We start from the raw sequence: 120,985 nt of genomic DNA on the forward strand, positions 1-120,985 counted from the left end.
AAATGCGATTGAACATCCAACGAAGGAATTATCCCGGCTTCTGGTTGAGGACACTCCGAGGTGCAGTTACCACCTCCTCCTCCGCAAGCGGGGAATTCGGGAGTTGCCAAATTTCGACGTCAAGTGCCACCGATCCCCCGCACCACATAGCGTCGTGTTCTAGGGCTCTCCGAGTCTGCGCATCTCTACGAGCCCACGGGTCACACGATGCGAGTGAGGGGTGCAATCCATCACTCGCAAACACAAACCAGTGCGCAGTTCACGCTTTTCTTTTGTTTACAGGAGGTGCACACCCAACCCCCATCTGGAAGACCACCGGACGTAATCGAACGGCTCCCCAAAACTCGACACACGCGCTTACAAATGCGGCTTCTGTCGCTTCTCAAATGCCACCACCACCACGCGAAAATAAGAATTGTGCGAAATGTTGACCACATTGAAGCGGGGGAGGGGGGAGCGGGACCCATAAATTACAAACTCGTCACCGAATTATTGACGGAAGCAACTTGTTTTGGCCGCCTGACCTTGCACGCCCTTGGTGGTTGTGGGTTGGAGGACTTCGAGAGCAGAGCGAGCGCCGCAGTACAGCCGGGGAAAGAAGTCAAACAAAAAGTCAGGAATTTACTGAACACCCCCTCCCCCTACCGCTACCACCGCCGCTGTTATCATGCGCGCCTGCACAGTAACACAACGCAGCGTGGGTGCCATCCAGCTCCCAATAATTCACGCAGACCACGAGCACTCGCTTCAACTCAACGATCCCCGGCCACATCCACCCACCTGAAGGAGCCCCCCCCATCCCTCCCCCTTTGCCAGCATCGTTTGCAGCGGTCGCGACCACGTGGCCACTCGTTTCTTGTCCGAGTTGGACTCGGCGAAGGTGCCTCGCAGCCATCAGCGGAAACTCAAATTGGCCGTGAGTGAGAAAGCGAACATCGCGATGGGGGGGGGGGGGCAAGGCATTCCTTGCGACTCACGCACGAGATCTATAAAATAAATAAAGACCTTCATCTGTACGTCTCAAAATAAAACCTCGAGGGTGGCTTCTCGGCAAGGCGGAAAGCTGACATTTGGTGCATCGGTAGCTTTTAGGACACAAACAATAGAAAAACAAAATTGGAAATCCGAGATTTTATATTGTAAGCCTACCAATTCTCGATTTTAAGTGCCCCATAAACGTGTTTGTGCGCGTCATTCATAAACCGTTCAAAATTATAAGATTGCGGGTTTTGTCGTTTGATAGAGTGTTAAACAGAAAATAGGTATTTCGAATTAAAGTGGCTTTGAACTATAAGGCATTTTATGTTGTTCAAATCTGAATAATTCGAGACCGGTAAAAGATAGGAGCTTCCACTCAGAGTATTAAGTCAATACATCTTTGTTCTTTCTAATAAAAAAAAACGCAATCGTTAAATTGAGCCGTGTCCGATGGATTCGTCTTTAAATATAAGTTAAATGAAGTCCGTGTTAAAATTATTTTTAGAGTAGTTGTTCGTGTCTAATCGTATATAACAATTGTAAAAAAAATAATATCAGGTTAATTATTATATTCATTGGAAATGTTTGCCTGGCGAAGATAGGCTTCATGAACCAACATGTTATAAAACACGTTTACGATGAACTTCAAGGGACCAAAACTGAACGGACGTTCAGTTTCACGTCTCCGTGCAAGCCATCTGCAGCGTCACCACCGCTGCAATTTACAACACCGGTTGTACATCTTTTCAATTATCGAATGCAATGTGTATGGAAAGTCATTAATGATTATTTTGTATAGCTTACATTATTCTAATTTCACACAACGGTGCGCATAAGCTGTTAAGAACATTTATCAGTTGATTGCTTACAACGTACACATACAGCTCCTCTCATCTTTCATCCAGCATTACAAATAAGTAATTTGGGGCTGTAAAAAAATCCATTTGCAATCAAGATCGCACGCACTCAAAAACCAAAAAGAAAATGTCCACGTAGTGTAAAGTAGTGTTTTATTGGCAGTGCAGTACAGTAAAACCGTTAATGTAATTATATCATACAATAAAAATATACAAAGACCACCACACACGTGTCCATGCTGCTGCTGCACTACGAGAGCCTTGCGAGAGGCGCCTTGAGATCAGAATTAACAACAATATAAGGGACCTCAAAAGCAGGCCAAGACAAACATCGAAAGACGCCTGGTGACTAACTGCTTGTTGTAAATTTGGACTAATATATAATCCGACTGTGTGGGCATTGGGGAGAACAATCGCATATTAAAAAAAAAAACTCTTCCGTGGAATTTTGGACTAAACTCAAACTCTCTCTCTCAAAGCACAATTTTGTTTGTGGGACAGAATCCACTGCCAGTTCGAAGTCTCTACCGAGGACGGGGCACACAATTTTGATGCGGGTGAGAAATTAAAAATGCTTTTTCGTCCCGGTAGATCAACAATGGGATGGGCTTTAAATACATCGCCGCCGAGACGGGCGAGACACCGCAAAAGCCTAAAAACCCGGCGGGTGGGGACGGTGCATGCCCGACGGGGAACGAAAGCGGAGAAGCACAACAAAGGTACAATGAAGGAGGAGGCCACCGGGATCATCTGACTCATTCCCTTCGTTTTTCTATTTTCACAAACCCACTTGTGGCCCTCCCCCACTATTATTCCCAAGAGTCACATAACGAGTTTCCACTGAAAATGACTCTCCACTGCCGCCCCCACCAGGCAACTTATTATTCATCGAGTTCACGGCCAAGTGAAGTCACAAGGTAAAAGCAGTGGCAAGCGTTGCCTTAAGAACAAATGTGAAGAAGAGAAAACGACTTCCATTTTGCAAATAACTTCAGAAGCTATAGCCGTGAAGAGAAAACAAACCTGCCGAATTAAAGCTTTAAAAACGTAACTTTCGCTCTCATCACGACGAGATCAATTGGTTACCATTCGGGATTGCCATTTGAGTCACGATCGGATTGTTTTTTCTCATAACTTGGTGAATGTAGCAGCCTGCAGTGGTATAGCAGAAGTCACATGGACCCCCATTGCATGCAATGTATTACAAATCGAACATAAACTAATCGTATCTGATGAATCTGATACTTCTGTAACTTCGAAATCAAATTTATTTCAGCAAATCTTTCGAACTGTGCTGCATTACCTGCCAAGCACCAAAATCAATGTGATAATCATGTTTGATTTTATTTCCTCAGGCAATCTTTCAAAGTCCCTTATATCGGCGTTAACTCCATAAATACACATTGCTTGCTCTTCTGTGGAGAAGGTGTGAACTTGAACGCAGAACGTAAAATCAACATTTTACAGAGCTGGACAATTGCACCCAGAGAAATCGTCCACATCCAAGGGCACCCCAAACGCCACCACCCCCACCACGAGCGAGGAAGCCCACGACTCATTGTCCAAAACTGTTGGTATGGCGCCACTGAAAACACTGAACAATAACTTCAAGCAGACTTAGCAGCTCGGAGGTTTAATATCGTGGCGCAGCTACTCAGATGGTTAGAAATGCCACACGTGTATTCAATGTAACAGTTGTCCATTGCTATAGTTCATCGAACAAAAAATACAGTACTTGCTATATAATTATCATGTTTTTTTTTAAAGCCTTGTAAATTGATATTTTTGTCTGCTTGTATTAACAGAAAAACTCCAGCCTCTGAATTTCTATGGGTTTTTTTTCACGCTAATTAAAAATAATATTTAACTTTTAACTCGCATACAAAGTTTCATGCACTTATGTAAAGTTGGTAATTGCGTTAAATTAGGTTGACAGTTTTTGTCCACTCCTTTCAGCCCATTCCACAATCCATTGTTCACAAAATGTAACACGTGATTAAAAAATAATCTATGTAAGGAAAAATCTTTAAACGGAATTTAACAGCAAAAAAACAATCAAGGAAAAATTATATCAATAGTTAAAAATATTTCGATATACAGAATTACTGATGTTAACATTCCGAAATATGCAGCCATAATAAGTATAAGGTATGTTTTGACCTGCACGCAACAAACATTAAAAAAATAAACATTTCCGATACTCACCAGGACTGAGTCGGGGTTAAATTCATAGCCACCGTTTTAGTCATTAGACATCTTTAAATCCACCCACCCCAACAGGCATGTGGCAAAATAACAAAGTATTCCATTAACACGAAAGGGCACATTGACTCGTGTGGATACATGTAAATGCTATTTCTTCTGGACCAGTGGTTCACGATTCATGGACTCTGACACACGCTGGGACCCACACCCGAGCCCCAACCTCGACCAAGAGCAAACCCCTTGCTACAGAAGCACGACGACTGCTGCAAAGTGATGTTATGTACCAGGAGCTTTTAGTTCGTAATTGTTTTGTATCGATTAAAACATAAATCGTGTAAACCATGAAAATAACCAAGAAACAAAATAAATCCTGCAGTTCTGCACAATGCGTCTCTCACCGACGACAACGACAGATTTCACAAAATGCTGCGTGGAGGGCCTTGTTGCGTTCACCGATTGACGCCGCTTCACATCGTTGCATAACACTAAGCGAAAACTACACGCCACTTATCAGTTCATTTATACTCACTATATACTGTACATTGCATACCATAACATTAGCACCAGAGGCTGCGTAACGTGATTGTCGATCAACATTCTATGGCGGGCCTCCTGCTTATAAAGACCACACGTGCACACACACAGACAGGGGCAAGGACACGAGACTCATCCGCAAGTGCACAGCAGTATTGTAGAGATTTGACCATCCGAGGCAATTAGTAGTGTGCAGAGCCGAGGCACAGGAGATGAGCTTCGGCGGCGTGGATGTGAAATCAAACTCTAAGGAGGCGAGGGGGCTGTGCCGAGCGCTCGGGCGAGACCGGCTGATGACGCACGCGCACTCACTGTTGCTCGCACACACTCCACCTTGTTGGTTAAAGAAATCCACAAAGGACGGGCGCCTCCCGCAAAAACAACGACGCCAGGCTGATTCGCTCACGAGGTGTGTGTGTGTATAAGCCGGCCAAACGCAGCTCGGAGGGAGACGCAAAGGACACAACCGTCAAAGATCACCGGTGATGGTGGTCACTGCGCGGTCTGTTGCCAATGCGCCGCTAACAGCTGCTGGGTGCAGAAAGTTGCTGGGCATCTACGACAGATGATCGTCCATCGAGAAATCCCAATGACAGTTGTGTAACGTTACTGGGCTTCACCATGTCAAAACGGCCTCAGGCTTCCGCAACATTCTATGGCATCTGTACAGCGCTAATTGCGCTTAAACCACAAGTCCAAAGGTAATGCTACAGCCATGCGGCAAACGAACCGGAAATCTGTTCTATTTGAAAAGCAAATTCATTAACGTCGTTAGATATAACCTCTCAGGGCAAAAGAAAAATGCACGTTCCCCTTGACCAAATTTCATTCGTCTTTTGCTGTTGTTGCAGAAAATGTGAAAGTGAAGCAACAAAATACTGCTCATACATTACCTGAATAAAAATAATAAATGCTTCTATGGAAATGTTGCCTTAATTAAAAACAGAAAATGTTCTCCGATGTGTTGTTTTGGGTTGTGCCGCACAGCGTTTCGGCACGGCGCCCGACATTTCAGCTCCCGGCACTGAATTTCAGTTCCTGAAAATGCCCCTCCCCCAATCCCCCACAGCACGTTGGGGGCGAAACGTCAGACAAGGCGCCAAGCGGCGCATCACGGCACAACCCAAAAGAATGCGCATCGGACATCTACACAGCACTACCACGCGTAGGTTGTCCCGGTAGTACAGACGTTCTTGTGAAGGTAGTGATTTTTGCCTCTCCGCGACTCCACCACCGCGCCCCGACGCCGCCGCCAAAGCCGCGGTTGGTGGACGCCTCGTGGCCACCCCATCACCCCCCGCCCCCCCCCCTCGCCCCCCTCGCCCCCCCCCTCGCCCCCCCCGCCCCCCCCCCCCGGGACCTCAGTCCGTCCTCAGGCCCAGCCGCCAGTCAGCTTGTGGAAGAGCTCCTCGTCCAGCGCCTCGTTCTGATCCTTGGCGCGCGTCGACAGGAAGATGTAGCCTCCGATGAACTCGTGAACGACCTTGCAGTCGGCGTCCGAGCAGTGGAACGCGATCTGCATCTCGTCGTCGAACTCCACGGCCACCTAGGGGAGCACCGGAGGGGGGTGCAGAGATGTCGCCGTTGGTGCGAGAGCCAAAACCGCGATGGCGGCGGCAGCGGCAACCAGTAGCGGCGGAACTGCAGACCGGCTAGCGAGACTAAAATCGGCAGATGCACTAGCAGCAGCATTAGCAGCAAATACAGACACAAATAGGTAATTAATTCCGTGTTTCTCAACCCCACACCTGGCACCCCCCCCCCCCCCCCCCCCCCCACGGTGCACCTTTAGGCGATCACCAACCTTGTCCGTGCATATCGAGGTTACGCCCCTGCACACAGCGTGCGCCCGGTGGCTGTATGCATGCACGTCGAGCCTCTTCCGCATCGTACGTAGCCAACCGTGCTATCCGGAGGGGCGCAATCACGGAAAGCCGTGCCGTTAGCGGTCGCGAGCATTGGAGTTGAGGAACGCTGGACTAAGGTGTCCTGCATTTAGTGAGGGGATTCGACTGTGTACAGATACGTGCACATTAACACACACATGTACAGACATACAGAGGGATGCACGCATTAGGTGCACATGCCTAAACCCACTCACCCACGTTCCAAGTTAAGCTTGCTAATAGTGCTGGTACCCAGTGAGGTGTTGTGAAATAAAAATGCGTTCTAAGTATTGTCAATATTTCACTGTATAATTATTATTATTTAGTTATGCTTGTCTACCCAGGAAATCCTCACAGAGTCTCACGGCTCCTCTTTTGGGAGATTCCTGGCAAGTTTTTACTCGAAGGGGGCGATGTTTACAATGTCACTCAGGAACCATTCAAATAGACAACATAACGCCGGTAGTCATCAGGGCGGCCACTCAAACCGAACCGCGAACCTCTGCAAACAAGCGGCGAATGAGCAACCCGCTGGGTCACGGCCACTGCTAAATCTTGCCCAAAAATAATTCACATTTGGACATGGACAGTAGTAAGATGGGTAGTATGTGTGTCAAGTACGGTAAGTTCCGTACCAATTGCTCCATGGCACGATTGTGTCATTTTATTGGAAACATGTGGACAGAACATAAAAGCTTCCAGGCATAGCGATAAGTATCCTAAAGAGGTCCCTTGGTAAAATTAGACATGTGGTCTTGCTTTGTTGTAACATCTTACAAACAGTTAATTGCTTTGGGCATAACCACTGGTACGTAAACGCCTTTATATATATATTTCTCCCATGTACAAAATGTCACAAGAACAAGTCTTACGGACGGTATTGGATTCCTTGCCTTGAAGCAAAAGAAACGAGACATGGAAGGCAACACGGTTTTGTTTGATCAGCCCGTGCCTGGTGGTCCCCTTGATATTGATTTTGCCTGCCCTGCAAGTCCCTCCTGTGAAATGTTATGCCCTTCCGATGGCTTTATTTGCCTGACAGTAACAGATTGTATTGCCTTACAAGCGCCAGCGAAAGTACACATTGGCAGAAAAAGGCTAAATACAGAAACCTATGTCTCTCTCACATGACACGCACACACATAATGGATAGTGTGCATTACTGTGCAGGTTAATGGCTAGAGGTGCGGCCCTGCAATGCATTGCTGGCACCACTGCTGGTGGAAGAGTCTTGAGTGGATCCACTGCTGGGCGGATGTGCAATGGGGGTTATTGAAGAAACCAACCCATTGTTTTAACTACTGCATTGATAAGTTACATCGCCGTAGATATGACCAGTTGCCAACACCCTGCTTATGTGGCCATTGTTTAAAATCGCCATACATTCCTATACTAATTGGATTAACTGGCTAATGATTAATCCAGAGAGTTAATTGCCCAGATGAACTATTAACTATTGTACGGTTTTTTTGCAAGTCATGAGATACTTATTTCTTTGCAAGCAAGTGTGCTTAAGCATGTGTCCTTAGAACTTTAATGCAGGCAGGTGATCCCTCACCAGAGATTGGGCAAACAATGACCAACTCTAGCAGAGGTCAAGGGGCCCTGCAACATCCACAAGGCGAGACCAAGCTCGCCCAGCGTGCCCCAGCAAAAGGCTCGGCAGGAATCAAGCGTGGCATTGCGTTTGTCGTAGTTCGAATGGCAAAGCCATGGAGACCGATCCTCGGCAGGCGTGCGCGCTAAGGGGGTGCCGCCTTACCTGCCGGACCTCCCAGTTCACATTCCACTGCTTCATGTTGCTGAAGCGGTAGGTCTTGATGGCATCACCCGTGGACAGGTCCATGCGGATGAGCCGGTTGTAGGCGATGCCCATCATCTCTTCCTTCTTGGCGCCGCGGAACCTGGGTGGCAACACAGAACAGGACCGCACGAAAACCCAGGTCACGAACAAGTTGAAACACTAATGTGGCTTCCAACGATAACTATCTACATGTGGAGTGACTGTGATCTCCGGTGGGCGTGAAAAACCCAAAAGAACAGAGCATTGCCTCATTCATACTGCATACCGTTCATCCAACAGATACATTAACACAATAGCTTACCTAAAAATGCAAATTGGCTATTGGATATTAAACAAACCCAATTCCTTCATGAATCTTACACTGAATAGCACTCAAATCACATTGATTTGCGGAGCAATGTTAATCTCTGATAAAAATGTTTACCGTAAATGCTAAGCTATGTGGAAATACAACTAAAATGCAAACACTTTCTTTTAAATAATCAAAAAAAAAAATCTAAACGATGTTGTATTTCGTCTACGGTTGCCACCTTTTCCACTGTATATCAAACCTGGACGTATGTTTTCAGTCAGCCTGAGTCTGTCAATACTGTGCAGTTACACTTTGATACAATTTAGTACAATACCGGTACCGAAGCTCGGTTCAAATCAATTCCTGCCACCCCAACCAGCGATGCCCATTCCTGGAGATTTGGAAACCCCAGTTTATTCCCTGGCTCCATGTGTTCATATTCATGTCTCTGCGTGGAATTCCCAGCACACATTCAGCTTCTTTGTGGACTATTCAGCTTTCTTCCATTTTCTTTGTCAGTGTCAATGTTTCTGATCCACATGTCATCCCGCACCTCAGATTATCACGGTCGGCTACATACGAAAGAAGTTCAAAGTGCAACATACTCCGGGGGTCACGCGCCAGTAAACTTTTTAACCTCTTGTTCTTGTCCTCTACTTTTAAATCACAATTAAATTTGTTACCAGGCACATTCCTTCGTATTGGGATTTAAATTGAATTCGAACTTTAAATACAAAAGAAACAAGACAATGTTTAGACACAACAGCTTGTTTTAGAGATACATTTTTTTGTACAACACTAGCGAGTGAAACCAATATTGCTGAAACATTCAGCAATATATGGAACAAAAACGAAAACCTACACCAAGCACGACCAGCCTACTGCAAAGGGCAGTGAATGCCCTTGAAAACAGAAATATCGACCCATAATTAGATCAAATATGAGCTACCAGTGCTTAACAAGGAGTGTATTGTTTTTATTTCAAACCACACTATACTGTAAGGGTATATTTTCCACTTCGTTACTCAGTCATGTTACGACATTGGTGGCCTGTATCCAAACCGTTGGAAAACAACAGTGTCTGAATAATAAAAAGAGGTTATAAATATCGGAGAAGTTCCATAAATCTACGAGTTAAACTGATCAGAGGAGTTGTGAATGCCAACCCTGTGAATGAGAAAGACAAAAATCCTCCATTTTACTCGCCAGACTATCGTTGGGTCAAGCTCGATTATAGCAAGCACGTAGAGGCCAGCACAGCGCTTTTGGAAGTATTGGAGACAAGCATGACAGAATTTATGGTGGAGGCCCTGCCAGGTCCTCATTCCAATCAATATTTTCCACCATACCAATCCACTCGGATGAAAGTTTAATTTCCTCTCAGTGGTAGTAAAATATCCTGTTAGTTTGCATCAAAATACTATTTACTGTCTAACTTCACTGAAGCACCAACGACTCCTTACCGAGGGTCGTAATGACACACTGATTAACAAGATTTCTTAACCCACAATTCTTAAGCTCTCAAATTGCACGTGTAAGAATCAAAGTATGTTTTAATTTGTATTCCTATGTTGTATGCAATGGTTTCATGTGGCCCATGCAGCCACAGGAGGCTGATTCATGCACTATACAAAAAGATATTCAAATTTTTAATAAAATCAAGACCCCGATATGCGACAATAAGTTGAATTGCGAGCTGCAGTGAATTGCTCCACTGCAAGCAATTACCAATGGCGTACATGGGTAATCATTGGACCCAAGCCTCAAGGACCAAAAAAAGCACGCGTACAAACCACGTCAATTCCGCTTGTTACAATGATCGCAAGACACAGCCATCAAAGAACCCAACAACCATGACTTGCTGGGGAAAATCCGTATTCCGTTTAAGAGAAGCCTGTGTCGAAGCCGCTCTTGGCTCGAAGGCGTTCCTGTACCTTTAAACGCTTACACGGCCTGCAGTGTTGGCGAGTGTGCGAGCACACGGGGGAGGAGTTGGCACGTGTTCTAACTTAAGGCCCAGCTGCCACACTCCATCCACAACCAATGCAGCATTAATCAACTTTACGGTCATTCTGGTCACCTCAACCAGAACGGGCCTCGCCAAATTCCTGCGCGAGCGCACGCACGCAAGAGAAAAAAACGACCCGATGGAGAATACACGCGATGCACGCTCTCAACGCGAGATGGGATCATCAGATGGGTGGGCCACATTCAGCTCGTTGGTATCCAGTGGGTTCACGGGACCCTTCAGAGCTAAGAGAGGCTGTAACCATTCGTCACGATGCGTAAAAAAAAAATCGATTAACAAATTGAATTGGAAAAAACTCGTTGAATCGCAAGGAGAGTCCCTCTTGCATTGCAGTGAAGCTGCTTAGCACGATCACGCTGCGGAATTTTGTACAGTACACCGATGGTAAAACCTGTCACTGCGACACAGAGGAGCAATTCACAATTGAGGCTTCATCCAGCATTGTGTCCTCTTGCAGGGTAAACAGGAAGTTGGTATTTAGCAAAGTGCGTCTTGGGAAAATTACGGGGCATTTTGTCGCTGCTGGAAAATGTGGCAGCGGGGAGGATAAGAATTTATTTCTGCCAGATGTAGCCGGCAATGTTATGGAAACCACATGGAGAGACATGCTGAGCTCGAATCGTACATTCTTCTGCCTGCCGCAAAGGACTGTACACAAATGATGAAGCACATTTTTTTTCCTCCCCAACTTGAAATTCGTTCTTGATTTAAAAAACACCCAGATCAACAACGGTTAAAGCGACTGTGTCTCAAGTCACTTTTCGAAAATGAAGAGCTGCGTTGGGGGTAGGAGGAGAGGGGTTGTTGTGATGGTGAGATGAGAGAGGAGAAAGCAAGGCAGCATTCACCACCGTGATATAGCCCAGGTCGCAGAAAGCAGGGCCCAGCATCAACAATGAGCATAATATTAATTTTAAAAAATAACGTTGTGTAAGCATTATATTGCTGGACAATTCAGTTTTCCGTCGTTATTCGCAAGGGATATGTTCCTGAGATGTGAATAGCATTTCATTAATTACCTTAAATAAATTAATAAATAGTTCTCCCTCATCACTTTATTTAATACATTTTTCTCTCTCTCTCTCTCGATGCAGTCTTGTAGAGTTGCAGATGCGATTCGCGGATAGCCAAAAATAACGGATAGCAAGTTCGTGGATAACAAGTGAATACTGTACTCAAGTTTCAAAAATATATTTTTAGACAACGTTTACCGAAATGGATTACGCGTACGATTAAGTGTTTTGGTTTGAGGTTTTGGGCTTGTGGTTTTTATCCACCTTTAAACATCAATATGGAATTCTATTCGAGCCCACGCACGATGCTGGAGGTGACTGCATTATTCATCGTTTTATTTTCCCCGAGTACAAATGTGGGAGGAGACGCGACAGGAAATGCCTCTACGAACAGAGGAAGGAAGGGCATCATCGTAACTCATCCCTCAGGAACCAACAAGGAACATTTAGCAGAGTATGTTACCACCATTTCATAAGCAAGGCAATCATTGCTAAATCAAAGCCAATCAAGCCATCTAAATATGCCCAGTCTGAGCTTTAGGATGCATATGATAATGCATATCTATGCTTTTTTTTTAATGTGGGTGACTACAATGGAATGTTTTAAAGACAAATACTATTAATAAATATACATTTGCAATGTGGAGTTGAATAAAGACAACAGCAGCAATGCTTCTCGACTACTTGAGAACAAGAATCCATTGGGATCTCTCGCAGAGCAGTGCGATCATCCTCTGTGAGACAACGGCCCACTGAAGCGGACATCATAGAGCTACCGCCTGGTGAGATTTCTTCAAGTGACCTCATAATCGACACAGTCGCGGGGGGGGGGGGGGGGGCAGCCCTTTCTTTTCCTCCCACTCTGCTATTTAGTGATGTTCAACACATGGCCATCAAACTGACCGTTTTAAATCTCAGAAGGTGGAATTTAGTCAAATGTAAGTGTTTAAACAGTTTTTTTTAAGGCGATGTTTTTACACGGTTGTTGGTGACCAGGCTGAGACCATTAATTCACTATGCTTGAGAACACAGTTTAATCACAGGCTTAACTTTGAACCCAGGATCTCAACGGTGCCTGTACCTGAGCACTTAGACCTCTGGAACCACCCAACCCATCTCTTGAAAATATTTTAAAGACCTCCACAGTTCAATATTATGAGAATTTTAAATGATATGCCCATTAGCCCGATAATAAATAAGGGTGTTCTGACAGAGGGCATGAAAAGGTCACTGCCACTGCACGGACGGTGAGAAAATAGAAATTGATTTGGGCTCAATTTTGCTCCAAGCAGTTGGTGATATTTCCCCCTTGTGGCTTTGGAATTTGATGACGCCCGGCCTGTTGCGGTTGGTGTCGCCAGTGTTCAAAGCGACCACATCAGCGGCACGAGCGGCTCCATCGAAACCGCCGGGCGGGCGCATACGTCCGTCACCGGTAACCAACAGCATGCAAAGGCGCAGAGCAGACTTGAAGCGGCCCAGCAGCCGCAGCGATTGTGGAAAGGCCTTCCATCACGTTTGCCGGTGGTGGCGGTGGCGGCTGAGTGGTCAGTGCAAGAGGGCCTTGAGGATACGACGAAAACTTTACAGAATAAAACTATGAAGGCGCGTTTCTCTCCGCATCCGGGCATCGTGCCGAACAACATGCGGCAACAACCTGAAAACACGTCGGAGAGACAGTTTCTACTGCTCTCCCATCAACCTGGCTTCCCCAACACCGATAACATACAAAATTCCCTGTCTTTTCATAGTTTATTCTGGAGAGATCTGTCCGGATTAGACGGTAATGTTGCCTGAATGCGGCCACGTGGGTACGGCTGAGGCTCGTTATAAATAAATAATGAAGGGAGTTAACATTGCCTCCCCGTCTCGCGTGTGGGTGCTATACATCCCGCGACAGATTCTTACGGCAGGAAAACCAGTGGCCCCCCACAAGTCACGGCCAATTGAACCACCTGCTCGCTATGAGACGCATCTTCCAAAGCCAAGACAACTGGCAGCAATGCAGAGAGTCAATGGCTATCACGCATGAAGACATAAAAACGAGATAAGCAATGCAGGGATTCCGCGAACAGAGCCACCTTGCTGGTATATTCAAATTCTGCATTCTATATATTTACATATTTTGCACAAGGGGTGGTTAAAATAAATTATCACGCACGTTCACCTGACAATTTGAAGCTAAACTGAAGCTTTATTACACGAGAATGTATGAATGTTGAACTACTTTCACACCATATGTAGCGAACCGTGCTAAATCGGAGGTGCGGGGAGAAGAACAACAAACTAAACATGAAAAACAGTTAAAAAAAAATTGTTTTCCATCTGGATTTAAAAGTGCAAGGCTCCAGTGGCTTACTAATATCGGAAGAGCGTTCCAGACGGCTGCAGAAGCGCACCTGAAAGCGCGCGATGCAGTGACCGAATGCGCGCAAAGTAGAGATCTCATGACAACTTTTAAGAAAGGCAGGGCTGAACATCTAAGTGCAAAACTAAGAGGCAGGGAGGAAGCTTACCACCAAATATGGAAACCCTTCACTACTTCTCCACCAGTGGGAATTGATTCTTAAGAGCATTCATGACGGCATTTAAGCACCCCGCCCCCTCCCTCCCTTTTTTTCTTCTTCTACAGAGGCATCAGAGCTTGGGAAGACCCGAGGGTTGTCGAGTTTATAGAAAGTTTCTTGAAATGTGCGGTTCAGTCAGGTTTCCATTGCACTGTAATCTATAATGTGTCTTGTGCTGGTGTCAAATCCCTTTCATATCCTCAAAGGGGCTTGGGCAAGGACGCGTCACGAGGAGCGACGGTGACCCTGGAGGTCGAGACGATTGGCAGCAGCAGGCCGAGGACGAAACAAAGTGTCCCATGGCCACCGTGCAGACGGAGCGATGGAATCGGTGGGTGCAGCCGGTTGCGAGATACATTGTTACATTGCAGGACCGTGAGAGATGGTGGGGTTTTGGGACGGCCTTTGATCGATCGTTGCTGCTCGTTATAACGATTGCATTTAGACAATGTATAATCCACATTCTAATGGCATTTGGTTAAAGTGTTAATTGCACTCATATTGTAAGTGAGTATATTGGAATGTAAAAGTAAATGCCAACACAAAGGTGCATTCCGCTCTCCAAACATTTTTGACAACGGGAAAACACTTTCACTTCCTGCATATATCCGACACACGCACGCGCTTGCACTCAATTCGATCCTTTAAAATCAACACAAAGCTGGCACTGCGGTTGACCCACCTAAAACGCAGCGCTATTCTCAACAACACCACCTTTCTATTCTGCCATCTTTGGTGGTGCGAACGCAGCTAAGGGGGGGGGGGGGGGGGGGGGGGGGACCTGCGGGCCCACACACAAGGAGACCGGGGAGACCGGGGGGAGTGCGAGGGTGGGTGGGGACCTTTGGTCTCGGTCCCGACCCTCCCCCCCACCTCCCGGAACATCCGCAGCCAAAGTCTTCGCGCTCCACTTCGACAGCGGCAGACAAACCCAAACAAACGCCAAGCAACGCCACAGACACCCACCTGACCACGAAGTGCGTGATGCCAAACTCGGGTAGCGACTGCCACGCCTGGATGAAGCGCATCTTGGCCTCCACGAGGCTCATGTGCGACACGTTCTGGTGAGCCTCCAGGATCCGCGCCGTCAGCTGCGGGAAGCAACGGCGGGAATCGTGAGCGCCTTGCGGCTGGTCGCGGCTCGCGGCTATGCCCGTGATGGATCACGCAGACGTTCTCGTGCGTTGGGCTGATTATCTATTTGGATCGTGTTATTCAGCGGCGACTTTTTGAGCACTTAAGCTGTGGGACTTGTATTTGACCTGTAGGGTCTCATCAGCAGTGAGGCTTGTGAAACCAATACCGATGGGTTGCCAGATGTTATTGGCATGACCACGTCCCTCTCCCTCTTCGCAATGTGTCCAGTAAAGGAATGCCGACATGGACAGAGGCATGCTTGCGGATTTATTTATTTATTTGTGTATTTCCCTTGCTGCTGCACAGCAGAGCATCGTGAGTTCGCGTATCGCCGACGTGACCGATATCACATTTTCAGCAGGACTGTTTCACTCTTTTTGGGCAGGAAAACAAAACAAAAAACCCGTGGAAGGATTTAAAAAGTCCAATAACTTGGCGAAAGGAACGCCGACGGACGCGATCACCGATTCTCGCGAGCCAAGCCCTCTTGCCTGCTAAAAACTTCCAACATATTTGTGACGCATCCGCAAGGGTATTTGTAAAAAAACCTAAAGCCTTTACACTGCACGGTCACTGCCAGGGGCTACAGATGGTATTGATAGCATCAGCATTTCAAAGATTACAAAACATCAAAGGCAACACAATAATGAGGTTCCATTCTAAAAGAAAACTTTTACAAGTCATTGCCTCCAGGTTATAAGTACTCACAAAAGTTATTCCACTCAATGGCCACGCGTTAGTCTCACGTTTTAAACGATGCAAGAAATGCGTTAGAATTCACATGCACATTTACAGCCCATGTTGTCAATGCCACCCCATGCTGTGGGGGGTCGAGGGAGTCATCTGACCATACTTCACCACACTGGCCAGCAGTGCAAGTTGGTTAAGGTGCGGATGGGAGGTTGTGGAATGCACAACAATGGATTTGCTGCCCTGCCCACAACTCCTACCACACCTGTCCGCACCGACAATTTAGCACGTTTGGCCACGTATGGTACAGAAGAAGTTCAAAACACGTACACACACGATGGGTCACTCATCCAAAAGTTATCTGACAAGATCGGGCACGCATTCGGGATGACGCGGTCATAGATGTTACAATGGGACGAGAGGTGCCGTCAGTGTATTTAGTGGAGGAAACACACTGCCACACGTGTGACTTAACCCATGCAAAAGCATGCACACTTACCAAGTCTCGCACAGAAACCGTCTGAAAGATGCAGTTCAGGAGCGAGAGGAGGGAACCCAAAGACCCAAGAGAAAGATCAAAGTGAAAAAAACAGGGCAGCACAAAGCAGCAACATTGACGCAGTCTTATTTTAAAGGATACCAAGATACGAGCTCAACGTGTGTGCAGGTGTTACCGTATGCTGTTATATCACTAGAAGGTTACATCATGGGAAAGTATGCCGCTATATTCTCCAGTTATTTATATGGTGCGTGATAACAAGCAAATGCTGATTAACCTGCACTTCAAAACACGTAATGATATACAGGATGCCATGGAGGCATTCACTGGAGTGCTTTTTAGTATGAATCACCGACTGCAATGAGATGTAATCATCATTTAGCAGGCACCTTTCATTGCCTAGATCCCCTGCCTGGCTCCTGAGGTTGGCCCGCCCAGGCAAGAGAAGAGGGGCTGGGGGGTCAGGCCTCCCAGCCTTACTTTATCACACAGACATGGACTGGCACATTCAACAGTTGCGAAAAAGAAGCAACAAAGTTGCGGCGTTTGACATGGGACATTGCACGATATTCTAACAATGCAACAACAATGTTGTGTCCGAGAAAATTTCACTTTCATTCATCCTGCATTTGAATTTGACATAAACACCCTCTTCTGTTTACACATGAGTGCAATATCGTCACTATAACACTATAATGTGTCTGTAACAGAATTGTAATTGTACTAGGATCAGTCTAAACTAAATTATGCCGAGTCATCTTCAGGTACACGGAATGTGTTATTTAACACCGATTTATGATTTTGTGCAATATATTAATTTCATACGGCGACGACGGAGTTGTTTTTGCTCCAACTTCGATTCGCCCGACCGCTGAGCCTCATTCTATTTGTTGTGCTCTCGTCATTTTTGGTGTCCCACGTTTCGGTTGCAAATGTCACTCCCTATCCTTGTCCCTTGAGTTCTCACCTGGGTAATACATAAATAAACTAGGACTTACCTTAGCGTGCGAGCATTCAAATAAAAACTACGGTGCAATGCCGACACTCCTGATGAAGCGACACAGCCTCGAGACGCGCATCACGAACCAAGACCCGCTCGAAACCCGCTCCGCTCACCTGCTTGGCCTTGTATTTCTTCATGTAGCGAGGGCACACGAACGACTCGGGGTTGATGTCGGGCACGTTCTGCGGAGAGATGCTTTGCGGCTCCAGGCTCACGTTCTGCATCTTCAGGAAGGTGAGGATGCTGTTCACCTCGCCCGCGTAGGAGCTGTCCGCCATCGTCTTGCCCTTGGAGGCCAGGCGGCACGCTGCCATCCACTCCGCGTACTGCTTCTCCTGAGCGCCGGACCGATCACGACAATTTTATTTTGGTTGAGCAAAAAAAGTTCACACGTGCATGCATACTCGTAATTCAGGGGGTGAGTCTCCCCATAGGATGACCAATGTTGACTTCATCCACATTGTGGTACCTATTTTATTGACCAAGAGAGGATGATGGTGATTTGTAATATAATCTTGTCCCACTCTTGGTTGAGTGTAGAAATACTGGACTTGTGACCTCCTCACTCCGGATTAAATTTTAGAGCCAAGTATAAATAGTGCGGCCCTTTAGAGGAAATGACAAAATATGTCATTGTCTAAAATAGGAGAGAAAAAAACATGCCATATGCAGAGATGGAAAAAAGGAGCAGACACTCAGTATTTATTTATAAAAAATAAATATACATTGTGAGCAAAACTACTATATATAGGCAACTGAAAGCAAACTACATAAAAAGTGTAAAAAGTTGATTACTGAATGGAAATGAAGGAATAAACACGAGCATTGTAAATGAATAGGCAAAGCCAACACAAACATGAGAACCAACGCAAACAACGGTGTACATAAAGTGCAGACACTCCAAGAAGACAACACTCATTGAGCAGACTGATGCTGCTCCTCGAGTCAGCCAGCTAAAAGAAACTCGATGACATTTTACAGAGGTACTTATAAGCTCATAACCTGACTCTCGTTCGTCAAAAAATATCTAACGCGCCTCTCCCTTTAAACTTTACGATTGGATTAAGTTGTTCCTAGAGTGCTCCTCGGTGCAGCACTGATCCAGGAGGTAACTTTACATCTCAAGAACGCAGCTGCACACACACAACTCCGGCACTGGCTGACCCATGGCACGTGTTTGCCAAGACACGTGCCGGTCGCAGCAATGTCAGTGTGGGTTTCATCTCCACGCTACCGCACACTTGCGTGTAACCTGGAATGCGAAGCCATGTCAACAAACAGATTAGAGGCTCTTCCAAGGCTGGGACATCTCAATTATGCCATTCGCAAAGAAGGACGTCCGTTGGTTATCACATGCTATAATATTAGGCAACAATGCATTGACGCAGGGCATGCGAGAATTAAATTAGATTCTTAGGCTCAAAATACAAGCGTCGAATTGTGCATTGTATATGCGGGGTTTATGTAACATCTGAAGCTGTAAAACATTTATATTTCATCGGACCGCAAACTTGAAGCATTGCAGTTTTACATGGCTAATAGGAATGAAGAAAACTAAACAAAACGGGACCAAATTCAATCAATTCTTGAACCGAATTGTGACCCCTAATTGTGACAATTCATTTAATCGGTGAGGTATGTATTGATTAAAGGGGTTTCCCCTTTTTTCTGGCAACAAAACAGGTGTTAAGGTGTTGAAACACCAAACTGAAACCTTTTACAAGGAATCATGTCTACATTAACCACAATGCTTGTGGTCAGAATGCAAACAAAAAACACTCTGATAATATTTACATTGTCCTTGAAACTGATTGGTCCACACCAGAGACAGCTTTCTTTTGAGCCTCGTCTCAAACGGTGTTAGACCAGAGGCGTGTTTGCATTCTGACCACAAGCATTGTTGTACTGCCAAAGGAGATCCCATGATGAGGTTTGTATTGTCAAATGCCTATTACTACTATGCATATGACGAATTTTACTGGGATAGTAAAAAACATTTAAGCTTGTTCTGAAAAGGTTTCACAAACCTCCTACATATGTATCGCTTAATTTAACACTGCCAAAATAATTTGGAAGACAATGTCACGAAAGCCACTTTACATTTACAATAAGTTATGCAAAGGGACATAGTATAGACCGCGAATCCTGTTTAATATGTGAGTAAAAAACAATCCATCTGCTGTGGTGCAATGGTCGGCACACAACTTAAAATCAAGAGGTCGATGGTTTGAAATGCTGGCATGGCAGCTATCCGCATGTCACAACGGGGTGAAGTGTGGGTATACTCCCTCAGCTGCCAAGACATCTGGCCAGCATAGGAAGAGGCTGCCAAAATGTAATCGAGAGTGTCTCTACAGAAGCCCCTAGTGGAGGCCTTTCTGCCATTTTTATTTTACCAGATAAGGCCCACTGAGCTATTTAGCTCTTTTTCAGAAGCGACCTGGCCACATATGATAGCTCAAGGGAGGGGTGTATCATGTGGAAATATATAGCATTCAAATACTCTGAACGCATGACTCTAAATGTGGAGGGAAAAACCGGAGGACCCGGAGTAAAATCCACGCGACCACGGGGAGAGCGATACGCAAACTCCAAATATATGGGCATCAGGGTCGGGATGGAACCTACGACCTCCTGTACACCAGGCGAGGTAGTTAACATCTCGCCACTGCATGCAATAGCAGGGCTGTGGTTCTACCTTTACTTTTTCGTCAACAAGATATATTTTTTTTTACACAAGCCAGCAGGGAAACACCTGGCATATTGAAAATAACAATTTACAGACGAGTGTAAGTCACAGAGGTAGATAAGATAAATCAGAACCGAGCTTTTGTCTGTAAACCTCTCAATTGGCAAGCGAGCACACCTTGAAAGGGGAAAAGCAGGTGACCCCCCCCCCCATCCAATCTCATTTCATCTCTTGCGCAGCACGTCCAAGTGTTCTTTTATGGCACAACACTGCCATAAACATCAGTGACTGCTCTTGTTTTTTTGGCCATTACTGTTTAACTATGGGTTGGCAATTCATGTGGGCGGGTATTCGTGGCGCCTGCATCCAGTTTAATGTTTTCCCAAGGTTTGAGTATCAGATCTTTGTAGTTTATTTCTGCCAATGGATATATCTACGTTTTATTTATTGTTGCTTAACTTTCAAAATTTGTATTCCTGGTGCAGTTAAATAGATTTTTTTTTTGCTCCCTGTTTTAACAAAATCTTGGTTTTCCCTTTCACCAAAATGCCATGCGTTTTTTCCAGTTCCAACTGTACATGTGGAACATACAATTTGTCCGTGATGCAATCAAAAAGGGACATTTGTCTCTTTCTAAAGGCATCTGTTTGTTGATAATGTTACACATTGGACTCTCAACTGCGAGTAGCTAAAGGTTCCAAATGGGATTCCCACTCAAAGTGGACAAAGGTATGGATTATCTCGTTTATCCACCATCAACAGGCACTCTCTAGAGCTCTCTTTATGGCAGGAGACCCTTCTGCCAGCAGTGGCGTAGGCAAGCAATTGCAGGGCTGCATTTTTACCTTCTATCGGGCTTAAGGTGCAGTGAATGACTTAAGTGGTTAACCGCACCGAGTCTATTTACACTTCGCTTGTGATAGGATCAGCATGGAGAAGTATAGTCAAATATCTCGCATGACCTGCACTGTTTTGGGAAGCTCTCATTCAGCAGTGATTCGTCCAAGGACCACACACGTACTTGTGGTACGAGTGATGGGCGAGTCATCCCTGCTCAATACAACTCACAACACCACCGGAGAAGAACCAACGTTCCTTGAAGGAGACAATAACCCCACCCCCATCCCCCCACCCCCATCCCCCACCCCCATCCCCCCACCCCAACTCCGTTCAGAGTGGCAGAACACTGGGGACGGGACACACCTCTGCAATATACCGCTAAAGCGTGGCCGTAAAAGTTAAAAACAACTTCAATCAGGCACACGAGCGCAATGCTTTCACTCGACCGGTATCGTCCTCGTGAGAAAGCCACACTAGCACGGCAGGCTCGGAGCGGCCCACTGGGTAAACACGCAGGCACCGCTGCGCTCCGTGACCACGGCGCGGTGGCTACTTACACTCTCACAGCGGAGCCAGACTTCAGTCATGCCCTCGGTAACTGGCACCAACAGTTTGATGTTAAACTTCTGTGCAGCTATGTTGACGTCCGGAATGACTTCACATCCTGCAATTCACACAGGACACCACACGGAAAATTCCTTTATATATTTATCCGTGCGATTATTCACTGGAACATTGGCGAGCGGTCTAACGACCCATCGATGTTGATTCTAGAGGCTCACACAATATACCCTTGTTGTAAGAATCAGTTGATGAAATTTTACAGATGCAAATGATGGGGTGGATTGGTAGCGCAGTGGCAAAAGCACTGCACTTTGAAGCCAGTCACCAGAGTTGATTCCCAGTCACTCTTAAACATCACTGGTGAATGATGCCAGAAGCGATCCCAGGTCCTCACTTCACTCGCCTGCACCGACCAGCATGGTGAAGTATAGTCAAACAACACCCACAATTGATGCGGTGTAGAGAGGTCTTCATCAAGCAGTGACTTGACAAAGTGATGTCAATTACTATAATATATATTTATCTGCAAATTATATTCTCGTGTCAAATTTAAACTAAGCGAATAAAACTGTATAATGGAAAACTGATAAAAAAGACAAACAATACAATAAAAACAAGATGACATAATAATCTGACACTGAATGATGATAATTAATTTAAATGTCTGTTTGCTTCCACACAAATAAGATGCCTGGCAGTAGCCAGCCAAGGACAAACCTGCACCACATATCCTGGGGCTCAAGCACAACTCACAGCAAAGTGATGCAAACAGAAAACAGCCACTTTTGCTTGCCATGTTTTTGTCTGCAAGGTCACACAAGCCCATCTAGGACAGTGAACGCTACATGCACAAGATGACGGATTATAATCCGAGTCCACACAAGTCAAGGGCTCTCAGACAATGAACTCATTGAGCATGCGTTTTTATGCGTTCTTGTAGATATGAAAGCAACTTCCACACAACAATCTTCTGAGAAACAGATAATGTTGTACGAGCCCACATTTGGCTGCACTTCCGAAGCATTTGCCAATAACTTCTCCCAATTCTCTAACGCACAGAAGGGAAATTCTCTATTGTATGATGGAACCCCCACTTATCCTGTGTGAATGTTTTTATAATGAATTAATTAATTTCTGCTTTGGTTCACTGTTGCAGGAAAAGCATCACGGGACACGTTATCTTGTCTCCGCCCTCTCCATCCCTTCCCAAAGATCCCACTCCCACCATGTAGCCTTGGACACTGTTTGGGAAAGTTCTGTTAGTGAGCACCTATTAATGCCAATATCATATTCGAGACAGAAGGTGTGACCAGCGCCACATCCAGGCTTTTCTGTCGCCCCCCTGCTGATATTTACACTCTGCATCTGTTACGAATAATTTAAGGGCAAGTTGATCGAGAGGATGACCAAAACTAGTTCTGGTATCACAATCCAACGATGTTTGCCACACAGAATGCATTCCATGTCGCTGGGTTCATTGCTCAGTGCGCTATCCTAAGCATCACCACTCCCCACTCAACGCAGACACAGAGATAGTATGATAGTGCATGCCAACAATAAGCTGTGGTGAGCTGGCTACCAGGGACACTTCCCATGAATGCAAGCATATGCAAGTAGCTATATCAAACTTTAAACTTATCTTTTTTTCAACTGAAATTGCTCGAATGTCTATATTGTGCCTGTGGCGATCCTTTGGGTATGACAAAAATTCATGGAACATCTACTCCACTCACTCATACCATAGCCAAATGCAACCGCAGTAAGTTTGTGGTTTAACAGTGTACATGGAAGCTATGCGTGTGCTTGGGAGTGTGTCCAAACGGAGCGGTAGCTACAAACCCGGTCACCCGAGTTTGATTCCCGCTCACGGCCAACACCAGTAATGATTATCTAAACTGGTTCTGGGCCTCCCCTAGGTCGACTCAGCCATAAATGAGTACCTGGTGCGGTGCGTAAACATCGCCACTGGGGAGACAAATGCGGCTGGGCATGGTGCTGGCCACCCACACCCTCGTGTGCCGTGCCGGCCTTCATTAGGTGCTCGCCAACAGCACTTGCCCCAACAGTCTGTTAAGACTATATGGGGGATCTTTGTCGTTGTTAGCGCAAATAGATGTCCAGGATGTTAAAGTTTTTGTGGACTCTTTTATATGGTTTGACCGGCAGAGAATACATAATTTATATATTCTGCCACAACCGGGTCATGCCATGAAAGAACAGGGTCAAGGCATCCATGGTAATTGATCAACAGTTTGTACGCAAATCACAACTGTGGAAAAAGCACACGGGGGGACAGCTGGCCTTTTGCAAGAGCATCTGTCTGACATTTACCTTTAAATAAATATTACAGGCATGCTCCTTTTATACTCCCGTGCCATGGAGGCAATGTTTGGTGGTTCACGTAGAGATCTGCGAAACTCCCGAACCCGCTGATATGCAAAGTTATTTAAAGAAGACAGTACAGCAAATAGGCTTGTGACCCGGTTACGTGGATCTTTCATTATCTCATGGTACGTGTGGGTTTTCTCCGCGTATCTCGGTTTCTTCTCACATGTAAAAATCTAATAATTAAAAGGAATGTGGCCAAAACATCCCATTAAAAATAATAATTCTGAAGATATAGTAAAGATTTCCTGGATAAGCAAAGTTTTTTTTTTTTTAAGCTACAACTATTAAAAACCATCTAAATCACAGAGTTTATCCACAAGGAAACACACTGAAGACAGACGGCAACAACAATTATAGGACCAGATATTGTGTCGACCAATAATTTTCCGTGCCATATATTCAGTCTGGATGTAGTCTGCCCGAGCCGATTTGCTCTGCAGGCTATGAAGTTTTTTTCAATTCCTCGAATGATAGTTGCTTCTCTTCAGATTTGTATTTATTTTCCTTGCATTTTGGTGACCCGGGTCACGATTGCAAATGAGGCTTATCCTGTTCTCTTGAGTTCTCACGGTTAAACAAAATAAACTTGAACACCCAAAAGGGCATTTCTAGACAGCAAAAGTTGCAATTGAGACCAATGATGCGATCCTCTCACGTGCTACAAATGGCACGTGGTCCCCACCACCAAACCGCGTGTATATTGCAACACAGCCACATTTTAGACCACAACTCTAAATTGTGGCCACTCTATTTTAGGTAGCAAGCTGCAGGACAATAAGACAAATTAAACACAGAGTGGAGTTGATCAGCAGCTGGGGCACGTTTTACCTCTGAGGGTGATCTGCTGCACAGGTCTGGGGTCATCTTTATTCCTGTAGTAAGAGATGGCTGTGTCCTTGAACACAAACCAGTATTGCTTGTAGCCCTTCAGAGTCAGCTTCTTTGGCCTGCCAAAAACAAATTAATCCACGAAAACCATCAAACACATCCTCAAATGTGCAACAAAGAAGAGAATCGCACGAGAAAGATTAATATGGCAAACGGAACTCGTAATGCTCGAAAGCCTTACCGGAACATCTTAAGATAGTCGGAGAGCTCTGGGATTTTCATGATATCCCGCTGAAATTGGAAAAAGAAAAAAAAAGAAAAAAAATACATGTTAATAAAAACCCCGCAAAATAAATCAATGGGCATTTTGCCTCGGCAAATTTCAATAAAGCACACTCATGAAAGGGCAACTGCAGCTGGCACTGGGCCGCACTCTGAAAACATTGGCTTCAGAATGGTTTCCATGAACAATGTGCGCATGAGCATTGGCTCGGAGGAGTTTTGTTTATTTTTCTATGATCACAAACAAGCAAGAAAGGGAAAATCCGTCCATCATCAGCAATGTTTGACAAGCCAAGAAAGCAATTTTGAATTTCATTAAAATTTGGCGCATGAGCAAGTACAAAAGAAAAACTGCACGAGCTCGACAAATTCACGTCAGAGTTAACAAATGCACCCAGATCATGTCGAAGTTAATCAAGAAAACGATGTTCCCAGCCTGGTGGTTCCAGCGGAAGAGCGAAAGGCTCGTAATTGGAAGGTTGCCAGTTCAAATCCTGGTGGTTGGGAGTTGACTCAGCCCATCATCCCTCGGGGGGCCGATAAAATAAATACCACTTTGTGAGAAAATGAACAGTGGTTATCATATGGGTGAGGCCTCACCCCCATCCTCGGAATGTGGAATTCCCACCACAGGCTCGAGTCTGTAAGCAGGCGACGAGCACCAGCTCAATGCTCATTTGAGCAGGAAATCACTTTGCCTTTGTGGACTTTCAATGAAGAATGGACAGTGTATAACCTGCATTGACTCATCAATTAAAACGTATTATTAGGCTTATGATATATGCATCGAATCGTGTGTGCAAGAATAGTTGGCGTTTCATCTTGTGCAAGCTGTACGTAAATTAGTTCACGTAACCAACCACTAGGGGTTTGCACCTCCGGTTCGCAAGGCTGGCTATGTACGGTGAAAAGGAAGTTCAACTTGCATACATACATTCAACACCGTTGTAAAACGTAATTAACCATCGGATAGAATCACCATCCTGAATCGTGACAATCCATCGGATCACGAGAGGGGGCGAATCGATACAGGCAATTATGTAATAGTACCCCCCCCCCTCCACCCCTCTGCATGGAGGCATCGTGCAGAAAATCACGTGCGGGGAGGGTACTTCAGATTATGAAAGGGGGCTCTCTTTTTGTAAGGAGTGAAACAGGGCTCCAACAGAAATCGGAACACCACACGCGCTCGTGTTCTGTTACCCAGCGCCGCGTTTGCATTGTGCAACCGTACTTGAATGCAATGCACAAAGCCTGCATGCAGTCGCAAGACTTCTCAAAGGCAGCCCCAGATCAAAGTAGGCTGCCCGCCCACCCCACAGTAAATGTAACGCACGTGCAGATGATGTCAGCAGGGCTGCACAGAGATTGGAAAGGGGTGGCAAAAGGTGGCAATTTGTTCGAGGCCTCACAACAAAGGGGGCCCTCCATAACAGGTTGTGGAAGGTGGAATAACGCCCCCCACCCCCCATTATAGCATTCTGCCGAGCCTCAGGGGACCAACGGAGAGCCCTTGCGTGCTGTGTTGAGAGGTCAACTGCATCAGCATCGCAGCCGAGATGCAAAATAAATACGAGGGCATACGTCGTCGATGACATCATGATCTCAACATGCCCGCTATTCGGAGCCTCGTCTCAGCAAACAAACTTGCAGGCCACGCGTGATGCAAGGCTGGTTCAGTTCCAGTGACCAGGTAAGGCCCACTTAGCAACGAAGCTCTTTTTCAGAAGCAGGCCTGGCCACAAATGATCGCTCAAAGAAGTGGCTTATCATGTGGAAATATAAAGCAGCCAAACCCTCTAAAAGCACGTCGATTCTAAATGTGGAGGGAAAAACCGAAGAACCCGGAGAAAAATCTGCACGAACAAGGGTAGAAAACATGCACACTCATAATATAGCAGCAGGCGTCAGGGTCCGTATCGAACCCACGACCTCCTGCATACCAGGCAAGGGAGATAACATCTAGCCACCGTGTGAGTGAGTGCGTGTGTGTGTTTGAGATCGCACGGTCAAGACGTCTCACCAGGCCCGAGGAGCTACGGCCGCCTTCCAGGGCGATCTCCAGGTCCGACAGCGCCGCGTCCACCTCGTCCACCTCCTGTTCGCTGTGGTTCGCGTGCCCCTCCGTCATCAGAGACAGCTTGTTGATGTGATACTGTAGCAAGAAATTATAATGATTAAAAAAACTCCCGCCGGAGATGCTCTAAAAGAAGCAGCGCTTCAAATTATTGTTTTATTGAGATAACCATAGCTTTCTTGTGTTGTGATCTCAGACTGTCTTATCTAATTTATTTCCTTAACGGTTTTCCATAGTTCAGCGAATTCTACGTCACGGTTGGCGATTCTAATCATTTTCCACATCTCTCCTTCACGTCAACATTCTTTGCGTGGACTCCGATAACATGTTCTGCATAAACTCAAAAGGCACTGCTTGAATACAAATATCAGGGCAAACAAACATGGCTATTAAACACCAATATCAACATTACGCTCATGAGCAAATCTCCAGAACTGTACCTGATCTCATCAACTAAGCAGGTCTGAGCCCGAATATCGCTGGGATTGGCGACCACCATTCACCGGCAGGTTTCCATAGACTGCGGGACTATTTCACCGATGGGAACCAGACAGCAGCGCAGCAAAATCTATTGTTGTACCGTACATCTACGCTTTCACGTCTATGCTCCCCACCTCCAGCAACCCACACTGAGCAGCATGGTCAAGAATGGGCAAATATACTCCCACAACCAGCACGGTTTTGGGGAAATCCTCATCCAGCAGTGGATTGACAAAAGGGGCAGTGCACGTATCCACCATCAATAATGCGCTCTATCACAGAGCGACGCGCCCTAAGAGTGCAGATCCCCCTATTGGCAGCTGTCCCTGGCACTGCACAAGTTGACTCACAACACCTGGGTGGACGATGGGCATTATACCTTGCGAGTAGGTGCTGATGATTGGCATATGAGTAACTGTGGGTCAGTTTTCAATTCGTTTGCAAATGTGAACCGATATTGGCATTGTACGTTTTGTTGTTGTTATTGGGGATGAAACCCACCAAGAACAGGGGGAGAACATCCAATCGAACCCAGGCCTCTCTTTCTGTGAGGCAATAGTGTCACCACTACGCCATCCTTGCCATCCCAAAGATAACGTTATCATTATCCCTCCTGCCCCGATTACGACAAGATTTTTTCGCGAAGTCTGCTCGGGTAGATTTTTAATGTAATTACGCGTGTTATCATTCAAGGGTGAGCGATAAGATTATAAACTTAACTTTACAAGCTTTGCCTTGTAGCCATCTTCCAAGCACAGCGACACACGTATCATTTTTTCTCTTTCCCTGTTAAGAGGGACACTGCAGCTGCAGCCAAGTCTCATAAAGGGACGCCGTGGTGGTGAGATGTTAACTACCTCGTTGGGTATCCAGGAGATCGTGGGTTCGATCCTGACGCCTGTATATTGGGAGTTTGCATGTCTCTCTACCTGTGGTTACGTGGATTTTTCTCCAGGTACTCGGGTTTTTACATCCACATTTAGAATTGACTGCTATAAATTTACACGTGACAAGTCACTTCGTTTCGGAAGCGACCTGAGACCTTTTGTGGCCAGGTCACTTCTTTAAAAAAAGAGCTGTATATGCTCAGCGGGCCTTACCTGGTAAAATAAAACAAAAACTGTTCAGTCTGTAGTTCGTCGACAACGTGTCATCAAGTGTAACGCGAACGCTTAGCGAACACAAACGCCGCCGCGTCGTCATCAAGCCCGTGAGAAGCCCCGCACCTGCAGCGCGGCAAACATCATCATCTCCTCCTCGGTGCACTCGATGTCTTCCAGGAGGATGGCCCACTTGGCCTGCTCATACAGCTGGTTTATTCTGATGGCGTCGTACTGAGAACAGGCGGGGGTGGGGTGGGGAGACACAGGAACTGAGTTATGTGTCCCAAAACGTCACCGCTGGCTTCGAGGTCACTAAACGTACGCTGGGTTTCAAATCATGTCCCGTTAAACACAATTACTGGGACGTGAAATCGGGATTAAAAGCAAGCGGGGTAACTTTCGATTTAAAGCTTTCGTGACTGCAGGGATTCATATTCTTGGTTCTTTCGGTAAAGTCACGTAGAAGGGAAATAATAAAATAATAAAAATAAAACATCATATTATTTGCCTTCTACGTGACTTTACCGAAAAAACAACAATACAAGCGTGGTAAGTAAGCCTATATATTTGTTATCGCTCACTGCTACGAGTCCAGTCGGTCACGAATGCGTTGACGATCACATGTCATAAGCTCGTTGGAATGACACCGTGTTCAGTCTGTTAATGGCCTATGAAGACGATAAGAGCACAGTATATTGGGGCTCTTGTATTTATGCTATTCATAATCTGTGCATCAGCGTGCCGAATCCGTAGAGTATTGCTCATAATCAACGTTTGCTATCTGGCACTTTGGCACATAAGAGTTCTAGTTCCTGCAGGGCATCCAAAAAGAGATATTAGTAATTGCGAATAATTTGTCTAATTTTGCCATAATAATCAAATGGGCTGCTATTACAAAACAGCAGAAATAGCTTTCCTTATTCAAATAATAAATGCTCCGTTTATATGTCAACGGGTTGAGCGTCTTCCACTGTTTTCCAAAAGGGAATTGTTTCTATCTGTTGGGAATTGTTTCTCGTCAGTGGCCACTGCTGTCATCGGATGCTGTGAGTCACGACTCATTCTCAGAGCAGCCCGCCAATGATCACCACTCTCCCCAACTGCAAGGTATGAGCTCGACGCGATGCACTTTGACGTTAAATACTTTCACCGCATCCTTAATTTATTTAATTGGCAACATTGCAAAGGACATAAATGTTTACCCTTGCTTGTGAGTAAAATACGTTTTTGGACAAAATGTATACATTTTGTATCTGTCCTGAAACAGTGGCCTGAAAACCAAATTAATGGACATCAAATTAAGTTATATCTTACAATGTAATGACCAGACCAAGGCAATGAGACTGTACACTGCGCTAACCGGGGGCATGGAGGGGCACACCTGTAATCCAGGACTGCGGAGGCAAGGGTTGCTGGACTGGGAGATGGCCAGGAGATGGCAGTAGGGCAAGTGAATTTGCAAGTTCATCTGTGCGGATTCATGAGTATTTGTATCCACTCGTGTACGTGCATTTTCCCAGAGCGCCCCAGTGTCCAACACCCCCCTACCTCCCCCCCCATACTGTGAAACGCTCCATACAAAGGAACTGGTCGAACATCTGCAATGCATGGCTCTCTTGCAAATAGTCCTGAGACTCACGAAGGCTTTTGCTGGTTCAATAAATTAGATCGAAGTCAGCAAGTCGGACCGTTTAGCAAGCCATGTTTACACTTGACTACTGCATGCAACGCACACTACGCCAATCGGCATTGGTCAATGCAACAACTTCCATAGGGCCGCGTTGTTACAAGAGTAGGTTCTCCACAAGAGGCTTTTTGGGTTCGATCGCTTGAATATAAATGTGTCGTTAAAAACTCGCCACCGACCTGACACAACCACGTAAGTAAGTTTTGTCAAGTAAACCAAACGTGGCAAGTAGTTCCTAGTTCAGCTCACCAGTGTGTCGGAGAGTTAAACCCACAACATTTACAATTCGAGTACTGTGACGCTTTTGCCACCAATCACAACCAGCCTCATCAGGACGCAGCCAGAATTGAGGATAAATGTCTCCTGTTTTCGGTCCTTAAATAGGTTCTGTGCTGTGTTGAACACACTGCCAAAGAGCAGCAGACTAATGCCGTTTCTTCCAGGGAATGCTGTGCTGGCTTCCGCTGCAAGGCGATTCATGGACGCAAAAAAAAGAAAACTCCAGCAACGCCCTGCTTAAGAATAGGACACTGTGCCCATGTCACGGCCAAATTAACCACCAAGTCATGTTGCCCAAAATAAAACAAGGCCTCTTTTGTCAACATGCGTTGCCCTGGCCTCCATGCCTGCCTTCACTGCGTGAATATGTATACAGCAACAATAATGTTGAACTTACAAAGATGTGGTGTAAATGTTTCGGATTTTTTTCTACATCGGATATTATTTCTCGGCAACTAACAATGTCCAAGAAATATGCAATTCTATATATATGTGCACACACAGATTGGTGATATTGGGAGTCCATAATGGTTATGCCTAATAGTTCAAGAAATAATATGTAGACAGCAGTTAGTACTCGGCTGATAAAACTATACACACACACACTGAACATTGTGAAGATTTTACGGTGCAGCAGATTGTTAGCGAGCACCTATTAAAGGCCGGTACGGCACACACACACACACACACGTGAGAGTGCATGTGTTGCAGGCTAGAACCACGTTCTGCCGTCTTTGTCTCCCCATTGCAGGACGTTTACACGCCACACTGAGTGTACTCATTCACATCCGGGTCAACGTTGCGGGAAACACAGCATCCATTTTCAAACGACGACACGTGGCGCTGCCGTTATCCGTGGTCAGCAATACAACCCATGTCACTGGGCTCAGAGGGCAGCGCACATAACCACTACACCATGCGCTACTGAAGCAATTATGCAGCGAATGTAATTACCTGGACAGTACATATAACACGAAGCATTAAAAACACAGAAAAGCAAATGACGATGAAACTGCGTTCCATGTATTGCCGCCTTAGTACAGAGGCCCGGAGAGTTAAATTTGAATGCAATTCACCTTTGGGTTCAGGTCAAAGAAGCTGTAGTACTTAAACCGGAGCATCAATATGTCATTGTCCTTGATGCCCTGCTCCATGAGAGACCTCGACGAGTCCAGCCAACTGCACGCCCAACACACAAGGGTCAGGGAAAACGACGGGGTTTCTAAATGGGGAGGGGATTTGTTGATAAAAGACGTACAGTGCTTCACAAACACTCGCTGTGAGCAACCAAGGTACATTAAATTATCGGCGTGTGTACAAGTGCGGTTTGTATATACCAAGATGGCCCGTAACTGTATTTTGTTTAAATCGGTTTAAAAATAGTTTCAATATTTACGTTTACATAGTTCTCTTTTTTACGTAAACTATTTACTGCATGGAATTTCAAATACTTTATTGTTGCTGTGTACGTGCATTCTTTTTTTACAAGGTACCCATCGATAAAAAGACTTATCTCAATTAAATATCGTCGGGTTATAAATAAATTCTATATCTGAATAAAATACGAATTCTACTAGTTAGAGCAACAACACAACAGTTGAAACTCACAAACAAAATTGGCTTTCAGGTGTTGTTACTTGAGAAGCCATGCAGTTGTAAACCACGAGATTGACACGACATTTAATTCCAAATTTTCCATCCGGATTTCTGCCGTAAGCCGTATTTTGCTTTTATTGTGAAATCGAGTCATGGGTGAAATGCGAGGTGTACTTCAAAAGAAAACGACAATAGGTGTGTTCAGTTATCCAATCTCCCTGGGAAAAAAAGCTCTGATGTGTGAAATGGCGAGAAAAAACACACACACACGGCATTCCGCTCTCCTCCGTTATCAGATTATGTCACTGGAAGTATCGGGCCCCAAAGCACGGCTGCTGCACGACATTAAAGCCACGCTAAGCGTGCAGAATTCAGAGCAACCGAAAACATTGTAATTAACATAGTGGTACATCAAACATTTATTATGACCAAGTACAAAGAAGCTGGACAACACCGCGGAAAACAAAAATGACCCGCGAATCAAGCTCGCAGTAGGAAAGAATACCGCAAAGGACAAAAACAATAATGGCACGTCTACCGTTAATAAGCGAGTCATGGCGTGTCTGAAAAAACAGACGATGTGACTAACTGCGACCCACGATGTTGAGTCTTCGTAATCGCACCTGCTCACCTCCCCCATTGTTTGACTCCCCCACACACGCGCCCCCTATCAATTCTACTCCGGTGAATAGGGCTACGGTGATTATGACTATGGTGAACACGATGACGATGACGTGCCTCCCCCTCGTCATAGCCCCGCCACCTCACTCCCCCCCCCATGAGTCACCGACTCCTTCTCCTCCCAGCACCCCGCTCCCTGCAGCCGAACCTTCCTCCATCGGAGAGCTCTACACAGTCGGATGGCAAATCTATTACAAATGATCATGTGGAACTTCTTACGAAACCGTAGGAAGCCAACCGTGCTGATCTGTCGGTCTCTATGGCTCTGGGTGTATGTGGGTCTCTGCGTAGGTATGTATGTAGAACTTCTTTTGCGCCGTGCGAAGCCAACTGTGCCAATTGAAAGGTGCGGGGGAAGGACACCAAACTAATCACAAAAAGCATTTCGAAATAAATGCGTTTTCAATCCAGGTTATTTTAAAGTGCGTAGCTCCAGTGACTTGTGAATATCACCACTGCGCAGCACATGCACACACGCGCTGTCGTTTTTAAAAATTCCGTTATTTCGTAAAACTAATTGGCGTGCGTGATTTCATTAACTTGAACAATGCCTCCTGGTTGGATTCTTAATGAGGAGGCCTGGAAAAGCTAAATGTGGTAATTGGTCATCGATTGCCTGTGGCCAAATTCGCTCTGTAGAGAGAGCCCAGCCTCATCGCATTTCAGAAGCTAAACGGAGCTGAGCTGGATTTGGACTTGGCCGAGAGGCCGCATGGAACTGCGCAGTGGCCTAGGAGATGACAGCACGGAAACGGATTCTTGAATCTATCTGTGCGGCACTTTGAGTGTTACCCTCAATGAGCTTCCTTCTGCAAGTCCAAACAGCTCATCAATGGGAATGTCCAAGAGGTCACAATATGGGAAACCATCCTGAAGATGAGTCTTTAAAAACTTAGTGAGGCTTTATTCTGTAAATAAAAAGGCATTATTATAATTATGTTTTGGACATCGTACTCCATTCAACGATAGGGAAATACAACCGTGGTGTGTAATGAGTGTACTTGCCTCTGAAGCATACGAGAGGCCAAATGTCTTTATGAATGAGAACGCTACACAATAGTTATTTTGGAGTGGAGAATCCGAGACGTCATCACCCCCACTGACTTCCTCTCTCCCATTTCTCTGCCTCCTACACGCACGCTCTATCAACCTCCTTCCTTCATCCCTGCTTCACATCTGTCTTCCCCCGTCGCTCGCTGCTACCACCCACTCCACCACATGCCGTCATCGCTCTCAGCCACTTCCCACCGCAAAGACCAATTCAATCCCACAGAAGAAACAGCTGCAACAGCAGCAGGAAGAGCGGTAACAGTCAACAGCTGTAGTAGTAGCAGCAACAGCGATAATAGCAGAAGCAGAAATTGCAGCAATAGAAACAGCAACAATAGTAGCCACAACAGCAGAAGGATCATCACCATCATAACCAGCAGCATCGTCATCAAATCGGCAGAAAAATAATTTTCCTCCGCATCATTAGCAACGGTACTATTTGCAGCAGCAGCATCATTAGCTGCAGCAGAGGCAGTTCCATCAGCATCATCAGCAGCAACGGAATAAATCGTCAGCATCATCATAAGCGGAGCATCGTTTGCAGGAGCGCTGGGCCTCACCCGCCGTTGATGCGCGCCTTGTCGAGCAGCGTCTGTGGCCGGTACATGCGCGCCAGCACCTCAGGGCGACGTGTTGGGCAGCGCGGCGGCAAGCGCGCTGGGGTTTCCCTCGGCGAGCGGGGAGTCGCCGAACCACGCCGTGGTGGGCGACAGGGGGCTGCCGTCACGAGCGTCGTACGTGGGCGTCATGGTCTTGCTGTACCAGCCGGGGCTGGAGAAGGGTCCGCCTGCATGGCGGGGGACGGAGAGGGCGAGGGTTTTAAATCGCGTGGGCCGCCAGCCCTTCCCCGTCGTTTGAACGGGAGGGCGCATTCGGCGTTTGGGGCGATTGGCTCCTCTGCCACTGTCGGTGAGATTTGGCGAATAGTCGCAGTTTGGGGCAGCCATTTGATTCGATAATTTATCGGCTTTGTTTCTCTTTTTTCTGTCAGTTGCACTTTTGCATACACCCATGAGCTTAAATGTCACATTGCAGTGTCACCTGCATATACTGCACGCACAAATGTATGCATGTACCTTGACCGTGCGAGATCAATATTAGGTAGAAAATGTATTCATTGCTGCATGCCTGATAGCTAAGTAGGCGAAACAGTTGACCCTTTTCGATTTAAAGCTTTCGTGACTGCAGGGATTCATCTTCTTGGTTCTTTCGGTAAAGTCACGTAGAAGGGAAATAATAAAATAATAAAAATTAAACATAATAAAATAATTATGTTATTATTTCCCTTCTACGTGACTTTACCAAAAGAACCAAGAAGAAGTTGACCCTTTACTTATAGGGAAAGCTGTGTTTAATGGAGTACAAATATCAATAATGAGGTGGCCAAGCAGCTGGAGTGCCTCTGCATAGTCCTGTCAGACCCCATGAGCCGTTACTGCTCAGACACTGGAGCTTGGTTTCGATTAGCCGGCCGTGGACACACGAGGCCATCAAGGGCAGCGAGATCCTGTGTCTCAGCCACAAAGAAAAAACGGCAACGTGACACCTAACGGCAATCAAAACAGTTGTTCCAATAGATTTGTCCTCCGAATGCTGATACGAGGCTTTTGCTGGCCGGGGTCACGTGACCGGGCACTGAGCGCGCAACTATGATGAAACTGGGATGTAAGTAATAACAGAAGGCAAAAAAAATTTAATTTATAAAATAAACATCGTAGAGTTGGGACATATCGCAATGCAGCTCTAGTTGCAAATCACTACAGAGCGGCTTCAGATTCATATTGCAGCAGCTTAGTTTTGTCGCTGTGTGGCAGGAGACTCGAAGGTGCCGAAACACAGCTCGGAAACAACGCACATTTTTGAAACTGGCAAAATCATCCATTCCAAGGAGCAGAAACCATCATGCGAACTCCGGTCATCCTCGCAGCGGCTTTTGGCGAACCATCGAATAAAGACGGTCACTGCATCGCACACTTTCAGATGCGTCTCTGCGGCCATCTGGAACGCTCTTCCTTCCGATGTTAGGAAGCCTCTGCATCTATGCACTTTTAAATCATCTAGTTTTAAAACTCATTTATTTAGAAGTGCCTTTTGTGTTTAGTTTGTCGTCCTTCCCCCGCACCTCTGATTAGCACGGTTGGCTATGTACAGTGCGAAAGAAGTTCAACATACATACATACACAGTAGAAAGCACCTCTAGTGCAACCACTGGAGAGCCATCAGTCATGAGCAAGGCTCCTTCATTGGCAGCACAGGCTGTATTGATGACACAATTAGTGAATCGTGATAAAATCAAACGACTGGAGGTGAAATTTGACGGATATTTTTTTTTTCCGGCAACAGGGGTGATGAGGGCACGTCAATCTCAAGGGTTTAACATCGAGTTAATTCATTAGTCACGCATGCACACTTCGATTTCAAACTGCTGCATCAAGCGGCACAAAACATAAAAAAAAGCATAACCATTGAAATTCTGCGGTTCACTTCCTTGAGTGTGGATACATTTTTAGGAGAGAAAAAAAGGATGACTGGCAATATTAAGTGGCACATTACGGTGCAAAGTGCATGTTTGTGCATTTCGATGTGGCTTACCCCCTACATGACATTTGTGAAATAGAGTTTCATAGTTCATCAGATTTCTCCAGGAAAAATAAAAATGTGGAATGAAATACAGATTCTAATGTGCAATAACATTTCATTATAATAATCAACAGCTGGATGAAGGCCTCCCCAAGCTGTGGCAATCGCTACCTGATCCTGCCATGTCAGAACTCATTGGGCTCACGGGCTCACGTGCTGCGCGAGTTGATCGCCATCGTTCATTTTCCATGCCGGCTGTCCTCTCGGGCACGTTCCAGCACTGGTTTCAACCTCGCGCTAGGGATTTGTTCTGCCCAAGCACACTTACTTTTATCAACAGCAACAGGTCTTCAATGTGTGCTTGTACTGCGATCTATGAGAGTATCTTTCGATCGCTCAGTAAAAATTCCCAGCATGCATCTGTCCATGCATCTTTGCGTACTTTCCGAGATTTCTGTTCAATGTCCTCGTTTCTGGTTGTGATGTCATCACAGACAATATGCAAATATAGAAAATTTTATTCTTTGGTCATATTGTAATTTTGCTTTTCATAATTAGATTACATTTAGCTAACACACTCAGCCTTGCTCTTACTTGCCTATTTATTTCATTACATTGATCGCAATCCACCTTCAATAATTGACATACACAATACAACAATTGTGTGCCACCCCAACGATTACATCCGTTAATTTTCCTTTAATTTTCTTTGCTCACATTTATCCTTCGCTCAGCTTTGCAGGATTATTTTGTTAGGTTCTGCAATCATTTTCCATTAGTTAGTTACCATCGGTTGTTATAATGGCTATGACGTTGACACATTTTAGATGGTTTTGTGTTTTTCCCATCCATCTTCATGCCCACTCATCTTCTGATTTGCATGTTGTAATTTTCTTCACACAATCTCAATGAGTTTGCATTTTTTTTAAACATTTCTACGTATTTTTATTAAGGCCTTGGTTTGTGAGTGCTTGAATGACTGCACCAGTTTATACTTACTCAATTTGATTCTGTGTGTTTTGGAAATGCTAAGCATGATGATAATTCATATTTGCCTTCCATATAATCCGATGGATTGTTGTCCTCTAAATTGATCATTATGCATCTCACTGTGATATACATTAACACCGTATATATGTGCTATTACTTGTATATCCGTCTTATATTATTTCAAACATTTCGTGTAAACTATGATATTTAACGTGGGAATAACGGTGGCACATTTGTTAACGCATTCCGCTCTGAACCTGGTAGCCTGAGCTTGATTCCTGGCCACGGATAACATCTAGAGAGGTCCTGGGCACCCTCCACTTCACAAACCTTCACCGAAAAGCATGGCGAAGTATGCAGAATCAACCCCCAATACCTATGCAGAGTTAGAGAGGTCATCATCCAGCAGTGGATTGGCAAACAGCTGTGCATTATTTGATAATTTAAATCATCCTGTTATGCTTAGCCGCATACCAATCCAGGACACCTATGTGAGAATTCAAACAGGTTTTGCTTTCGCGAGGATAAATATCAGCACAATGCATAACATTCCTAACTCACCTCAACTACTTTAGGCCAACAATAAAACATGCAGAGCAATAACCCTCAAGTGAGAAAGTCCTTCAGATGCTATCGCAGTGTTAAGGAGTGCATCCGAGTGTGCACGCTATTTTCTTTGCAATCTTGCGGAATGTTCGGGGTCACTTAGGGCGATCTTTAGATGCGCGTGCGTGCACGGGAATAACTGCTTAGTAAAAAAAAAACGCACAAAATATGCACGCAAACACAAAGAACAAAGCAAACACAAAGAACAATAAACGAGGAAGAAAGCAAACAAGTAGCAGGAATGCACGGAGAGAGAAAGGGTTGAGACAAAGCACATGATGCAGGAAAATAACACTCGAGAAACTTACCTCTCACCGGACCGATATATAGAACATCTTTCTTGCTGTCTAAGAGAGGCAGAGATTTATGGAAAGGAAGGAAAATTGAGAGAGGGAGGAAAAAAAAAGATTTTAAATGGGAATGCAAGTAAGGTGATGGTGTCGTGCCTTTGAAGAACTGTAACCGCGAGTTTCTGTTACACTCAACGCGCAGCTGAGAAGCTCAACGTGTTAACTGGAGGTGCACCAATTAATCGATTGCTATCGACAGTAAAGCTAAGTAAGAATGCGTAAGCATCGGTTATTGTTTCGATAACGCGCATGGCATGTTGTTTGTGTAGAGTTCACTAAAAGTGACGGCGACATTGGCCACAATTGTGACCTTGAATTAACGGATTGATTGGACATTAAGAGGAGGTGGGGGGGTGCAGAGTGGATCGGTACACATCTAGTTTTAATGGTATCACAAGGAGTGCTACGCTCTGGATTTGTGAAAACAAGGCTAGAAATTTAAGCTTTAATTTCATCAGGATTTTTTTGTAAATCGCTTAGGGAATCTAATTACAGTTACGGTAAAGTACTTGAAACTCATAACTGGATCTAACGCGTTTAAATTGAGTGTAAAAATAACTTCGGTGGAACACAAACAGAGACCATTAGAGTTGTCCAGATTTTAAAAGAGAATTTGGTAATGGGGTTATGGGCGGAAAAAAGGTGGACATTTTTTCCCCATTTTAATACGTGTGGTTTAATAAAGTAACAAGGTGAAGAGGAGAAGAAATCCCACCAACACTGATGAAATGACAGTGGGACAAATAATCCATTAAGTTATAAAGTTGCACGTGAGAAAATAAAAGAGTGCTCTATGAAAAATAAACCCATTTCCTTATTTTTTTAACATCACGGTCCATGGTTATTTTAAAACCGCTGAAAAAAAATGTGACATCACTGTTAATTCCAATATATCACCAAAAATGCAGACTTTATGTAAAAAAATACTTCAGAAAACCACCCTCAGCCGCAGCTGACAAACAAGGCCAAACAAGGCAAAGGGCAGGAGGTTTAGTCACAGACACTGCCCCCCCTCCTCCTCCTCCTCTCCTCCAACCTCTCGTCGCCACCACCCCCCCTCCTCTTCCTCTCCCCCCCGGTCATCCCACGCAACAGTCCAACCAGGAGCTCCCAAACGTGCACCACACAGTCGGGTACTGTAAGGTCACACACAGGAAGCGCCCCCCCCCCCCCGCGCTGCCTGTGTGTCAGAGACACGGGGCCAGATTCCTAATTACGTTCGGGATTTCATCATTAAGCAGCGCTGCTTGCGGTACAAAACGTCCCGAAAAACCTCGTAACGACAAGAGCATCGCCCCCCCCCCCCCCCCAATTGGAAAGAAACGAACGGCAAATAAAAAGCGCGCGTACGCACGCGGAGCTCGGGGAAGGCACGGGATGTCTCAGAGCGCTCGCCTTCGGCAAAAAAGTGTTCGGCAAAATCTGACGCAGGGCTAAGCTTTTTTGCCCATATTCGGGGAAGCTGTTGTTAAACGACTACGCGGTGGAATGAGACGCAAGGCGGACTCGTGTTTACTGCCTATTTGGGCGCGATCTTGGCACTTTGGCTTGAAGGACCGCTGCCATGTTTTTCACCACGGGGCACAGTGGACACAGGCCGTTGATCCTGCTGCTGCCGCTGCTGCTGCAGCAGCAGTTCCCCTGCGCCAGAGTTCGTTTCCTTCCTGAGCAGAAATCCTCCTCCCTGGGTCCCAAGGAGACTTGGAATGGCCGCGGCGTGGCGGCAGTGGGGGCTGCCAAGGACAATGGGGACCTTCGTCCGAGCTCGTTTTTGAATGCCGCTTTTGTTTTTTTAGCTTTTTTTTTACGCGCATTCGGCTCGAAACTTTAATAATCCTATAAATTACTCGTGAAGTTGTAATCTTCGCACTCGTATTCCGTGTTCGGCATTTTACACTAACTTTCCCAGGGGCTAATCGGAAATGCCAAGCCCTTAAAAAAAAAAAATCAAGAAAACAAACAAGTTGGTCAACGGAGTGCTCCAATGGTTGCGCCCTAGAAGCGAATAATTTATGGAACCCACTGATGGATTTCAGATTTTTAAGTGGCACAGAAAAAAATAACACTCATCGGTAACGTGAAGCGCCTAAAAACCAGGTGATGTTACTCTCTCACCCAAGCTCTATTAGCACATGCCTGTCGAGCCAGCTATTACGTAAGCTGAAGTACAAGATTCCAAGTCACTGTGAAACGCTCCCCAAGTAGGGCCCCTTCCTTTATGTAAACACTGCTCTTTACCTGGGCAAACCTACACAAGATAAGGCTCAAGGAGGTGTAACGTGTCCGGGCATTTTAACCACATTTAAGCAATTGGGCAAATACAAATGAAACAAAGGTCTAGGGGTGACAGTTAAACTAATTCGTACAGGACAGGCTGGGAGGTGTGTTTTATTGGCCCGGGGAAATCTGCACGAGTGGAAATGTCGACAATTGTGGTTGAACGGAGTAATAAGTCTCCGCTTATCAAGTTGGTCTTGTTATGTTTAAGGGATGTCATTAATAACAGCTCCACCCAAAAGTACACTGGGACAGTTTGTCAAGTAACCAATCGGCTGTTTGCTTATCTGTCCAAACCATTTTTAAACATCAATTAAAATGTTCACGAGCGAGCCGGGTCTGTGTTCGAGGCCCGTTCTAAACTTACTGACGAAATACAAACTCAGCTGTTGCCCATGAAATTCCACACACAACTATCATCATTTTCACCATCATCATCATTCGTCATGTATAACTGATATAAACGTCGGCATTCTTCAAATAAACAAATACATGTACTTAAAAAATAAAACATTAATTTAACTGGAACAGAAACATGCATTCTAAAATGCACCCACGAAAATAATACATCGTATGCAAAATTGAAGTGTGTTATTTTTTTGCAATAATCTTGCTAGCAACTCCATAGTTTGATCCAGCATGGCTGAATTCTGATCCAGCATGGCTGATGTATGGCAACTCGTGGTAGATGTTTGACAAGAACACAGAATTACTGGATTCAAGCTGCCTTTGAATATTAGTTTTTTTTTATTGCGTGTTTATATGTAAAACGTCATTATTGGCTGGATTAAGTCTCCTGGTCGTCATGGCAATCCGCTCACATATGGCTGAATATTTTCGTTGTGTGTATGACGGCTCGGAAATGTTTGACAAGATAATTGAATGAAACTTTCATGATCAAGGGAAGCAACACATTCGCCTTATTTATTTTTTTAAATTGTATAATGTCAACCTCATTTACTAATCTACAATGCCTGCATTTCATTGCTATTAAGCATTACTATTAGTCGTAGGCCGAGTTGGCACCTTTCCTTGCCCGAATTCCTTGCTGGCCTCCCTGGAGAAGACCACCTCGGTGAGAAGGGCGGGTAGGTATGGAGCCTCCATCCAGCCCACCCCTACACCCCCCTCTCTCCCAGAGCTTATTTTATAAAGAGACATGTGCTGCGATTCCAACTCGGTAAAAGTCCACGTTGCAAAATAAAGCGACACATCTGCAGTGGTCGACACGGGATGTTGCGCAACATTTGAAGAATGAGGCAAAATTACTCGCGAGAAAATTGCACCTATTCTTTATCGGTCCAGATGACATCTACACCTCACCCAAACATGGAAACTTACCAAGAGGCCCCCCCCCCGCCTTCCATTAAACTGTCCAACCAGCCTGCTGCTTAGTCACACGACGAGTCACTCGCGAGCAATGCAAGCAGCACCAAGGGGCCCTTGGTAGGGGTGGAGGTGATGGCACATGGGCCACCGAGGACCGAAGGCCATAGCACAGAGGGGCAGGGGGAGTCTATCAACCCCTTCCGACCCCCTTAACTTAGCAGACTCAGGGAGGCACACTTGAGCCTCCACTAGAAATCCCCGTGGAAACTCTGGCAGAAGCCAAATGTATTCATTCGAAGAGTAAACATACGTGCGAATAACAGCACGGGTGTATACAACCAAGTCACCTCTTGTCCTATCCCATCGGCTACAGTGCCCCTCCACGATCGCAGTACAGGATTGCCACTGGCTCACTCCTCAAAACCCCATTCTCCCCGTCCACCGATCCTGGTCTCGACGTCTTCTTAAACCCTGGTTTGTCAAAAGGTGGCACACACCACCGTTGAGCTGCACTCACCAGGGCTGGCCGTGGGTGTGATGAGGGGACCCTCCAACTCGGTCACTTCCTCGTGGTTGTTCTCCTCTCCTCCCTTTTTCTTCTTCTTTTTGGAAGAATCCTGAGGCTTCCTGATGAGGGACAGCTCTTCTGGGTGGCGGATGTCTAAAGAAAAAAACGGGGAAAAATGAACATCTCAATATCATGGGGGAAAAGAACGTTCACATTTTTATTTTCTTCCGTGTTCTTTCCAATTTGATTCCAATTGCACTCTAGGCAAAATGTCATGAGATTAATAAATTCAGAATTCTCACAGCGTGGTATATCCCCCCACGGCCCCTGTTTACAAAACAGGAAATGGCCAGCATCACAGAGCCACTAGTGAAATCCCTTGAGTGACCTGCTACCCATACAAGGGCTGTTGCACTCTCCAACCCAAGCTGCCGGAGAGATATTCATCGCACGGCAGTCACTTCAAGATTTGTCAATTCTCAAAGTTGGCATTTTTTGCCAAGTTAAGCGATGACCAAATTTGACACGAACGTTTTTGTATTCGTATGCAGTCATTGGTGACCGGGCCGACACCATCAACGTGCTACTACACTCGAGAGGCCAGGGTAATCAATGGCAGCTGCCTGGACTCAACCCAATGTGTCAGTGGTGTCAGCTCAGTTCGCTGACCTCCCCCACCCCACTCATTATTTTTGTATAACTTTTCCATGTCCTGACTTGAATCTCATTCCATGCCGCTGGTGATGCTTGAAGGCGATTGTGATAACGAGTCTGCTGTCTTGTTACCTCTCTAGCCCTTCCCATGCACAATGGTCGACTGCTATGATGATATGAAATGTTATGGGGGGAAATATTTGGTGTGGCGTGCTTTTAACTTCTAAAATAACATTAAAGCAAACAAATTTGTTTTTTTTATTTTACCAATTCGTGCATCATGATAGGGTTAAGTTGGACGTTAAGTCGGTATGCTTGCAAATATTAAATGAAAGAGCCACTGTTATTCTTCACAAACCCTTTTAAGGCCACAGTTAAGCTACAATTAATCACCCACAATAAATACAAAATCAATCCCATACAATAAAACATTACCCCTCACACCGCAGATTATGGACTCTACGGGTTTACCCTGCGCACTTTATTCATCACTTACGCAGCCGCAATGAAATGTTTAGGGGGAGATTTATTACCTAAACTAGAAGATCATTAATGTACATAAAACGGCATGCGTTTCATGTTTAGATTCTTCACTAATGGTTACTGAATTAAACGCCTGTTCTAATTTAATTTAATTCCTGTTGACTTCTGAATTATACTTTAAAAGGCATATTTACTTTCATCTTTTTTGCAATAAATGTTTTTGTTTACATTATAACTTGTCTTCCCCACCCTCCCCATGGATCAGACTGGGTTCCACGACTTCAACATAATTTCTGGTGTGAAAATGACGATTAGTAACAGGTCCTCCCACATTGTGTTAAACTACGCTCCATTGTTAACCATCTTTCATAATAAAAAAATATATCTGAGTTATTTGAGCAGAGCACACGGATTCATTTTCAGTAGTGTAATTTTTTTGTTTCTCTCACGGGGAGATGCTGTTGGAAATATCATAGTATCATCTATATATTATCTACAAATTCTAGATTTGAAGCTTTCGTGACTGCAATGATTCATACTCTTAGTTTTTTTCGGTAAAGTCAAGTAGGTAAAAATAAAAAATAAAAAGTAAATGTCGTGATTTATTATTATATTTCTATTATAATTTCTATGATTTTTATTATTTATTATTACCTACGTGACTTTACTGAAAAAACCTAAGAGTATTATCTACAAAGTCAAGGTTCATCTCTGACCTCTAGTTGTGACATAACGGCAATTCAAATCGCTTGTAGTTGTTTATAAATCATGATCTCGAAACCGCAATTTTTAAAGCACCAGTTATACATGACTCCCTTGCATTGTTAAAACATTTGACAGCCTACTTTGTTTATTAATGCATTGTAATGTACGTATGTTTTCATAATTTTTGGATAAAAATATTGGCAAATATGCAAAACACGTTTAAAGGAACTAGCCAAGCATTAAAAATATCAAAGTCTTGAGGCTCCTGGATAAATAAATGGCTATTAATCTTTACTGCTAGCCACCCGCTCCTCTACCCACAAAGATTAACATTTAAGATATTTTGGTCTTCATCAACATATCCCTTTTACTCACGCAAATTTGCCTTCGAACAGCTTTATGTTGGAATATCATCATCAGCCAAGATCCACCCACTGCTGTATGAAAGCCTTCCCAAGCCATCACCGAGTCACATGATGCAAAGCATCGATTTACATCCTGCAAAGGTAACTCATTGCTTCCTACCACAGTGGTCATCCTGTGCCCATCAGCAATCATCTCTTATATTGGCACGTGTCCTGTCCATTTACTTTCATGAAGAGTCAATATGAAGTCTGTCAATTGTGTGTTGTGTCCTTTGATTGCGTGTTCCTCTATCTGTCTCTGAATGTAAAAAGATTCCAAGCAACAAAACATGGCAAAAAAAAAAAATTAGCCAAGCATTGAAAATACCAAAGTCTTCAGGCTCCTGAATAAATAAATACATATTTTGCTGCGCCTGAAGGTGAGAAGAGGCCCAGGACAGGTTTGGATGTCACTCTCGACTCACATTAACCATGGTCAGGAATCAAACTCGGTTGGTTACGTTCACAGTAGTGCACGAACCGACTGCTCACCCAATATCTAAATACTCCATTTACATGTAGTAATTAGATACATTTACCTACATTCCATACATATCTTTGCAAAACAAATTACACGAAAAAATCCAAAGCCGTGTATTTATTTCCATGCTTTGAGGTTTCTCAACACATACGGTGAGAAAAAATATATATAAATATACCCATATTAAAAGTATAGCAAAAAAACTTCCCAGTACATATGAACATACATGTACTGCATATATAAAAATAATGCAAACTATAATTTGACTGTCAACCCACTTTGTGAAGGATTAACTTTCCAGCAAAACTATGTAACCAGATTATGGGTTTCACCAGAATGGAGGTTTGTTATTACCGGGACGTACACAGCCTACGGATTAGCAGCTGCCCCACCCCCCGCCCTTCTCTTTGCGAGTGTCGTCTGACACTCATCACACAGTTATCCAGCGAGTATGCTAGAGACTTTGCTTCGCAGAGGTGGGTGGGATGCTTTCCTGTCTGTCGTGTTGGCACATCAAGTCTACGTGGCTATCTCCTTCCAAATAAATCAAAGCGGATTTCCTGCTCAAATTATGTAACCTTATGTACGTAGAACTTCTTTCGCACCATACGTAGCCAACTATGCTAATCGACAGTGCTGAGCGTGCCCCTGATCCAGTGGAGGAAAATCTGCATTCCGATGTTGGGGACGAGTCTATCCACAGCACAACCACTGTTGGCTTCGCCACAAAGTGATAACTCATTTGGCAACCCAAGACGGATGATGGGCCAAGTCGGACCCCCCAACCAGGATTTGAACTCGCAACCTTCTCACTGCGAGCCGCTACACCCTTCTGCAGAGCTATCTCAACGGTGATCTCCTCTCCTGCAACCAGTGAACAATGACAGATAGCCCACGGTCCACGACTGCGGTCACAAATCTCACCGCCGTGGAACCGCATTTAGCCCGCCACTGGCCCGTGTCACTGGCAGCATTTCGCGCATTTCATCAGACTGCTCGACGAGAGCCGTCCACGGGCTCGCTCGCCAAACCTCGGCACGAACTTACGAACGTTGATCGACTCCCTGCCATGAGAACGAATCGGAAACCCCAGCTGCCTGCCCAGAGCTCGGGTCATCGCGTGCCTGGCCTGGCCTGGGCTAAACAAGGCGCTCGTGAACCCTCGTTCTGTTTTTATTTTCCACGCCACGCAGCTAAGAGTGAGGAGAGGGAGAAACGTAAACAACCGGGGCGAGCCAGGTGCACTTTCGACACGTTTGAACAGCAATAGCCCAGCTGCCCGCACATTTACGATAATTGCTTATGGCTCGAAGGTTTCCTCTTAAATTGCACTTTAAAGGTCTCCACACTAATACACTTTGAAAGGTGAACTTTCTTATCTCTAGCCTGCGGTAGGTAATGTTCAGCAAGTTCGTTGCATGTTATCGCCGTTGTTTTTCTAATGTGTTGTGCATAACTCTGCGAGTGTCGTAACAACTTTGCCCGTTTTTGTAATGGGTTCAGATGTCCCCAAGCATCTTCCGGCACAGGGTAATGAGTGGCACTAATTATCGCTTTTCGGAAGTGGCCATGTCCATGTGACATCAAAACAGCGACAACCCCAAAGAGACCATCATCAACCTTCTTTACTGAAGGCCTCCCCCCAAGCCATCACGGTCTCCCACTGTCCTGCGATGCAACAACCCATGGAGCTCCTCCTGCACACAAGCTCATTTCACGGGTGCCATGGCGGTGAGATATTAACTACCTCGCCTGGTCATGGGTTCAATCCCGACCCTGACGCCTGCTGCATATTTTGAGTTTGCCTGGTCTCTCTCCCCGTGGGCGTGTGGATTTTTCTCCATGTCCTCCGGTTTTCCCCTCCACATTTAGAATCATGCGTTCAGAGTATTTGAATGCGAAACATTTCCACATGATACGTCCCTCCCTTGAGCTATCATATGTGGCCAGGTCGCTTCTGAAAAAGAGCTGAGTAGCTCAGTGTGCCTTATCTGGTAACATAAAATAAGTTTACAGTTTAGTTAATTTCATTGCTCCACCTCTGTGGCGGATGTCCCTCTTGGGCATGCTTCACTCCTTTGTTTGCCACACTGTCATTAGCCATGACTCTTGGCCATCATCCACTTTAGCGACACGTCCGGCCAAGCGTACTTTTCTTAAATGGCGAACACGATGTCTCCAGCTTGCATTTGCTCTCCGAATCGTGCATTTCCACTTTACGTGTCTCGGTGCGATTCAAAACATGTGTCCCTCCATGGCTCAATACACACTTTTAAACTCTCATTTATTTTTGCTTCAGTGTCCTTGTTTCTGATCCATATGTAATCGTATGTAATATGCACCGAATACAAACGTTCCTTTTATTAGGTCTGTGGCATGTTGCTTTTCATTATTAAGTAAAATTTCCCAAAAGCACTAAAAGGTTCTCTTTTCTGCCTCTATTACTTTACTTTGGATCCCTTTTTATGATCGAGAGTACTATGAAAAGGAATGGGACAAGTTTTTAAAACAAACCATGCTTTTTTATTTGCCCAGGAAAGCCACGCTGATCACCGAGTATTCAAGATGACTCAGAAAGGTCCATAATTGGGATGTTTGGCTCATGCCATTCATGAATATTTGTCTCCGTGGCAAGAAACTGGAAGTACCCAGAGAAAAGCCACACGTACAATTAGGGGATAACACTCAACGCTCTGCACCGATAGAGTCAAGAATCTATCGTTGTGCCGACATCTTCTGGCCACCTTGCAGCCCCAAAGCCATACCAACACACATGGCAATCCCAGGCAACCTCCCAACCACCTGCTAACCAGGCTCAACCCTGGTTAAGCGTCCGCCCATACCAGTTCGGGCACATTCACGATTGGTCGTGTCGAAGACGGTCTGCTGTCAGACATCGCAAAAGCCATCAGACAACGCATCTCTATCGGGGTTCTTGTTCCGGCTGAGAAATAGGAAATCCCCGACTGCAAGCTAATTAGATGTTTAAACCAACGCACGGAACAGTCCGGGAGTCCCGGCGACTGACGGCATGCAAACGTAGGCAATCGGCAATACAATGGCCATATTAGGAGCACACTCTTAGTCCTGCGAGCCGTGCTAGCTCAGTGTTTACCGCGCGGCCGTTTAAAATAGGCGTGAGGTAAGCAGAGTGGCACGCTGGACAGAGTTTAAAAATGCCCTGTTCGCGGCTAATTAAAATGGCTGGAGCTCAGCAGGGCAGGTGTCCATTTCCACGCGGCGTTATTTAAATCTCACGGCGTGTGCGCGAACGCGTGTGCACGTGCATCCACGACACGCCGCGTATCACAGCCCAAAGCGCCTTCCGTGGGAGCCCCGACTCGGAATCAGAATTATTCAATCATCCTGGAGGAATCCGATGAGCTATAGAGCTCTTTTTCACAGATGCCCAGTAGGGGCAGGTAAGAAGGCTACAACAACAAACAATACAAAAAACACGATAGGAGTGCAAAGTATAGCAAAGGCAAACAAATCGCCCAAAAACAAACAAATAAAACCAAACCATCCCCCATCCTGCCAGGCAAAGCCCCCGGAGGTATTTTTCAGAAGCGACCTGGCCACAAACGATAGCTCAACAACAAAGCGTCTCTTCACGTGGAAATTCATAGCGGCAAAATTATGAATAAAATAAATCCGGCTAATAGAATGAGAGAGCCGCGATGGGTCCGATATCGACTTGGCTTGAGCGATGCAAAAAAAACGACAGCGGCGACAAAAACCGTCAACGGCGATTAAGTGACAGGGAAACGTAGGTATTGGTTACAACTGCTGAGGTGGCTGCAGGGGTTAAGCTTCAGTCACATTTAGACCAGAAGCAAAGTTACACTTTTTATGGGTTCGTGATATGCAGACAGTGGAAAAGTTTCGAGTTAAAGCTTTCGTGACTGCAGGGATTCATCTTCTTGGTTCTTTCGGTAAAGTAACGTAGAAGGGAAATAATAATAATAATAAAATATTTCCCCTCTACGTGACTTTTCTACGTGACTTTACCGAAAAAAAACAAAGAAGGAAAAGTTGCTTTCGTTGCCTGGTCCAGAGGCGGAGTCAGAGGCAGGCTACAAAGCCTCACTGCTCAGTGCGTAATTACAATGAATTTGTTTACAAGTTGAGTTATAAACCAAACCAAGTTCCCTTTTTGGGAATTGCCTCGCGTGGGTCTGTGTGTGCCACCGCTTAGAGTGGGGGCGGTGGCACGGTGGTGAGTCTACAGCGGTGTGAATGTGCGGAGAACCGAGTTTGATTCCTGTCACAGCTGACAAACGTGGACCGGTCTGGGGCAACCCCCTTGACCAGTCCGCACTGACCAGCATGGTGAAGTATGGTCAATCAAACTCCCGTGACCGACGCGGCGTGAGGAGGCCTTCATCCAGCAGTGGATGGACAAACGGCTGTAAAATGTATGCTAATTTATGTCAATGCTAAGCGTTTAAATTGTGTCGGTCTGCTTAACAATAACCCAACCTACTTAGACAACAAAACCTTCCGAGTGAGATTATTGCATTTATATGAACCGGTATATTTTCCCCCCAAGTTTTTTGTTGAACGTTTCTTCATTTTCACACTTTATGGAATGCTTCGTGCTTAGCGGCAATCCTTCCATATTTTTCTGCCACAAAAGCAAATATATTTTTAAATGTTAACACGAGTGGCAGGCACAGAGGATTTGTAAACTCTAACAGCCCACTTAATTGACTGGTTTGTCGAACTTATTTCTACCAAACCAAAAAATAAAATCACGCCAGCAAAAAGTTTGGCTGTCAGGTTGTCAAATGCTCTTTACATTAACGTACGGCCACCTCTCATCGTCCGATTACAAGCGCAATCTAATCTGATTCAAAGTGAATACTCGAGCAATCCATCGAGAAGAAATCCTGGACAGTTCCCTGCTCGTAAAAGGTAATTCGATCCGAAATGAAGAGGGGCTTTTCTAATCAGCTTCAAGTGCTGCCGCTCAAAAGCAATGGATTCCAGAAAACTCAGCAGCGTCTGGAGTCTAATAAGGACCGGCGCTATTTTCAAGCTGCGCTCGGGCACAAAGCATGCACAGCAGGTGGGGTCATGTGACACGGCCTTTAACCTTTGGCAGCTTGGTGTGTGCAACGCTAACAGTTGAACGCATTCAAATAAGAAATGGCCTCTGGCTCCAGAGCAAATACGCCAGTTTTCTAGGTTCACATCCATATCAACACTTACATGTAAAGCGTAAACAGATACCTAGGATTGATTATTGAACACAGACAATTGAACAACAGACCTTTTCTTGAATTTGCTGCACTGTATTTCTGGTTAACCTGGTCTCCCCCTGTGTGTATGAACTTATTTAGTAAGTAGCCAACCGTGCTAATCAGATGTGTGAGGGAAGGACATGCTATTCCTGGCTGAAGGGATAGTGTGTCTCAGTGGGCCCCAACCAAGCCACGCATTAAAACAATTTAATTGAATTGCCATCAGCAGGAACAAACAGATTCAATACCAGTTAATCCAAGGAAATCGATCGTTCCCTTGTGTTTTTCCTGAGCAGCAAACATAATTTAATTCTACTCCCATACATCATAATGCTTTGAATGTACAGCATGGGGCGTTTTAACATGGGGCACACGGACAGCCTTTACATCTGATTTTATACTGTTCAATGTAACAAATACAACAAAGATGTGTGACCGTCAAGGAGCATAAACCATCACGCGAACTCCAGTCATCCTCGCAGCGGCTTTTGGCTAGTCATTGAAAAAACATGGTCACCGCATCGCACGCTTTAAGATGCACTTCTGCGGCCATCTGGAACGCTCTTCCTTCCGATATTAGGAAGCCACTGGAGCTATGCACTTTTAAGTCATCTAGATTGAAAACTAATTTCTTCTAAAATGCTTTTTGTGTTTAGTTTGTTGTCCTCCGTTTAGCATGGTTGGCTACGTACGGTGAGAAATACGTTCAAAATACATACATATGCAAAGTAACCCGCGTCTCTGTATTTCCATGGCACCATCCCATAGAGCCACACCTTTTTCATTGTAAAAAAAAAATGGGAATGCAAGAGGCACGGGAGAGGTGTTCCTTCCGATTTGCCAACAACAAAATGCTGCCCAAATCTACTCATGCCACGTTTCCGTGACGACTAGCGAGCGCCATCGGTGGCCGAGGAATGTTCCTGGGCCGTTCTGGGATCATCAGCACAGCTCACATCTTGTCCCCACACTCCATTAGCCAGGCAGCCACCACTGCTCAATCTCCCAAGCCTTCCATTCCCCACCCTCCATGCTGGAAAGCGATTGCAAAAAAAAAGTCAGCCTGGGTTAGAATAGTACTACTTTAGTACAAACTTACTCGGTTGATTTTTCCATGCATTTTAAGATTGGCACAAGACTGAAGTCGACCTAAAATTACGGACACTATTGAGCACTCATTGACCCTATGACATCACGACTTCCCAGTTAAAAGCATGCGGCTCACTTTTAAAAGGAAGCCAACCCACTCCGATGACAGAGCCCACTTGTCTATGGCACCGAGGACACTCGACCCTCTCCACCGCCACTTTGAAATCTAAACTGAAAACTCACTTAAATTTCGATTTAAAGCTTTCGTGACTGCAGGGATTCATCTTCTTGGTTCTTTCGGTAAAGTCACGTAGAATGGAAATAATAAAATAATAAAAATAAAACATTATATTATATTACTTTATTTCTATTATTTTATTATTTACATTCTACGTGACTTTACCGAAAGAACCAAGAAGATGAAGACTCACTTCTTTAGAAACACTTTTTGTGCGCAGCTTCCTGTCCTTCATCCCGCACCTCCCGGATTCGCACGGTTGGTTACGTACGGTGCGAAACAGGTTCAACGTGCGTGCGTTTGTGCGTGCATGCATCACGACAAAAACGCGGCACGACGAGATGAGCGACCGCGGCCCTTACTGAACGTCTTGCAGATGTCCACGACGGCCTTGAAGACGAGGTCGGAGAAGTTGACCTTGACGCGCACGTACTTCATGCTCGGGAGTTGCAGGCGCATGAGCTTGTGCTGCGGGGTGAAGTGCAGCGTGGCGTCCGCCTGGATGCCGTACTTGTCCAGCGTCCAGTGCGTCTTGAGCAGCCACATGGTTTTGCGCTCCCACCAGAGCGCGTGGTCTGACCAGTCCTTCTTCATCTCTGTTCACGGTACGGGGGGAGCCATCGTCGGCACACAGGATCAGGTACGGACACCTAACGAACGGCCTTATCGGCGGCATAATGAACAGGACATGAAGTCTGTTCCTCTGTGTAAAAAAAAATTAAACCCTATTTTCCGATTACTAGATGCTCAGGAAAGTAATATGCACCCCCAAACTTCCCGGTTTCATTAAAGTTGTACAAAGCTGGTCACACACACACCTACGAGGTGATGAGATGCACCCCAAAACTTTTGCTCTAAAATGCAGGGGGGAGGGGGAGTGTGTCTTAAAATCTGGAGAACATGGTGTATTTATAGAGGGATATATTATTATTATATCAGCCTTGGGGAATTCTGAACCAACGCTTTCCAGCTGCAACTGTTTAAGCAGCAAACTCTGGGCTGGGTTTGTCAGGGTCTCATCGGCATTCAGTCACGTAGATTACCGAGCTCTTAAACAGAGTGAGGTATGGAAGAAGGTCAGATGGTCATGCACGTGAGGCTTCCCAGTAGGGGGGTGGGGTGAGATTGGCTGGTGTCAGCGTGGGAGCAGTGGGGGGGTCGGGGTGGGGCGGAGTGGGGGCGAGGGGGCAGTGTGCGTCTGTAATGAAGAAGTCCCACGTATCTGATTGGTCGGCTTCCAGGTGAGTGGCGGGGTTGTTGTACGAGCTTCTCAGCCATTATTGAATCGATTTGAGAAATTGGAAAGTTCGTAACTTTTTTGGAGGATTTTTTTTTGATCGTGGTAATGTGCGAGGTTTTTGCAACGTCAACATGAAACCGTGAGGAATGCTCCAAATCGTGAAATTCATGTCCCATGAGTGACGTTTGACAGCTTTCAGACTAGAAGGGAAAGTGCTGTGAGCGAGTACCTATTCAAGGCCAGAGTGCCAGTGGTTATCACCAATGTCGAAACACCTTTGTTTCGACATTGGTGATGATTGTCTCCTCATTGCCGACGCTTCATACAGTGTGCCAGGAACTCATTTTAGGCTGGGTTGACTTAAAGTAGGCCCACGGCAGGCTCAATTGCCATGCGCCACTGATGTCGGCATGTGGGCCAAGAATCAAAACCAGGTCTCCAGGACAACAGCACAATCCATTAACCATCACACAACCACTCGCTATCAGTTTCACGTGTACACCACACCACAAACATACCAAGGAATTTCACATTTTGTGGTCATACTTCACCATGCAGGTCATTGCAATGTGAGTGAAGTGGACGGGTAAACTGTAAGCAGTTCAGAACTTGCTCGTGGCGGGGAATCAAAATCACGCCACGTGGTTCACGGTGCAGTGCGCTAACCGGTGAAGTGGTTTTGACAAATGCGTCTAAGAGACAATTCCCTTATCATTCGCTTTCCATCAATGGAACTTTCCATCACTGCATCAATGAATCTGTTAAGAAAACATAAAATCAAGCAATGGAAAATCAGCATCCGACACTTTACTGAAAAAGTTCAAATATTAATTATCGGACATTTTTCTTAAACTTCAGGTAAGGCAACTTTGAGCAATGACTTTTTGAATAAAACATGACATATACCGTTGGCACAGGTCACACTTAACTCCAGAATCCACATTAATTATTTAAATCTTTAAAAGCATATGGCCTCCGCGCACTAACATTTGCGAGAGAAAAATATTACGCTGCAAATTTGTTTAATGAGCTGCCAACTTCACAGAAGCTAAAGTGAAGCGAGTGACCGACAAAACGAACACGCACGCCAAGTACCAAGATGAGGCAGGGAGGCAGCTCATCATCATCATCTGCCGTTATCTATCCACTGCTGGTTGAGGGCCTCCCACAAGCCGCCACCGTTATCTCACTGTCTCGCGATGCAACAACAATCCATCCAACTCCTGCACATGAGCCGATCTCAACGCTCCCATAATCCACGGTGGTCATCCTGTCAGGCGTATTCGCTTCTTTGGCTGCCACACCGGAGATCGTCTCGGCCTCCAGGCCATCGTCCCTTCAAAGCGATAGGTCCTGCCCAAGCCCAATGACCTTTCTTAACAGTGAATATGGCGTCTCTCACTTTCGTATGTTCTTTGATACTTGTGTTCCTCTTTCCGTCTCGAGGTGTAATGTCAGGCATGCAGCTCTCTGTGATAGTTTGCACGCTGTTCAGCCGTCGTCTTGTTTTCCTTGTCAACGTTCATGTTTACGATTCGTATGTCGTAGGCAGGGAGGCGGCTAGAGCGAGAGGAAGAACTAAGTTGCGTCAACAACAAAAAAGTTGGAGAACTAACTGAACATCGCAATCTGCCACGCAAGCTTCCAAGCCATGATGTCACTGCATTCCAGAATTCCTCAAAGCACGCAGCACATGTTGGCGCGGGAGGCATCCCTGAGGACACCACGGGTTTTAACTCCTGTGCGCGACACACCGAGACCGCCTGCCACCACCAAAACGAGCATTCCTGGGACATCGGACATTTCTGCACATGGATGGAATTTGTTCACAGTTTTTGCTTGAAGATTCCTGATTAGGTACCTGTGTTGTCTTACACCAGACAAAGACAAGCTGATGAAGGCTGGTGTTAGATGACGTACATTATATTCACCGTCAATATGTTGCCCCGAACTTGTGTTTTCTTCTTTGACTAATGTGCGGCTATTTCCGTATCTCGCAGCGTTGCATGCGCGTACCCCATAATGCGACCAATTTCAATAAAAGCTCACAAACCGCCGGCCGCATTTAGCTGCTCATTTATAAAGGAGCAGTGAACCTTCCGTTATGAACACGTATCATCCACCATCACTGCCCATCTTCATCTTCCTGGCATTACTCACCACTCATGGACCGTCCATGGACCAGAGAGCAGCAATTGGTGCCCATGCAAAGTTGTCAAACGGCCGATGGCAGCGAATCGTTTGGCGGCCCACTCGTTACGAACGGTTACCAAAACACGAATGACCAACTCTCAAACAAGACGCAGAAAACGCACGCAGCCATCGCGCATGCGCAAAACGCCATCAGCATTTCCCGAAGGCGTTTGTGTTGAAACGGACGGCTTTCCTGCATGCAACTATTGTTTCTGATTTGACACAATTCACCGTTGTCTGGCCACGCTCAGAAAATTCTTCCCACTAAAGTTACGCCACTCCAGGCGGTCACCGACAAGTGAAATATCTGGTCTAGAGATCATGGACTGCGGAGGATCTGCCTTCTTGAACCTCTTTCTCCACTCATTTATGTCCAAGACCACCTCATCAACTTCACAGTCCTTCACATCCACAGCTTGCTACTTCATGGTAACAAATGTCTCGGCTAACCAATTTTAATCCTTTCCCATTCCGATGATGGATATAGATGTCATCGGGAACGGAATCAGAAGAAAAACGAAAATAAAATCACTTTATCAGTACGTCTTCAAGTTGGAAGTTGTACCTAGGCTCCCATAAGGCCATGCGGGAGGGTGTGCGGCACAGTCTAGCGCCAGATATCATAGTGCGGTCGTGTTGATACAGTTCTCCGCGGTGAGCACAATGTTTTTAAAAACAACGGCGCTATGTCTCAAAACAAAAATTAACGCGAACTGCTTGCACGTTCCGAGATTCAGCGGTGAGTGGGACACCCACCCTGCAACTTGCAGACGTCTTGTAACAGGAAAGGGTAAACACAGCCTTTCCTAGGCCTGCCTCCTTGGTCTCGGCCCTGGTGCTTCCATGGTTCAGCGTCGTCCCTGCGATGCCATTTTCCTCTCTTCAGCCATTCTCGTCGACTTTCTTTCAGCTTTTCTGAGTATTCGGTGAAAACTCTTTCCTTTGACTCTAGCCACACAAATTATATCAGCACTAACCCCGCAGATAAGAGTACCAACCCATCATATTATTTCTCTTTCCGCCGCATCTTCATGCAGATAAAAGTTGGTGGGAAGAGCGTGGATCAACGGAAATAATTGTTTCGGCCAAGAGCAGCTCCCATGAGCCGATTAGAGAAGTTTGAATGCGTTCAAAAGTGTCCATTTGTTACCAAACAGTTTTTTGCAATTATATACTGGATTAACTTTTATTGATGAGACATTAAGTTACGTAGCCAAATTAGAAACATTATTAAGTCTTCAGAATGTGCTGTACAGCCCTGCTGGATGAGAGCCTCCTCAAGACCCGGGTGGGTCATGGGGGTTTATTTGGCCATACTTCACCACACAGGTCAGTGCAGATTGGTGAAGTCATTTAGAATAACTCAATTTGAAATTAACTGCATGAAAAATAAAAAAAAAACTCGTAGCAAACATATACCTCAACACTGTACAGTGTGTACAGTTGTGTGTTTAGTGAGCGGAAAGCCGCGCAGGACGCCAACGATCGGAGAAACGCACGGACCACATCTCCTCTTCTCGTCGCGCACAAAGAAGATTAATTAGTTTACACGGTGTGACGCCAAGGACTGGAGAAACAGTTTCCTTGCTAGCCAGAATAGCGGGCCAGGACCCTGCCATCTGACATCAATGACCATCAAAGAGTTGTTTTTACAGAACCCCGCGGCCTCTTCAAACCTTCCCCGAGTTCCCCCAAGTTGAACGCAGATGCAACACATTTTTAAACTTGAAAAGAATTACTGTACTGTAAAGGTCCTTCGGCGTATGAATAGGTCATTTGTTCAGTTGCGTGGCAGTCACATGGCAAGGAACTTGTGAAGAAACGAGAACCTGATAGGGGGCGAAGGCATCGGTGAGAATTCTTTGACGATCTCTGGGCGTTCCAAAAAGGCTTCGGAGAAAGGTGATCGTCATCCGCCTTTCCATTAGCGGTGACGATGCCACGAACAAACTTCCGCGGCAGCCTGTGTGATCACCGCTTTGTCCAGCCTCAGGAGGAGAAGTGACCCAATGAACCCGACTGATGAAAGCAGTGGGGTTCTCATCGATGATCCAGCACCTCACTGACATCACTCTGGTCGATCGCCGCTCACCGGTTGTCAGTCGCCCCCTGATCACTCTTCTATCGCTGCTGCCATGGTTACCATTTACATCAACGTCAAGCTCTTACAACCTTGTCCAATGTAAGAAATATTGTTAACTTTTAGATTTTGCACGTTTAAAAGTGCTGGTTGTTTCTAGCTGCTTGGCGGTTTTGGTTCTGTGCTCTGCAATGGAATCGTGTGCTTGGTTTTTTTTTGCAGATTATGGACCCCAATTAGAACGATCTTTGATTGAACGGAATTTATCATGTGCAGCTTCATTTGCCTTAAAACTAAATGCATTTCATTGACAAAACATAAAGGAAATGCACCGTTTTATGCTGTTTGGGTTGGCAATCAGGAAAATATTTCCGCACCCTGCACACCATGTCCATCATAACCATCGCTGTAACTGTGGCTGACAGTGTCACATGCCTACTCCAGCTTAACAGTGACCCAAAACAAATATTTAGTGAGAAATTTTGAAAATATGTAGTGGAAAAAACTTCCATCATACCAATTTTCCATGTAACCTACATTTGAATACAAGTCACTTAGGTGTATAAAAAAATGTGAACTAAGACACCCAGTAAATGATGTTTCGTGTGGTACGGAATAGCAGCATGACTTTTGTGCAATGACATCATATTACGATTTATAACATCGGTCGATTAGGGACTGAATTAAACTCGACTGGTCTGTATCACAACTAAGGCCCCACCATCAAGCTTCGACTTAAAACACGCGACTTGCCAATCGGCGACTCGCGGAACACAAGAATTTAGTTTTTAGCAACGACGGCAATGACGACGACGCTCCCATCATCAAGCGTGTCGCCAATACCAGCCTCGTCGCAGGAACTCGGGCAAACACCAAAACCACGGCACAAAGCGGCGTCACGCAGGTCCCAAGCGAGCGCTGTCATTCGGTCAAACGGGAAACATCGTGAACGCTTAAAGCTCTCCGTCCATTTATCGCGGACGTTTTTGTTTTCGACAAAGGCACGCTTGTTTTGCGTCATGGCTCCACCGTAGGTGAAAGGAAAAAGTGGCAACGTTTACCTTGGCAATTCAGTTTCACCACGGTATGTGGGCCGGTTTCATTTGTGTAAAAGCTTTGCCACAATGGCGTTCAAAGGAAACGGGCTTAACATAGGCATTACAGTAGAAGCCCACGTTCGCTGGCTGCAATCTTTACTCTGTTCCACTAATACTCGTAACTGATGAGAGTGAAACTCACCACATCTGCCCCACAGTGCTGAGAGCAAGTATAGTACTGTACAGTGGTACGCTACAGCGCATTAAACACTTTGTGCAGTCAGAGCCATTCGAGGTCACGTATTAACGGCTGAGGGCCTTACTTTTTTTTTTACAATGTAACCTTTTCCATGTTTGTTTTTATGACGCTTTAACTTATTTGATTAACCTATACCAGTTTAAACACATTACCGTTAAAGAGTGAGTGGGGGTTGGAAAAATTGCAATTTATGGTGCTTAATTTTCAAAACTGCGGCCACACAAGTGACACTTGTTCCAAAAATCGTGCGCCCATCACCGGCAATCAATTGCATAACGCATGCGACGCATGCCACAGATGTTTACAGCAGCCCACACCGGCTCCCGCAACAGCCGTTCCACTGTTCCCGGGCGAGCGCCACTCTCGCCCACAGTTCCCGCCCCAAAAAAAATATCTTTTTCAAGCCACTTTTATAAACGGCTCGAGAGCAGTAGAATGTTTCCATTGTGTCCCCTGTAACACGGGGCCCACACAGCCTTGCAAGCGCTGGCAGAATGCGAAACACGCAACACTAGGAGTGACATATCAGGCATGCCGCGCGGCTATCTCCCACAAGACATTCGTGGCACTCGCACGGGGCAGGCCGTACGAGCGGGATCGGCATGGGAATGTTTCGTGTCTGTCCGAGCGAGCCAGCTGCCGCAGCGTTGGTCAGGGAAGCGTCAGGTGTGCGCGAATTGTTGTCCAGGCCTGTGACGACGCATTGATTCATCGATCGGGAATAAATTTTTCACGCTTACGAAACACTCATCGATCGACTCGTGCACACGGGAATCCGTTATTTAAGATGTATGCGAATTATGTGAAACATGATTAAGCTCAAATTACGCTCAGGCTAATAAAGCAAACTAAAGCACACAAATGAGAGAGGATTTTTTTTCAAAACCATACAAAGAAGATTCAAAAAGAAATGCCCAACAGTTTTTTTTATCCATTCTTGAATTGAATCATGAAGCAGCACCGCTACATGCATGCTGGAGGACATGTACCTCCGGCGTTGATGATCAAAGCGTAACTATAATAGCGAGACATGTTTAAAGGGCATCATCCCTTGTACATTGCCAAATGCAGTGTCACGAAATGAACCTCTACACATTGAGCGAGCAGAACTTTAGAGCGCATTATTAATTAATTCTAGTATGGCGTATAAACACAAGATGCTCAAGGTTCCATTGGTGTCTCCTGGCCCCTGAAAGCAGCTTGCTAATGGCCCTCAAGAACATTGCACGCCGACAAACCTTGAGCATGAACAAAGAATGAATGAATGAATGGAACGATAGCATCAACCGCAAAACAATGTGCACTCTGCAGACACGACCACAAACACGTCTTGGGCTTATAACCCGGTGACCGAGCATGGATGTGGCTACTAATGTCACAGACAATTGCACACTACCTGCTAGCACCGAGCGGCCACTGTGTGACCTTCAGCTCGGATTGACAAATGAACCGTGTGCGTCACGTGCTCTGCGCATCGCTCCGACGGGCGAACGTGGCGCAGACCCACGGTGGAGATGTGCCAATGCGCTGCTTTTACAGCGTCGACAAATCGCGACAAAAAACGTCACCGTTAGAACGCGACGACGCGAGATGTAAGTGGCAGCTGAGATGTTGAAATTACGGTCGCTGGAGGGTGACATCAACATTGTCGGTCTCAAACATGGGAACAGTTCACTGTAGGTGCACCACCACGGCAACATTCCTGTTATGCGGGGAGGGACCCAGGTTATGCTTTCACGTTATTATAATGATATTTCTCAGAAGCATCCTTGATGTGTCTGGCATAGACACTCAGTGCTTGGGTCATGTGTTGGTACGAAGGATGTTTCCACCAAAAACTGGCAGATAAATGGCCAAATTGCCACTATTTTTCTGCTAATTTGGTTATAATTACACTGGAAATTTGGTGGGCCTTGCCTTTCTGCCAACACGTTAATTGAGCACTTCGTGTGTGTCTCGGCAGTAATCTTTAATCATCCATACTGCTGAAATTATTAAGCTTGGGGTTATTGTCCTATGACTAAAGTGAGAACCTCCTTTGGAGATACTCAGCCTAAAATAGTGAGCCATGGCACAAGCCACTCGCATGCATCAAGGACTAATACTAATATAATTTACTTACTGGGTTTATAATTAACTTCTTTGCTCGAATAAGTGCTGTTTTATCAATTTAAAAAATATTAGAAAATCAATGATTGATACAAGTGTGTACGTCCTTCCATAACGTGAGCAAACCCGTGAACAGGACAAGAATATAAGCGGTCTTTATATATTGTGACAAAAATGCATTTCGAACGCAATGAATACATTTTAAGTCAAAATAAGCAACGAATGACAAATTCCACAAATGGAACTTCTGTAATAAAATAAACTGTCTAAAACACAGCATAGAACTACGTCAATTGTGGCTGTTAGAGACGCAATTTTGTTTTGGAAAACTGAAAGTCACTTAACTAAAGTGAATAAATGTTGAATCGAATAAGCATTTATTTCTCATACTTCTTAATGGACACGTAGCAAACTAACGGACACTCGTGACTGCCGAACTCGAGCTCCAAACACAAATAATAAACTAAACCGGGGATGATGAGTCAATAAACCCAACTAGTGGACGAAAAATAATCATCAGATGTTTATTTTGGAGTCGATTGCTCTGGCTCCTTGAAAAATGGCAGCCACCCCTCCAAGCCAAATCAAGTCTGACTGGGTGGGAGGGGATACACATGATGTCACCAAGCCCCGCCCATCACCTCCCGTCCAGCGACACACATGGGTACAGAGGTGATTTACACCCCCACCCACCAACTACTGTATTTCCATGTCATCCGATGAGTCGTCGAATCGAACCGATCATAATCGCTATAGGCAACCGATTGCTTAAACATTCAAATAGCCCATCCCTAACCCCAAACACGGGGCAATGACGGCCGACTTGCACCACGACGACGACGACGTACCCAGACGCTCCACCAGCCGCAGCATCACTCCGCCAATGTGCAGCTCCCCGGTGACGCGCATCATCACCTCCTGCTGCAGGTCCGTGACCAGGATGCGCAGTTCCCACGTCCCGTCGGCATAGTGCCCGTCCGGCATGCGTATGCCCTCAATCGCTGGCTGCGTCATTGCTGATGCTGTTGCAAAAGGGAAGGGGGCAGAACGAGTTACACTCAACAACGTCGATCGGTCCCCGATGTTTCGCGATTGCTCTGAAGTAATCACGTCGGCTGCGGTCATGCGTCGCTGTCAAAAAACTCCTTTGCCCATGTTCAAGTTCAGGTTCAGAGTTGGTTGCCCACCCCCCACCCCTCGCTGCCTATGGACCGACTGCCTCTTCATCACCGTGAAATTAACGCGTAGTGTTTCTGCACAGAGTGTTGAGATGCAGTCGCTTGTTTAAGACGCTCAGTAAACTCATGCTGTAGAGTATAGTGCAGGTCTGTGTGAGAGGCACACTGAATATTATTAATAATATTATTCGTTCTTTCGGTAAAGACACGTAGAAGGGAAATAATAAAATAGAATAAAACTATTTCCCTTCTACGTGACTTTACCGAAAGAACCAAGAATATGAATCCCTGCAGTCACGAAAGCTTTAAATCAGTATCAATAATGTCACGTGCTGTTGTCACGCTGCTCCGTCCAAGGCTGCCCATTGTTCTTGTTAGATGCGTGTTACATGCGTCAAGGTGAATCGCATGGGTTATTCATTGTGGTTAGATGGTCTCTGCAAGGCAGCTTGGGTACAAATTCACATCTCGACAGATTCCTCTCTTCGCTACACTGGCATTCGATTTGGATAACGGTAAAGTAATGTCTAGAGTGGACTCGACTTCCTCTAAAATCATTCATCTCCCTTCACAGAATGTTTTGCTCAGTCGGGCAGGGTTCTTTTGTCTAACAATAGAATATTGACCGCATACAAAACAATAACAAACACAAGGAAGCCCCCTCAATGCCAAAGAACGTTTTGTCAATAAAGTGTGCAACATTATGTACAGTGTTGTATAACAAGGCATGTGGGTACGTATGTTGAACTTATTTCGCACCGTACGTAGCCAACTGTGCTTATCGGAGGAGCGGGAGAAGGACAAACTAAAAGAATACACGCAATTAATGAGCACACACTCCGACTTACCAGCCAAATCAAAGCGTTAATTCGCGAATCTTTTCCAAATTCGAAAAAAAAAAAACAGCAGGGCTCCGTTACACAACACAAGCAGAGGCAGAAACTGCGAAGATTGTTTAACAACAACCACACACACCACCACATTCACATGCTTCGCTCGAAACGCGATTTATCCGTGGGAAAACGACACTGCCGCTAAAACTCCGAACCACCATGGGTCAAACGTTGTTGCTCAAAGGATGTTTTGAGTACAGCACCACCTTGTTCCTGACCGAGCTAAATCAACCACACACACACACTCACGCACGCGTGTTAGCTACGTATGCACGTGTATGTAAAAGTAGAGAATACCAAGAAACCATCCTGCCATTCACAATTCACCTACACAACTCTAAGTAGCACCCCCCTCCCCAACCAACCTCCCCCTTCTTGCAAACGGAGTTTTTGTGTTCAGTTAATTAGGTAGAAGGTTTTTGGCAAGCTCCATTTTTATGCCACAATGGGCGTTTAATCCCCCCCCCCCCGCACATCCTTCCTCTGCCGGGCATGTGTTTGGGCCAGAATGTGTACACGTGGCTACGTTCGAGGCAACCCACTCTTTGGTGCGTCCCAGCGTTTGGGAAAGACACATGCAGCGAAAGCAGTCGCTGGATTATTCCGATAGCACGTGCAAACCGTGCACTATCCCAAGACACACACACACACACCTATTCACACAAAGGTAAACGTGCGATTGGGAGGGGAGAGAGGACCTTGTGCAAATATTATTTTATCAACCGTGTTCCATTATTTCCTTTCCGTCCGAAAACATCGCAACTCCACTCGGCTCTTCTTTCGCTCGCTCTCTGCTCCAAACGCACGCACACAACCCCGCACTGCACGAAATGGCTGCAGGGGCCTCGGCCCTGCAGCCGTTGTGCGTCAAAGCCACCAGCAATCATCACGGCGGATCGGAAAAGCCACCCTCGGGAGCTGAGAAACATCACAACCGAGGCGCACCTCTTTGCAGGGCACAACAATGATGTTACGCCGAAAGGAAAAAAAAAAGTTTCAGGTGGCCGATCCAATCCGCCAAGCACCCGCGCGCAACAATTGCTATCGACTCCGAACGGGGCACTTGTCCATTTAACTCTGCGTAAAGTTAAAGCCACAACTCGCACAGTAACTTTTTGAGATGACACAACCATACAATGGCTTCGCAGCTCAATACGGGTTTTCTCTTTAACTGGAGTTCGTAAGACCGCAAGATTCATCACACACACACACACATTTTTGGCTAATCATAATATCCACCCAAAAAATGTAACTCGCTCACCAAAAGAGTCTAAAACAAAACTCACCGGAGGGCTTTGAAGGACCAAAATTGACTTCAACTTTCACCGCACACGGCTGTTCCCGTCCCAACTGCTGCTGCTGCTGCTTATTCGTCTCGGGCGGAATGCGCCTGTGCTGTTGGAGCAGCAGAGAGCGAAATGGCACTGATGATGATGATGACTTTGCTTGCGTCTCCTCCTCCTCCTCCCCTCCCTCTTTCTCTCTCCGCTGCGTTTGCTCCCGTTCCGCTAAACTGCGGTTACAGTCGATAGTGTAGGCGCTGCTCAGCTCCTCTCTCTCTCTCCCCTCCTCTTCTCTCTAGCACACACGCACACAAAGGGGGTTGGGTTGGAGGCGAGGGGCGGTGGTTTAGTTGCGGTGGTGGTGTGTGCCTTGTGTGCTACGCTCGGGTAAAAAAAAGTGGGGGTAGGGGAGTTGGTCATACGAGCTGCACACACACAGAGAGACAGCCTCGGCCACCTCCCCCTACTCACCCACTCGCTCACACACACGCACACACTCACGGGCTCGCAGTCGTGGAGGGAGGGGGAGCAGCGTGGGAGTGTCGCTCTCTCTGCAACCCCGGCTCGCTGGCTCCCTGGGGGTGATTGGAGGAGTGGGGCAAATGAATTCACACACGCGAACGTCAGGAGCTGTTGTGTGCATGGGGGTGGTGTGTGTGTGTGAGTTTTATTGAATGTGGTGAGCGGTGGCGCGGTGGTTAGCGCACTGCGCTATGAACTCCGGCGCCTTGAGTTCGATTCGCGCTCACGGCCAATAACAGCGGCGAATAGCAGAACCAGTTCTGGGCCCTCCCCTAGGTCGACTCGGCTTTAAATGAGTACCTGTTGTGCTGTGTAAACATCGGTACTGGGAGACAAAGGCGGACCTGGCGTGGTGTTGGAAACCCAACCTCCTTGTATGCCGTGCCGGCCTTCATAGGTGCTCGCTAACAGCACTTGGCACAATAGTCAGTTCAAGGCTCTAAGGTGGAAATCTTTGTCCTTGTTATGTTATATTGAGGAGCGGTGGTGCAGTGGTCAGCGCACACTGCGCCACGTCTCTCGAGACTCGGGATCGCTTTCCGGCCACGACCAACGCGAGTGAGGAATGTCTGAACCGATGTTGCGTCTCCCCCCTAGGTTGACTCAGTCTTAAATAAGTATCTGGTGCGGTGTGAAGTCATCATCCACTCGGAAGACAAAGGTGGCTGGGTGTCGTTCTGACCATACCGCCCCCTCGTGCGCACTGCTCGCAAGCAGCACTTGCCTCGACTGTCTGTGGAGGCTATACGGGGGATCTTTGTTTTTGTATCTGCGCGTGTTAGGGTGAACACTGCGCCACGGACCAGACGGACTCCGTTCGACTCCAGATTAGCAGCGAATGTCGGAATTTCACATTCAGTGTTGCGCTGCAGGGAATGTGGTGATATTGAGCTTTGATTTATAACGTTGCAATCTTTTTTGCTCGATTTTCCATTCCCCGTGTGACACGGTGGGTTGTTTTGGTATCCGATTGCTTTACTCCGTTGCTCAACTTTGCGTTTGTGTTTCTTTGTTTTTTGTCATTTTGGAGACCAACTTCACTCTAGCAAACGACACTCGCCCGGCCTCTTGAGTTAAAACAAAATACGCCTGATGTTAAGGGGGCGTCCATAAATGACGTCACGCGATTTTGGACGATTTTTGACCCCCCCCCCCCCCATCGTCACACGGCGTCACAAAAAGTCAGACCCTCCTCAAATATGACGTCACAAAGCTCTGCCCCCCCCCCCCAACCATATTTCAATTTTTAAAATAAAACATGCTTCAAATCTCTTTAAAATATTGTCATTGTAGTGCGTATTTAATGTGGCGCTGCACTCTGATGTTGTAGGAGAAAACATGCATTAAAACGTCAATTTAATTAAGTAGAACGCGTTGTCCATATTTATTTAAAGTTGCGCATTTTTACGTGACGTCACATTTCTCAAACCCCCTTCCCTCGGCCCACGGACACCATCAGTGGCGAGTGGTGGTGATCGTGGCTCATCCTAGAGCTCCCCCCAGGTCTGGGCGTGATGTCTCCCCACACTGGCACTTGGGGGAGACAAAGGCGTCCTGGCGTGGGTGCCGAGTCTGCTGACGACACCACCCACCGTTACGCGTGCCGTGCCGCCCTTAATAGGTGCTCGCTAACAACACTTGCCCCAACAGTCTGTCAGACAAGAAACCGGTGATTTCTTGTCGTCTGGGTGAACATGAGGGAGTGCGGTCTGGTTATCGAAGGAAAACGAATGGGGGGGAACGAGATCTCCGTGCCTCCTGTGTTTGTGTTGTTACAGCTCACGTCCAGGACTGACACCGCTCAAGCATTTGGAACGCTTCGTGGAAACAGTGAACTCACGTGCGTAAGGGTCCCCCCCTAATTACTCCAATAGATTTTTCCATGGATGTGCAGTGGATTATATAATGCTGCTCACCGATTGGGGAGATGGTGGGGGGTGGAATATCGCCCCCTTCATACTGACTTGAGCCTCACACTCCACGGGGAGCAAATGACTCTGTATTCACTGATGGAGGTCGCGTAACACAACACGAGAATGAGAGCAATGTAAAACTTCAGTCTGAGCCGTTCAAATAGAAAAAAGCGAGTCGTTTTGAGTGGCCCACGTTGTAAAAATGTTGGTTTTACGATTTTTATATTGTTGCCAATTTTCGACTTTCGAGGCTTTTTTGAACATCTTTAGAATGTACGATCGTCTCTGGAAGTCATATGCGCTGATATACAGTGTTTACAATTGTTTTTATTATATGTCTCGGAGTTATGATTTGGCATGCTATTTGCTATACATTCACCCTGGATGTGTTAGCATTTCTACGTCTCCCTCGCCTCCTCGCCTATGCAGTCTTACCGCTCGTCAAACCTGGATTAACTCAGTCAAACATTTACACATCGCCCCTCCACACTACATGCGCATGCCATGAAGTTGTTAACTCGGGAAACAAACAAAGGGAGAAAAAAACGTGCGTATGCATGGTTTTCTTGAATGCTTTCCAGCATGAGGTTTGTCCAAAGTGGTCGATTCGTTCAGAATTATGATGGTAGTTCTAGCGCTAGGCGCTCAGTTCGAGGTAGTTAACGTCTCACCAAGGTGGCGAGATGTTAGCTATCTCGCCAGATATGCAGGAGGTCGTGGGTTCGATCCCGACGCTGACTGTATATTTGGAGTTTGCGTGTCTCTCTCCCCGTGGTCGCGTGGATTTTTGTTCGGCTCCTCCGGTTTTTCCTTCCACATTTACAATAAACACGCATTTAGAGTATTTGGCTGCTATACATTTCCACACGATAAGCCACTTCGTTGAGTTATCATTTGTGATCGCCAGGCCGCTTCTGAAAAAGGGCTGTATAGCTCAGTAAACATTACCTGGTCAAATAAAATAATAATAAAAAGTTTAGTTTAAGTAGCCTTGGATGAATTTGGCCTTTTTCTTATTGCTATTGGATAATCTTTTCGAGAATTCCTGTTTATAGACAGACGGGCGGAGATAATGCATGAGACCATTCATCTTCGTTGAAAGCGTAATACAGACATCTGTCTCCCCCCACAGTTGCGGAATCCGATGACGTGCCGTCCGCAGGATCCCCGAAGTTCTTATTTATGTTTCACCCACGATCAAACCAACCCTGAACGCGCCCCTCCATTCCGTCTGATACTTGGAAGCTCCGCAGGGCTTGGGCCGGGTGAGTGTAGCACTTGTATGAGAGTCTGCCCTGGGACAATTCGTCATTGCGAGGTGACCAGGAGATGAACAGGGCAACGATAAACTCATAAATGCATCTGTACGAAATGTTGTCCGTGTACCCCCTGGATCATACACCTGGGATTGCTTCGGCTACGTATTATGATTACCTCTCACATTCCAAAAACGTATTAATGGCATTGACCAAACATCCCAGTGCAACAGCATCATGAAAAGGTGTCTTGAGACTCGTGAGGCTTTCCTGGGTCGATAAAGACAACGTTCTTACCTGCAGCATATCACTTGAGCACATCTCATTTCATCCGCTCGCATTAATGATGCAAGGCTGCCCCCTGACGTGCAAAGCGCGATAGTTTGCTTATGGGCTTTAACGTCACTAAAGATAGAAAACATTGCCGCCACGTGGTCGATTTGGAGAATGTCACATCAGGATCAGAATAATAACTGTATATTATTTTATTTGTTCCTGGGTAGTCAGTGTTATTTCCGAATTGCTTATGCCTCAAAAGTACAGAAAATGGCTATTATTCCCCACAAACTTTGCTTTTGTGGCCAGGACAGTGATATTTTGAAATTTACCTATTTTCCAGAACATTCCAGATAGATTCAGTGCTGAGTAAACTTGGAGTAACTTCCAGAACATTCTAGAACTTTACCGTAATATAAATAGTAGTATAAATACAGGTGTCTTAAGCCCACGAGTTCAGTTTAGTTCCCCAGCTGCCTAAGTGGATACATATCTGCATTTTTCTGAGATGGCATCAAGAGGCTGCAAGCATCCGGCAGACGCATTTTGCTATGTCTGCGGCCAATTTATCAAGACAAGAGCGAAAATGTACCCTGTGGAAGCATCTGCTAAGATGTGTGAGACCTACAAGGCGTATTTCGGCATGCCTGTCGGGGATCAAGACAAACCCTGGGCACCTCGTTTCACCTGCGAGCAATGCAAAAAAACTCTGGAAGGTAAGATGTACAATTGTTGCTCGGAATTTTATGTTATAAAATTTGTTAACATTTTTAAAATTGTAAAAAAAAATGTTTTTACGTTTAACTACACTGATATAACATTACTTGTTTTCATGAACGTCCAATACATATAACGGTCGTAACATGTGTGCTGTACTTAAACACGTTTCCATTGGGAGAGGTGGTGAGAGGTGGTCAGAGCGATGAGTCGGCATTGCTGAGACCCAGAATTCGGATTTGGGTACTGGCGTCTTAAATGTAGCGTGTTGATGATGGGTACGTGTGTATGTTGAATTTCGCACCGTGCATAGCCAGCCGTGCTAAACGGAGGGTGGGGGAGTGGGAGAGGACAATAAACACTAAAAGCAGTTCCAATGACTGCAAGAAAAACGTTGAATTTGGTTTATTAAAAGCAATTTTGAGCATTACAATGTATAATTGCCGTGCGAAAAACATTGATACAGTAAATTTAGCTGTGACGGTTCCAACTGATGACGGAGACTTGGGTTGCCTCTGAAACGTCGTGATTTATTCTTTAATTTCTCTTATTATTTCTATTATTTTTATTATTTATTTTTTACCTACGTGACTTTACCGAAAAAACCTAAAAGTAAGACATTTAATATATGAATCGTCTATTGTGGAAAAAATAAACTTATGGATGTGAACTTATAAGTAGTTCTATGACATCATGTTTTAGAGACCTTCCTACACAAAAACTCCGAATAGAAAACGTATTCGTGTCATGGACTCGACTCCAAATACACATATATAATAGCCCAGATCTGTCCTTCTGTCATTCTGTGACTGTGATTAACGCCCCCGGATTGGTTGAAGTGCATCACGTGACTGCGAGCTGTCCACTTCGTGTTGTGGTGTGCCCCACACCTCGGAGGCCCGAGAATCCGCAACATCACGGCCACATCGCCGGAGACGCAGCCACGGAAAGCTGACGGTCGATCCACTCACACACGGCTCACTCATACACACAGCTCACTCACACTCACTCACACAGCTCACTCATACACACGGCTCACTCACACTTACTCACTCACTCTCACTCATACACACAGCTCACTCACACTCAGCTCACTCACACTCACTCATACACACAGCTCACTCACACTCACTCACACACAATCGCATGCAGCTCAGAAGAGACGGGTGAGTGAGAGTGAGGCTGAGCCGTGCTCCGTCCACTGCTGCCCTGAGGGACCCCCGTGCTCTCCGTTGCTGCCCTGAGGGAGAGCCGTGCTCTGTCCACTGCTGCCCTGAGGGAGAGCCGCGCTCTGTCCATTACATTAGTACTAGAGTTTTTTTGGTGCTTAAATCCACTGCTGGATGAAGGCCCACCGCACGCTGTGCGAGTGGATCGTAAGGATTTACTTGACCAGTCTGTTGGGGGCCGCCGCACGATGTGGTTGTTCGGGGATGCTGCAGCCTGTGGTTGGGGGGCGCCAATACCAATGATAACAATAGTGCAATGGATGAATTCAACTAAAAATAGATGAAACGTGAGCGCTAAGGGTTGAATTTGACAACCTGTAGCAGGATTTTAAATGGCTATGTTGGCGTGTAATCCGATTCCATACGGGTAAGTTCACCGAGATGCAATTACCGTCAAAAGGCGAGCTCTTTCATTAAGTCGCTGTCCAGCAGCCGCAGGTGCTGGAGGCTTTGACGGCACTCACCAGGCTCACTGCCATCTGCATGACCCAGGTACATTACTTCGCAACGACGAAGATAAATGGACTGCTCTCTGAACATTATGTGTTCTCAACCTCACCCTTTCATCATTAAACACCGGGTATTTTGAAGGATAAGCGAAGAAGCACGAGTGTGTTTATTGTCTAATCAACAGCGATACGCAAGGCTGATGCGGCAATGCTACTTAGTACAATGAGGGAATGTGCCGGGCTCCTTACAATAATTGCGACTTTCTCGGACTGCAGAAACTGCGCAGTGAAGCTCGTTAAATAAATAAAAAAGTTAAAGTTTCAAATGTTTAACTCGCTGCACAAGTTTTCGTAGATTCAGAGACACGCGCAACCACAGGCAATCGTGAAGGCGGCCAGAACCGGCGCCAACAATTGGCCCAAGTTCTGTGGCCCTACATAGATATGCTTTGGCCAACTCCGTTAACGTGGAAGGAAACTACAGCACCCAGAGATACCCCACGCATAGGAGGGGGGAGGGGTGGGGGGCAACACCCTATCCCATACAGATAAAGTAGAAAAGTTTGAGGTCACATTTTGCGGCACAGAATTTTCCTTGGCAAGTCCGATTATAGGTGCGGTGAACCTCGACGGCCACGGCAACGAGGTGTCGCGACGTTTGTGCGGTCCATCAACCCTCGCCTCCACGGTGGGGGGGTCACAGGCGCGCATAGGCACCATGGCGGGGGCTAACGTTTTTGCAATATGAATCATCGCAATTAAAAATTGTAATTAAAAGACCTGATTGTAAGGAGGGTTAGTCCTCAGGCATATTCCCAACACGCTTGCGCTGCAGGCTCAAGTCATCCAGCTATTATCGCGTGACACGCGTGTTTACACCGTAATCATCATCGCCGCCAGCAAGGCCATGAGCGATAGGTGAAGACAAAACAAAACAAGGGGCCATGGTGTGTTCCTCGTGACGGATCAACGGGACTTGGCATTCATCAGTGGTGCGCACGTCGGGAGTTTGTCATGCTCTGCGGTTAAACGGAACCTGGGACGAAGAGTTTTCAAGCACAACGAAGCCTTCATCCAGACCCCCCCCCCCCCCACCCCTGTGTGTATTCTATTGTAACGCGATGCATGTTTAATACAAGTTTAACACAATGCAAACGTTTGACCCAGGCGAGAAACACTGAGTCCCAAGACGCTTTGTTTTTGTCAGGAAGTTCCTGCTACGATGAGATCTGTGGCCAATTCGATTGTGTGCTTGACTGGTGGAAGAAAACCGAAGTGCCTGGAGAAAATCCACGCGCAACGAGGGGGTACCCATCACTCAGCAGCGCCATATCTGGCCACGCCGCGTATCCATGATGCTGCTGTACAATAGGATAAAGATGCAGCCCTGCAAAGTCTTGTTCACGCTGGAAGATTCTTCGCTAGGGGTTATTTTTGCCGACGCTTCCTGGCAGGCCAGATGTCTTGGAAGAGGTCGTAGTCCCCACACTTTAACCGCAGGTCGACTAACTGTGGTGGTGCCCATTTATAGTACTCGGTGGACAGAGGCGGGGATGATTCAAGGTTTGAAGTTTTCGTGACTGCAAGGATCCATACTCTTTGGTTCTTTCGGTAAAGTCACGTAGATGAAAAATAAAAATAATAATAAAAATTATCAAATGAATTTAGTTATTTTCATTTTAATTGTTTTCATCTACGTGACTTTACCGAAAGAACCAAAGAGTATGATTCTAGGTACCTGCCAATTGTTTTCACTGCCATGCTGGCAGATAGGATATAACCGGCGGTTTCTCTAGATTGCAAACCAGTGTGCTCACCGATTAAACCACAGCTGCATCCCATCTGGACAGTGTGGTCCAGACATCTTGTAACCCCCACTTAATTTACCCCTAACATTGTTTTCCTTTGCATATTCATTTATTCTTAAAAGAAACCTTACTTTAAACAATATGACGTTTAAGATAATTTACAGGGGATCACTGCGATATCTGGACCACCCTGTACAATGATGTAGATGATGATGATTACGATGATGATGATGTTGTTGTTGAAGATGAGCTGGCGTGCACACCGTGTTTACGCGCAATGCTGTCCGCATGATCTGTCATTATTCATGTGCCGCGTGCATTGCACGTGCGCGCTGGGCAAAACGCTGCGTGTGGGTGTCCTCATTATGCCGGTCGCTCTGTGCACCCACGAGCGTTATCAGCGAAGCCGAGCAAGAGAAAGATCTCTCCCCCCCCCCCCACACTCGAATCGGCCTAATCCTTGGGGTCCCTGCCTTTGTCATTCTCAACACACAAACACGACGATGAATGCACAAACTCGCCCGGCGACCGGTGCCCGAGACCGGTTGCGATCGGCGAGAGCTAATTAATGATTTGTGTCTATGCAACACTTGAGGTGCAGCATGTGGTGACGGTGGGAGGAGTGGGCGCGGGATATATCCTTGATGCTGCCTGTGGCTAATAGAATTAATTACAGCCGCACGTTTGTTTCGCTTGATATTTAAGCGAAAGTTGGTACGGACAAGCTTCAAAGGTTTTTTTTTGCCTATATCAGGGGTCGGCAACCTGTAGCTCTGTAAGGACTTGCGACGTTATTTATTAAGGACCCACCTTCTCGCATTTACCACGTGCATTGTGTTTCTTGAAACATTACGGGGGTTTTTTTTTACCGAATTCGAACAAAAAGTGGCTCATCTTGTTATTTTGGTTGCCGACCCCTGGCCGATACGGATAGAAGTCCGAGTTAAATATTGAAAGTTAATACTGAGTGTACAAAATATAGGAACCGTTCACTGCCATTTATAAAGGGCGAATGTTTAAAAATACATCCCGATAATGATACTAATGCGGTACTTTAATAATACAGTAATAATAATTCCATTCACTGCTGGCCTCTCAATGTCATGAGTGTTGTTGGACCATACTTCGCCACGCGCACCAGTGTGGATTTAGTGCCCCGAGTGTGGATTAGTCGGTGGCCCAATTCGTTTCTGCAAAGAGACGTGGAATTGTCAGAATTGACTCCAAGGCGGCCAAAACAATGAATTCTCCTTACAACACGGCGACATGTTTGGCTTCAAAGTGCATCGGGGGTGCAGTCGACTGCATCGTGAGCAGCCCCGCGACAAGCCGGGCTGTACCATTGTTACAAACAAACGGAGCTCCAGTCGTATAATTGTCAATCTTTGCGGCCGTGCCGTGCCCGCCCACACCGACCGGATATGCAGCGTCGGCGGCGACAGGGTGATTGCAGCCTTCCCTTGGTGAGATCTCATTAAATATAGGCGACGTTTATCTCAAATCATCCACCCCCCTCCCCACCCCCCGCTACTTTGATTCATCGCCGCAGTGCAGAAGACGGCGCTAAACTCAATGCAGACCGATGCCTCGCAGACGATGTCTTGACTTATTCTGTTTCTGCGTTGGCTGATCTATTTAAATACTCCCTAAAGTCGTGCTTGTTCATTATTGTTCTACTGTTATGTTCGTTGTATTCACAAGCAATAAATGTAGAAACTGTGTTGTATCAATGGGCTATTGCTTTTGTTAAGATACAAAATACATGAATTAATTAAATTCGATTCACGGCCACGGTTAACATCAGTGCTGAGTGATATCTGAACCTGCCCTGATCCCAATCGCCCTCCTCCCGCCTTCACCGCATTGACCAGCGTGGCGAAGCATGGCCAAACAACCGCGGAGATTAACATGGAGGAGGCCTTAGCCCGGTAGTGGATTAACAAAGGGCTTTAAATAAAACAAATTATCCAAATGTACCGGTAGAGGAGAACCCGTGGCTCTGCAATGGAAAACAAGAGACCGTTGTAATTGTCATCACTTCTCACAATCCTTCCGTGCTCGGTGCACTCAAATTAATACGCTTTTTTAACGTAATAAAATAGCAAATTAATACGTGTGGTGAGTTTTTGTTTCTGTATATTCTCTAGGATAAAAAAAAAACTATTCTGGAAATATAATGACATGAATACGAGCACACATTTAACATTTACAGCAATTTTAAATTTACCGTGTCAGTATTCCCTATTTGTCACTCTTTCGGTGTCGCTATTTATTAAGAGTCTACCAAACTTATTCCTTTGCTTCAATAAAATGTGTTTTTGTTGCACGGATATTCCTGTTACGCTCATAATCAGAACATGTATTTGATACTGGAGGGATCCGATGAGCTATACAGCTGTTTTTCACAGATGTCCAGTAAGTTTCAGTAGCAACTGCTCGTTGCCACTAACAATTGAATTATTGTTGGGGTGGACAGGAGCCCAGGCAGCAGCCAGCCAGGAAACGCGAGGCATAGATCATGTTTAATAGTACTGGAGTCCGATTTAAATTGAACGTGAACGAGTATCATGTGGCTTGTTGCATGCATTATTTTGGGACAAGATTTAGGGACAATCTTCGTGATATGTAATTATGGCTTGAAGGTGCGCCCTGTCTTTAAACAATAATCGCAGACCAGGTGGCTCTTCGGAGACAACGCTGAGCTGGCACCAGGTGAGAACCTTGGTTCGAATCCAGACAGCTGTGTTGCTAAACTGGGTTTTCAAGTGTTGCTGGTTTATATTCTTTGGTTTTTCGATAAAGTCACGTAGGTAAAAAATGTAAATAAATTAAATAACGACGTTTCGGAGGCAACACAAGCTTCCATCTTTAGGTAGAACCGTCACAGCAATTTGATTTATTTTAATTTTTTACCTACGTGACTTTACCGAAAAAACCAAAGAGAATGAATCCTTGCAGTCACGAAAACTTCTAATGCAGAATGTTGTCGGTTTATGATCTCAGCCCGGTCACCAGTGGCTGAACACCAAGTGTAAAGAAGCAAAAGCTGACATTTGACATTGATTAATTCGGAAACGTTCCAGGTCTGAGGATTAAAACGAGAATGGGTTCGACTGCACTTGCTGCGAGCCCAACTCTGGGTAGAAGGACGTGTGTCAGAGTGCTGCCCCCTAGTGTGCAGACTACAGAGGTCACCTGAAGGGCTCTCAGAGGTAGTTCCGTGATACCCACTGCCGTGGGCTGTTCTCGTGCACGAATGGGGGGGGGTGCATTTCTCTGCGAGACATCCAAACTGATTCTACGTCTCGTGACACGTGACGCCGATAGTACACTCATAGAGAGAGAGAGAAAGGAAAAAAACCCCAAAAATTATTAAAAACGTTTATCAATTACCTGCCAAGTGTAAAGAAGCAAGAGCTGACATTTGACATTGAGTTCAACTTGGATATGTTATTATATATCACGATCTGAGGAGCTACACTGGACAAAGAATTTCTCTATGGAATTCATATGGGATTTATTTTTTTCAAACACCACGAGTTTTTGACAAGGTTGTCTGTTACAAAGAATAACTACACTGAGCCGAGTTTATTCTCTTAAATAATTGTGAAGATGGAGTAATATGACAAATAGCTATAATATTTATGTATATTGCATTTGCACTCAATACACGTTGGTTGTGGATTAACTCGCCAAAAAACATGTTCTTGGCATGCAAATTACAACGGCGATTATCTAAAATCACGGGGGAATTAACATTTCAGTAATAACGCCAAGGAAATGTTTGACATTACAATTCAGGAGCCAATAAACAAACTGCCTATGCATTTGTGTGTATATGTGTGTGTGTGCGTGCAGTGTGCGTGTGGTTAGCACGCTCCCCTATGAACTCGGCTTATAACCAATAACAGTGGTGAATACGTAAACCGGTTCTGGGCCTCTCCTAGGTCGGCTCAGCCTTAAACGAGTCCCTGGTGCCGTGTGTAAAAACACCAGGACTGGGGAGACAAAGGCGGCCGGGCATGCCAGCCTTAATGCATGCTCGCTAATAAGCACTGGTCCTGACAGTCTTACAAGTATCGAGAGGGAGATCTTTAGACTCTGTCGTGTATGTGCGTTGGCCGTCAAGCGCTTCTCCGCTATTGCCGTATTCTATGGATCATAAGACGCTCCGGAAAGTAAGATGCATCCTAAACTTGACCGGCATCAATAAAGTTATACAAATCGAGTCACACACACATACACTAAACAATGTTATTCTAGTCTTAATTTGAATTTTCTACCAGATGAAACCCACTGGGCTATAAGCTCTTTTTCAGAGGTGACCTGGCCACGCGTGATAGTGCATCCAATTGGCTGATATCGCCACCGTCACACGTGGGCATGTGCAGTCGCAGCCAATGAATCTAAACGCATGTTTCTAAATGTGGGGGGCTATTTCGGAGGACACGGAAATAAAATCCATGCAACCACGGCGGAGAGAGAGAGAGAACACGCGAACTCCAAAGAGTCGGCAACGAAACCCACAAATCTCCTACGGAGCAGGGCGAAGAAAGACGACGTGAGAAATGAACACACGCCCAACCTTGTTGACGTTAATATACAGCAAGGTCGAGGTGGCGGGGTGGGATGCGTCTTTTGATCCGGGCAATACGGTACCACCTCCTGTGGGTGGCAGCCGAACCGTGGAGAATATAAAGCGCCTTGAGAGAGAACAGAGCAGCCACGGCGAGTGAGGACGGCGAGTGAGGACGGCTCCCTCCACACACGAGGAGGCGCGTCTGGGTACCAACACGGCTGCTTCTCCATTTATTGGGCTCGCGAACGCGCGTCTATGCGGTCAGGAAAGATTTTTGTTTCATTTTATTTAATTTTTTTATTTCTGCCAACGTGACTTTACCGAAAGAACCAAAGAGTATGGATTGCTGCAGTCAAGAAAGCTTCAAAGCAAGATAATCGACGAAATACGTATACGAACATTTAAGGGCCCTTGCCCCGAAACGTTTTTATAAGGCAGTGTTAATAACTAATGTGGTGATTTTTTTTTTTCGAACAATACGATATATATTATTTTAATCGGAAGGCAGAATGTATTAAGTCCATGCAGCTATAACGAGTAATTTGAAGGATATAGTTGGCACAGGTGCAAGATTTAGCGAAGGTGCAGAATTATCACAGAATCGCAGTCAGTTGCAGGGTAAGATTAATTGGTTAGCAACTCGGCAAAACTCGGCAAGAGAAAACAAAAACAATAATGCCCTATTTTGTAGAGTGGAACGACAGGGAAACAGCAAGTTACCTAACAACACCTCCACAACCACAACAACTACAATTGTTGTAACCGGCAATCTCTGTACGAAATCAACAGAAGTGTTTGAACACACAATTAGTTTAAGACATGCAAATCATTAATGATAGTCTACAAAATAAATAGGATAATATTGTAATTACAAGCAATATCAGATTAGCAGCAGTGGATTATTAATAACAGAAATCGTAATCTAAGAACGATCGGCATAACATACGTTGGCGTTAGCAATTACAACAGACGGACAATTATTGTAGTTTAATTATCATTTTAAAAATCATAGTTTTATATGTTTCAATCTATGTAGCGTCATTCATATAAATTACCGAATTAGTTAATGCTATAATAGTGCTGACAGTAGTTCAGTAAGGACGGTCTTTGGAATTACCTGCCACAGCAGAAAAACCGAATAGCAGCAGATGAATAATATCCTGATAATATAATTACAATTAGCAGTCGTGTCGTATGAGTAGCATTGCAAACGTGGACTAATACTACCGGTATACAACGAATTGTCATTTCATAATAATTTAATTACAAATACAATTAGCAGTAAGTGCACATCGCTACAATACTTATGCTAGTCTGACAACACCACTCTCAATAATTAGCCTCCGATTAGCTTAGTACTAGCCTTTGTCTACTACGAGTACACTACCGATAACAATCATCAGCTGAATACGATTAATACTACTCTTCGACTATTATAAATTGATTATACAAATTTGAACACTACAATTTAAAACTAATTATAAGGCACAACTCTAAAAAACCGAATAGACTATACTCCACTTGATGGCCTTCATAACCAGTCTACCACTAGTCTTCTAATAATAATAATAATGGACTCGTCGTAATTATCAATTGAATTCTATCAATACAGTATCTGTACACAACTCTTTTCAAGAGACTATCCTACTAATATCGCCATCATTATCATCATCAGTCAGTCGAAGCAATATTAACGACCAGCACCACTCATAGATTTCAGCGCAATCGTATCGACGCCCACAACAGAATAATTATGAGCCGGCTTTAGTACACAAGTCGCCTTCATAAACCTACCACAAGTATCATCACCATCATCAGTGGAAGCAACACCAAGGACAAAGACCTGTAACAGACTGTAGGGGCAAGTGCTGTTAGCGAGTACCTATGAAGGCCGGCACGGCACACGAGGGGGTGAGTGACCAACACCACGCCCGTCCGTCTTTGTCTCCTCCGTGGTGATGTTTAGACACCGCACCAGGTACTCATTTGAGGCTGAGTCGACCTAGAGGGAGGCCGATGACCTCTTGAGATAATCGTCACCGCCGTTGGCCGTGAGTGGCAAATCAAACTCGGGTCGCCCGCCGGGTTCGTCGAGCAGCGCTCTAACCGCTCAACAACCACCACCACAACAACCACCACCACCACAACCACCAGCACCACAACCACACACTCCTCGCGTGCACCGGCCGAAAGGAGCATGAAGCGACGGCCGTGGCGGGCAGCCGTCCCGCCGGACGAGGAGACGGCGGGTGCCCGTGCGCTTGCGGACGCCACGCGCCGGGGCCAGGTGCGCGCGGCGCGCTTCGTCCTGGACGCCCTGGACGGGCGACCCGTGAACGCGCGCGGTCCCGAGGGCCACACGCCGCTCATGCTCGCCGCGCTGCTGCCCGACGCCGCGGCCAGCGCCGCTCTGGTCGAGCTGCTGCTGGGGCGAGGAGCCGACCCGACGCTAGAGGACCGCTGGGGCGACAGCGCCCTGGTGCAGGCGGCGGCGGCCGGCAACGCGGAGGTGCTCAGGAGCCTCGCGCGCGCGTTCGCTCGTCGCGGAATCGACGTTCACCGACCCAACCGCGACGGGCATTCGGCGCTGCAGGTGACGCGATGAGAGTTGGCTGGGCACCGCGTGTGTGTGGGTAGCGGTCGTGTCGCGGTTAAAGCCTCGGGGGGGGTCTTTGTCTCACTTCTGGCGATGCGCGTTCTGTCCCAGGCCAGGTTCATTCAGCCAAGATGATGCCTGTAACTTTGGGTTGTGCGCGGAATCAAGCGGTTCCCTTTCTGTCTCTCGGCGCAATTCGCAGCATGCTTCTCTCTAAGCTTTTTTTCTCGAAATTTTCAGCTTTTGTCCCATTTCATTTGTGAGCGGCCGTGTTTCTAATTAATGCTGGATAACTGATGGCAGCCTGAATCAATGTAATTGAAAACCTCTTCTACAAGCGCAATCGGCATGCATCATCGCCATGAAATAATATAGCATTCAAGTCCACGAGCTCATTACATGAGTTTATGGCTCATTCGTGAATACTTGCATCTGGAAGCTCCATCTAGAAGCTGGAGAACCACCGGCGGCATGACTTTGATTCCCAACCGCGGCTAGCATCGGTGGCGAGTGATATCTAAACTCTCACCTACCCCTTCACTAACCCGAACTGAGCAGCGTGAAGACATGTATCCAGCAGTGTGTTGATCAAGGGCTGTAAATTGTTAAAACAACAAAAGAGTTAGAGGTGTCAGTGTGACATTGGACTAAAACAGTGGTTCTTAAACGTCACTGCAGCCTTGCACCCCTTTGGTTATCAATCGTTATACAATGTATAGTGTTAATACATACATGGGTTTGATGTAACAATTTAGTTGCACTTAATTGGTGTTACGGTAATTCACCTTGTTTTCGTGTCTCGCACCCCCAGGGGGTGAAGCGTGCACCCAGGTTAAGAACCCTTGGACTAAAGGAACAAAAATAACCGTACAAACGAGACAGAACAAACGAGAAACAGTACAAAATAAACAATTCGAAAGCCGATATAAAATAATCGAGTCTCGAACACCACCTTGAATATATGCTTCGTGACGATTCATCGAATCTTTTGGGTGGAAGCATCGTTACATGCCTGTGATACTCACGCAATACACGGCACAACGAGTATAACAAATGTACTTCGACATCGCTCTGTAAACCCTCTTTGGGAGGAGGGCCTCCCCACGTGGGAGTTACGTGACGATACTTCACCAAGCCGGCTCAGCGCGGGTTGATGGTGAAGGCATAACTACATAGACGAGGGAGCACACGGGTACATGTCCTGTAAAACAATCGCTTTTGCTGCACCGCCCTCTGCTGCCCACCACATCACCCCGAAGCCTGTAACACCTGTTATGCATGCACGGCGGTCACCTTCAGCGAGTACTTAAGCAAATCCTCTTGAGTTAATTGCCCTTTGCGTTTTCGAATCCACCCATCCCTCGGCCCCACCAGGTGGCTCGCTGGCTGGGCCACCACGACTGCGTAGCGGTGCTGTCCGCCTGCGGTGGGTCCACAAATCACGTGGAGAGCGCGCATGCCGCAGAGGTCGATGCACCGCCGCCTCCTGCTGACGGGCGATGGACAACGGCGCTGCTGTCAGCCGACTCGTCGCATTTCAAGGTCGCGAGGCCGCCAGGCTGCTACGGGACTCCTTGCCGGGCTCCGTTACCAGACGTCTTGGAGGAGCCACTGTCGACATCGTTTTTTACGCCGCAGACATCATCATCATCATCATCAGCAGCAGCAGCAACATCATCATCAACAGCAGCAGCAGCAGATTTTTGCCCCACAACAACAACAGCAGCATCATCATCATCAGCAGCTGCTCGATGCGGAAACCCTCGTGCCGTGGCGCGACTCTCAATCTTGCGCCAGCAGCTGAACTCGATGGACTCCATCGAGGAGGAGTTTGACGGCGACGACACGGCGACCGGCTCGTCCGGAGAACCCGCCCCGAAGGCAGCGGAATCCCAGAGCTGGAGGGACTGCGGACTTCGTGACCTGCACTCGAGCGTGCCCAGGTCCCAGGACAACCGCCGTAGCTTCCTGCCCCCGGTGGCTCTTCCCAGAGACGCCTCGAAGCCGCCGGCCGCGATGGAGCCACTCGGTGCGAGGTCGCAGAGAGAGGACCACCTCCCCTCCAGGTCTCGCCGCAGCTTGCCCGAGGTGCTTCTCCACGGAGAGCAGGCGTCGTCGCTCAAGGCCAGCAAGAACGTCGGGCAGCTGCGGCTGCAATTCGGCAACTGCCAGGTGGTGGACGACGGCGTGCGGAGATTCAACGACAGCTACTACCAGAAGCGGAGCAGCCTGCCCTGCAGTAGCCCGCTGGCGGTGGCCGCACCGGCCGACAAGCTCCTGCCGCTACGCAAGGGGAACAGCCCGGCTACGTTGCTCAACGCGAGGACGTCTCCCTTGCACGCGCTGGGCACTCGGCTGCTCCGTCGCTTCACGGCACCGGAGTTCGCGAGACGAGGCGTCGTGCAGGCGCCGGGGGCTGGCGAGCAAAGGGAGCTGGAAGAGGAGGTCACGCCGGCCACGACCCGCTGCGAGACGTGTCCAGTGTCTCACCACAAGCTGCAGGTCAGCAGCCAGCCCAGCGTGGACAGCATCAGCGGCGTCAAGTGCGAGTTTGACTTCCAGTCCGTGAAGAACTCGAAAGAACCGTGACTTGGTGAAGGATCACACTTTGAAACGTCCACTGCTTCGGTTTTGGTGATCACCTCTTAGTTGTATGGATGGCCGCAACAGAGTGTATTAAACTGTGAAAGTGCTGTTTAGTGTTACGGTGAGAAATAGCATGTTACCATCTGTACAGAGTAAGCCTCGTCTTTTGGTACCCCTATTAGCGTTACGTCTTCGAAAAGTAGAATTGTCCAACTACTGTAGAAGTGTCATACAATAAACGGTTTTGTATAAATTTGCATATTAGCTGAGCATCCCGTGAATGATTTCGTAAATTCATATATTTCTCTCCACGGTATGTTGGCACGTCTCGATGTATTTGTAAATCCACTGATGTTGAGGGGCTCCCCACGCCGTGCGAGTCGCTGTGTGGAGATGAATGAGCATACTTCACCACGCCGGTCAGTGTGGGTTCGTCAGGGTGGGGAACGTGGGCGTAGTAGGCGCACAGTACAGCGCAATTGTTGGGCCACGTAGTCATGTTATGCCCAAAACGATTGTCATTATATTTAGAATCAGAATCTCTATTTATCCGAGAGGATTCCAATGAGATATGAAGCTATTTTTCACACGTGTCTCGTATTTAACCCTCCATCACCCGACAACATTATCACGTTTATTCAGATATGAGTTTTTATTGATACGTGCCAATGTATTGATGACACTCTGACCAATAAAGCTCCTCAACGGAGGCTTAAGTCTTTCGATGACTGAATTTAACATCAACATTCGGCAGCATTCATCTCACTGCTCTGTGCTTTTTCAGTTCAATGTTCTGCACTGCCCCCTGCTGGCTTGCACGCAGTCCAGCTCTTGAGACCACAAGGGCCCCACGCGTATGGCAATGCGGGCCCGAATGACAACTGTGCACACGCACAGAGAGACGAGTACTCAGACAAATAATGTTGCATTCAGAGCGAGGTGGGAGGCTTTTCACGACTGAATAAGAAGATGTACACGGAGGGTGGAGAAGCAGCGAAGCGTGTATTTACTGCGGAGCCACGCAGAATGTGAACGAGATTGTCCTGTGCTCGTAATCTCGAGTAACGTGAGAATGTCAGTAGACCAGACCGAGCACACAATCACGACGATCAACACACACTTCGCGCCAAAGGTTCCCGATTATTTACCCGATAAACTACGAACGATCTGTACTGTTCCTACTCACTCGAGTCTCTATCTGTGCACGTCCTGACAGCGAGTCACAATGTGCATGCCTGCTAGTAGGCGATGCTGGGCGCGCTCTGCCTGTCCTTCGAGTTTCTCGCAACACAAGCGGATTGCTTGTGTTGCGATCGAAACGTCGTAGTTTTTTGTTATTTTGTTATTTTCTTTGAACCTATCTACGTGGCTCTACCGAACGACTCAAAGAGTATGAATTCCTGCAGTCACGAAAGCTTTGAGTCAAGATTTATGTCGGATTTACTGCAATACACCCGGTCCTTGGACGGGCTATATGCTAGTTTATATTAATTTCAGAATTATTGATCACGAGGGAACACTTTTTCATGGGTTTTTTTGGCAAACGGTTATGCTCATGTCAGTAGATTATGGCATAATTGCTCAACAACTTGCAAGCTTTATTTTAAAGTTCATCATTACTATTTTGAACCACCACTTTTATTATAATTATATTCGGAATGAAGCTACAACAAAGAGCATAATGAAAGCACCTTTCGGACTTTAGTGTTAATTCCCCAGGCTCAGAGCTAATTTATCAAGTGGCATAGCCTGTTAATGAAACCAAATTAAGCAAGATTGAACAGGCAGTGTAATGCAGTGACAAAATTTTCGTGTTTAATCATCAGTGACTTTAAAATATCACGCTGCATTTGCAACCCGTTAAAAGCATTGGATGTCTGTAAAATCAAGAAAGGAATGCGCAAATGATCTATTGTGATTTTTTTTCAAGATTCTGACAGTACGGTAATACATCTATTGCACTCACTGTTCCTCTCAATGGGGTGGAGACAGCAACAACCGCATGACAGTTTTAACAACAATTACACCAGCAGTCTGTGCCAGAATGACGCCCTCACTCGACTGTTTCAACTGATTACATTTCAAGAGGGTCACACCTCGGAATGTTTGGCCAATTTTCTTAATGAGTGTTTTGGCATGTGGGAAGAAACTGGAGTTTGCTGGAGAAAGCCCCCTGTTGCCTGTATATTTGGAGTTTGCATGTTCAACAATTGGTTGCGTAGATTTTTCCGGGTCCTCCGGTTTTTCCCTCCACATTTACAAACATGCATTGAGATTATTTGGATTGTTGGTGCTATAAATGTCCAAATGATGGACCACTTGGTTGAGCTATCATTTGTGGCCAAATGGCTTCTTAAAAGTTAACACCTCAGTGGGCTTTGCCTGGTGATAATGGGGATGGTTTAGTTTTATTTTAATGTTTGGGTGAATTGTTGACCTTTCTTGTACTTTGGACTGCTATCTATCGTGTTCTGTACTGTTTGTTGGAACGTTCTTACCCGCCCCTACTGGACATCTGACAAAGCTTTATAGCTCATCCGATTCCTCCAGTATAAATACATTTTCTGATTCCACGAACTGCTGTACTGCGATCTCTCCTACCAACCATCGCAACCCTAAGCCGACATCATTTCCAGACTCTTTATCAAAGAACTAACCAGGCTCATACCGGTTTCGTTTCGGAGATCGAATCTCCCTATATTGAGTCACGAGCCTTTAGCCCGTCCAAGGACGGGTGTATTGCAGTAAATCTGAAACTTGCAAGCGAAAAGCAGACCGCGACGTGATATTCATTGCATCCATTCGTGTGCAATTTGTAAGGGCGCCGTGACACAGACCTATTTAATTTTAAGGTTATAATCCCTGGTTCATCACGTCCTTTTTACTTTGATGTCTCAACAGCGTTGCGGAGATCGCGTGACGTGAGGGTTCTGCCTTTGTAGTGAGGGTTCTAAGTTGTAAGTCCATTCATACGTGTGATAATTAATACACAAGAGTCAATGGGTATGTTTTGCAATTGAATAAAATAAAGCAACAAGCACAGTGGGGGGAAATGTGTAACGACACTGGATCTCGGAATATATTTGAAACTTCATTTGCTACCAAATGTAAAAAAACATGTTTCTGCTCGTAAAAAGCAATTAACTTTGTGAAATTCTAGACGTGCATTAACAGCTTCGGTTTCAACAAACGTAAACATATACTCTACTCCAAAGCTTGCCCCACCGATTACTTATTCTGGTCACTTTGGTTTGTGGTCAATTGCAATCGGGATTACTTGGAGTACCAAACATTATACAACAGGGAAGTGTTGGGCGATGTTTGTGTAATGCAGTGTGGTTCGATTTGTGTACCGACTGGAGGGATTACACTAATTCAATCATTCAGAATTATTTAACTTAAACTTATATTGTGTTCTTGTAATATTCAAATACAAACGGTATGCCATTGCTTTAAAAGAAACTGCTTCCATTACGTTCGATTGTACCAAGTTAAAGCGAGTTTTACCTCAATACTAGATGTTTAAAGGTCAAGGAAAATTTAAGTTCAGCAACCAATGGACATTCTGAATTAACATTTAAAAAAAATGTAAAATGCCAATTAATTAACTATTAATATATTAATAGGGGTTTCCCCGCGAGCCCTTAATTTAATGTTTAATGCATTACAACCATAAATTCACCCAAAGGGCATATTTTGTAGTTTAGCTCATTTCGATCAAACCTGTGTATGCAACTTATCACATACTTAAATGAAATTCAGGTCTTGAAAACAATGCTTGTAAATCAACCAATGTTTTATTTTTTAATGAATGTTGCAGTCATATGAACTATGAAACTATTAACACCTATCAGATATCCTCAGAATGCTTAAATCCACGAGCCAAAATGATGAAACAACTCTCAATGATGGGCGTTTGTTCAACTGCTCCAAGGTAAATAGCAAGGACAATTTGATCTCTGAAACCTAATACAGCAAAGGAGCAAGTGGCAACAAAGACTGCAGGTGTCTTCATATAAAGGAATTGTCAAAAAACACGAGGCAAAAGCAGGTATCACGTTACCTTTTCCAATAATTAAAAAATTGTTTAGTGTTCCAGTCTCAAAATTAAACAATTAACAGTACTCCCCAGTAAGAAACTGTACAATCGGGTAGTGCAGTAAAATAATGACAAAAGACTAACATTACAGTACAATGTACAGTTGTTACACCAAAATGTCTGTACATAAGCATTTGCTTTTCAAGAATCAGAAACGTGAACTTGACGAGGCTGCCAGAAGATTCAGTCGTTTGGTTGATAAATACAACGTTGTCTTGCATTTTGCTTGAAGTTAAAACAATACCACGTTTCAATATTTCACCTTTTAAAACCTGCAAGCAAACGTGACATTTAGAAACCCAGTGTGACGTGTAAAAAAAGTGTCTATAACCGAAGTTGGTCCCCAAAACCATAATAGTTTTGATATAAAAATTCAGGGAAATAAATATCACGTTGGGCTGCAAGTGATTTACCGTACCTATTCAAGATTTCTGTGGTAAAATAATCAAAGTTAACCTGCACAGAGAATTGTAAAATATAGTACCTGTTGCACTGCCATCTGAAATTTCAGTTTATAAAATCGTGAACAATGCTGCAAAATAGGTTATTTGGGAGGGGAGAAATCGTCTACTCAACTGTTAGCTGCATATAATAAAGTTGATGTGAAAAATGTCTACAATCACTTACCAGTTAACGCAACCATTTCTGGCACGTTGGACAAAAACACATTCCCAAATCCTTAATCTCCCATATTTATAATCAAATGTAAGTGCTTCATTTTTATATATTTACAAAATATAAAAGTAAATAAAGGATCCATTACTTGAAAGGCCTTTAATTTTTACTTAAACCAGCAAGTATTTTTTTCAATTTCAGTGAAAAAGACTAATAACATTCAAAATTGAGGCAGGAAAAAAAATCAGTTGAGAAGGATGCACATTACACAGGTTTTTCAGTAGTTCGTACACTTTGATATGTCACCGATGAAATTTACACACCATACTCTAATAATAATGAAGACAAACTGCTACAATAAATTTTGTACAGAGGCATGCTATAAAAAAAGAGTGATAGTTTAGCCCACTCACGTAACCAACATTGGTGGACTGTTGATGTAGCTATGGAAAGGTGTCGCACCAATCTTTCCCATGATAAGATTCATTCACGCTTAAAGACATTTGAAAACAACAAAAATCCCCGACACAATCCACATGGGAGATGAAAAGGTGCATAAGCAAAGCAGGAATTATTGTGCAAAGGTAATTAGCAATCTTTTAAAGTATCGCTTTTGTCAGCGTCCTCGATGCTGTCGCATGAGTGGAATCACACAGGACGGTGGCCCTGCGTTCTGGAGGAACGGGTGCCCAAGGAGCTCCACTGCAGAAGCACGCTGCGTGGGATCACGCACGAGCATGCGGTCGAGGAAACTCCTCAGCTGCACCGTAGTCTGCGGAGCAAAAAGTACATGGATGACAATGACCGTTGACTTTCGTTTCTATGTAACATTATAGCACGATTATTACATTTATGCTCGTGGCATACGTGTTACTTGCATGCCAAACAACATGGCAGTGATATCTCAATTTGCAGTGGCAAACACAAATTATCAATCGGAACAGCAGTTACGTGATACATGACAACATTTGTGTCTGCCACAAAAAACTCATTAGAATCTGTATTACGTTACAACGGGAGTAATATAATACTTCATATTTGTAATTACGTTACACCGAAAATCGACATATTTCTAAAATAGTATTTACATGCAAGTTTGGATACTTTAAATGGAGAAAAACTAGGAGTTTCAGGAAAGAGCATGAAAGGCAGAATACATCGTCAAAGGACCCTCGTGGTTAATTCTTATTAAGCGACAATGTAAATGAGTGGTAGTGTGGTATTTGACGTTACGAGACAGGTTATTCTGTAAGTGTAACACTGCACATTGTGCACATCTATAAGGTCCATAATAAACCCAGAGGCACAGGTGAAAACATCGCATTACTGCACAACTAGAAAAGCTTAAACAAATGATCATGTACTTTGTCAGCGAAGTCTCACCAAATGCTCAAGCTAATTTTGAAGAGGATGCCCAATTGGAATGTTCCCCAATTCTTATCCAAGGAATGTTTTGTGTTGCAAGAAACGGGAGTGTCCATAAAAAAAACCCAAGCACATTAAGGGATTACACGAATTCACAGAGACAGGTTAAAAGAACCCACGTTGTGCTCCTTTTTCTGGCCACCTTGCACCTGGGTGGGTTGCCAATTTCACAAATCTACACTATCCACCAAACCCTTGCCTGCAAAAGGCACTGGTTTGCAGGTGAGTGCCAGCCATCAATAACATGTCAATACAATACAAATAAAAACAAAAAGATGCCGAAATAGTGCTTGGCTTTACCCCTTGGGAGTTCTTGATCTTCGGTGGGATGTTGTCACGAATGCGACGCATGGCTTGTAGTGGTGGCTCATTGAAGTAGGGTGGCTCCCCGTCCACCATCTCCATGACCATCACACCTAAAGACCAGATGTCCACCTGCACCGATAGAACATTACAGATGCAGCTTCAAATAAGACAGTGTAGGTTATGCTCTACCAAATGTGCACATGGTGACTGAAACATGTAGCAAATTTTACTTTTAAATGTCATATTGCATTGTTGTTTAGCATAATGGTATCATGTTGGGTTAATTGTGATTATTATTTATCCAAATCGCTAAGAACAGAAAGGCAATAGCTGTTTTAATTGAGATGTGCTTTATGTTAAACCTCAGGGCCATAGGGAAGCCTGGATATGACTTCAGGGGCCATCCAGTATGGCGTTCCCACCAACGACTTCCTCCGTGTCACCTCCTTGGACACTTGGGCACAGAAGCCAAAGTCTGATAGCTTGATCTGAAAAACATATGAAGATAAAAAACGATGTTTTAATTAGTTTACCTTTAAAATAAAACTGTATTTCTAAAAACATGGCTCCTTCTTTAAGAACAATTCTATTGCAGACTGCTAATCTTTGGCTGGAAATCAAACTAAGGTCCGCCAGCTTCATAGCGTGGTGCAAGGACCACTGCATGACCGCTCCTCTCAATAATAATAACACGTTCCTTCGGAGTGGGCAGGTAGGAACTTGGTTGGACGGCGCATTCGTGCGATCCGTGTCACGCGGCACAAGCTGCGTGGTGCCGAGCCCGCCCGAAGCGCTCTATGAAATACAAATCGAGGGCGTGGCTATGCACGACAGAGACATAATCCATGGTGGGCAGTGTGGAACTGTGTGGACCAAAAACCCTTGCCTCTAAAGTCTTGAATTACAGGCAAATGTCACCATGGCCAGATAAAAGTTACTTGGTGAACAATACAGACACTTGCTGCAAGCTATAATAAAACTCATTTAAATTTAAAAAACATAAAAATAAATAAATTTACATAAACAAAAATCACGAAAAAAATTACAGAAACAAAATAAAATGTGGATAAATTTCATTTCGTCACAAAACACGGCTGCCCGCAAGCCACTCTAACAACCACTTCGGATTGCACTTCGGTGCGGTGGTTGTGAACACTTCTTCCAATTGCCTGGCAACAAAGTGCCATATCAACCATTGAATGTTTAAAATAAATCAGCAAAACACCATTTGAATGAGCATTACTGGCTAATCCAAAAAGACATTACAAAAACCAGATGGTACACCGATGGTTATGCCAATTATCAAACAATTCAGAAAATTTAACTACGATGTTTTACAGGTCTATACTTAACGTCATACGCAGTATTTTTTCCATATGCAAAAACATTCTTGCCATACAGGTTTAATGGTGTCACTAATTAGGTTTCCAGAATCAATGTCAACACAGCCCTTTGGTCAATCGACTGCTGTGGATGAGGGCCACCCCATGCCATGCAGGTGACCGTACTTCACAACACTTGTTATCGAGGGTTGGTGAAGGCAGGGAACAGACATGGAAGCAGCACAGCACAGTACAACAATATACTTTGCTGCTGCACTGCCCTCTATTTCCCAGCAAACAGCCCGGCTGGGCAACGCTGAAAAGCAAGCAAAATGTAACATTTGTATGAAGTTTCACTGGAGCTTCCAACCAGCATCATCCAAGTAATAGCAAGAGCTCAGACCTCAACGTCTTAAAAATGTTGATTGATTTTCGAAATGAGTAGTCTGCTGGAAAAAACGATTGGAACGTGGTTCGATGTGAAAACTTAACTTGTCGTTCTGTGTCAGGTGATATATTGTTTTAGTTCGAAATGGACATTTTACCTACACGATCAAAACCAGAAAAAATTACTATGACAACATCTCTGTGCATTGTGACCACATTCACACACTTTCCAGTCTAAACCCTGGTTAGCATCTGATATCCGTGATAGCTTACAAAAACGTCTGGTGGACATTCACCCGAACCCTGGCTCACTCATGTACACCAGGGCATTTCTCTTGGGGTTCCGCTAGCAGCCTATGCCTGTCGCGCTTAGCTCAACTAACTTGTTAAAGTAACATGACCTCCGAAGAGGTCAACGCCATAGACCTTGCCGACGGGGCTGTCGGGGCGGAGCAGCGCAGCTCGTGCGGCCGATAGCCCGTTCCATGCCCAGATCCCCACCAGCAACAACCACACTGCCTAAATTGATTGCCCCGTTATATTTGTTAATTTCTACCATCTGTCCCCGCCATCTGCCACCCTCGATACACCCCTCATCTTCACGACGTGCAATTCTTTCAAACGTAATCGCATTCTAAAAACTTCCTGGTCTGCCCCTCCTCCGATCCCTCCAATTCGATCCATTCACCTCGGCCTCTGGAATTCTCATTCAGTCTGAAAAAAGCCTGCTTCCACCCTGGATGCCTTTATCTCAAAAAACCTTCAAGCCCTAGCTATTACAGAAACCTGGATATCCAAAGTGAACACTGCCACCCCAGCTGCTCTTTCCACATCCCGCACCAACTTCATCCATTCCCCACGACCATCTGGCAAGCCTGGTGGCGGCATTGGGTTGCTCTTCTCCTCCACCTGGATCCCATCGCCTCCACCTGTTGCCCTTTCTTTGTTTCCCTCTTTCGAATTTCAACTATCATCTTTCCCCTTTGCAATCTCATTTATAATTCTTTACCACCCCCTGGTCAGCCTTCCTCCATCTTCCTTCCCCATCTACGTCCTTGACTTTAATGTCTCTCACTAGATCTTCCAACCTACACCTCGTCGCCTCTCCTCCGACCTACTCCTACGGGTAGGACGCTTGACCTTATCTTCACTTCCGCTTGCTCAGCTTCCCATGCCCTAGTTGACTAACGTCCTCCGTCCAATCACATATTGCTGACCATGACACTCACATTTCCATCCCCCTCTCCATCCACCCCTCCACTGAAATCTACGCTCCATTTATCACTGTGCACTGAATTCCCTGGATTCCACTAACCTACCGCCCCTATCTGATTGCTCCTATCTCCACCCCGACAAAGCATTATACATCCTACATTCCACACTATCCGACTCATTATACGCTCTTGCCCCTCTGCTGCCTTGCACCCCTCCAAATAATCCTCCTCGGCCTTGGCTAACAACTGGCCTAAAGATTCAACGTCACCTCATACACAAAGCCAAGCGAACCTGGAAGACCCTACCCACAACTGATTCCCACTCGATGTCCTTTCCGATTTGAAATTCGCACTGGAGGTCGCTCGTCCATCTTATTTATATCCCTCATTTCTTCCCTTTCCGCACTCCCTGCTCTGCTATTTTCTACTTGAAACACTCCTACATTCTTCGCCATCCTCAAATATTATTTCTTGAAGATCTCTCAAAAATGTCATATACCCACCTCAGTGCCTCCCTTCCTGCCAGCATCATACCTACCCCTTTCCTCCCTCCTCAAATTCTTCATCTACTTTAAAAACCTTTTCCCCTGCGTCACTCCTGAAGCTGTCAAACACATCTACAAAACTCACCCGACCCTTTTCCTCCCTTGCTCCCCTACCGCCTTCCTTGCTTCCATCTGTCATCCCTACGATCCTCCGGTTCCTCCTAGCTCTCTCCATCTCTTCCTTCCCATCTGGCATCTTCCATAACTCCTTCAAAACAGCCATCATTCTACCCATTCTCAAAAAACCTTCACTAGATCCTTCCATCCCTGCACACTAATTGCCCTACTTCCTTGCTTTCCTACTTCTCCAAACTCCTCGAATGACTAGTTCACACTCGACTCACTTCCTACATATCTTCTCACTCTCTCGACCCCCTCCACCAGTCTGGTTTCCATCCGCTCCATTCCACCGAAACCGCTCTCCCTCCACGTGCACAACCACTTGGCTAACTCGTGTCACTCGGGCCCTTCCATCGGTCCTAATTTCACTCGACCTGTCTGCGGCTTTCGACACCCTTGATCACTCCACCTTCTTATCCACTCTGTCTAACCCCGGTATCTCTGGCACCCCACTTCATTGGCTCTGCTCTTACCTCACGTCTCGTTCATCCACTGTCTCTTTTAACCATGGTTCATCCTCCCCGGTCACGGTTGGCATCCCCCAGAGTTCTGTATATTGCCCTCTCCTCTTCTCCCTCTACACATCCCCCCGTGAGCCCATCCCTTTCTTCTTTCAATCTCTCGTATAATCTATTTGCCGACGACACTCAAATCTTCTTTTCCTTTAAGGCTCTTACCCCTGACCTTTCCGACCACATCTCATCCGGCCTAATGGCTATCCAAGCATGGATGACAGAAAATGTCCTTTCCCTTAACTCTTAGAAAACCACCGTGCTCTACTTTCCCGCCTTCCACTCTCCTCCTCCCCCCTGCATATCTTTCTCCCTCCGCTCAGTCTAACTCCGATCGCTTCCATACAAATTCTTGGCATCGCCTTTGATTCCTCATTTTCTTTCACGTCCCACATCGCCAACACCACTCGCACATGCTGCTTCCATCTTTTCAATGTCAGGAAAATTCGCCCCCTCATCACCATCACCGCTGACAAACTTCCTGTGCACTTTGTCATCTTCACTCATCTGGATTATTACAACTCGCTCCTGGTCAGTGTCCCTGCCTACACCCTTGCCCCTCTGCAACAAATTAAAAACTTGGCTGCAAGCACCGTCTTTAACCTCCCCTTCCATCTCATTGCTCCCCCCCCCCTTCAACAACTTCACTGGGTTCCTATCTATCACCACTGCCTCTTTAAATTGCTCATCTTAGTTTTCAAAGCTTTGCATGGACTGGCCTCCCCTTACCTGTCTTCTCTCAATTCCTTACATGTGCCATCACGCCCGCTCCAGTCACAAGCCGTCTATCTTCTTGCGGTCCCTCCACCCAATCTCCTCTCTGCTTGCCCCCTTACACTGGAACAAACTCCCTCTCCACATCACTCCCCCCCCCTCGCTTTCCTCTTTTCGCACTGCCCCCAAGTCCTCTCTCTTTTCTCTTGTCTCTTCCCTTCCTCTTCCGCCACCCCTACCAGATCTACCTAACGCCCCTAGTGCCTCCAACGGCGCAGCATCCACCTCATTCCCTCCACCCTATTCACTACCCGATCCCCATCCCTTATCTTGCCATTTTGTACCGTAGTCGGTAAGCATTGTCAAGCGTCTTGGTGAAAGGCTCTTTATAAATCCAAAATAGAATTCTATACAATCGGAACAATTTCGGGCGATTTGGTTAAATCCACAACGGTATCATGTTTGGTTAATAGTATTCAGCCAGATTGACAGAATAGCTTTATTGATATATGTTTCAGGTTCAACTTTAAAGCCATGGGGAAGCCTTAATATCCATCTCTAGACATTATCCCAACATCCACACCCTGGCTCCCTCACCCTGCCGTCAGCCGTGAGCAGGATGGAGTCACTTTTGATGTCTCGGTGGATAACACCCTGCCCGTGCAGGTAGGCCAGTGCCCTCAGCACCGATACACACACTGCTGAGATCTGCTCCTCGTTCATCCTGCACACAACAAGCAGACAGCAAAGTTAAATGTGAATGAAACAAAAAACTGCATATTCTTGGCCAAGCTCTGCAACATTGACAATTCAAGGTATGAACACCAAGCTAGTAATAAAGGCAAAAATAATATTGCTCAGTCCGAGCAGACAGAATTTGTATTTATTTATCCATAAATGCTTTACAGTCTCAAGACACTTTTTCAAGAGGGTCCTGGAGAGAAAATGTTTTGCCAATTAATTTCAGGAACTTTTTGCATTTGATAGGAACCTACGCATGTGAAGGGATAACATATAGGTCCTGTATAGATTCAGAGACTCATTTGCTGTACTGCCATCTCCAAATAAACTATACGACCAGCAGTTTTGTAAGTTGGCAGATCACGTCGATTTTTGCAACCCCTGACTACAAAGCACTAGATCAAAGGTTTACACACTATCAAATATCCCCAGATCCCCAGCAGCCATAAGACACATTCAATATTTTTTGGCCTCAATTCAAAATATTAGGCATGGGCAGTTGTGAATTCAAAGAGGTAAGATAATGAAGTTTATTCAAATGTAAAGATGAACAAAAGGCAACGTTACAACTGGTTAAGTTTAATTTCTGGACAGTGCACCACTTTCAATGCAAACAGATACAGTAAAACCTTAGATTGCGAGCATAATTCGTTCTGGAAACGTGTTTGTAATCCACAGCACTCGTATATCAAAGCACTCATATATAAGTTGTGATCACGTGACGCTCGGCAGACAAAGCGTATACTGTATGTACTACAGTAATCGTATTGCAAGACCTCGCTCGTTTATCAAATTAAAATGTATTTTTAAAAAATTGCTCGTCTTGCAAAACACTCGCAGACCAAGTTAGTCGCAATCCAAGGTTTTACTGTGTGAAGAGGAGTGTCTATGAGAATTATGCTGGCATGCTCTGCTCTGATGCCCACCTGGTGTGGGTAACGATGTCAGTCAGAGCTCCTCCTTCTAAAAACTCCATGACGACCCACAGCTCATCGTCCACCAGATAGCTGTTGTACATGTTCACCACATTCTCATGGTGATACTCCCGCATGATCACCACCTAGCCAACAAACCATCAGAGATGAAAAAACATCAATCGAGTTCATCAGTAAACAAAGTACAGCCACCAGGGCTGGCATGTTCCCAGCTGAGCCCAATGTTTGGCAAACATCGACAGCCGTGTTGGAATCAATGCACAGAGCCTCGTAAGAGCAAACTAATACGCTTCAATTAATGCTAATTATGTTTTATTCTGTTAAACAATTGTGTTGTATAAACACTTTCAACAGGCAGATAAAACGTCGGCAACTGAAAAATATAGCAGATGTTGTATGCAGAAATGCCCTTACAAAGACACTATACTGAGAAGCCGTCGAGGTAAATGCGATGCATTTATGAAGACAGTGGATCCTTAGACATTATAACAAGTACAATGGCTGAAGCATGAAGACAGATGAATAGTGAACGCATATACGGTTTAGACGACGTACCTCATTGAAGAGTAGCTCACGCCGCTGCTGCTTGCGAAGATGCATGCGCTTGACAGCGACTTGCTTGCCAGTGCGTTTGTCCTCAGCCAGACAAACAACTCCCGTTGAGCCCTCCCCAATCTTGATGAAACTTCCCAGGAACTGCGAGGGGTCTCCTGGGTCGACCACCTGCTGTAGCGCTGCTCGAAACTGCTCGTGGGAGATTCGAGGAGGCTGGTGCTGCTGAGACCTGGTGGACCAAAATATATTAACTGAGAACACCTTACATTTTTTGAAAATAATAACACGACAGTAAATAAACTTGAAGGAAAAAAAGGTTCTCGTCAATATAAACTTACTGTGGCCCTGAATGTGTGCTGTGGTTGTTTGGACCACCTCCTCCAGGCTTTGATAAAGGAGCACCCATTTTTTTTGTTGGGGCACTTGGCCCATTACTCTGGATTACGTGCGAGTGATTCATGGATGACGGTTGATGATTATGATTGTCATCTGGATGGTGCCGAGACTGCTGCTGAGCAGAATTGCTGGATCCGATGTCCCCCGTATCCAATGACGGCTCAGAATGGTCCACAGCTGCTGGATGTTGCTCATTATTCGCAGACCCCCGCTTTGCTGATGAATCAAACATTCGCTGACTTTGGCTTTCCGTGATGGACTGCTGTGAGTGAGCACGGGGAGGCCCGCTTCCACTCGAGTCTGATGCACTCTGAGATTGTCGGTCTTTTCTCTGAGACGCTCCCTCCATTTGATGATGCGCTGGAGGTCGAGGAAGGGATGTAGACACATAAGAGGTGGGTGGTAGTGGTGGTGGTGATGGTGGCTTTGCTGGAAATTGCTTTTTTGGCTTTGGAAAAGTGGCAGGCGGGCCACTTTTTACTGGAGCAGATTTTTCCCCAACTGTGGGAGGTGTTGGAACCCGGTTGTATGCATCCACATTTTCCACTTCTCTGCCTTCAGAATGTTGAGCATCACTTTGCTCATACTGAAAAACACAATTGAGTTATGAGATACATTATTTTGCAATACTGCTTTTGCAGTGGTGCACATGCATAAATAACAAAAGCTCACATTCATCAATAATCCTGCCTTAAAAGGAAACAAATATTTAATAGATGACATTTGGGGCAATGGCCATAGATTGAGAGAATAATATTTTCAGACTGCACTATACACCACAGGAGGCCCGGATTAAAAATAAAAGGTTTCCAAATTAGTTTATGAAGTTACCCATTACCAGATATTGATGAACAGACAAACCCTTCAAAATGTACAGTATTAACTCGTTGGTATTCAAAAAGAAAAATGTATCAAAGGTTACTGGCATATTGCACCCTTGGGTAACAATGTCGTCATGTGGAATCTTATTGAATAGTGACCCATGACTATTACTGGGCCTCATTATTTAAATATTAGACTAGGATCATTGCTGTATGCTTGCAATTTAACACAGAAATAAGGAACTTAACATTTGAAGTTAAGTGTCACTTATTATGTGATGAGAAAGTGGTTTAACAACTTACTAGACTTGGCAATTGAAAAATTGTCACGATAGAGGTTGCAATGCAATTCAAGAATAACACTTTTTCCTCGATTATATATCTCATTTATACCGTTTCCATTGTTTTTGTGGTGTTTATATTATCTTGTTCACTCCCTTTGCCTAAATGTAACAATCGCGTATAGAAAAAAATACTTTTACACACACGATACATTGCATGAATTGTGAGCCTTAAGAGTTGATGATATTCATCAATGGCGCATCATTACACCTACACTTGTAAGATAAAAATGCTTCTATAGCATTTAGGAGAATGACAAAAAAAATCATGATGATGACAGCATTATTAAATATACAAAGAACCCCCATATAGCCTTAACAGACTGCAGGGACAAATGCTGTTAGCGAGCACCTATGAAGGCCGGCACGGCACACGAGGGGGTGGATGGCATGCACCATGCTTGCCCACCTTCGTCTCAAGTGCTGGTGTTTACACACCACTCCAGGTACTAATTTGAGGCTGCGTCGACCTAGGGGAGGCCCAAGACCGGTTCAAATAACCGTCACTGATGTTGACCGTGAGCAGGAATCAAACCCGTGTCGCCGGGTTTGTAGCTCGGTGTTAACCGCTGCAACTACCGCTCCCCACTATTATTCTTAAACAATAATGTTGAAGACAAACAGAAACAAAGACAAAGACTTACCTTCATTGCTGGATGCTGTGAGTGAAGAGAGCCTGACTGAAGCTGTCGGCCTGTAGGGAGAGGTGGCCGGGGAAGCCCTGCTGACCGGGTTGAGGTGCGACTCGGCCGCTCCGCAGTATCCAGCGCCGACCTAGGTCGCTCCTTAGGCCCGGTCGCCACCAGGTGGGCCTCGTACGACGATTTGGGTCGACCAGAATCATCCCTAATGCTAACCACCGCTCGGTCCGTGTCTCCGTCAGAAGGCTCAGCCATGTGCCACAATTGTGATTCTAAAAGGGAACAACATTTGATGTAATATATCAATCACTAATAAGTTGTAAAGAAACTGATCTGTATATATTCTTTGGGTATTTGTAACATCTGATTGTGCTGCATTCAGCTCTCTTGGAAAATACATAATATAATTTTCTAAATATGTATTCAAGATGAGAAAAACTTTCAGCACCATATCTATTCGGCACAGAAATACAATTTAAACACATCGGCTTTCATGACCAATATGATTATAGTTTATTCTTTAGTTAGATCCTCCAGCTTACACAGCCAAATAAATAAGATTGTCACATGAACCAATGCACCATTTTCATTGCTTCAGCACACCGGTATCCACAATATTTAACAATTAGGTAAGAAGTTCCGCTGGTAGTTTCAGTCAGCATCATCAGGCGATTGCCATAATTGTGAATATCTCCTCCGATCATGGGGCTTGAATTGGTGCTGTGATGATACCTAAAGGTTAACGTTTTAACATAAATAAATAATAATAGATGTGAATATGAATCTACATATACTTGCACGGTGATTAAGGTTGATGATAATTAACTTTATTATACTAAACAGTGACACTGGAGTAATACTGTATTATTTATCATTTGTAACATTCGATAGAGGTTGAGCTGTGTTTGCTTCATGCATTTCCAAGCCGAACTTGGCCTGTCGCTGTCAGCTAGTTTTAAATTCAATTTAATTTCTCTAAATGTCTACTGACTCCACAATCATTATTTGCCAATAACAAATAGTTCTACAAAGACTGCCAATGTTATCAAAATCAATAGAATATCCTTGGTGGCAGGCATGTTCGGCAACTGCTACTATTTGTGTTTGTGAGTATTTGATGTTCATGTGGGGTTATTTTACTCGTGCTAATCTTTCGTCCTGTCTGGCCAACATAGCATTTGCCAAACATACAAGTAATCTGGTAGACTCCTTGTTATGCTAGTTTTGGTTATTTTGTAATTAATCATTGATACACGTCAACACGTGTTGTGACCCGCACAACAGAAATAAAATATAATTTAAATGACATCAGGACAGCCCAATTAACATTATCTGCTCAATAAAATGCTGCACTTAAAATACACTTAATTCACAAATGTTACAGCTCAAATATATGGTTGTCAAGGACACTTGCATTTATAACTATCATTATTATAAATAAGAGTCACCTGCTCGGTTTTGGCTCACCTGGTATCTGTGGGGGCCTCTCTTTTGTGATGGCTACTGGGTAGCCAGGCGGTGGTCTGCCATGTCCTTTGCGGTTGTATCCCTGTTCCAGCGATCCTTGCCGTCCATTAACCACCTTCGGCTGGGAAATCCTAAAGGCAACATTTAAAAAGTTGGCAAAGTTGAGCCACTCAGTTCAATTTAATATGTATAGGAATCCATGTGTAAAATATAAACTTACAAATATATATTTTTACTATGCAGGGTTACAGTGAATTTTTGATTTTTAAAGAAGTTTGGATTTATAGAGCGTCAAAAATACCTCTCATTTCGACCAAACGGGCCATCAGTGCGAGTTCCGCCGGTCTCCCGTTCACAATCCCTGTCACGTCTCTGTTCGCGATATTCCTCATCTTGCATGATGGTGGTGATAGGCCTGGGTCCAGGACGTATCCTCTCCGAGCCTCGGTATGGGACATCTTGCCGGTCTTCGCGAACGCGCAGAGAGTTGGAGCGCGACACGGATAGGCTGCTCATCTCAGCTATGATGCTGTCGTTGATAGGTAACTTTTTGCTGCCACGCACAATTATCTGCAGCAAAATGTAGAAAAAAACATCAGACCTGTCACCATAAAGCCAAGGATTGTCCTTATAACTAACGAAATATTCCTTAAGGAAAAAAAATTTCTTATGGCCAGGGAAGAACAGCGTTATCATTAAAATAGTTTTTAGTTTAATGGAGATTTTTTTTTGCAATGATATCTTAGTTTACTTGAGAACCTATTTTATCTGTATATATAACTGAAAGAAAATAAGCTGCCAATTAGTTTTTTATTTACCTCCTTTATTGTGATTTCAACCTCTTTTAGCATTATTACTTTATGCAGATTTTCATTGTATTCAGCATTTTTAAGTTTCTGCCAATTGTGTGTCTATATGCTCTATGTACATATATGGGTTATTTGTAGGCCCGTGTTCAAATTACCAAGACTACAGGCCCAATTTTTCCCTAAGGATCCATTGCTAGATCATGGGAACTATGTAAGCCTATGGGTCCTCATGTAAGTCTAGATTAAATAAATTAATTTTAAATATATTCCTTTGCCAATCCATTTCTGGATGAAGGTTAAGGTTTGCATGTAACTTTATCACACTAGCCAGTGGAGGTCCGAGGACTGATTCAGATGTCACTTGTTAGCAGTGGCTGGGAATCGAATTGCAATGTACTAAAACTTAGACGTCCAAGCATACAGCTTCCATTAATTTAATACAATTATTAAGTTAATAGCTTTAGAATTGATAGTCTATAATGAAGCAGCAGCACGACTCCTGTAACCTCACCTCATGTAGGTGACCACTGCATTACATCAATTGTCACACGTACCCTCGAGGGGTATACTACATTGTGATCTCTTGACCTTTTCACAAAATTTTGCGAAATAATGCTTTTGTAATGGATGACATCAGTGGTTCACAGGCACTTGGAATGTATATTGTTTCGTTTTCATGCATAGCGATTTGTAACTGCATGGTGTTGTAATTAATCTAAAGGGTGGTCTAGATGTCTTGTGACCACTGGCGGGGCCAGTGGGGGTGGGGTGGCACATGCCCCCCCAATGATCCGATCGAAATCCCTAATTTCGATGGGATCATTGGGGTTAATTCGGAATAAATAGGTATTTTGCTACCCCCACTGCCAGTGTAACATATTATTACGTGCCAGGGACTCTGAGATGATAGGACAATAGTCTGAGTCCATAATTGGCAATAAGTAACGGCAAAGCGGTAATAAGTGACTCACAGAATTGTGCGCAGTTGCGTATACAGTACACGACTTCCCTGAAGGCATCACACACCTCCAGCGAGTGCGATGCCGATCACACAACACGGTTCGAATTCGACCCTCGATCAAAGGCTGCACCATTGCCGTGCACACGTCGAGTAAAAAGCAAGGGACAAGTCCTTACTTACTAACAACTCCTCTATCATTTTTCATTGCTGGAGAAGTTGCACCCCCACCTGAAAATCCTGGCTCCGCCATTGCTTGTGACCCCCATTTTATTCCCTAAAACTTAATATTGTTTAAGGTTAATTTAAAACAAAACTTAAAATGCAAAGTGACATTCTTTTTGGATCAATTGATTGGGGAGGGGGGGGGGGTGTCACAAGACATCTGGACCACCCTGTACAATGAAAACTTGTTAAGTGCTTCACTCTCAATGATGAATGCAGCATTATACTGCTGCCACGAACAAAGTTTGGATAATGTGGCTGGTTAAGCAGTTGAGCTGGTTTTGCACATCCTGTCTGTGTCATTGCTCTTTTTCAGCAGCTGAACCAGAATAACCACTACGCTATGCAGGTATACACAATACCCTCTAAAGTGGTTTTCAAAATCGCATGTAAGGCAAGCAAGTGTAGCTTATTCAAAGAGGTCTGTTCTTTGCTTGCTTGACATGAACTCCGAATGTGGTGTATTATTCACACATTCATTAATTGGCAAGGCATTTTCTTGGTTCTTTCGGTAAAGTCACGTAGAAGGAAAGAACCAAGAAGATGAATCCCTGCACTCACGAAAGCTTTAAATCGCAATTTGGCAAGGCATTGTTTGAGCAAATTGTGTTTTTTATTGTGCCAGCACTTTATAAAAGGGTACAATTTATGATCCGTAATTTATTTATAGGATAGGCCACTTAGTTTTATGCCAATATTCCTGTCATTATCCCTCCGCCACCTGACAAGAGTCACATTTACAAAGATATTATTTATACGTGCCAATGTATTTCTCAAATTCTAACCAATTAAGCTCACCATTGACTTAAGGCTTTTTATTCCTAAATTCCACATCTCGGATTATTACGGTTGGCTATGTACAGTGCAAAAGAAGTTCAACATACATCGACACAACATATGTTTCACTAAAAGCGCGTTGAGCCTTAACAGGTAGTGACCTCGGGAAAGTGCATGCTGGTTAGGAAAACCTTCTAAGATTTAACGAGACACTTATGTTACATGTTGATTAACAACTGCCATTAAAGTTGGAAGAATCTCGTGAACCCTTGGCTGGAATTAAGATTCAATTATTTAGAGTTTGGGCTAAGCAAAGCCTGTTATGGCATTCAGGCAAAAAAGGTCCATGAAGACCTGGGCAGGCCGAGTGGAATTGCTATTGAAACCTATGGCTGATGCCTATCGATGAAATACATTTCAATTGCGATTCTAGTTAATAAAGTATGGCTGGAATTGCCCTCAGTACTGATCAGCAGCTAAGAGTCACGTATACAGACAAGTGTATAGCCGAACATATACACAGGGCAGTATTGTGTACATCGAATTCTCTGATTAAATGAATATCAAATATATAAAGCCTTGGATACTCAAATTTTTACATTTGCTAAAAAATTCCAGTAAAGTATTTCTATTAACCTGACCTACCATCACCCAATCTGTTGGAAACCCATTAAAATTAATGTATATATTAATAATCCCCACAGAATGAACACCGTAGATGATTGCTACAGGAATCAAATGGTAATATTTTAATATTCTTTTCTGCAGACAGAATCCATATATCCTTGCAATGGTAATGATGGTTCATTGCCTGTAATGTGTGGTTCAACGTTGAAAGCCAATGGTCACAAGCATTTGCCAGTAGGCCCTATTGTAAAATAGGTATTTTGGCACAACGCATCATGTTTTAATATTATTTTCCACACTTGGCCTACAAAGGACCTCAAGTGCATTTGGATGCCATCATAGAGTACTTTGTTGTAAAACACTTGTAATTTTCTTTTCTTTCTTAACATTTAAAACGCATATCATATACAACTGTTTGGAAGCCATATATCTAAATTATAAACCTCTACATAATAGTAGTAATTCCTACATGAAACAATAAATGTAGAAAAACTACTACTGGTACGTGATGACTAAAAATAAAAGTACATCAATAAGACTCAGAATTAAATGATAAAATGCATGGTCCATATAACTATGCAATACACAAAGGGAAACTCCTGCACAAATACTGGCAATAAACCATGCCAATGCCCTGCTTTATATGTTGATGATACGCATAAACACACACACATACAGGTCAAGAAGAGACCTTGCATTATGCAACTACAGTACTCTTCGCCATCTGTGACAAGTTTCAACTTGACGTTGCCAGAAGGGAAAAGGGGTACCTTGCATGTCTTACATTCAGCCACAAACTAAATTGTGTGAAGGCAGATGCTTTGGAGAGTGCGAATATTAAGGCGAGCCTTGGGCACGAATTACTCATAAAAGGAAGCAACACCCGCTGTGAGTCACAGCAACAAAATCAGCTCACTAAACTCAGCTGTTTTTTTAGACAGCCCTAAACTATGATTTCATTCAAAATAAGGTGTTCAGTCCAGTAATAAAATCTGTAAATGATGAGAAACCCCATGAAAACAGAAAAATCAGTGCAGGCCGGAAAATTAAGGTTTTTGCATTATGCACAGATTCAGTGAATGTTGTTTCCGTTTTTTGTGTGTTGTTTGAAACTTCAGTCCAGTGTCATTGTAAACAAAGCTTGAAAACAAAAGCCATCCGACTGCAACTTTGCACCACAGTCGCAATACTCTTTGAAAGACAAAACACATAAGACCCTGGTAAAATGCATCAATCAGCCAAGGAATTAGAATAACTAAATCGCAGCAGAGGCATTAGCTTTTCTGATAATCTCTTGATCACACGTGTGTGCAGGCACAGCAGGTTTTTACAAGTAGCAGCCAAAGGCAAAGTGAGGGAATAAATGGGGTTCAAAGGTCCGAGTGGGTGGACCAAAATGTAATGGTTGTTTACATAAAAGATTTCAACAGTTGTTTGCAGCCCTGTTGCATAGTTATTGGCTCCCTTTAATTAAAAGTAATTTAACACGGAAACACAACCCTTTTATAATTTAGATGAAAGCTCGGGGAATCTAAACTTTCTAACAAGTTCACACATCTGTACAAATTATATTTTGTCACAATGATACACAGTACATACCAACCTTTGGTGCTGTGGCATATAATTACATACATAAAAGTCTATGTGGGTCAGGATTAAATGACCGTGCAATCACCTTCATGGGAGCCAGGTCCACCGGCGTGATGTAAGAGGCGTCCACCACTGGTTTGGGCCGGTTTGCCGTGTCGGCCAAGAGGCTCTGCCATTGCGGAGGCAGGCCAGTGAAGCGGCCCTCCGCTAGGTCGAAGCCGGTGTGCACGCGGTGCTCGAAGTTGCATGGCGCGGAGATTTGAGGCCGCTGCTTTTTCTTCTTGGTGAACATGTTGAACAGTAGTTTCCCACAGCTTAGTCACCAGGGATTGCTTTTCCTGTTATTTTCTTGTGGCTTCTCAAGACTCGTTAGTGATGACCTGTTAACACATCAGATCGAGAGCAATCTTTGAGTATGACACCATGTGCATGGAAATATAAGGTGGCAGGCAGCGGCAAGCTGGGATAAACATTTTGTAATATTAATTCCCGGACGAAAGGATCATTACATATAAAATTTACGTCATCATAAATCTGTACAAGATACAATTAAGATGATGAAACATTACATCATTACCATTAGTTAGGACATCGGTCATTATCATTAACACAACAAAATATGTACATACAGAGTTGCATGCTCAATTATCTTAATTTAAATAAAGAGACGGAAATTCAAATTCAGCACCACGTGAATTAAAGCTGAGGCTTAGAACAGTTTGATGAAGCTCAGGCTGCAGCAAGGCACTTCTACTTGTTAACTGAATATTGCTTTGTGCCAAAAAGAAAATATAAAATGAAGGAATACAGTATACATTTCACAAATGAGGGTTGTTTTTTGTTGATAATATAATAGTTTCATCTATTTTGTTTCGACACAATTATAACCAAATATAACGATATAAGCATTTCTTCTTCTTGGTTATTTCGGTAAAGTAAGCATTTCTTGTTACATACACCCAAACTTTGCAAATGCAATTGTCCTATAGGTACAGTACATAACACCCAAAAACGTATGAGGGTAACGTCACTTTACTCTGTATGAAAATACTGTCAAGATAACCAATATCAGCAGTGAAATTGAAAGTGCATAAGCTGTGCACGAACCTTGCTGCATCCAGCTAGCCACCCACCGAGAAAATGATTTAAGCCTTTGGTTTGTGGGTAAACGAGGCTTATAAAAATGCTCTCTTGCACTGCAATTCGCACTCTCAGTACATAACTGCAATGCTATTTGCCACCGTCGTGTGATATTTTCACAAGCACCCACCACACACACCGTTATGAGAATTTATTGAAAACCCTGAAAGAGGGTGTGCCTGATGTTTGGTTTCATAAGCGGGCTTTAAGGGGCTATTCGTTTTTCCCCCCACCCAATGATTTCAAATAGCCACAAAGCATTTAAAGTACAAAAAATATAGTGCTACTAAGAAAAGCGTTCACATACCAACAAAATGTGTCATGGCAATGCACCACATTATTTCGTGTTTCCGAGTCACTTTTATCCTTAAAGAGGTATAAATACAATGTGCGTTGCAATATGTTTAACAGCTGGAGATGGCATAACATTTGCACGCACACGCCACAGGGTTCGTTTGCAGTCCAAGTAATTTCCGCGGGAGTTACCAAATTTGTACGATGTAATTACAGAATAGGTGACACGTTTGCCATTGTGTGTCAATGTCAAAATTCACGTGTTAAAGTTACTGTCAATGCTTAACTATGGCTAGCTACAAAACAATTGTTAAAAAAATACAATTTAAATTAACTATCATCTGCTTACAAATATATATGACCACGATTAACAACATGCTTGAGATAAATAGGACAATGTTTATATAGAAGAGCCTGCCTCTGGCAATCTGTTGGGGATTGTTTGACCATACTGGGAAGTGCAAGTTTTTAGAAATGTGGTCCGAGGACCATCACTTGCCACTTGTTATCCGTGGCCAGAAATCGAACTCGGGTTCTTAGCGCGGGGCACGAAGCACTACACAACCAGTACCGATAATTAAAGAAACCTGAACTAAAATACAGTCCTGTACATGGGAATATATTATTGCTCAGGATACACATTCGCGGATAAATAAGTGAAGTACATTAATTAAAAGTAGATGGGTTTATGGGCCACTAAGGCGAGACACACGAAAGTCCAAAGAGCCCAACCAACACCTTAATAATATTCGTGATGATCATCACTGCTGGATAAAGGCATCTCTCTAAGCCGTTTCAATTCCACTTCTCATAGCCTCAAAAATAAAAGTAGATGGCATTTATAGGCCACTAAAGCGAGCCACAACGAAAGTCCAAACAAGAGCCCAACCTTAATAATATTCGTGATGATCATCACCTGCCATGACCTCATCATTGCTGGATAAAGGCATCTCTAAGACGTTCCAATTCCACTTCTCATAGCCTCAGGTTGTGAGAATCCATCTCGCTCCGGCTCAAGAGCTGCTTCCATCGCTCCGTCTCCACGGTGGTCGTAGTTCCCTCTTCTTGTTACGGCTGCCAAACCCGTTGCGAAGTCCTCGACCACAGAGGCCATCATCATCATCATCACCCCTCGCCACGACGTGTCCGGACCAAGCCCAATTTACTCTTCCTCTGTACAAACTCGCGAGTCAAAGATTAAACTAATGTGGATATGACCTGAGCCATGTTTGTACTTTGTCTTCCTGGTTCGCAAGTGCAATTTCAGGAATGCGCACCGCTTTAAGAGAGACACAAAACTAAACACTGCACAGGCTTTATACATGTTACGGTCGAACATGTAACACGTTCAACAATAATCGTTGTTCACAAACAATAAGACACTTTTAATTGGGCCACTTTAAAACACCGCGACCAATCTCATCCGTACCAGGACTCCTCACTGAACGCCATCAAATAAAACACACGGAGCTCATACAACAAATATAACTACACAAGCCATCCCACGAACAAGTAGTCGGAAACAATTACAATATCCGATGGGGGTTCAAAGCAACTTAACCTATGGCAGCCAAGTTGTAGTGAGTGAGGGGGAGGGAGGCGATGCCGCCTCTACACAAGCCACCGTGTCTCTCACATCCACGCAACTTCTCGACACAATCTACCACCGTTAAGGGCCACGCGTTCGGCGTTCGATCGATTAAAAAAACAACCAGGCCCTGTAGACGTCGAAACGAGGAGCGGATCAAACTTTTAGTTGTTTCCCTCCCCACCGAACAGGCACGACGCTGCGCCACCACCGCACCTGCAGACGACGACAAACTCTGGGGGTCTGGCGGCCTCTCCTCGAGCCAAACGTCGCCTTGCGTTCGTTCCTCGAGCCTCCCTGAAATCTCCCACCACCCACCCACCTTCCTTCTCCCTTTAGCTCATCGTCGGGTGGACGTCTTTGTCGTCGTTCTTTCAGCCGTCGTTCGTTCGACGCCACTCGCCCACCGAGAGCCCAGTCAGCCTAGGCGGGAGGTGGGGTCGCCATGTTCGCGGGCGGAGGGGGCGGGGCGAGGGCGAGAAAGGGGGAGGGGCGGAGCGGGGCGGGGAACATCCGGGCACTCGCGCAGGTGCCTCAGACGCCCCCCCCCCCCCCCCGGTGCGAGGTGACGTTCGTCACTGCGCGATGACGGTCGCTGCAGCCGCCATCTTTCTAAGGGAATTACAACCTTTTTCAGCAAGGGGGGGGTGTCACGTGTCAACCTTTGATGACGTTACCTTCCTCAACGTGCTTTATGTTGAGTTCAACCCACCCTCCCAACTCTGTGGTTCTTTTGTTAAAGTCACGTAGGTGAAAATAATAAAATAATAATAATACAATATTAAAAATAAAATCTATTGAAAATAACTGATTTAAATCACGACTTTTCGGAAGAAACAAGCCTCCGTCATCAGGTGGGACAGCCACAGCAAGAAACAATTTGCTGGAGTGGACAAGAGCTGCTCGTAACAAGATATTATATATGGCCTTATATTTCTTGCTGTGGCTGTCCTAACCTGATGACGGAGGCTTGTGTTGCTTCCGAAAAGTCGTGATTTAATTTAGTGATTTTCAATTTATTTTATTATGTTTCTTATTATTATTTTTATTTTCACCTACGTGACTTTACCGAAAGAGCCAAAGACTATGAATCCTTGCAGTCACGAAAATATCAAATTTAGAATGAATCCACCCTCCCTACGCAATATGGCCGATGTTGCCCCGCCCCTACCCCCACACCACCCCGCCATCGTCGCGTGCCCGTTGGGGTGGCAATGAAACGACGACGGCGGCGGCGGCAGGGGGGGGTGGGGCCCAGCGATAATCTTTTGTAAAAATCCCCCTAAAGGGCGATTGGCTGTTGCGGGGCGCACGTGGTTACACCACGTGATTACGCGGAGACAAAGTGGGCCGCTTGTCCAATCGCAGCCCGAGGTTTTTGTGCCTCGCGCCTGGGGGGGCGAGGGGGGCGAGGGGGGGGGGGCGAGGGGGGCGAGGGGGGGGGTGGCGAGGGGGGGGGGTGGCGAGGGGGGGGGGCGAGGGGGGGGGGGGCGGGGGGGGGGGCGGGGGGGGGGGGGGGCGGGGGGGGGTCCACTCCGCAGTGAGTTTGGTGGCCGTGCTTTGGTGGCAAGTGCTCAATGTTGCAGCTGCTACTGCTGCTGCGTTGGCCACGTGGCGCCGCAATAAATAACGAACAACAGCAACAACTCCGCACGTTTAGTGTCATGAATACGGTAGTCTAACAAAAACGAAGGAAAATAACGTGGCATGCGACGTTTCAGGACAATGGCCCTTTTTCTTAGCCCTTCCACTTTTTTGTATTGCATCGTCGGTGTTTTCTATGGAGATGGGTAATTTTTTCTAGATTTGAAGCTTTCGTGCTTCAAACCTGCAAGGATTCATACTCTTAGGTTTTTTCGGTAAAGTCACGTAGGTAACAAATAAATAATAAATTTCTATTTTTCTTTTTTACATACGTGACTTTAGATGGGTAATTGCCTGAAACGTTGCCGCATATTTGTCCTTTGATTTTTTTGTTGAATGTTTTTGTGTTATAGTATGCAACATTACATCTTTCTCTGGCTGTAATTCGCTAATTCACATTCCAATCCAATACCTGTCAACCCCTTATCAGTGCCTACTTTATTACAGGCCAATTCAGATCTTATTGGTCACCCCGTGCCCTTATACATCTCAACGTTCATCCTACAAAGTTCCATCACAAGGGAGAAACACAAATATACAAAATAATTGTGCCCATATTGAAACGGCTATACGCCGTATGGATCTGAAAACTCAATTTCCCCTTCACAAGAATACATGTAAACCTGTGATGGGTTTACAGGTATGCAATCCATATCCCTAAGGATTGTTTCAATTACATTTGCCATTGCCAGTTTTATCAATGCCAAACAATGTGATATTTTGCTTAATGTATGTTTATCAGAGCTTTTAAAATTAAACAAATAATACAAAGCCACTTAAAATATCTGCCCTACTCAAGAATCTCTATAAAAATGCATTTTGGTGATATTGAATAAATGGTGTTATTCATACTCTACTGTGTATGTTAAATATGCGTCTACAGTGCAATAATAAAAAATACAGTGTGCTTTATATAATATTCGATCAAATTATTTCACCAATGGGATTTTCCCTCTTGATGTCGTCTTCGTTTGCAGATTTGTTTAATTCCTAATCGCCCCAACTGATCGAGAGAAAATAATCTGAACATTAGTCTTATTCTGAGAACAAAACAATACATATTTTGTAAGACGTGAAAAGGTTACATTCTTAAACATCAGTGGTTTGGCAAGGTGATTTTGAAACGTGACCAAATATTTCATTGGGTGGAGCACATCACGTAACGCCACTGCAGGTCATTTAGGGTCTGTTTTAGAGTAAACATTTTGAATCGCTCTTATTCAACCCAAGGCATTTGCAAACCACATTCTGTATTTGATACGCTGTCCACCTGTTCACAGGCGATATTTACGACTGATGTAATTGCAGCTGTACAACTCAATCAGGGAACCAGAGAGCCGAGCACACAGCTGAGATTTCAATGTGATGGTGGGATGCGATCATATTACGGGTCATGAGGGGCCGGTAAGGCAACACTCCAAGGGTGAAAGACTTTTACCAATCTGCACACATCAGCGTGGTGAAGTATGGTCAAATAATTCCAATGACCGGCACGGCAGAAAGAGGTAATAAAATAACACTATGTAACACAATTTTTGTTCCTGGGTAGTAAGTGTTATTTCGTAGTTTCTTATGCTTAAAAAGTATAGAAAATGGCTATTATTCCCCACAAACTTTGTTTGTGACCTATTTTCGATGCGAAAACGGGCGAATTTGTGACTTTTCGTTTTCTAAAGTAAAACAAAATTGACTACAAAAGATTTCAAAGTGAGTAATTTTTCGAGATTTAAGATTATACTGTAAGTCACTTTCACGAATCAGCCCCCAAATGTAGTCTCCCATCATGTTCTCGTTATACTGTCCTTGGTAGCGGCATTCAAAGTTCAGTATATCCTGGTGGAAGCGCTCGCCTTGCTCCTCCGAGTACACTCCCATGTTCTCCTTGAATTTATCAAGATGAGCATCAAGGATATGGACTTTGAGGGACATCCTACAGCCCATTGTGCCGTAGTTCTTCACCGTCTCAACCAGCTCCACGTAGTTTTCGACCTTGTGATTGCCCAGGAAGCCACGAACCACTGCGACAAAGCTGTTCCAAGCCGCTTTCTCCTCACGAGTGAGCTTCTTGGGGATATCATTGCACTCCAGGATCTTCTTTATCTGTGGTCTGACGAAGACACCGTCTTGAACTTTGCCTCAGACAGCTTAGGGAAGAAGTCTTGAAGATACTGGAAGGCTGCCGACTCCTTATCTACAGCTCTGACAAATTGTTTCATAAGGCCCAATTTGATGTGCAGTGGTGGCATCAGCACCTTCCGGGGGTCCACCAGTGGCTCCCACTTGGCGTTGTTCCTCCCCACAGAGAACTTGGTCCGTTGTGGCCAGTCCCGCCTGTGGTAGTGCACCTTGGTGTCCCTGCTGTCCCAAAGGCAAAGATAGCAGGAAAACTTAGTAAAACCGCCTTGGAGACCCATCAGGAATGCCACCATTTTGAAGTATCCGATGACCTCCCAGCCATACTCATCATACTTCAAGGCGTCCAGTAAGGTCTTGATGCTGTTGTAATCCTCTTTGAGGTGCACCGAGTGAGCCAGGGGAAGAGACGGGTACTTGTTACCATTATGGAGCAGCACGGCTTTGAGGCCTCCTGGATGAGCTGTCAATGAAGAGGCGCCACTCATTCTGGTTATAGGCGATTCAGATTTTCTCGAACAGACTGGTCACATTGTGGCAGAATCAGAGCCCATCTTGACAGGTGAAGAAGCTGAAAAACAGTTGGTGACGATTCCTCTAATCTGCGACTTGAACACTTTTATCCAACAAGTTCCACTGCTTGAGCCGATGACGTCAAAAGTTCGGCATTGGACTTGGTGAGACCAAGATCTCTGATCAAGTTGTTGAGGTATTTTTGGTTGAGGTAGTATGGGTTTCTCTCCTCAGCTCCACCTCTGAAATTGTCATCTGGGTCTACGTCTTCCTCGCTCTCTGACCTGCTGCTCTCTTCTAAAGACGGCTGCTCTCTCTCCGGAGGAGTGGGTACGGGGAGCTCACGGCATTGTGGCACCAGGGCGATGGATGAAGGTAGGTCTGGATACGTGATAGCAGGGGCATTCTTGCCAGTCCGACGTTTGGAAGGGTCCACCATGCAGAAGTAGTAGTTGCTTGAGTGGTCAGTGGATTCCCACCAATTTATTGAGATAGCGAACTTCATGGCTCTCTTTTCCCCTCTGTACCATCCTCCAAAAATACATTAATTTCACCCATGACGAATGTGTAAGAGATTCTCGCAAGATTTTTCATATATTATATATTTTTTCAATAATATTGAAAATTTTAAACATTTTAAAATTACAAACTTAACAAAAATTGAACAAATTTTATAACGCAAAATTCCGAGCAACAATTGTCCATCTTACCTTCCAGAGTTTTTTTTGCATTGCTCGCAGGTGAAATGAGGTGCCCAGGGTTTGTCTTGATCCCCGACAGGCATGCTGAAATATGCCTTGTAGGCCTCACACATCTTAGCAGATGCTTACACAGGGTACTTTTTCGCTCTTGTCTTCATAAATTGGCTGCAAACATAGCAAAATGCTTCTGCCGGATGCTTGCAGCCTCTTGATGTCATCTCAGAAAAATGCAAATATGTATCCACTTAGGCAGCTGGAACTAAACTGAACTGATGGACTTAAGGCCCCTGTATTTATACTACTATTTATATTACGGTAAAGTTCTAGAATGTTCTGGAAGTTACTCCAATTTTACTCAGCACTGAATCTATCTGGAATGTTCTGGAAAATAGGTAAATTTCAAAATATCACTGTCCTGGTCATAAAAGCAATATTTGTGGGGAATAATAGCCATTTTCTGTACTTTTGAGGCATAAGAAATTAGGAAATAACACTTACTACCCAGGAACAAAAAAAATTACACAGTGTAATCATGAATTGACAACTGAAATATAATAGTTGAACTCAAAACAGGTGATATTACCTTCATACATTATATGCACATTGAAATAATCATACTATTACTAATAATCTATGCCTCGAGTTTCCTGGATGGCTGCTGGTTGGGCTGCTCTCCGATTAGCACCGTTGGCTATGTACGGTGCGAAAGAAGTTAAACATACATACTTTCCACCCTGCTACCACTTACAATAACTATTGTGGTAAGTGTTGTTATTGGCTGCGGGCCGTTGTCACCGAAACGAGCTGGGTGACTGGCTCAACGGGATATCCCGTGTAACAAATCAACACTGAAGTGAGATAAAACGGCGGAAGGAGTTCGGAAGGGTTATAATAGTGATAACAACGTATTGGAACAACCTTGTTTCCTCCCTTTGCATCGTAAATCTTCCTTCCAAAAAATCCTGAAGCAGAAAATTAGTGCTGGCTGCAGTCACATTTGCAAATGTTATTTGCAACGTTGATCCTTATCTGTGTATCAATAGCTTAATGTTAATGTGCCATTGTATGGAGGGACTACTGTGTGTTATCTTGGTGTGGTCAGAAAGTTTTGTTGTTGTTGCATTTGATGCCTTGCCCAAGCTTGATAAATCGAACTTATAAAGTTCATGTTTTTATTAATTTATATTTAGTGACTTGCTGACCTTTTTCTCGATTTTGCACTTTCAGTTTTTTTTTTATTGTTTGTTGTAACTTGCTGACCCGCCCATACTGGACATTTGTCTAAATACAGATGCTGATTTTGAATACAAAAGACTGACACGTTTAATTTAAAATTGCTCCACTTTTTCAATGTGTTATCTTATTAATGTAATTCGTTCGCAAGAATATTCTTCAAATCTTATAGAACATAAAATACCTCATTACATAAAATAACATATTATGTTTAGTTCTCCGAGTACAGGATTGGGAGAAGAGTATTAAATTGACAGCTATCTTGTTTTCTGTTGCAGAGAAACGGGTTCCCAACAAGATGTAATACTATGCATTTTATCTTGGGAAGCCTTAACACTTTTCAAGAGTCTTGCTACATTTGGATGTTTAGCCACTCTCATTAATTCGTGTTTGTGTGTTTTTTTTAACACGTAAGCTTTCGCGACCAATACCCACAATAGAGGTTTTTACAACCCTTACTAGTTGGCCGTGTCGGGTGGTGGCAGGTTTAAAGACACATTTATATATTTATACGCGATCTCACGCAAAAAAACTATATTATGAATGTTTGTCTTGTTGTTGGACGAAAATTGAGTAAACCCACCAAACATAAACGGTTATTGACACTTAAAGCTCAGCACAGAGAGATCCCATAATCCAATGCTGTGCTCGTTCGGCCACCACACAGCCCCAACCCGACAACAGCTGGCATTCCCAATCCGTTTCCCCATCAAAGTGCTGACCATGCTCAAGTATGGCACTGCACATTCAACATCTTTCATCAGAGAGGGATAGCACGGTTGGCTACGTACGGCGATAAAGAATTTCAACGTACATACAATTATATCTCTGGCTCGGATAAAAACTGAGTGTGATGTTCTGGGGATAACAAAAGTAAACCCAGAGACATACTATTCATATTGTTAGGTGTTTTCGGTAAAAGTCACGTAGGTAAAACATTAAAATTAATGAAAGTAAAATAAAATAAAAATAAAAATCACGACGTTATTTTATTTTACTTTTATTAATTTTAATGTTTTACCTACGTGACTTTACCGAAAACACCTAAGAATATGAATCCTTGCAGTCACGAAAGCTTCAAATCTAGAACCAGGGACATACTCCCCATCCTCCACCCCCCTTCAAAACGGACCCTGTTGGCATCACCTGGAAAACACGTGCGAACGATTGCGCAACGATGCTGCGATGGGGCCTCCCCCTGCTATGAAGCGATGATCCACTGACAGAACAGAAAGGGGCGCTCACGCAGACACGTTTTACCTGATTGGGTTTTCCCGAGGCAGTGAAGGGCGCGGCTTGTCTGAGCCCCTTGACGATTTCTTCTTTCGTACGGCTGATGTAGATGCAGAGTAATAACTACAATTTCACATTCAAGCGGTCAAGCCAGACAACTGCGTTCAGGATCACCGGAGTATATCGCTGTGATGTCTCCTTCGTGTACGTGGATTGGGCATTGCATCGTTATACGTTGCACGGTCTATTCTGGATGACCACAGTCGCACTCTGGAGAGATTTAAAATGTTCCATTTGTTCATTAGGTATCCGCATCTGTCATCCTTGACGACTGTTTTGCCCGACTGGATATTATTGCACTTTGTGAGTCACTCCTCTTGCGAGCTCTGGATTTGCCGTGCCACCACGCACCCCCGTGGACATCTGTGCCACAGCATTTAATGTAATCCAATTGTACGTGTGGAGACGCGGATGAGAGGAGTATACCTGGTCGTTATACGATACTATTTTATTTACAGTAAAACCCACTGAGCTATTAGATTTATTTCGGAGGCTACCTGGACACACGAAGTGGCTTATCATAAGTGGGAATTTATAATAGCCAAATTATTAAATTGCATGTTTCTAAAGATGGAGGGTAAAACCGGAGGATGGGAAGAAAAATCCACACAACCACGGAGGGAACATGCAAGTTGGTTGCTAATTTATTTATTATCCGTGTTTATCTGCAACCATACCCATTAATAATGTATAAATTACGAGAAAATCCCATTATAACATGAACAATAGTGCAGGCTTCAAACAGTTGAAAACAACAACAAAAATGTGTAAAAAGCATTCAACCTTTGTGTATTATGTGAAAACTAGAATAATTTTCTGAAGTAGAGCATTGTGTTGTTTGCATAATGGTTGGATGTCTTTTTACGCATTGTTTCAAACTTAAAATTTAGCCAGACTAAAATGCCCAAGAAGTCGTTTCCTGGAAGGACTGAACATATGCAGGAATACAATTACATGTATTCAAGTGAATAAGATGTGCTAATAAGTTTGGATAATAGGATTTACCAATAGCGCAATCAATCGTGCATATTTATACGTTTTTTTATATGACTGATGTGTCATTTATATATAAATAAAACATCTTTGAATATGACAGTATACCACATACGTTTTTCAAACTACTTCTGAGAGTAAAGATATGTATTCTACAGGCTTGAATAATAACTACATTTACAATGTATATTTTACTTGGAACTTATTATTCACTGTAATTCTAATGAATAAGAATGCTAATTTGCAATACCTTCATTTCAGTTTCACATGCGCTTGTCATGGCTGATTCAAAAGTCTTCCACAAGATGGCATTATAATCACACGTACCGTATCTGCGAATGTCGTGCAACCATGGTACATTAATGATGTTAAAGCTTACACTAAAACAAAATACAGCTTCCCATTAAAATAGTCAACTCATACATAATGTGCATTATGTGCAATGCAATGAAATACACTTTCGTTTTCTAAAAACACTATTGAGGGGTATGATGATTTTTGTGTTAATATAAACGAAGACATTTTTGTGTCAAGGACGATGCAGGACATGCAATTTGTCTATTGAATATTTCAGATTTACTGCTATATACACCCGTCCTTGGACGGGCAAACAAGCTAGTCCTTACTAAAGAACCTGTACAGTATGGAGTTGATTTTTTTGATAGTAAAAAACTTGTTTTTTTAAGACGGTCAATTAATAAAGTGACGTAACACAAATATCCAAGGCAATTTAAGTACTATAACACCAACTCCACACAGTGTCGTTTATGTATTATAATGACAACCAAACCTATAATACAGCTGAGGTTTTGCGATTCAACTAAGCATACCTTGAAAAAATGGCTACAATCTAGATTTGAAGTTTTCGTGATTGCAGGAATCCATACTCTTTGGTTGTTTCGGTAAAGTCACGTAGGTACAAAATAAATTAAATCACGACGTATAAAATGGCTACAAACATCAATATTAAGGATGTGCCCCATTGTCGGTGAAATGCATATTTTGAAATGCATAGTTTGAAATGCATATTTTGAAATGCATATTTTGTACCTACTTGACTTTACCGAAAAAACCAAAGAGTATAAAATAGCTACAAACATCAATATTAAGGATGTGCCCCATTGTCGGTGAAATGCATTTTTAGCCAAATTTTTTTTCTAAAAGTAACAAACCAAACCATTGAAATCGGGTCATAGGAGTATAATGCTGTAAATGAGAGAGGCCAATTATTTTCCTAGGACAGTAGTTTTGCAACTTACCCATAAAAACGCCACCAAATAGAGGCCAATACTTTCACCATTATGTTAACAAAGAATCGAGTATCAATTGTGACTTTTCATTAAATCACATTGGGGGTGAATTGTCACATCAGCAGCCATAATCAATCCGCTGCTAGATCAAGGCTTTCACAAGCCTTCGTTATCGTTGCACCATTCCCTGATAACGATATGCATCAGCAACAAATATAATCATTCGCAATCATATCCATAAGAAACTAAGTAAAGGACAACAAGATGTCTCTTATTTGTTAACCTATTTCCCGCTACTCATTATTTGTGGTAGCTATAGGGTCAAAAAAATCCTATTATATGCAGCCTTAATCTTCAAACTATTCACCATCATCTGTAACTTTTTCCATTAGTCAATGGAGAATAGCTTGCAATTACACTGGTCTAAAAAAATTAGACGTTGTCTGCTTCAGAGATGAAATGTGCTGTTTATAATGGATTTTGATGTGCTGAATTCAAATATGACAATTAAAACAACTGATTGGGTACTGTTCACAAGATATTTAAGTTTTTACATTTCATGTCTAAGTATATTGTGTAGATAGTGGAGTTTTACTCATAAATTGCAAACCTAGGTCTTTTCACGTGTTTATGGTTGCTTTACATGATCAAATGTCACCTGTCCTGTTCATGTGACACTTTAATCATAATCAGCAAAAGGGTTATATAAATAAAATGTAATCTACTCGGCGCTTCTTGGCTTGTCTCTTGCATTCATTAAATGGAGCATCTCTCGTCACTGTCCAGCAATAGTCTGCAAGCATTGATGGGCTCCATTTGCCCTGATATCGTTTCTCCATTGTTGCAATGTCCTGGTGACATCGCTCGCAATGCTCGTCGCTCACTGCTCCACAGTTTGGTGGGAAAAATCTAGACGAGGGTGCAAATAATGTATGTTGCAACCATGGCTTTTGTATGCCTTGAGGAGGCTTTTCATGCCGTCTTTTCCTTGCCACGCAGTGCAGTCAAATGCATCATCTCGAAGAAGTTCACGAATCTGAGGACCAGCAAATACACTTTCCTTTATCTTAGCTTCACTTAACTTTGGAAATTTTCCACGGAGGAACTTGAAAGCTGCTTGTGTTTTGTCCATGGCTTTGACAAAGTTCTTCATCAGACCCAGCTTGATGTATAAGGGTGGTAACAACATCTTGCTTGATTCAACAAGTGGTGGATGCTGAACACTTCCTCCCAGGCTCCAATGACTGTCGGAGTGGCCAATCTATCTTGATGTAGTGGGAATCTCTCGCACGACTTCCCATTTGCAGAGAAATCAGCAGTACTTTGTGTATCCAGTCTGCAGACCAAGCATGAGAGCAACAACCTTCAAATCGCCACAAAGCTGCCACTGATGTTGGTCATAGTTTATGCACCTCAAAAGTTGTTTCATGTTGTCATAGGCTTCCTTCATGTGGACTGCATGACCAACTGGAATTGATGGAAAAACATTTCCATTATGCAGCAAAACAGCTTTAAGACTCATCTTCGATGAATCAATGAACAGTCTCCACGACCAGAAGTTCCATCCTCTTCCTCGTCTGACTCAAGTGAGAATGATTTTGGTGCATCAGGAACTGGCAGTCCTTCTCCGTGGGGTGCTGGGCGCATAGCTGATGGAATGTTTGGATAATGCAGTCCACTTTTTCTTCTTTGACACACCTTTCTCAACTGGAGACGCCATTCAGAAGTAACGATTGCCGATATGATCTGTTGACTCTCTCCAAATAATTAGCACAGCAAAAGGCATAGATTTCCTTTTCCTGTTCGACCACTGGCGAAGATTTGTTGCACAAGTGTTTCAGCATATGTGTGGGGCCCACATCTTGTCCTGATCTCCAATTTTACAGCCAAAATAAAGGTGATAGGCTTTCTTAACCATAGTGGTTATACTGCACTTGTGTCATGTAAAAGTCACTTCACCACAAATATAGCAGAAGTTATCTGCTTTGTCCACACAAGTACGAGGCATCTCTGCTCACTTTGGCTAAACAGAAATGTGTCCCTTTGCAAAATCAAACACTGACAAATAAGAGAGCACGACACTGTATGATTTCTAGAGCTGATATAGGGTAATTTGTTCAGCAGAGGGATATAAGCCTAGTTATGATTGCATCATCCATGACTTCTAGGAATAACATGATACAATTCATACATGTATGATGCAATACCAGGTTCAGATTGCATCATTCATTGTTTTGCTCAAAAAGCATGTACTGTCCAAACTCAGTCATAGATTTATTCATAGATCCAGTCAAATATAAATTTTAGTCATTTTTGGTTTAAATTGAGATTCCTTCCCTTTATAACTCACTTATCCTCCACCATTCCCAAGTCAAGCGTCCTATATACTGACCCAGTAGCATATATTTAAAACTAGAGCCAATTAAGCATCATTTTAATTCTCAGTGACCCACAATTAGTAAAGTTGAACTACATTTATTTTGGAAGTATTTTGGCTGTCGGCCAGTGTTACCTACGATATTTTCATGGCTAGTTGGAGTCGAGTAGCTTTTTTTTCCAATTTTCCAGATTTTGTTTTACAACAGATAACTGGAAAATACATTGTGAATAATCCCACTGATAATAGGATCCCCAAAATTGATCCCCTACATCACAACGGATAAGGAGAGTTATCCTATATGTTGGACTTTGTGAACGTAAATTATATAACAATACCATTTTCTGTAAAGGAAAATATTTCAATACACATTTTACCTGCAATAATAAAAAAACGGAATACTGTCAGTTAAGCCAGGATACCTACATTTAAGGATTGTATGACATTAAACGTCTGATGACAATAATGCTGCGTGAAGCATTTTTTCTACTTGGGGTTTAATGTACCACAAGTGTCGCATCAGTTCAATCACATAAAACCAGAAATGTGGTAGCATTCATTTTTATGGTGCTATATAAACCGCATTGCCTGGGGACATGCATTTTAATGCATGCATTCGCAAACCTCCAGGTGGACGAGAATGCCACTACACAATCAAATCCAGTATGGTACACTGTTACTAAGCAAAAATGTAGGTATTTATTGAAATTGACAATTCTAAATGGGCATATGTTTGTTTTGTTAAGCACGACTTTTTCAAAACATAAGATGTATATTAGATGTCACATTTATAAAAAATAAAATTATAATAGGGAATTATAATAATGAAAAATACAACTCAACAAATGCATATGAATCCATGAAGAACCACCTTAACGTTTAATATATAAAAGTGTAATAGCGTTAACGGGGCTCTTCCAAATGAATGGGAGGGAACCACATCTGGTAATGAACAAACAAAATGCTCACACATTACAATTTAAGATTAGAATGTGGAATGTAAGAACAATGCTCAGAGGCAACGAGTTGGAAAACGTTGAGAGAAATGGAAAGAGAAACGCTGAACGTGCGTGGATTGTGTGAGGTGAGATGGAGAGACGAGAGATATTCAGAGCAATGGTGTTAAGTGTGATATTCTCTGGTGGACGAGAAAGCCAAAAGGTAGTCACACTCAGCCTGTTTGGGAGGACAGGGAAGTCTGTTTCCAAAGTGAAATTGAGCAAATGATAGAATGATGATGGTGAAGATGAATACGAAACCGAGGGACATTGTCATCACCCAAGTGTCTATGTAACTTCAGAGCACAGTCGTGAAGAAGAGGTGCATGAATAGAAGAACTCATAAAAACCCGTAGCGATAATGGGAGATTGGAATGTAGTTGTAGGAGAGAAGCAGGCAAGTGTGAACTGGGAATATGTAACGAGAAGAAAAACTTGGGGATTTTGTAAGCAAAGAAAGCCAATACAGTAGTGTCAAATTTTGTACAGTACTTGTTTATACAAT

General features: G+C 44.7%; 3 protein-coding genes across 6 annotated transcripts; 1 reads left to right on the top strand and 2 right to left on the bottom strand.

Annotated features, from left to right (window-relative positions):
- Positions 1-5,929: 5,929 nt before the first annotated feature.
- LOC133342400 (fermitin family homolog 2-like) lies at positions 5,930-64,616 on the bottom strand. The gene is given in 18 exon segments (XM_061551550.1): positions 5,930-6,120; positions 8,223-8,364; positions 15,132-15,256; positions 16,492-16,512; positions 17,608-17,829; positions 21,581-21,687; positions 24,804-24,922; positions 25,045-25,094; positions 27,109-27,240; positions 28,869-28,976; positions 31,788-31,890; positions 34,599-34,663; positions 34,665-34,825; positions 38,523-38,561; positions 42,688-42,831; positions 52,341-52,574; positions 61,745-61,918; positions 64,254-64,616. Coding segments are annotated over 17 exon segments (2,112 nt in total). The 5' UTR covers positions 61,911-61,918; positions 64,254-64,616; the 3' UTR covers positions 5,930-5,946.
- Positions 64,617-68,544: 3,928 nt separating this feature from the next.
- On the top strand, positions 68,545-85,473 carry LOC133342401 (uncharacterized). Of its 4 annotated transcripts, none has more exons than XM_061551551.1 (3): positions 68,779-68,933; positions 79,154-79,592; positions 80,970-85,466. In XM_061551551.1, the coding sequence occupies exons 1-3, from the start codon at positions 68,914-68,916 to the stop codon at positions 82,182-82,184; spliced, it is 1,674 nt and encodes a 557-aa protein (XP_061407535.1). In that variant the 5' UTR covers positions 68,779-68,913; the 3' UTR covers positions 82,185-85,466. The 4 variants fall into 4 exon arrangements, with proteins under 4 accessions (XP_061407539.1, XP_061407535.1, XP_061407537.1 ...); XM_061551553.1 differs by having other exon boundaries at positions 79,193-79,592; XM_061551554.1 differs by having other exon boundaries at positions 68,813-68,933; positions 78,966-79,592.
- Positions 85,474-85,959: 486 nt separating this feature from the next.
- On the bottom strand, positions 85,960-107,836 carry LOC133342402 (serine/threonine-protein kinase PAK 5-like). The gene is made up of 12 exons (XM_061551556.1): positions 107,562-107,836; positions 104,409-104,703; positions 99,639-99,907; positions 99,338-99,468; positions 97,874-98,142; positions 96,010-96,653; positions 95,672-95,900; positions 95,108-95,241; positions 94,038-94,164; positions 88,989-89,114; positions 88,621-88,755; positions 85,960-87,667 (listed from the first exon to the last, which is right to left on the bottom strand). Exons 2-12 carry the CDS (start codon positions 104,613-104,615, stop codon positions 87,512-87,514), a joined length of 2,427 nt encoding a protein of 808 aa, XP_061407540.1. The 5' UTR covers positions 104,616-104,703; positions 107,562-107,836; the 3' UTR covers positions 85,960-87,511.
- Between the last annotated feature and the right edge of the window lie 13,149 nt (positions 107,837-120,985).

This window comes from Lethenteron reissneri, chromosome 14 (assembly GCF_015708825.2).
Source record: "Lethenteron reissneri isolate LAM-NWPU_2019-01 chromosome 14, ASM1570882v1, whole genome shotgun sequence".
In the NCBI taxonomy this organism is placed as follows: domain Eukaryota; kingdom Metazoa; phylum Chordata; class Hyperoartia; order Petromyzontiformes; family Petromyzontidae; genus Lethenteron; species Lethenteron reissneri.

Coding starts and splice junctions, on each gene's coding strand:
- LOC133342402 (XM_061551556.1), bottom strand. CDS start 104,615: ATGTTCACCAAGAAGAAAAAGCAGCGGCCTCAAATCTCCGCGCCATGC. Junction 98,143..99,337: donor GAGGCCCCCACAGATACCAG/GTGAGCCAAAAC, acceptor GTTCCCTTTTAG/AATCACAATTGTGGCACATG. Junction 94,165..95,107: donor GACATCGTTACCCACACCAG/GTGGGCATCAGA, acceptor TGTTGTGTGCAG/GATGAACGAGGAGCAGATCT.
- LOC133342401 (XM_061551551.1), top strand. CDS start 68,914: ATGCAAAAAAACTCTGGAAG. Junction 68,934..79,153: donor ATGCAAAAAAACTCTGGAAG/GTAAGATGTACA, acceptor CACAACCACCAG/CACCACAACCACACACTCCT. Junction 79,593..80,969: donor ACGGGCATTCGGCGCTGCAG/GTGACGCGATGA, acceptor CGGCCCCACCAG/GTGGCTCGCTGGCTGGGCCA.